This window comes from Tenrec ecaudatus, chromosome 11 (assembly GCF_050624435.1).
Source record: "Tenrec ecaudatus isolate mTenEca1 chromosome 11, mTenEca1.hap1, whole genome shotgun sequence".
Lineage (NCBI taxonomy): Eukaryota > Metazoa > Chordata > Mammalia > Afrosoricida > Tenrecidae > Tenrec > Tenrec ecaudatus.
The window spans coordinates 144919969-145064147 of NC_134540.1; the positions used below are offsets into that span (position 1 = coordinate 144919969).

Consider the following 144179-nt stretch of genomic DNA (forward strand, 5'->3'; position numbering starts at 1 on the left):
AACAAAACTAGGACCCCTATGATCACAGAGAGATAGATCAATGGATAGATACAACATGAAGAAATAAACAGGTAATTAGCCCACAGAGTTGTACAGAGGGCTCAGTTCATCTCACTTTCATGAGACAGTTAATACACTGGCAGTCCTTCAACTCGCTAGGACTGCTTGGTGCAAATCAAGGAAGCAGACAGCTGAGTCTTCCATAGAGCGATACCGGCAGTCCAGCCACAGGCAGTAAACAGCAGAGCAGGTCACCAATAATCAGCCAGATGACAGGGTCCTACAGTCCCCAGCTCAAGTGATGTATACACCCACAGTGTGGCCTAGCAGGGCTCAAATAAAGCTCAAAATATAGTGATGAGGTCCACGGGTTGGGTGTCTCACAGGTAGGGTAGCTCACAGGCTGAGGCAAAGAACTACCTGAGGCAGCATCTTCACACTGATCTGATCATCAGAGAGCAAGGGACAGGCGAGGCTCACTGAGCCATTTATGACTTTGCCATTCAATTAACCTGCAACCTTATTCATCCCACATGCATTAATTGGCCCGGTTGGCACAACAAACCTCCCTATCACAAGGCCCTACCTATGTCTATCTGCTACCTTGATATTTAACATATAAATATATGTATACAGATCTATTTCCCTATTTTTACTTATAAATATATTTACATATGTAGCTGCCCATATTTAGACCTCCATAAATAACCTTTGCCTCCTAGTTCTTTCCTCTGTTTTCTTTTACTTTCCTCTTCTCCCACTAGCATGTTCAGCCTTCATTCATGTTGAAGAAACAGCCATTAGCTGTTTTGAAATTTTGAATTGTTTTCTTGTTTTCCCTCTCCTGTCTCTCAGTCATGATTTTTATTATTTGTTTTCTTTTGCTATTAGTAGGATTGTACTGTTGACTCTGCTCTAATTGCTGGAGGTCTTGTGCCAGCACATCAATTGTAAGTGTCTCCTAATGTTTTATGTGTAAACTTATTGTTATCAAACTTCCTACAATAACAACTTTTGCTGTGCCCCAAAGGCTTTTTGATATGTTGTGTATTCATTCTAATTGGTTTCTAAAATCTTCCTAATTTTGTCCTTACCTGGGCTAGTAACAATGTATTTTGCAGTATGGAGTTATTCATCCTCTAGGTGTTTGCCTCTTTTTTCCCCCTTAATTTTCCTTTTTAAAAATTTGAGCCTTATGGTATAATGGTCTGAGAGGGAAATCAGAGTGATATCTATGTTCTTGATTTTTACAGGCTCGAGTGGTGCCCCAGCATGTTGTCTATCTCTCAGTATATGCCACGTGGACTTGAGAAGAATGTTATATTTTTTCATTTGGGTAGAGAGTTGTGAAAATTTTGTCCAGATTAAGTCATCTAATTGTAGAGTTTAGTTCTGTAGCTTCCTTAGTAAGCTTCTTTCCGTGATCTATCTTGCTTACAGAGTAGTGCGTTAAAGTAACATACAATGATTGCTGAGCCTGTGATTTCTTGTTTCACCTTTTGGAGTGCTTGACAAATTTCAAGGGTCACTTCTTGGGTGTTTATATATTTATTATGCTCATGGTTCTTGGTCTACTGTTCCCTTGAACATTATGTAGTGCCCCTCCTGATTGCTTATTATGGTTTTCACCTTGAGATCAATTTTGTCAGCAATTGGGATCATAACCCTGCTTTTTAAAATTATCTCTTGGGTGGTATAGTTTTATCCAACCTTTGATTTTCACCCTATCTTTGTCTGCAAGGTTGAAATGTGTCTCTTTTAGGCAACAGATCAATGGGTTGTGTTTTCTAAGCCAGTCTGCTCGTCTGTCTTTCAAAGGGGGTCAGTCCATTGATATTCAGTTATTTCATCTATTTGTTGACTCTGTGATGTCATTTCTTATCTGTTATGTTGGTGTTTTCCTATGTCCCTTCTGATCAATACATCGTGCATGTGTGGGGGGGTGGGGTGGGGTGGGGTGGGGGGGTGGGCAAGGGAGTGTCATTCTTGCCTTCTATTCAATTTATTCATTTATTTTCACAAAAGAGCAGGGGTTACCTCACTATCCCTGATAAAACTGATCTCAAGGTGCAAACCATTAAAAAAGATAAGGAGGAACACTACATAAGGTTCAAGGGAACAGTAGACCAAGAACTATGAGCATAATAAATATATACACTTATCATATCTAATGATATCTTGGGGGCTGTTTTCATTGTGTTGACCTCTGGATGGAGTTACTCTATATTAGTGGTTCTCAATCTTCCTAATACCCTTTAATACAATTCTTCATGTGTGGTGACCCCCACACTACAAAATTGTTTTCGTGGCTACTTCATAACTGTAACTTTGCCACTGTTATGAATCGAGCAACCCCTGTGAAAGGGTTTCTGAATCCACAAAGGGGTCTCAACCTATAGGTTGAGAACTGCTTCTCTATATGGCAGTCTCTTATTTGTGCTTGGTAAGTTATGTTCTGCCTATACAGGGTTGGTAAGAATATTTTGTAGTGCTGGGTTGTTCTTAATGTATTCTTTGAGTGAGTTTTTACTTGTATGGGAAGACACTTCTTTACCTATCTTGATAGATAATTTGGCTTGGTAAAGTATTCTTGGGTTTCTATTACTTTCCTTCAACATTCAGAATATGTTACTCCATTTATTCCTCTTCTTCATGGTGCCTGCTGATAGGTTTAAGTATGTTCTTATTTGGGAACCTTTGTAGGTGACTGAGTTTCCCCCGCTAATTGCTCTTATGAATTTCCCCTTTTCCTCAAAGTTGGATAGTTTGACTATTATGTACCTTGGTGAATTCTTCTTGGAATTAAGTTTAGCTGATGTCCTCTTGGCCTCCATTTGGTTGTCTGATTTTCATTCATTATATTGGGGAAATTTTTCTGTAAGAAATCTCTGGTTAATTTTGTCTTTACATCTTTGTTATGTCTTTTTCTGGTAGTCCAATTATTTTCATATTGTTCCTCTTCATAGCATCATAAATTATTCTCAGGCTTACGTTAGCTTTTCTGATTATTCTTATGTGGCTCTCTTTCCTGTTTGTTGAAGCCTGCCTGGTTATCCTTAAGGTCACTAGTAAAATTATCTGCTTCTTACAGTCTTTGGTTCAGGACTTCTTCCAACCCTGCCTTTTGTTTTTCCTGATTTTTCCTTGAATTTGTTGTCTGAGTGTTGTTTTGAATAAGCTTATCAAGGAGAATCATACAACACATCAGTTTTTGAGGATTCTCCCCCCCCCCCGCCCCCCATGGTTACATTGACTTTAAATTAAGTGTTCAATCACAATCTGTTCTGGTGCTCTCTCTCCCCTCTAAACTTCATTATTTACTCCCAGAATTCCTTTTCCCTCCCTATAAACCACCCCTACCCATATTTTCTCAATATCCTCTTTTATCCATTATTATCATTATTCATGTACTCCTTTCTTCACAGCTGGGAAAACCAACAGAAAAGAATATCATGCTAAGGTGATAAGGTTAAAAAACATAAAAATATACAGATAAAAATACAAATAATGTGTAAGAAGGAAAAGATCCTCAACAACATTCAGACAGCCAGGAAAAACAAGTTCTGTCATGGAACTAGTAAGAGATACTTGCACCCAGGACAGATTCAGGTTGTGTCAACAGGATGTTCAACTGGCCAAGTATCAAGTTTGATCCAGCATAATCAAGATTATAATAGTCTCTGCCAGATAGTGAGGCTGTTCAAGACCTGTGGCTAGAGAGGATCTGTGTTGCACAGTTTGACTAGACCTGTGTTGCACAGTTTGACTAGATAATGTGAAGATGGATTTGGGGCTCCCACCATCCCCCTTAGCCCTCCATAAATTGAGTTCTCATAATTTTTGTTCTGATGTGGGTTTTTTTCCTACCACCTTTGAATTTTGTAATTGGAATTTTGTAATTGTTGTCTTTGGATCACACAAACTAGTGTGCTTCTGTTGTGTGGACTTAGTTGACTCCTGCTTAGGTGGCTACTTGATTGAATATAATTCTTTAAGATCCCAGACTCAATTCCAATGATTGGTAGGCACCCTCTGCTTTCTTCACCACACTCTGATTTGGTACCCTTATCTCCAGTAATCATTTCATGAAGATGAGTATCCAGGAGGTGCCTGATGTAAGAACTAATTGTTCTTAAGTTGGAACTAGAATTTAGAGTGAGCTTAAAACCCATTCCATTACAGGAGTATTGACAAGAGCACAGAAGGTCTAAATAACTTAAATGCCAACCAATTGGGACATTTACACATAAACTTCATAAATACAATGGATTGATATTCATTTATGTTAGGCTGGTTATTTGACAGAAACAAAACTAGTGATCGTCATATGTGTATACAAAGGAACTTTATATCAAGAAATATTTTTATATCAAGAAGTCATCCCAGCTTACTCCAGTTTAACTTCATGGATTGGATGCTAGCCAGAGCCCTGCTCAGAGTAACATAGCTACAGAAAGGTGACTCAGGAAACAAGGAGATTATAAGCTGGTGGGTATAGGGTGGCAAGGGTTCAAGATTGGTGGTAACATGGCAGAGCACAGACATCACTGAGGTTAGCTCCCAGTGTCAGTTGCCCATATAGGGCTGTCCTTGGAGGCAGACACAGAGTTCCTGAAAGTTGAAAGACATACAGCCACAGAGCGAAAAAGATAATCCAAACTCACTTTCCTTCTTATAGAAAAGGTCACACCCCCGTGGAGGGAAAATTAAACTTGAAACCTGATTGATAGGTTAGACACCATTCCTGTACTTTCATACAGAGTCAAATTGACAGAAAACCTAACTACCACACCATAATTAAAGAGAAACCATGAGTATTTGAAACATCTTACAACATGGATGAACCTAGAATTCATTATGCTCAGGACATTTGTCAATCACAAAAGAACAAATATTGTAGGCCATCACTATGTAAAAAGTCAAGAAAAACTGTTCAGAGAAAAAGGAAAAGCCATTGTTTTCTGGTTAACAACAGCTTGAGGTGAAGGAAGGACAAATTACTAGGTACATAGTAGCATTAGTAGACACATTGATTTAAGTGAAATTCAAGGCAAATTACTACTGAGGGTCCAGTAGGGCATCGATTCAACTTTAAACTGTTGAATACAAAGTTGATGACCTGAAATTTAAACCTCCATCAAACTTAAAATAAAATTTGTTTTTTTAAAATTTTGAATTCTAATGGAAAATTAATATTATTTAAAAATATTATATCTTACCACACACACAAAAATCAATAAAACTCATCACTGTGTAGTCAATACGAACTCATAACTACATTTTTAGGTATTCCAAGGCTGTAATATTGATTGAAGTAGGCTGCTACATCTTAGTTATACCCAACTGACACGGTTAAAAACCAAACAATAAACCACTGTACCACCAGGATTCCTGATATTCTATTTTACAATGTGAAAAATGGTATAAGGGGTATAAGCATGTAGAATTATTGATTAGAATGATCAATCTCTTATCAAGAAATCGATTTGGGAGATGGACATATCTGATCAGAGCACACGGGAGCAGATGAAGGGGCAGGAGGAGAGAGTGGAACACAACCCGGCCCACCAGGCCGTGAGGATGATGTTCCTGAGTAGAGCAGCCAGTCCACAGAGAGAACAACATGGCTGGCCCCACTATGAGAAATAATGCCCCTCAGTGGCTAACGGCGATACAGGGGACAGCACCAGAGACACAGTGTGGGATTTGCACCTGATCTGATCCCACCACACCGAGGCAAAGCACTGGGGGAGTGCAGCAGAACAGGAAGGGAATGGAGTGGCAAGGTCCCCAGGGAATGCTGAAAGTGGACTTTGGGGCCAGGGCATGGTGCCCCAATAGACTGGACTGGAAAACATTCCTAAGGGCCAGCAAATGATCCCTGAACTAACTATAAGCTTTTCTCTTGGGAAGTGTTTTGTTTTGTTCTTTGTCAGTGGTTTGTTGTTGTTGTTTTTTTGTCTGGTTGTATACTGTTGCTTTGTTTTCCTCTATCTTGTTTTCGTGCATGTTAGTGTCTCCACAGGTCTGTCTGAATAGGACAGAGTGGATGAACTATCTGGAGGAAAAACAACAGGACCGACAGTTCCCGGGGGACTTGGGGTGGGGGGGTAGGGGGGTAAGGAAGTGGTGTTAACAAACACAGGGACAAGGGAACAACATGGGACCCCAAATGGTAAAGAGGGGGGAGTGGCAGGTCTGGTTGGGAATGATCAAGGGTAAGGTTGTGTAGAGAAGAGGTATACTCTAGCCCAGGTGGCGACGAAGCATGGTAGTAGGGCAGGAGGAAGGTCAAGGGAGATGGAGGAAAGAGCTAGGGGTTAAAGGGCATTTATGGAGGTCTAGACAAAGACATGTACATGCAAATATATATAGGAGGATAGGGAAATAGATCAATGTGTCTATATTTATAGGTTAAGTGTTAAGGTGGCAGAAGGACCTTGGGCCTCTACTCAAACATTCCCTCAATGCATGAATACTTTCTTTTATTAAATTGGAACTCTATGATGCTCACTCTCCCGACACAACAGCTGGAGCCAAAGTGGGTGAACAAGTAAATGTGGTGAAGAAAGCTGATGGTGCCCGGCTATCAAAAGAGATAATGACAGGGGTCTTAAAGGCTTGAAGATAAACAAGCGGCCATCTAGCTCAGAAGCAACAAAGTCCACATGGAAGAACACACCAGCCTGTGTGATCGAGTGGTCCTGAAGGGATCAGTTATCAGGCATCAAAGAACAAAAAAATCATATCATTGACTGCACACCTCCATGATAGGATCGCTGAAGACAAATGGTTGCATAAGCAAATGTGGTGAAGAAGGCTGATGGTGCCCGTCTATCAAAAGAGATAGTGTCTGGGGTCTTAAAGGCTTGAAGGTGAACAAGCGGCCATCTAGCTCCGAAGCAAAAGAGCCCACATGGAAGAAGCACACCGGCCAGTGCGATCACAAGGTGCCGAAGGGACCAGGTATAAAGGCATCATGCAAATATATATATATATGTGTGCATATGTATATATGTGCGTGTGTGTATATATACCATATTGAATGAAGGGGGAAATGCAGAGTGGAGACTCAAGGCCCAAGTGCCGGCCAATGGAGATCCCCTCACAGAGGGTTTCAGGAGAGGAGATGGGTCAATGAGGGTGCAAGGTAGTACCGATGAAGAACACAGCTTTCCCCCAGATCCTGGATGCTTCCTCCCACCAACTACCATGATCCGAATTCTACCTTGCAGGGATAGGGCAGAGGTTGTACACTGTTACATATGAGGGCTGGAGGCACAGCGAATCCAGGGTGGATGATACCTTCAGGACCAAGGGTGTGAGGGGCGATGCTGGGAGAGTGGAGGGCGAGTGGGTTGGAAAGGGGGAACTGATTACAAGGATCCACATGTGACCTCCTCCCTGGGAGAGGGACAGCAGAGAAGAGGGGGAAGGGAGACTCCAGATAGGGCAAGATATGACAAAATAACGATGTGTAAATTACCAAGGGCACATGAGGGAGGGGGAAGCGGGGAGGGAGGGGGAAAAAATTAAGAGGACCTGATGCAAAGGGCTTAAATGGAGAGCAAATGCTTTGAGAATGATTGGGGCAGGGAATGTATGGATGTGATTTATACAATTGATGTATGTATATGTATGGATTGTGATAAGAGTTGTATGAGTCCCTAATAAAATGTAAAAAAAGAAAAAAAATAAGTGAAATTTTAAATTATAACATGCTCTATATGACAAAAATAAATGATAAATTATTATTATTTTCATGTCTTACTCCAACTGCTGTCTTCCTTCCCCCGTGCTTTCTGTTGTTCATCTCCTCAGGAGGGGCATGTTGGTAGGTTATGTATCGGTCATTACAATTTGCTCCCCCTTCTTCCTCTCCTCTCCCCACCGTACCCCTACCCTCTGGCATCGCTACTTCCATTTTTTGTTCCTGTCCTATATGTTTGCTCTGAGTCAACATTAACTCTATGGCAATGACTTTTTCAGTTTTACATGTTGAGTTCCTGTATAATTGTGTGACTCAAAATAAATGAGGTGCATCCCATATACCCCAGCATCATAGAATAATCAGAAAATAGATGCTTCTGTAATTTACCAAAATAAATAACATCACTATATTTTAAAAATTTTCAATCATAATATCTTCCACACAAAATTCAAAGAAGAAAATAATTCTGTGTTAAAAGAAGTAAAATTGTTATATGTCCAAATGTCTGAATTCTTTTATTTTCATTTAATTTAGACAAACAATTTACTTGTAGATTTATGAACTTTTCTTTCCAAGGCATATTTTTAATATTTGAATATCATGCATACAAAATCTAGGCTACATTAAACCCTATATCTAAGTCAAAATTTTTCTTAGGCCATGAAATTGGTTCATCTTTTTGGTACATATATTAATTTAGTTCCAGCTCTCCAGGAAATTTTTACTAGAGTTCAGTGAAAAAGGAGATTTGCTGTCATATCCAAATGGCACAATTACATTTTGAGGAGCAGGGATTGAGGAAGACAGTTTATCATTAAATTGTTTGTTTGACTAATAAAATCATCCAACTGCATCTGACTAATGAATTAAATAAAAATAATGCACACACTCCCATTGCTAATAAACAATACCAGTATGAATACATTAAAAAAAATAAAAACTCATGTGAAAATATAATTTGTAGGTGTTGGATGTTTTCACAAGTTTTGAAGTCCTATTGTCTAATGAAAAGTTCTAATTGCATGAATACTAATATTACAAGTGATTCATTATAAGTGATTATAAATCTTCTTGTTTACTTAATAGAAAATATTCCAGTATATTCATGGTGGTTAAAATATCAAGATGTAAGATGTGGTTTCAGTGCTTTATGTTTTCTTTTTTTCATACTTTCTGAATTGTTTTAGTACATAAGATAATGTGTTAAAATAATACAAGAATTAGCACAATATAATTTCTATATGTTTATAATTAAGAAATCATCCCTTAGTTGTCTATGTTAAAATTATTTAAAATAAATTCCTAACTTTTATTTCTGTTTTCTGAATATTGTTTGATTCCTGTAGATTGTAAATTTTTCATCTGTTTATGTCTTGGAATGTTTATGATATAATTTTTACTAGACACAATAATATTTTAAGTAATCCATTTGAGATTATACTGGGTTGGTAAAAATTTTTGTATAGTCATACTAAATTTAGTACTTATACTAATTTCATATAAGTATTAAATTTAATACTTATACTATATATATTACTCTTCTATTAAATTTCTATATCCTCCACCACAGTAATAACAATATTTTTTTGCTGAAATATATTAAACTTTCCCAGTCCAAGACTAAAATGGTTATATTGATACATATGATTTTTTTATCATATTATCAAACTGACATTTCCTGTTATTTTGCTGTTGTTGTTGTGAAGCATGTGCACAGCAAAACAGAGACTAGTTCAACATTTTCTACATGTATAAGTTAATGACAGTGATCACATTTTTTGAGTTGTTCATTTTCACTCTTCAATTCTGAGTTGGTCATCCAACTTACATGAACTCGCCTCGATGGTTTCTATATAAACTTTCAAATATTGTTAATTGGCTTCCTATGTAATATTTTCTATGGGAATAATTAACCCCAGGCTAGTCCTGAAGAGTTAGAGATTAAAGATGTTTCAAATATCCAACTCTTCCAAAATGCTACTCTGTTACATTTTCCCCAAACTTGAGTATATTTATTATTCCCTGGGTTCTGTTCTTCACTGTAAAGTCCCACAAAAATGCAAGAAATTTTATGTAAGTATCTCGTGTGTGATGAATGCTGTTCAGTCTCAAATCCAAAGTTCAGGGAGAGGTGAGCCAAATCGACTCCAGAGCTAGAAGCCAAAAATATTCACATGTCACAACAGGTCCTTTTTTTTCTATCAAAGCTCAGTTAGGAAATTGAGATCAGGCTTTCCAGGTGATGTGTGTAGAACTGTGCTGGTATGAATATGTATGCCTCATCAAAGGAAAACATGATGGTGTCTTAAATTATACCCTTTACTATAGTATAATCAAGGATGCTTTCAAGTGAACAAAGGATCTGGGCTCTTCTCATAGGAGAGAATTCCTTCCAAAATAGAACTGTTGCCACTGTCCTATAGGGTCCTATATTATATAAGGAATTATTGTTAGAAAGGTAATATTAATTGACTGTAATTCAATTTCATATATGTATAGTTAATGAAAGAGCCTAATGTTCAAGGCATACTGTTTTGCTTATTCAGCTAACTATTGCTCAGTTTTAATATGACTTCAGGTATATTGTTGAATTAAAGTTAAAAGCTATTTCTGTTTCACTACCTTCCATGGCTTCAGAAAATCTACAGGCCGTGGACATTTGAAAATTTTGCTTCGTATTTTCTGCCTCTTGGTTAGGCTTATTCTAATGAATATATAATTTAAATGTTCACCAATATTATTAGTGTGCATATAGTTCTAGTCTCAAGGCAGACGAGACAATTGTTCATGGACAACTAGTCATTCATTCCATATCTTCTTAATCCTGCCTCTCTTTATTTTGTTGATCCTGATGAATAGAGACTATTACTGATAATAAGGTTATTACCCTGGAGTGATAGAATCAATCCACTAAGTCCTCGTTAGAGAGAAAATAAAGCAATAGACTATTATACAGTGGAAAAAATAAGGAAACTGACAGCAACACAGACTGTCTTTATATATCCTATATGAAAGCAGAACACACAGAGATACATACGTTTTACTTTGGAATTTATACTCTGTGAACGCCGTATACAGATGTCATATATTGACCCACATTTCGCCTTAATAATAGGAAAAGTAAAATATTGAATACAAGAAAGTAAACAAAGCATAATTTGTCTTAGGCCAATTTCAAGATATCTCTGGTCACTAATCAGAGAGCAGGACATACCTTTTTGGTCACTAATAAGCAAACAAGATTCTCAGAGCCATCTCTGGCTCTTCCAGATGACATCTGTACCAACCTGTCACTTCGCCAAATAAAGCAACTTAGGCTAAATGCATTAATTAAAGTAATTGGGGCTACAAGACCATTTTGCTCTGAAGGACCATTTGTAAGCTTTGAAGACGCCTGTCACTACACAATGAGCAGAAGCATTTAACATGTTATCAGGCCTATTGGAGAGGATGTCGCGTCAATCCATGACTCAAACTTCCAAACCAATGAACGAAATCCTATGAATTATTTTGTTGCTCTTTCCATTCAACTAAGCACTCAAATAAGGTGCAAGACATCCCCTCAAAAGAATTGCTTGATAAAAAGGAAATAAATATATCATCTTATACTCATCTCAAAAAATGTTAAAGCTAGTGTCGACCAGCTGTTAAATATGTGTACGATACCAGTTATTGTTAGGTGTAATCAAGTTTGTTCAGATGCAGAGACACCCTATGCACAAAGGAATGCAACTCTGCTCAGTCCTGCCATACCCTAACAATCGTTCCTATGCTCGAGTCTACTGTAGTAACTGCGGTGTTAATCCATCTTCTTGAGGACCTTCCTCTTTTTTGCGGCTCTACTACTTCACCAAGCACGATGTACTTCTTCAGGGACTGGTTTCTCCTGACAATATGTCCCAAGTATGTGAGACAAACTCTCACCATTTGTGTTAGTTAGGGTTTGCTAGAGAAACAAAACCAGGACACTTATGATTTCAGTTACATAGATAGATAGATAGATAGATAGATAGATAGATAGATAGATAGATAGATTTCTACAGCACAAAGGATATAACTGCTAATTATACCACACATCAGTATAGTGGGCTTAGTTCAACTCACTTCTGTGGAACAGCCAATATACTAAACACCCTTCATCTCACAAGGGCTGTCAGGTGCAAGGTCAAGGAGGCAGACAGTTGAGTCTTCCCTCTGGCCATGCAAGCAGAGTCTGCCCATGTAGGCAGAATCTTCCCACAGCCAGCAGCAAACAGCAGGACAGGTCACCATCAGTCAGCAGTTCCGGAGTTTAACACAGAAGACAAGAATGGGATATTGAACTCAAGCAATGCAAGGTGACAGGATCCACCAGCCTCAAGCTCTAGTGATGGGCACACCAGCAGCGTGGTGAAGCAGATCTTAAAGGAGCCTCAAGCTCTAGTGACACAATCCACGGCTCAGCTTGTCTTACAGGCAGTGTAGCTCACAAGTTGAGGCAGAGAACTAGCTAAAGCAGTCACACACTGGTCTGATCACCAGAGAAAATGAGAGATGGGGCAGGCCATGTGGAACCATTTATCTCTTTGCCCTCTAACCAAACTGCAACCTGATTAATTCCATGTGTTTCTTTTAGCCAGGTAGACACAATAAGCCTATCTATCACACTCTCCTTGCATCTAAGTAGCACTCTGACGTAACTTTTTCCAAGCTATATTTGTTTGTTCTTGTGGTAGTCCATGGTACCTTCAATATTTTTGCTAGCACCATAATTCAAATGCTTAGATTCTTCTTCTATTTTTTTTCAATATTCTAACTTTGTCATGCATATGAGGCAATTAAAAATACAATGGCTAGGGTCAAGCACACCTTTGTCATCAAATAACATAATTGATTTTTTAATACTCTAAGAGGTCTTTTGCAGTAAATTTTTCTCAGTGTCATTTGTCTTGGTCTCTGGACTGCTAACTGTGAGCATTGACGGTGGATCCAAACAAGACAAAATTCTTGACAATTTCCATCTTTTCTCCATTTGTTATGATGTTCCTTAATGGTCCAGTTGTTAGTCATTTGGTCTTCTCATTGTGTTGTAATCCAGGCTGCATTCCTTGATATCAATTATTAGGAATTGTATAACTTTCTTTCTTAGTATTTTCATTAAATAAAATCCAACCATTCTTGAGGCATTTCTCATCCTTAATAGGAATAAGTATTTCTCCTTAACAGACATAATTTATCATATATACGCTCAGTGTTTACCTAGGAAGGACTCTCATTTTGAAATATGAAGAAATCAAGCAAACAAATGAACAAAAAATACCCAACAGAATTTAAAACAATGTAATGAAGTTTCTTGTTTTACTTCATGAAGAATAATATACATCCCCCATCATTACTACCTTAGTTTAAAAATTATCTAGTTTACAATTTCACCTAATTTTTCTTCAGTATACAACTACATCTTGTTTCTTCGTTTTCTACTCTTAGCATATTGCACTGCAATTATTTTTATTCTTTCTCCTTTATTACAAAAATGTACTATGGGTAGAATCATAGCACTAACCTTATAAAAGTGAGTATTGCCTTCCAGAAATGTAAGAGTATTTCACATGATAGCTACTACAGATAATAATTATTTTAAAAGCATGGCAGTATAATATAAATGTAATCTCCAACCTATTTTATTTCATTCTTCTAATAATATATTAAATAGATTCCTAGGACTACTGTGACAAAGTGACATAAGATGAGAGGTTTATCATGATTCTAAAGGTCAGTGATCCAAAGCAAAGTTGATGGCAGAGTTATACCCCCTTCAAAATGTTGGGGAAATAATTCTTTGACTCTTCTATTTTCTGATAGTTTCTAATATATCTATTTCTTCTTCTTTTTCCTCCTTCTCCTCCTCGTCTCTCTCTCTCTCTCTTTCTCTTTCAGTATATGTAACACATATATATTTTTTCCTCTTTGTGTTATGACACCAGACATTAGATTTAAAGCCCACCCATAATCTACAAGTGTCCCATCTCAATATATTTAATATATTATATTTGCAGATATAACTCTGAGATCTCAAGTAGATATGAATTTAAAAGGGTAAGTTATTTCACCTAAAACACACATATAATTTTAATTTTCATTTAGTCACTATTAAAATATGTGCATATTTTAAGGAGCACCATTAGCACAACAACCAAATGCTTGAATGCATTTCAAACCTATCAGTGACTCCATGGGAGAAAAGATTTGAAGATCTCTGAAACATTAGGGAAAAGTTCTACTCTGTCCTAGGATGTCACTAGGGGTTATAATTAACTGGACAGCACACAACAAAATAACCTACAACAACAACATATTTAATCCCTTATATTCTTCATAGTGTACTATAAATAAGCTAAAAAGTTCAAAGAAACCAAATTCATACTTTCTCTCAAATTCAGAGTGTCAAAACTTATTCATAAGTAAAATTAAATAAGGGATTAGTGAAATTGACGTTGAGATCATTGTGTTAGTGTGGGTTGACTAGAGAAACAAATTCATAGACACTCATGTATATAAGAAAGATCTTTATATAAAAGGGCAATTGTATATTAAGAAAACATCCCAGCCTTATCCAGTCCAAGTCCATAAATCTGATATTAGCCCATATGTCCTGATACCAGTCTATAAATTCCTCGTCAGACTCACACAACACATGCAATGATGCTGAATGCCGGAAGATGATAGGCCAATGGGTGGGAAGTCTTGTGGGTCGAGTGGCGATGGAAGCATCTCAGCATTGGGATGAGTCTCCATGTGACTACTCTAGTTCCAGGGCTCTGGCTCCATCAGCCTCTCTCCATGTGGCTTGTCAACAGGAATGTTTTGCATGGAGTGAGCGTGTGTCCCACCTCCAGTGAGCTACTTATCTCCTTAGTGCCACCAAAAGAGATCATCAAGCTGTGACTTGATTGACAGATTAAACTCCATCCCTTCATTCTTGAGTCTCAAATTGACAACAGATAATGTAATTACCACAATTATGTAAGTGAATAAAATAGATATGTCTCTACATCAATATTATTACATCCCTGAAGAAAAAAATTCAAGAAATAATTTACTTTGTGTATTAAAGTAACCTTTATACTCTATCACTGTTATGAATTTTATTTTATGCACTCAGAAAATATACATTGTTATTTTAAACCATGTATTGCTGAATTACTAACCTGATTAGGAAAATAGTGATTTTCTTTGTAGATATCATCTACTAAATTAAGGAAGTCATACCAGAGTAGGATGGGTCTGAACCGCAAACTCTTACGAATAGCATCTCATAAGGGAAGGGCAGCCTTGGAACCCGAGCACCCATATGAAGCAGACAATCTGGGAGGAGCAGCAAGAGTAAGAGAGACCAGGGGAAATGTTGTCCTGGAGCCTTTTGAGAAAAAGTGTTGGGGAAAGAGAGAATGGAGCGCTGAGAAGAAAGTATTTCTGCTGAAGCCCTGAATTTGGCTTCCAGCCTCCAGCACTGTGAGAAGATAACATTATATTCTTAAAATCACACACTTCATGACACTTTGGTAGGACAGCACCAGGAATGAAGACAATCATTGGAAAGCTTTAAATATTTCTTGAAAAATCATAATATAGCATTGGCACAACTGTGGTGAATGTCTTTTGCATAGACAGGAACAGGAAAGAAGCTGTGCATATGGGAACACTGAAGATACAATCAGAACCAGAACTCTGCATGAAGGTGGGGAACAAAATAAACCAAAGGGAAGGACATAAATAACAAGTACATCAGCAAGAATAAAAAACGTTTTCCAGCTATCATTAGCTTCTAAGTCTACTTATACGAATAGACAATGCATACTCAATTTTAATGTTTGAGGACACTATAGATCTTAAATTGAACTGCTCCTTGCAATAAATAAATCACAGAAGATTGGTACACCAAATACATCACTATTCTCTCCAAAAGCTCAGCCAAAATTACCAAAACCACAAAACAATATGAGAAAAACTGTAAAGCACTTAGAAGTGAAGCAAACAACAACCGGATTTTGGAATCTGGAAAATGAGTAGGTGTGTTAATTCCTTCAGAGTTTTATTTAGAAGCAAGACATTTCACTGCAGAATATCAATAACCAGAAATTAGGGTAGTATAAGTGAAATAAAGATGAAGACATTACCTTTAGAATTCTATTTAAGAAACAAATGTCCCTTCAGATGCTGTAGCCAGTGCTCACAACCAGGTAACTTATCTCACTCTCGCAGAAGATAGGTTTATTTGTCAGAAAGAGTGACCCAGAGGAACTCTGCACAGACACAGAACAGGCAAATCGGAGGGCACGTCCAGGGGAATAGAATTAAGTATCATTCTGGAAAGTAAATATTAAAAGTACAACCCACTTCCATAACTCAGTGCCTGAAACAAGCGAACAGACACTGCCCTGCTACAGAGTTGATCCTGACACAGAAGTGCAAGGCACGGTGGACGTGCCTCTGAGATTACATCTTTACAGGAATAGAATGTCTCATCTTTTCCCCACAGAGCAACTGGTTTTGAACTGCTGACTTTGCAATTAACAACCCAAAGAATAACTCCCTGAAGCACCCGGTCTCCTATCTCAAAATCTGGAGCCCTTAAAGAAATGACTAAAAGCCTCCACTCAGACAGTGGAAAACACAACTCCTAAGTCGAAACTCCAAACAATAGAAAATAAGGAAGGAACAAAGAGAAAAAAGTATTTTTTAAAATATATTCAAAATTATCTGAAAAGCAAGAACATGTCACGCTGCATGAAAACTGCTTTAGGGGAAAGCATATTATCGTCAAATTGGCTGAGCCAGGATTCTCAGTGGTTTTTTGTTACTTAAGGCCTAGTAATTCCCCATGATAACATTTTGCTGTCACATCATGGGAAATTACTTGAAAGAAGATTTGGGTGGAATTAAATGCCCTTACTTACATCACAATTGCACTGAAACAATAGAAAGGATGTTTCTTCAAAGGTGTGGACTACTTCCTAGGAAAGTGGATAATGTGGAAAAGCTTGCTTGCTGCTCACTGGCTTTAGATCCTATATGTGGCTCATCTACCTCTAGTTCTATGAACTTGAACAAACATTATCTTCCAATCCTGGAGCCATCAGTGGCTTGATCTTTGTCCTCCCAACCTTGAATTCATTTGGCTCTCCAGTACCAGCATGCATTGCTGAACTTGGATTCATTCATATCTGTAGCCACCAGGCTAGTCTCCCAGTCGATCTTAGGAAGCAGGCGCTGCTACTTTAACATCTGACCTTGTCTCAGCCTCAAATTTACTGTCCTGGTAGATCATCTAAGAAGCCACCGTGCGGATGGGACCATTTTTTGAAGGGGCCTTAGTGAGACTAAGAAAAGTGTATTGCTGAGAGAATTTGCCTCAATTATCCACTGATTTCAGAGACATAGTTACACACATTCAGGTTAGAATAAATAGTTAATGCATGTATGACCTGGAACCCTATTAATAATCCCTTTTGACTTACCATTTTATACATCTAAGAGTTTATTTGATGAAAAAGGTACATGCAATTATAGAAACTAGTCTCAAAACCATGGGTCAGGCAGCCAACTGTATGATTTCCCTGACTCACTTTCTGGCAAAGACTGATAAATGTGAAATCTGTAAGATAGGCGGCAGGCTGAAAGCATCTCAGGTACCAAGAATCAGAAGTCATGAGGTAAATATAAGACGAATGAGAAGGTACAGATTTTTCTTAACATCCATATATATCAATACAGAACACACCCAAAGAAATGTCCCTTCTAATAGATTGACTGCTCACATGCAATCATAAAAGAGATGATAATTAATTTATGTCAGTCAAAAAAAATGAGAATCATGACGTTGACAAGTTGAAACCATACCATTGACCACACGATGTCTTTTGTTGATTATATGTTAGATTACTAACCACAAAGTCATTAGTTCAGTACCATCAGCTGCTTATGGGAGAAAGATGAAATTTTTTCTGTAGTAAAGAGTTACAGTTTAGAAATTCATGGGGAAATTCTACACTGCCCTCGAGTCAATCGGTATTGCAACCAACTCAATTGCACTGAGAATTCCTAAGCTAAAATTTCCCAATATCCTTAAAGTTATTTTAACTAAACATTGTTATCTGACATTTAAAATAGAAAGATCATAGAACCATAAAGCATATTAAAATTAATTCCATATTTTTTCATTCAATTTGTCATGAAATATTGATATTACAAAAAGTACCCTGTGGTTTCAAAGTGTAAATTAACAAAATAAGTTTGCTCCAATTTCAGTAGGTTTTCATTATATATCACTATTTTCATAACAATTCCAATATTATATATTCTTCCTAAAAGAGTAACTTGTTAAGTATGTTTATTATAATGTTTACTATTGTATATGTCTTCTCTGATAAATTAAATTTGTAATTACATAAATTAAATAGTATTATTGTTAATTTCTATATTATGATATAAAATCATAAGCGCTCTAGCCAAAGTATTCCCTTCTACATTTATTTGTTATTTTCAAATTTGATCTTTTAAAAATTTTTAATTTTTCAAAATGTAATATTATCTTATTCATAAAGTAGAATTTCAGTAATAAGCATTCATATAACGGGAGTGCTGTGTGCCAAGGGTTAGGCTGTTAACTGAAAGGTCAGTGTTTTAGCATACTACATATACCACTGAGACAGAAGAAACTATTTGCTTCAGTAAATAGGAAAGCCTTGGAAAACCTATAAGGCAGTTTCACTCTGTCCAGCAGGTCTCTGTGAGTTGAAATAAACTTGATGACAGTGGGGTTTATTTATATATTGAAAACACCAATTCCAAATTTGGATGCCTTAGATCATAAAACTTATTTTCTTTTTGTAAACAAATACACTTACCTACAAAAGATTAATGCTGTTTGACAAGAAGCTGCTTTCTCATTAGGAGCTAATGGTTTCAATAAAAATAAATTAAAATATTTATGGAACTTAAAAATCTCCTCTCATATGAAGCATTTCAGAGGTTAAGTTTGTTTTTGTTTTATTCATTGCCTTATGTTGTGTGTTTTTCTTTCGTGTGTGTGTTTGGGTTTGCTCTTCATTACAAGTAATGGATAAAGCATGTAGTCTTTCTTAGATAGATGTCATCATCATGGAGCACCTCAGGAGGTAAGAAAAGAAATCCACCATTTTTTTTATACAAACAGATACCTCAGAGACCTCACATGGACACAGTCCAGTTAAAATATGCTTAATGTCATCCTCTGGTGCTCTGATCAGAAAACAATTTCATCTCTATATCCAGTTGCAAGAGCTAAGGTTAATTTTTTCCTTCTAATTCATGAGGATAATATTACAAAGCTCTAATATACGTGGGCCTGTGTACATTTTAATTTCAGAATCTTAATAGATAAGATAAATGTTTGCAAATATATTTTAACACACTTTAGCAAGTCAAAAGAATATTAGATGAATTTTCCAGAAAGCTACACATATAGAATTACTTCAATTTACAGCAAAATGTGTAAAGAGATGGTGCCCCACTATCAAAAGATCTAGAGGCTGGCGTCCTATTGGCTTGAAGATAAACAAGCCACCACCTAACTGAGAAGCAACAAAGCCCACATTAAAGAAGCACACCTGTCTGTGAGAACAGGTGGTGTTGAAGGAATCAGGTTTCAGGCATCAAAGAACAAACAAACAAACAAAAATAATAGCATTGTGAATGAGGGGAATTCAGAGTGGGGACCCAGGGCCCATTTGTGGGCAATTGGACATTCCTTGCAGAATGGCCTTGGGGAAGAGATGAGCCAGTCAGAGTGCAGTGTAGCAATGATGAAACACAACTTTCCTCTAGTTCTTGAATGCTTCCTCGCCCCCGCCCCCACCACTATCTTGATCTCAATTCTACCTTACAGATCCAGCTGGACCGGAGGATGTACACTGCAGAAAGGAATCCAGGACAGATGAAGCCCTCAAGACCAGTGGTGAGAGTGGCGATATTGGGAGGGTGGTGGGAAGGTGAGGGAGAAAGTGGGAACTGATTACAAGGATCTACATATAACCTCCTCCCTATGGAATGGACAGCAGAGAAGTGGGTGAAGGGAGACGTCGGACAGTGTAAGATATGACAAAATAATTTATAAATTATCAAGGGTTCATTGGAGAGGGGGATGGGGGGAGGAAGGGGGGAAATGAGGAGCTGATATCAAGGACTCAAGTAGAAAGTAAATGCTTTGAGAATGAGAGAAACAAATGTACAAAAGTGTTTGACACAATGGACATATGTGTGGATTGTGATGAGTTGTATGAATCTCCAATAAAATGATTAGAAAATAAAATTAAATTAAAAAGGAAGAATATACTTGGCATTTCTTCAGCTGAAAGATTTGAAGAAAAACTCAAGGTTTGAGGTCCATGATTGAAATAATATATGGGTAAAATGTTGAATGACAAGAAACAACAAAAGAGAGTGTAAAAATGTGGAGAGTCACTATATGAAAAATAGTTGGTTGCTATTCAATCATTTCAGGTGGCAGCATACAGCCAGGAAATGTTACTTCGAAATAAAGAAGGCTAAGGTGCCTTGGGAAACTCAAAAACAAGTTCACTGCCATCCAGTACATGATTGCTACCCCTGTGTCTTTCTCCAAAGGAGCAGCTGAACTTGTAATTTCATAGGGCAGCACGACTTGCAATTACTACACCAACAGGGATCCTCTGCAGGAAACTGTGAAACAAATCTCTTCTAACATTTACTGAAGATAAGACAGAAATGAACGTTCTAATTATTGCTCCTTATTCTCAAATCAAATAAGGTTGTTAGATTTCATAATTAGTATGTGGCCCTTTAAAACCTATCAAACTAATCATATTGTCGAAAAACGTCTCTGAAAATATTAATTGTATTGCCTTCATACTATTATGGCATTAAAAATGGTTTAGAAAGAATTTTTACTTTTAAATTCCTGTGAATGAAATATGGTGTGAGAAACTCTTTGATATGAGCCATAGGATATATTCAATATGGAAAAGAAATATTTATATTTCTGAATAAAATCTTGATATAAAAAATTATCTGAAGTACCAAGTGAATAGTCAATGAAATTAGGAAACACTTGTAATAATGAAAAAAATAGATGAAAGTGGAACTTCATAGTGAAATTAAAAAGTAGTACTAAAAAGGAGAAAGGGCGAGCTCTATTGCCTGGCTGCATAGACAGTGGAAAAGGAAGGGTTTTCCACTGATAATGGAGCGTTCCTGGAAGCTCCCTAGAAAATTCCAAGAAATGGAAAAGACAAGTAAATCAGAGAATGGAGTTAATCCCTGGTACCTGAAAGCCAAATAATATTTGAAATCACCTCTAAGAAAGTGACTATGCGTGAAGCTTTTACCAGTACACTACACACAATGTCGAGTAACCCTTCCTGTATTGAAGTCTGACTCTGTTATTTCTGCATAGTGGGCTTTAAATTCAGAACAAACAGATTTAGAGGAGGAAAGAAGTAAGATGCTGTAGGAACAGAAGAAAAATAACTGATATACTGAGTGGCCAATGTTATCTGTGGATGAGGATATGGTTGCAATGTTATTGCTCTTCCTTTTCTAAACGTTCTATAATTTTTCTTTTTTTTTAATTTTTTAAAATAATTTTTTCTTTCTCCTATTTGTTAGATCTTGTAAAATAATGGAAAGAGAAAGAGAACTCACAAAAATCATTGTGTTTTTTCTAATATCAAAGAGAAAATCACCCTTTTACCATTAGTTATATTTCATGTTTTTGCAGTTTTAAAATTTATATTTAAAGTTCATTGATTTTTAATGACAAATATTTTATTATGAATAGGTATAGATTTGTAATACATATTTTCAGAAACAAATAATTATCTCATAATTATTTTGTTAATTATTTTCAAATAATGAAATATCAAAATTTGGAACTATGCACCTGCTCCTGGAATAATCCCAGTTTAGTCCTGTGGTTGTGTTGTTAGATACCAACAGATGACTTTCAATCTGCAGTGACCCTCTGTGCAACAGAACAACACCCTTCCCTTTCCCTCTCCTGCAACAACCCTCAAAGCATTGTTTTCTTTGAGCCCATTGTTGAAACCACCATGATGGTCCATCTCATGAAGGGCCATCTTCCTTTTTGCTGAACCTCTGCTTTAATAAGCAAGATGTCCTTCTCCGAAGACCGCTTCCTCCTGATAACATGCCCAAAGTATGTGAGACGAAGTTTTGCCATCCACCTTTTTCCTGAGCTTTGGTTTGCTGTACTTCTTTTAAGACAGATTTCCTCTGCCCCACCCCCACCCCTGCTCTGGAAGTGCATATTATAGTCAAACATTATTTCAAACTCATTTTTTTCTTCCTCTCCTTGAGGAAAACAATTTTGTATATACTGTTGCTAGAAGAACTAACATCCCATTTTTTCTTTTCCTGTTCCAGATCTATAACCGTGTATTAAGAACACTTTGATCTCTTTCTCAATGGCCACCATACAGGATCTCAGTCTTTCCAATAACTCAGGATAATATACTGATGTGTCCTAATTTGCATCTTCGATGCAAATGGATTTATCTATACAACATTAGTTTTCCTACTTGGGAATGTTACAGATGTCTCAAACAGAAGAACATTATAAACTGAGTTCTTGCCAACCCAATCTCCATTAAATGTCCTTTGAAGCATAGGGGGGATTATTACTATAAGCCACATTTCTTGAACCTCTCCATAAGTTGCTTCTTGTCTCACTTTGGCTAATAGGAAGCATGGACAGAGAGTAGAGTCCAAGAGTAAAGGGGGAGAAATTGAGTTTTTCTTGACTTAATGTTCACAGTGCATCTCTTGCCATCACTAAATTCCTATGGTTCCTCCTCAGATAAACCCTTCTTTTGACCAGGGAAGCCACTCAACGGACTAAGTTCCGCTGCCATTCCACTTCCTGAGCTCTGAGAATAACATCTCATCGGGTCCTTGCAATTGTAGTGACATCATTTCTCTGTCTCTTTTTTGAATTACAGATACCCTCGCATATTTGTAGTTGAATTAGAAAAAAAAGACTAATTGCCATTAAGTGCCGCATGACTCATAGTGACCCTAAAGGATAGAGCTAGTCTATCCCATAGGGCTCCCGAGGCTGTAAATACTTATGTGTCCTTCTCTCAATAAGCAGTTGATGGATCTGAACCTTGAATCTATCAATTAGCAGCCAATCACTTAAACACAGTAACATCAGAACTCCTTCTTTGTAATGAGTTGCCTATATTTAAAACCATCAATTGAACTTCCTGAGAAGTACATTTTTTACTGAACCAGAAATCAAAGAGTACAATCTGGTTGCATTTTGTACACTATGGCTTAATTCACCCATAAATGAAATCATAGCTAGAAATGTAGACATAGACAAATGCTCTAAATAGATACCGAGAAGAGAACACTATACAAACAATTAACTTAATATAGCATCCATAGTGTTAGGAGGGAACACAGATAAGAGGTAAAAAACAACACAACAAATAAGTCGTGAATGTTTCTCATTAGTTATTACGTACAACAGAACAAAACACTGTACAGTGGAGTCCTCCTCACATTGTTTATGCTTGAGCCCGTGTCCGCATCCACTGTGTCGAACCGTGCCTTAATCTAATGAAAGGCCTTCCTCTTTCCTCCTGGGCCTCCACTTTGCCAAACAATATGACATTTTCCAGACCGGTCTCTCTTGATAATAGGTCCAAAGTACATTGTACTAAGTCTCACCATCCTTGCTTCCAAGAAGCATTCTGGCAGTACATGTCACTTTCAAGATTCTTTGAAAGTACCTTAATTCAATTGCATTGATTATTCTTTGATATTGGTTATTCATTGTCCAACTTATCAGGGTATGGAAAATTCCACTACATGAACCAGACACACCTTAATTTTCAAAGTGACACAATTGTTCCTCAATACTTTTAAGACATATCGTTTTATGACCGTTATTTAATTGTGGATTTATATAGATGAAAGCCTTCACAACTTCAATCCTTTTTCCATTTATCACGGTACCATCTATTGAGCTGGTGTGAAGATATCAGTTTCATTTATTCTGAGTTGAAACCCATACTGAAGACTGCAGTCCTTGATCTTCATTAGAATGGGTTTTAAATCCTCCTCCCATTCAGCAAACAAGGTGTAATGCAGTTAAATATTTATCTGTTCTGAATATTGTATTTTCTGCTTATCAAAGATAGTTAATAAACCTTCCTCCAGCCATAATTCGGCATTATTCTTCATATACTCCAGCTTTTCATATACAGATCGAATAACTATGATGAAAGGCTACCATCCGGATGTCTACTTTTCTTGAGTTTAAAACACACAGTAGTCCTTTTTCTGCTCTGATGTCATGCACAGATTCTGCGTGAGCACAATGAAGCATTCTGGAATCTCCATTATTCTCAGGCTGTCTATAGTTTGTTTCACTCGACACCGTTGAATGGCTTGGAATATTATAGTATTCTCTATATTCAATCAGTATCCCTCTGCTATCAGTACTGATACCCTTCAGACCACGCCTCTTCTGAGTTCATATTGAATTTCTGGCAGCTCTGTATGAATAACTGCTAAAACTGTTTTTGAGTTATCTTCAGCAAAGTTTTACTTGCATACAATTTTGATGATTTTGTTCAATAATTTCCACACTATTGTGCTAATTTTTTTGATGGGCAGAAATATGGAGTTTTGGGGGGGCCGCTGCATTCATTGTTGTTTTTAGCTATAAATGCGTGAAAGTTTTCAGTGCCTTATCAAATTATGGAACGATTTGAATTGGTGTTCCTTTAATTCCTAGAGACATGCTCTTGGCTAATAACTTCAAGACAGTTTGGACTTCTTTCTTCAGTACCATCAATTCTTGATCAAATGTTACCTCTTGATACAGTTATATGTAAGACAGTTTGTTGGGTATTTTTGTTTTGTTTTTTTGGTACAGTGACTCTGAGTATTCCTTCCATTTCCCTTCGTGTTTCTTGCTTCAGTCAATATTCTGCCCATATTTCAACTTGGAGATTTCATTGTTCTTCACTTATTTCAGTTTACCATATGCTGAGTGTATTATTCCTTTTCGACATTCTAATTGGAGATCCTTGCACATTCCATTCTAATACTTTACTCCGCCTCCTTAAGTTGCTCTTTGATATTTTCTGGTGAGTCCTTTTACTTCATCGTTTCTTCCATTTACCTTAGCTGTTCTCTAGTAAACAGAAACTTTCAGTGTCTTCTGACATCCACTTTGATATTTTACGCTACTTCTTTCCTGTATCTTTAAAGACCTTTGGCTTTCTTCATGTCTATTTTTTTTATATCATCCCACTGCTCATCGAGCCTTTGTCATGAGTGTTTAGTAGGTCATGTTCATTCTAAAGATGGTTTCTAAATTCAGATGTGATGTACTCAGGATAGTATTTGATTTTTACTTCAATACCTCAAAAGAAACAGATGAACAAACCATTTGAAAAGTGGACAAAGAACATGAATTGACCAGTTACCAAAGACAACACCCAAATGACCAACAAACATATGAAAAAATAATGATCACTGGTCATTTGGGAGATGCATATCACAGCAAATATGAGACATGATCATTCATTGTCAGTGACAGCCAAGATTTTTTTTAAAAAAGCAAAAAAAGCATAAAAAAACAGAAAACAAAATTTGCTGGAGGGGTGTAGAAAATTGAAACCCTACTATCCTTCTGTTTAACCTGTATTAGGAAAGCAAGACGGAGTTACCTAAAACAATTGGGAATGAAAATTGCACATGATTCAGCAATCTTTCTGCTAGGGATGTACCCTAAAGAAGTAAAGTGAATCCAGAGTTACGGGGACTCCCATGGTCGTTTAAGCAATGATCACAGTAGCAAGAACTTGGAAACAGGCCAAATGCCTATCAGTGAAAGAATGGATAAAGAAGCTCGGGTACATACACACAAGAGAAGAGTATGAATCATTCAAAAACAATGATGAAACCACAGAGCACTCCCTGGTGTGGATGGATCTGGAGAACCTTATGCTGAGTGAGTCAGTCAAAAATAGTCAATCAAAAAATGATAAGCACTGCCTGATAACACTGTAAGGGAATATCTATAAGGATAAAAACAAAGACTTAAATACCAGAAAGAGACTTTAACCTCAAATATAATTTTTAAAATCATTTTATTGGGGGCTCATACAATTATTATCACAATCCATACATAAATCCATTGTGTCAAGCACATTTGTACATTTATTGCCCTCATCATTCTCAAAACATTGGCTTTGTACTTGAGCCCTTAATATAAGCTCCTAATTTTCCCCTTCCTCCCTACTCCCCCTCCCTCATGAACCCTTCATAATTACTAAATTATTATTATTTTGGCATATCTTACACTGTCAGATATTTCCTTTCACCTACTTTTCTGTTGTCCATCCCCGAGGGAGGAGGTTATATGTAGATCTTTGTAATTAGTTCCTCCTTTCTATCCCACCTTCCCTCCATCCTCCAGGTATCTTAACTCTCCCCACTGGTCCTGAAGGAGTCATCTGTCCTGGATTCCCTGTGTTTCCAATTGCTATCTGCACCAATGTGCATCCTCTGGTCTAGCCAGATTTGTAAGGTAGAATAGGGATTATGGTAGCGGGGGAAGGAAGCATTTAAGAACTAGAGGAAATTTGTATGTTTCATCACTGCACCTTGACTGGCTTATCTCTTCCCTGCAACACTTCAATAAGTGGGTGCCCAGTTGCCTACAGATGGCCTTTGTAGCTCCACTCTGCACACACCCTCATTTACAATGATGTGATGTTTTTTTCTTTGATGCCTGATACATGATCCCTTTGACACCTCGAGGTCACACCGGCTGGTGTGCTTCTTCCATGTGGGCTTTGTTGCTTCTGAGTTAGATGACCGCTTGTTTAACTTCAAGCCTTTAAGACCTTAGATGCTGTATCTTTTGATAGCCGGGCATCATTGGCTTTCTTCACCACATTTGCTTATGCACACATTTGTCTTCAGTAATCATATTGGGAAGGTGAGCACCCACTGATATGATTTTTTGTTCTTTGATGTTGGATACCTGGTCCCTTCTACACTTTGTGGTCACACAGGCTAGTGTGTTCTCATTCATCACTTTGTCTTACTATGCCTTGTTTTTTGGTGCATATTATTATCTCTACAGATCTAGCTAGATAAGATAGGCTGGATGAATAGTCTGGAGAAGAAAACAATGGGACCGATCGTTCCCGAGGGACATGAGAGAAGGGGAGGCAGAGGAATGGAGGTGGTGTTGACCAACCCAGGGACAGGTGAGCAACAAATGATCTAAAATTAGTGGCAAGGAGGGTGTGAGAGATCTGATAGGGATTCAGCAAGGGCAATGTAACAGAGAGAAATTACTGAAACCAAAAGGAAGGCTGAGCATGATAGTGGAACAAGAGGAAAGTAAAAGTAAATAGAGGAAAGAACTAGGAGACAAGGGCTATTTATAGAGGTCTAAATACGGGCATGCACACATGTAAATATATTTATATAGATGGTGGGGAAATAGATCAATGTGCATATATTTATAGGTTTAGTATTAAAGCAGAAGATGGACATTGGGCCTCCACTCAAGTACTTACACTCAATAACACATTGTTCTATGAAATTGTCATTGTATCATGCACACCTTCCCGACATGATCACTGAAGACAAAGCAGGTGCATAAGCAAATGTGAAGAAAGCTGATGGTTCTCGGCTATCAAAAGATAGTGTCTGGGTTCTTAAAGACTTGCAGATAAACAAGCAGCCATCTAGCCAAGAAGCATCAAAGCCCACATGGAAGAAGCACACCAGTTTCAAATATAATTTAAAGAGAACATTTATTAAGTCTTAAAAGGGACAAAGATAACACAAAAGTACAGACACACCATGTGGACATGAGAAGGCCAGACAGGATGCTAATCAAATAAAGCATGGGATAAAGGAAATTGTCACAACTTCATGATTGGTGACAGATCAATACCTCAAAATTATAGGTGGGTCTACAAAAATGGGAAGAGGGGCATGATTGGGACACATATATTATGTTAGATGGAAGAGCTTACGAGATTTGTCCAGGGTCTTCCAACTAAGATAGTCAGGGCATGACTGATAAGGCATAACCCATGACTATATGATTCTAAGAAGCACCTAAGAGACTGCCCATCCCTGGAATGGACTGTGTCTGAGTACAAGACTATCCACAACCCATGTTAATAATCAGAAGGAAATCAGTGGAGACTCAATCCATATGTGAACTCTGCAAATGGATGTTGGGCTTTCATCCACCAGCTTTCTGCAGATGGGGTACTCAGAATTTAAGCTATAATACAGTTGTAAGTAATAATTACCTCAGTAGGAAATAATTTAGACTGTAACAGACATCTTCAAATTTAAGAGCAGTATTTGTTGACTGGAAGAAATTGGGAAATATAGTTGAAATTATGAAACTGACATAATATTACATAAGAATGATCATCACCTCATTTCTAGTAGTTGTAGCTCAATACTAGAATAGAGTAAGCAGCAAGGTTAATTTTGATAGTTCATTCTGCAATTTTAGGTGAATTCAAGATCCATTAAAACAGTAAGGAGTCAATCTCCAGGTTAGTAATATCAGATTGCTTTTTAATGTTATGCAATTTGCCCTCACTTTTAAACAATTGCATCAACACTTAATCTAACAAATTCCTTTTCATAACCATATTCTCTTGCTGCATATATAGCTCCTAAATCATTGGAAAGTCTTCAAGCTTTTTGTTGCACTAAAACACACCCAAGTTCACTGCAACTCGCTGATTGCAACTCACAGCAACCCTATAAAGAAAGTTTAAATATGAAGCAAAGACATGCACAATGACTTACCTACAAATTTGACTTAATAATTCTTTTGTTAAACCAATTTTTAAAAATGTTTTATTAGGGGTTCAAACAACTCTTATCACAATCCATACATACATCAATTGTGTAAAGCACATCTGTACATTCATTGCCTTCATCATTTTCAAAGAGTTTGCTCTCCACATAAGCCCTTGGCATCAGGTCCTCCTTTTTTCCTCCTCCCTCCCCGCTTCCCTCTCTCTCATGAACCTTGATAATTTATAAATTATTATTTTTCATATCTTTCCCTGTCCGGAGTCTCCTTTACCCTCCTTTCTGTTGTCTTCCCCAGGGAAGAGGTCACATGTAGATCCTTGTAATCGTTTCCCTCTTTCCAACCCACTCTCCCTCTACCCTCCCAATATCACCACTCACACCCCTGGTCCTGAAGGTATCATCTGCCCTGGAGTCCCTGTGCCTCCAGCTCCTATCTGCACCAGTGTACATCCTCTGGGCTAGCCAGACTTGCAAGCCCACATGGAAGAAGCACACCAGACTGTGCGATCACGAGCTGTCGAAGGGATCAGGTATAAGGCATCATCAGAACCAAAAAAAATCTTTCCATAGTGAATGAAGAGGGAAGTGCAGAGTGGAGACCCAGAGCCCATTTGTCGGCCACTGGAGACCCCCTCACAGAGGGGTCTAGGGGAGGAGATGAATCAGTCAGGGTGCGATGTAGCACCAATGAAGAATACAGCTTTCCTCTAGTTCCTAAATGCTTCCTTCCCCGCAACTATCATGATCCAATAATATGAATTTTTATGTTAAATAGGTGAGCATGTTCATTTCAGGTCATCAAGTTTATGTACAGTCACTCGCTCTTTGGTTTCTCGTCTCCGTTTCATGGTACCCATCATAATCAGAACAATGCTTGTAATTAAAGGGGAACACAGTTGGCCAGTAGTTCATCTGGCTCATGAAAGCCCCTTGCATTTCACAGTAGGAATGTGTATGCGCCATACAGCTTTCCCTGATTGTGCTGCTTCAGAATCTGATCACAAGGACATCCTTTTGCGATACTTCTGGCTATTTTGAACTGCCAACCTTTTAGTTAGCAGCCCAACACCATTATGTTATTTTGGTTATAAGTTATAACGGTTATTTTATAGAGTTTTGTAAATATTTTTTCTAATCATTACTTAAATGAACAGAAAGTGAAAAAAAATTGGAAGTGTTCTAGAGATTTGCATGCATTTACCATATTTTCAAGAGGTGATTTTTGATTCACTCTGTATTATAAATGTAACTTTCTACCCTTAAGTAAATTCTCATTCATAGAATCATATTATAGTAACATTTACTTGTATTGTTTTCTTTACTTTTGCACTGCTATAAAATAAAAATAAAACCACTAGAGTACACGGTTACATATTATAAATTAATTTTAAAAATAAAAATGACATTAAAGTTTCCTTCATAATACACAAACTTAAATTGTCAATTCTGATTGCATTTTTTACAAAAGTATTTTTCACGAAAACATAATGTCATGATGAAAGATCTAGGTACTCTTTAATGTTACCACTCTCAAACTGTCCCCTATTATGGGAAAAAAAAGTGCGGAGTGTTCTGTATGTGGTGTCAGCATTTCCTTTTAAAGGTCAGGTTACAAAACGTTTGGCTCTTTGGATCCTGCGGTCACTATTAGCACAAACACAGCCATAGGAAATATCTTTTAAATGAGTGTACTGTGTGCTCTTTATAAAAGCAGGTGTTGACTGAGATTTGACCGTAGACCATAACTTGACATCTCCATCCTATATGCATGTATTCAAATGGGTTGAGTAGGCATTGATCTTGCCCAATATTTTGTGAAGGAAAATTCCATTATTAAAGAAGTGCCAAAGGGAAATTTATATAACCAGGTGAAAGTTAGCACAACTTTATAAATTGTATACTCTTTGCTAAGAAACAAGAGGCCAGAAGACTTAGGTCAGGAGAAACATTTTAAAGGGCGAGGCTAGGAATCAGACTGCATTACCATACAATTTCGGCGAGAAAATTCTGGTGGACAATGATGAGTAATACAAATTGCCTTTGAATATCTTTTCTGCTCAATTTTTTAAAATAAAGTGATATTTTCACAATGAATTTCTGGAGTTTTCACAGAAACACTGCCGTTTTGTCACCGCTTTGTCCCCGCTCGGACACTGCCTACAGAAGTTGCAGCTCACATGACAATGGGCATCTGTGGGAGCATTTAGTGGTTGCAGGCACTGACGCAGCAGCAATGATTCATTTTCCGTTCAAGCCTTAGTTTGGAAGCAATTCTTTATACAAAAGGAAGGAGGATAAAATCCCTCAGAGCGAAGGAGGCAGGACCATTTTTGTGGAGCCCAGGGAACAGAGAGGTGACCAACCAGAATACAGAACACTCAGATTAGATCAGCACCCAGCAGAGCTACTGCAGCACTGTCACCATGGAGAAAAGGTCATTCCCGGAGTAATAAATTACTGGCAACCTAGTGACTTGAAAGGAATAATTTCTTTCTAGTACAATTGAGGATATGTTCATCCTTCAAATCTGAACAATCACAAAGAAAAGATAGAGAGAACTCTCAGTGGATCCTCTGAAGCAAGACACTGGCATGACAAAGACTATTGACCTATATTAGGAATCTTTGGGCACACATAGGATGAACAGAAGAAATGAGATGAAGGGGGGTATTCTGGAGCAGGCTAAAAGGGATGGCCCAGGGTGTACTGTCTTACCAGATCCTTGGTGAGAAAGGAGTTTTAAAAATCCAGACTTCTTCTGATTTTTATCTAATGATGCGAATTAAATGAGATAAGCTAATTCCTTGAGATTATAACTGGTATCTAATCCTTAGTACTCTCAAATATAAAAGGAAACCCAGGCTTACATAAGGAGAAACCATTATAAAATTCTATTGTAATAGGGAAAGACTTGCCAAATAAAGTACATATCCAAATATGTGGATGAGGCATTTTACGCTCCTGAAAAGCTACCCTTGGAAATCCCCAGGGGAATTCTTCCCTGGGCCACAGTTGTTGTGAGTCAAAATTGACTCCATGGCACTGAAATATTTTATTTTTATTTACTTTTGATATTTTAATGTGGCCCAGGAAAGTGATATATACCTATTGCTGTTCAGTCAATTTTGATTCATATTGACTCTGTAAAACAGACTAGAATATTTACTGTCTCTGAGAATATACATTGTTACAGAAAGATTACCTTATCTTTTTCCCCTTTGGAGTGGTTATTGGCTACCAGGACTGTGTGATCAGATCTATAAAATGGAAAAACAATGACAACAAAAAACCGCAATGCTATGAAGTCCATTCCGAGCCATAGGGAACCTCCTGAGGGTTTCCTCTCCGAAAATCTTCAGAGGAGCAAATGTTTCACACGTCTTAGCAGCTGACAGGCTTGAATCACTCACCTTGTGGTTAATAGCCCAGAGAAAGATACCCATGTATTTTTAACAATGAAAAGAAGAGGAGGCTAATCTTTTTCTTCCAGAATTTCTAGCAATATCATATAAACCAACAACTCCATCTTAGTCTGTTACAGAAGCTAGAAAGGTAAATTCGTATGTAGATCATTGGGATCGGTTTTTCCCTTTTTTCCCCCACTTTCTCCTTAACCTCCTGGTATCGCTACTCTTATTATTGGTCTTGAGGGATTTATCTGTCCTGGATGCATGGGCAATAGAAAAGTGGGTGAAGGGAGACATCGATCACTTGTAAGATATGAAAAATAATAATAATTTATAAAATATCAAAGGTTCATGAGGGAGCGAGGGAAAAAATGAGGAGCTGATACCAAGGGCTCAAGTAGAAATAACATGCTTTGACAATGATGATGGCAACATATGTAAAATGTGCTTGACACAATAGATATATGTATGTCTGTGATAAGAGCTGTATGAGCCCCTAATAAAAATGATTTTAAAACAACTACAAAAATATTCATTAGATGTTATAGAAATTTGAGGAATGTAATTGCATAGACAAAAACACCCACCAAGTACTAGAGGCACACAGCCAGGAAGTGTTTCATGTTGCCGTGTCTATGGGTTAGAACTAACTCAAAGGCACACAACAACAGCAGCAACAACAAATGGAAATTCCTATTGTTACTTTTCATTTTTATTCTGCTTACTAGATTCTTTTCACAATTATGGAGAACAGAAAGAAGCTCTAATGACCAATGTGTTTCCAATCTTCCTGGCAGGATAGAGATTCAGATTTTTTATTTAATTTCACTTAAAGAAAACATAGTAGAGTAACATATTTTCATAACTAATATGTGGGTTCAGGTTTATATCCCCAAATATAATAATATTCAACAAATGTAGATTTCAATTTAGGATAATTTTGCAGACATTGGATTATTACACATAATACCAGAAATTTATGAGGTAAGTAATACTATATTTTTAAATAAATAATAAGAAAAAGTAATAAAAATAAAATGTAGCACAGTGTATGGTGGTTGAGTGATACATGGTAGTCATTTTATCCCAGAGATTCTGATAAAGTTTATTGTGCCAACCTGGCTAATAAACACATGTGGGGTTAACTGAAGGGCAGAGAGAGAAATGACTCAGTGACCCTTGCCTTTTGAGTTCTCAGGTCTCTTGCTTTCTGATGGTCAGACCAGGGTGCGACTGCATTAGCCAGTTTCCTGTTGTAGCTGGCACAAGGAAGCTGGATATTTGAAGGGAAAACATGTATCTTAAGACACTTGGTCTCCCAAATGAAGCCTGAGCATGATAGTGGGACAAGAGGAAAGTAAAAGGAAATAGAGGAAAGAACTAGGAGGCAAAGGGCATTTATAGAGGTCTAAATAAAGGCATGTACATATGTAAATATATTTATATATGAAGGTGGAGAAATAGATCTATGTGCATATATTTATAGGTTTAGTATTAAGGTACCAGATGAACTTTGGGCCTCCACTCAAGTATTCCCTCAATGCAAGAATACTTTTTCTATTAAACTGACATTCTATGATGCTCACCTTCCCGACACAATCACTGAAGACCAAATGGGTGAATAAGCAAATGTGGTAAAGAAAGCTGATGGAGCCCGGCTATCAAAAGATATAGAATCTGGAGTCTTAAAGCCTTGAAGTAAACAAGTGGCCATCTAGCTCAGAAGCAACAAAGCCTAAATGGAAGGAACACGCCAGCCTGCTTGATCATGAGGTAACAAAAGGATCAGTTATCAGGCATCAAATAATAAAAACTCATATCGTGGTGTGCTCATCTCCCTGATACTATCGCTGAAGACAAATTGGTAACTAAGCAAATGTGGTGAATAAAAGTGATGGTGCCCGGCTATCAAAAGATACAGTATCTGGGGTCTTAAAGGCTTGAAGGTAAACAAGCAGCCATCAAGGTCAGAAGCAACAAAGCCCACATGGAAGAAGCACACCAGCCTGTGCAATCACAAGCTGTTGAAGGCATCAGGTATCAGGCATCAAAGAACAAAAATCATATCATAGTGCATGAGGGGGGTGGACTGCAGAGTGGAGACCCAAAGCCCATCTGTAGGCAACTGGAGATCCCCTTACAGAATGGTTGTGGATAGAAGATGAGCCAGTCAGGGTGCAGGGTAGCAATAATGAAACATACAATTTTCCTATAGTTCCTAAATGCTTCCTCTCCCCACGACTATCATGATCCCAATTCTACCTTACAAATCTGGCTAGACCAGAGAATGTACATTGGTACAGATAGGAACTGGAAACAGGGAATCCAAGGCGGATGATCCCTCAGGCCCAGTGGTGTGAGTGGTGATACTGGGAGGATGGAGGGAAGGTGGGCTGGAAAGGGGGAACCGATTACAAGGATCTACATATAACCTCTTCAGTGGGGGATTGACTACAGAAAGGTTGGTGAAGGAAGACATTGGAAAGTGAAATAAATGACAAAATAATGATTTATAAATTACCAAGTGTTCATGAGGGAGGACAAAGCAATGGGTAATGGTCATACAATCTGGCTGTTGGACTCTGTTGTCGATGTACATTTTCACAGCATAAGAGAATGGATGAAAGAGTATGGCGATGCTTGAGCATAGCAGGCTCAGGATGAGGATGCTGTCTGGCATTAGCAAATATGCATTAAGGAACCCTTCTGTTTCTAAAAGTTTCCAAGTACATCATCAGCAACAATCTGAGATAAATATATACTAACAGTTACCTGAATTAGAAGCTGACCCTATGCATGTCTCAGAAGAATCATATATTTACAATGGGAAATCATCATCCATTACAAAAAAGTTCAATCACCAAGAATAAGGGGTCACCCTCCAAAAATATTTGTATTTACCATGTATCTGCTGAAAAATCACTAAAATGGCTGGGATGAATTGAAATGAACAAAACTGCTTTTCCTGCTAATGGACTATCCAAATGAACATAAACTAGATTAAACAGAACCTGGCTACATAAAGAATACTGTAATTGAGAATTCCAGTTCTGTGTGATATTTCATGCTAAAAAATGTACAGTCCAATATAGCTTGAAAGTATATAAAATAGAAAGTATCATTCTGAATTTCACATAGCACCCTAATGATAATAACAGATGAGTCTTATTGAAACACACTTCAAAATAATTGTCCAGAGTAATGTCAAACTGTAAGTTTTCTTATGTATTTCTGTCACATATTATTTGTTACAGTTGAAGAAATAACATTGGAAGCATATTTTTAGAGAGCAGGTTAAAATGAGGCAACATAAAAGTAAAACATCCTAACAAATGGTTAATTCTTTCCTATCTAAAATGTATATTGGGTATTTCTTTTCTTTTTTAAGAGAAATTTAAATCACCCTAACTTCACAACCAGAGATAGGTACACTTTCTAAATTCATAGATTTGTGTTTTGATTAATGATTTTTAAATATATAGAAGATATCATTTTCTCCAAATGACCACATACATTTAATTTTAAATGTTCATATTATGGCATTTTATAGATGTGTGATGCATATTCCTATTATAAAATTTTTCTTAATATTAAAAAAAATAAGATAGGCAAAATGCCATCTCTGCGTATGCACTATATTTAAATAAACCTTGCCAGTGCCATCAAATCAATGTCAATTCAGAGTGTCTCCTATAGGATTTCCAAGACTTAACCAGGGCAGGCAGCCCTGTCATTCTTCTGTGGAGTGGCTCCTGATTTCAGTTAGCAAGGATGTTTTCAGGGAATCCAACAGTTGTCATGGGTCAATAGCTAGAAACACACTTTTCTGAAACTTACATCATTCTGTAATCACAGTTGTGATTCTGAGATCTGTGTAAACCTACAGAAAATAGTCTAAAATATTTTCATCATATACTAAGTCATTATAATGCTTTCTGCTTGCTTTTTGGTTCTTATAAACCCTTATGCTTACCTAAAATTTGTCAATCACATGTTGGCATTCATTAATGAGTTCACTTAGACCTCTCTGAACTCGTTCAACAGCTGGAAGACTAAACCCTGTCTGATTATGCAAATTAATTTTGCTCCCTGAAAGATGAGTAAGCAACGTACCACCTTTGGGCTCTTCATAATCATGTAACAGAAATCATTTCCTAGAGTTTGTTTTTCCTCATGTCATAAAAATATCGCACATAGTCTATCTGTTCCAGCTTCTTGGACCATTTCCTGGGATGTTTTCCTTTCACATATAGCCATTGAGGTCTTCAATTCATGTATGCTCCTATCCAGCTCTGGGTCCTGGTCAACCTAGGGGCTAGGTGCTAGGCTTCTCAGCTGGTACTGGAGGTGCAGAGGATCTGTCTCATATTACAAATGTGCAGGTGAAGCGCACACACACACACACACACACACACACACACACAAAAGAGAAAGAACGTTTTAAAGGAATATCTGGAGGCTTTTTGTTTTGTTTTGGAATTTTTTATTTTTAAAAATAAAGGAGATGCTATACCAACAAATTAACAATGAAAATACTCTTTAAATGTATACCGATAAAATGGAAATTTTAATACTGATGAAGATGGAAATACTGTTCAACAACATTTTGCTGAAATCTATTATTACTGAGAAATGTAGCTCTACAGATAATACAAGTGATTCATTCATTCATTTTTTTCATTCATTTAAATGAAGCTGTTTAAAAGTAATTTTATTTGTAAGTCTTTTTATGTATCAGAACATTTTGAAAACTAAAAAATCATAAAAGTGGTCTAAAAATACTGTTAAAAGAAAAGTACCGTATCATGAAATAACTTACAAATGTTGCATGGAAACAACATATTTTCCAGAACACATTACTATATTTGTATTCATTTAAAGTTGTATTTTTCTGGGGATTGCAGGCAACAGATACATAAATAACTACAAATGATGTAAGTGCCAGTTTATGTAAGTGTATATAAAATATTTTAAAAATGTAAAATTGTGATGGTCAACATTCCAAATTCAAATAATATGATAAACTATGAAGAAAAGCAAACTAAAATTATCTTCATTTTATAGTCACTGTAAATTTCACTCAGTTTTTACTAAACCTATTGAAATATATATTGTTATAGAAATAACTATTTGTTCCCATAAAGACTTAAAATCTCAGAAATCCAAATGCACAATTGTAACATATTTTAGTTGAAATCAACTATATGAAACTGGGTTAAACATTTAATATATGAATTAATAAGACAGCTTGAGAAGCAGAATAACATCCTCTCACTGTTCACATCCAATTAACTCTGGAAAATCATATTGGTACATAGCACCAATAGCAACCATATTAAACACACCACTTCCTAATTATATGCAATTACTTTAAGGAAAATGTGTAATCATCTTAGTGCATGATCCAAAATATAGTGTATGGCACATTAATATGATATTCCTCCATTAATAGTTGGACTTGTATGTTACCATGATATTTAAACTATATTTAATATTCAGAAAATATATATGCATTAAATGTGAAGTTCCAACTAATAGAAATCAAAGCTAGATGCAGAAAAAAGGTGTCTACAAATAAATTTAAATGAAGTCAAATCATAAGATGTCTCAGAAATCATAATTCAGTAGCTTAAAAATCAATTTTGTTCCAACTCATGTAGTGATGTCAGTACTAGTTTGACATATGAATCAGACAATGGTAGTAGAAAAACAAATAGTACTACAAAATAATGTTTTGTGAATTTAGATGCAAAATTTTCCAATGTAAGTATACCGTACTGAATTTTACATTACGTCAGAGTAATATAGCATGGACAAATAGGCTATTTTTTTCTTTTTTATGGGTTTGTGAACTTAATGATATTTAACAGTGAATAAAAGCTATTCATAATCAATGCACATTCTGATTCTCTGAGAAAACTAGCAATAATGGCATGCTTCTTTAACTTCCCAAGGAGTACACAGATCATCAGCAAAAGAAACTTAGGATCAGGATGGTAATTAATGTTGAAATACCAAACATTTTGTTTGTTTTTCCTCTGAAGCAAGGAGGAAGGAAGGAATGTCTAGTCCACCACCCTTACTCCATAGAGCATAGGAATTTCCAACTACTGAAAAGGGAGAGAAAAAGAATATATATATATACATATTGGAAAATAAGATGAAGAGATGTGTATGTAATTACCACCTAAATAGATTTAATTCTATATAATAAAAGAGAAGTATTGAAATAAACAATTTAAAGTGTAACACCATTTCCAATTGTTCCAAATAAAATAAAAATGAAATACATATATATAAAACTAACAACCTATCTAATGAATATATGAGGAGAGTTCCCACAAAAATGGATTTTTCAAAGTTATGTATTTAATTCTTTTACAAAACAAACATCACCTCAAAGTACTCTCCATTACACTAACTGCATTTGTTAAATCTACAATTCCTTTCTTGAAACCTTTTTCAAACTCCTCTGTTCAGATGTCTGACAGCATCTCTCTGGTTTATTTCGTCACCTCTTCAATGTCATCAACTCACTGCCCTTTCATGCCCTTCTTCATTCTCAGGAACAAAAAGATCAGGTGAGTAAGGTGTATGGGACAAGAGAAGCATGCTATTTTTTTTTTTTGCCAAAAAGTAGCCCACCGACATGGCTGCTTGAGCATGTGCTTTGTCATGGTGACAAAAGCAGTCCCCCGACTGTCACAAATCAGGCCTTTTTAGTTTAAACGTTGTTTTGCTATCTTCTCAGAAGCTCTAACATAGAAAGCTTGATTAGCAGTCTCATCTGGTGGCACGAACTCCAAATTCACTACATTTTCATCCATTTGGGAAGCTGACCAGTGTCCAGAATGAGGTTTGTCACCAATCGACATTTCATCTTTTTTGAAATGAAAAAACACTCTTATATTTGTGTTTTCCCACAGCATTGTCCTTGCAAGCTGTGTTCAACATCACAACAGTTTCTGAGGCATTTTTCCAAAGCAGGAAACAAAATGTCAAAGCCAAATATTGTTCTCTTCAATCAGCCCATCACAAAAAATGAGGTTCAATTGAAACTGCTCTTACAAAAATAATTCACTGTAACCAGAGAGAACCTTCCCAGGTGACACCACTGTGTGGACTAACTCAGAGAGAGTTGCTTGATGCACACCTAGTGGGGAAAAATGTATAGTATGAAAACTCCTCTCTGCCCAGACAATTCTGTTTGGGGGTGGGGGTACACCCTCATACATGATGAAACATCCTGTGTTAGTCTGGGTACTTTAGAGGAACAAATCCACAGAAACTCATGTATAAGAGAGAGTTTTATATAAAGGGTAAATGCACATCAAAAGAACATCTCAACCCAGAGCTGCCCAAACCCACAAGCCAAACATTAAACCATATGTCCAACATCAATCCCCAAAGTCCTCCTCCATCTCACAAAACACATGCAACTGCAGGAGGAAAGCCGAGTCAGTGAACGTGTAAGCATCTCAGCACAGTCAGGGGTCTCTACACGGCTGCTCCAGCACCCAGGACTATATCGGGGTAGGTCCATATGGCTTCTCCTCAGGGATGTCTTGCTGGAAATGAGCCTTGCCAGCTAAAGCAGGGAACTGGCTAAGGTAGCTGCACCCTGATCCAACCATCACAAAGCAAGTGACCTGAGAACTTAGAAAGGCGAGGCTCACTGAGCCATTTATCCCTCTGCCCTTCAATTAATCCCATATGTGTTTATTGGCCAGGTTGGCACAATAAACTAATTAACAGCCATAACGCTGCTGAACAAAATAATGGAAGACCTAAATAACTAGAAAAACATACTATTTTCCAATTTGTATAAAATAAACTGGTACCTAATGTAGCAACAAATTAACAATCTTTAATTTATACACAGATTTAACAAGATATATGTAAACATATGGTATATACAGAGAGAGATATATTAATCAACCAACTTGTTATGGTGTGGCAAAGAACTTGAATACTAAAACAGTTTCAAAAAAGAAGACACAGTAGAAAGATGCAGTATTTCCAAGGTTAAATTTCAAAAAGTAAACATAGAGATAAATAGAAGAGAAAGAAGAACATGGAAATAGATCCACACAAATATGCCATTAATTTTTGACAAGGAAATAAAATAAGTACAAAAGGGGGAGGGAGAGTAACCTTTTCAATAAAGTATGCTGAAGTAATTAGGAATTCAAAATCAATAAAATGTACCTTTTCTTTTAATATATTTATATAAACCAACTCCAAATGGACCATGGAGATCAATTGTAAAACATAGAATTATAAAACTTTTAAGAAACACACACGCACACGCGCGCACACACACACACACACACACAATGTGTCCTGTTTACTTTGAACTTAGGATCATGCAGTTAGCAGCCCGATGCATGACCATTGCACCATGCCACCAGACCTTCTTACACACCATTATAACTGATATAAATCTATATATAATATAGAAGCACATTTTAATATAATATTAAAAGATAAGCAATCCATCCAGTAGACAAAAAATTGCACAGGTATTTCACTAAAGAGAGTATAGAGATGGCAAATAAGTATATGAAAAAATTACTAGCAGTGTGATAAATGCAAAGAAATACCACAAGTCATCTATGAGATTGGAAAAAAGAAAGGAAGATTAGCATCAGTGCCAATGCCAATGAAGAAATAGACAAAAATGATCCATGCCCTGATGGCAGGACAATAAAATTAAATAGCAACTCTATAAAACAATCTAACAGTTCATTTGAAAAGCTTTGGCTAACTATACAACCAGGCAGCTTTACATTTAAACACATAATCTAGAGAAATGAACATTTATTTTTAAGTAGAAATTATATGTAAATATTCATAATAGTTCTATCATAATAACTAATATATTTGATCTATCCTTCTCTGGGCGACTAGCTAAACAAACTGGTAATTGCATATTATGAAATACCCAATTAAAACACAAGAAAAGAAAAGAGATTCTCATTCATGTAAAAAAAAAAAAAGTTTCGAGACATGATGCCCCTCAGTGACTAAGGGCGATACAGGGGACAGCACCGGAGACAGTGTGGGAATTGCACCTGACCTGATCCCACCACACCGAGGCAAATCACTGGGGGAGTGCAGCGGAACAGCAAGGGAATGGAGTGGCAAGGTCCCCAGGGAATGCTGAAAGTGGACTTCGGGGCCAGGGCGTGGTGCCCCAACAGACTGGACTGGAAAACGCTCCTAAGGGCCAGCAAACGATCCCTGAACTAACTACAAGCTTTTCTCTTGTGAACTGTTTTATTCTGTTCTTTGTCAGTGGTTTGTTTTTGTTGTTTTGTTTTCTGGTTGTATACTGTTGCTTTGTTTTCCTATGTCTAGTTTTCGTGCATGTTAGTGACTCCACAGGTCTGTCTGAATAGGACAGGCTGGATGAACTATCTGGAGGAAAAACAACGGGACCAACAGTTTTGGGGGGACTTGGGGTGGGGGGGTAAGGGGGGGGTAAGGAAGTGGTGTTAACAAACCCAGGGACAAGGAAAAACATGGGACCCCAAATGGTAGAGAAGTGGGAGTGGCAGGCCTGCTGGGAAATGATCAAGGGTAAGGTTGCTTAGAGAAGAGGTATACTCTAGCCCAGGTGGCGATGAAGCATGGTAGTAGGGCAGGAGGAAAGTCAAGGGAGATGGAGGAAAGAGCTAGGAGTCAAAGGGCATTCATGGAGGTCTAGACAAAGACATGTACATGCAAATATATATAGGAGGATGGGGAAATAGATCTATGTGTCTATATTTATAGGTCAAGTATTAAGGTGGCGGAAGGACCTTGGGCCTCTACTCAAACACTCCCTCAATGCATGAATACCTTCTTTTATTAAATTGGAACTCTATGATGCTCACTCTCCCGACACAACGGCTGGAGCCAAAGTGGGTGAACAAGTAAATGTGGTGAAGAAAGCTGATGGTGCCCGGCTATCAAAAGAGATAGTGACTGGGGTCTTAAAGGCTTGAAGATAAACAAGCGGCCATCTAGCTCAGAAGCAACAAAGTCCACATGGAAGAACACACCAGCCTGAGTGAGCGAGTGGTCCCAAAGGGATCAGTTACCAGGCATCAAAGAACAAAAAATCATATCATTGACTGCACACCTCCATGATAGGATCGCTGAAGACAAATGGGTGCATAAGCAAATGTGGTGAAGAAAGCTGATGGTGCCCGGCTATCAAAAGAGATAGTGTCTGGGGTCTTAAAGGCTTGAAGGTGAACAAGCGGCCATCTAGCTCAGAAGCAAATAAGCCCACATGGAAGAAGCACACCGGCCAGTGCGATCACGAGGTGCCCAAGGGACCAGGTATAAGGCATCATGCAAAAAAAAAAAGATATAAGTGTGTGTATGTATGTGTATATATGTGTATATGTATATATGTATGTATATATATGTATATATATCATATTAAATGAAGGTGGAAGTGCAGAGTGGAGACCCAAGGCCCAAGTGTCGACCAATGGAGATCCCCTCATAGAGGGGTTTAGGAGAGGAGATGGGTTAATTAGGGTGTGAGGTAGTATCGATGAAGAACACAGCTTTCCCCCAGATCCTGGATGCTTCCTCCCCCCAACTACCATGATCCGAATTCTACCTTGCAGGGCTGGATAGGACAGAGGCTGTACACTGGTGCATATGAGGGTTGGAGGTACAGGGAATCCAGGGTGGATGATACCTTCAGGACCAAGGGTGTGAGGGACGATGCTGGGAGAGTGGATGGTGAGTGGGTTGGAAAGGGGGAACTGATTACAAGGATCCACATGTGACCTCTTCCCTGGGAGAGGGACAGCAGAGAAGGGGGGAAGGGATACTCCGGATAGGGCAAGATATGACAAAACAACGATGTATAAATTACCAAGGGCATATGAGGGAGGGGGGAAGGGGGAGGGAGGAGGGGAAAAAAAAGAGGACCTGATGCAAGGGGCTTAAGTGGAGAGCAAATGCCTTGAGAATGATTGGGGCAGGGAATGTATGGATGTGCTTTATACAATTGATGTATGTATATGTATGGATTGTGGTATGAGTTGTATGAGTCCCTAATAAAATGTAAAAGAAGAAAAGAGAAAAAAATGATTAGGGCAAAGACTGTACAGATGTGCTTTATACAATTGATGTATGTATATATATGAACTGTGAAAAGAATTGTATGAGCCCCAATAAATTGTTAAAATAAAAAAAAAAAGTTTCAGAATACTTCAAGAAACTTAAGTTACGTAAGTGAAAAAAAAGAAAAAAAGTATGTCACTAAAGGAAAAAATTCAGATGATATAATATAATGTCCATTAATACAGATGCAAAACAATTCAGTGGTTGTCAGACATTTAGGACGTGGAGAGAAGGAATGAATGTGACTTAGGAAGTGTAGCAAGAGAGATTTCTACATGGATGTACATTGCTGCACCTTAGCCGTAGTAGGAGTTACAAGAAGATATAAATGTGAGCAAGTAGCTCAGCTGCATAAACACATACAAAGAGATTTCACGTCTGAATGTTGTTGGATGGCTTCTACTCAATTCTGATTCATAGAGACCCAGAAGGACAGAGTAGAATGCGCTATACAATTGTAATTTCTTATCTGTGGTCTTTTAAGGGACAGCTTGCAAAGTCTTTGTTGCATGACATTGCTAACTTGGCTAGAATCCCAAATCTCTTGGTCAGCAGCTGAGTATTTAACTATTTGCATACTCAGTGTTCCATAAAACTTTGAATTAACTTTTTGAACTATGCAATGTCAGGTTCTTGTTGTTTTTCATATTGTGCTAAAGTTCTGCAATGGAAAATAAAAAGGAACCAACAGAATGCTTCTCAGAAGTGAGGAGATAGAGACTCCGAAGGCAGCTAACAATCCACCTACTCATGCCAGGCCCTGCTGTTGTGAGTGGCAGGGAGATGGGCACTGTTCTTTGTACATTCCTGTGAATTGATAATTACTGCAAATAGAAATTTAAAATATCAAATTAAGTAATGCAATTGATAACAACTGCAAGGTCAGGAGTTCAAAGTTACCAAGCCCCTCCTGGGATTTGAAGCTAACTGCTCAATCCAGTAAAGATTTCCATTCCTGGAACCCCTTATTAATTCTATGACAATGTGTTCTAGTTGCTGTGGCTTTTACATACATATAATGTAATTCTAAAAATACTCTAACTGTCCATGTCAACTTGAAATACAATTTAAACACTCCCCTGTGACTATAAGGGCCCAGATGTCAACAGGGAGGAAAGGAAGAAAGTCCAGTCCACCACTCTTACAGAACAGAGCATGGGAATTTCTAAATACTGAAAAGGGGGAGAAAGAGAAAGCACATACAGAATGGAAAATAAGATTGAGATATGTATGCAATCACCACCTAAATAGAATGTATTTCTATATGCTAAAATTGAAGTGTTGAAACCATTCACAATAAACCAGGTACTCCACTGGAGAAAGCTGTGCGCATTACCTTCTGTAAAGGTTAACACACAAGGAAACCCACTTGGGTAGCTGTACGCTCTACTACAGGATGGCTATGCATTTGACGGAACTTGACCACAATGAATGTAGTTAATTTGTTTTGGTTTTAGGAACATGCACTATTTGTAAGTATTTCTAAAATAATGAAAGCAATAGAAATAATACTGTACCAGACAATTAGCTTACCTACAGGTGTTAAGTTTGTGTTTTTCAGTAGAGTTTTGTTTTCCCTAAATCATAAGAAAGCTTCTCTGGAATAAATAAAGAGTTATGTATCCAGAAAGAAAATTTCCTTTAAAGTGTATGTGGAGCAAAGAGGGAATGCATAAACCCAAAACTGGTATATAAAAAAGAATGTATTTACCAGCAATGTGTAAATATTTTTCAGAAATACCTCTCACAAAACCAAATGTGTGGAATCCACCACTTGCCTGTCAGTTAGTCGTGCTGTGGAGGCTTGTGTGTCGCTCTCATGTTGGAGGCGATCACTGGTATCTCAAACGACAGCAGGGTCACTGAAAGTCAATAGGTCTCAATAGTGCTTCCGGATTAAACACAGACAAGGACTCTACTCCATACTTCAGAAGAAGAAGCCACTGACAAACTTCCAAGCATTTTCAAACACTGAAAGCTCAAACAAAAGAATCAGAACATTGTCAGAGATACAGCTGGAGGAAGGGCCCCTCAGGCCAAAGGACTGGAATTGTGACCAAAGAGGAGCTGATTTATTGGAGGAGATTCATCCATGGTGGTGTGAGTTGATTAAGCTCACAGCAGAGGAGACTTCTGGATCTTCATTTGCTGATGGGGCATGATGCAAAGCAAAGAGGAACAGCTGCAGAAATCTAATGGCTCTAAAGATCTCTTAATGATTGGAACTTGAAATGTGGAAATATGAATTTAGGAAAATTAATTTTCTGCTCTCCAGTTCACTTCGTGTTCCCCTGAGGTGTGGATGGGATCAGCTATCAGATATCTAAGATCCAGAGTAAAATCATACCCAATGTGAATGAGGGTGGGCCATGGTTTGGAGACCCAATGCCCACATTGGGTCATCCCCTCACAGAGGGATCACAGGGAAGAGATGAGTCAGTCAGAGTGCAGTGTAGCTAAGGTGACCAGACGTCCCGCTTTTGGCAGGACAGTCCTGATTAAAAAAATTTTTGCCCTGAGTCCCGCGGAGTTTTAAAAAAGTCCCGATTTTTGGAAGAATGCAGGACAAGCTAAGGAATGGCAGGAGCACGGGAAGGGAAGATACGGTTTTCAGCTGCCATATGGCTATTTCGCCAGGATATGAATTTTACACTATTTTGTTAATTTTATAATGTTAAACTTTAATAATAGCAAATAATTATTGAGAACTGATTATCGAGAACTGCTTATCCAAGTTCGCATTGTTGATCAGTTGTTAGAATTAACCACCACTATTTGGACTTAATGAACAATGGCATTTTTTGGCATTGGCAACGACGAAAATATTTTGTAACTGTCTCTCAGACGATACACATAGTACTGTGTCAAGTGCTAGTTAAACAAGTGATGTCAACAAATCAGCTATTCAGATAACTTAGGTTATCTATTCATTTATTTATTTCATAAATAAATAATTTTTCTTCAACTTAGCAGACAGTTCTCTTATTATTTATATTTTATAGTGGTGGCAAAAAGTCTAGCACTAGCCTTAAAAGTGACACTTACGACTTACATTACAGCTAATTCAGAGAAAATATATTACAAGTTAAAATTGTTATTATTTAGAAAGAAATATAGGATGAAAATTAAAATAATTTAAAATATATAGTTACTTTATAACAATCAAATTAATTTAATTTATGAACTAACAATAAAGTATGTTCCTGTAATTATGTACCTACTTGCTGTGTTTTTAAGCAATATGTATATAATAATTTATAAAATATATTTTTTAATTTTTTTAGATTTTTAACATAATAAGTAAGAAAAGAGGATACAAATTCAATGATGATCAAGAAGTGAATTTCCTTTTATTAAAAAACAAACAAAAGTGATTACATGGTAACATGTGAGAAATGTAATGGTGAATTTTCTATTTCGCACAGCAGGAGGAATATTTCAAAGCACTTGGAGACATAAAAGCATAAAAGATATTTAAATACTGCTGCATCTTCCTCCAAAATACAGGAATTTTTTTTCCAGAAAACAACTTATGGAGACGAAAAGAAATTAACATTAGCAGACAGACTTATGTCTTTTCATGCTATTAATCACAAAATCATTCCTTCAGATCTATGGACTGTACATTGCAAGTTGTCAAAAAGTTATTCAACCAAAAATATGCCTGTGCTAGAACAAAATCCGAGGCAATTGTGTGTAATGTGCTTTCTCCATATGCATTTTCAGAATTAAACAAATTAAATTAATTTTATATCCAAATATTCTGATCATCTAAACATAAGGATATAAAGTTATTTCCAACTATTATTAGATTTTTTTATTCAAACACTGGGATAAAAATTAGAATTTTAGATTTCGTATCTGTGCCCGGTGAAATTTCTGAAATAATTTTCAGTTCTATTATTAATATTTTGGAAAAAATTGAAACATAAAATAATTGCATATTGTGCAGAAAACACAAATTTTGGAGGAAAAGTGTGAAGATGTAAAAATAATATTTTTATGAATTAAACAAAAACTTTAATCAAAACATGACTGATGTTGGTTGTGCAGTACACATAATACATAACACCATTCAAACAGCTGCTGATTTGTTGCCTGTAGATGTGCAAAATGTTGCTATTAAAATATATTCTTATTTCTATATATACACTGTGCGCATTGAAATGATTAAAGAATTTTGTGAAACTGCGGAAGTCGATTATCAGAAAATACTTGGATACAGTAAAACATGCTGGTTAGCTCTTTTGTCAGCTGTCAAAAGAATTTTGAAACTATGCTATCCTTTTGAAACAAACCATGTTCCATACAATAATGCACTTAAAATTGTGGAATATGTGCTGTCCTAAACTGGAACTAATGCTGCTACTGAATGCATTTTTTTCTATGGTAAATAAAGTGTGGACATCAGAAAAATCACAATTAAGTGTTGAGACTTTGAAAGCTGTTTTATGTGTGAAATATAATTCATCAAATTCTTGTGAGAAATTTCATGACCTTTTAAACAATGACAGCAATCTACTAAAAAAATTCACTCAAATGAAAAATATGCCAAATAATACTATACATAATTTTAATGTATTATATTTGTAAATTGTACTTATGTTGAAATTTTAAAAACATATTACAATACTATTTTTGTATTCTATGAAATTTTTTGTTGCTCCATATAGACAAAAATTTTAATTAAGAACACCCCCTCACCACCCATCAGTGGAGTCCTGCTTTACCAATGTTAAAATTTGGTCATCTTAAATATAGCACCAATGAAACATACAACTTTACTCTAGCTCCTTGATGCTTCTTTCACCCAACTATCATGACCTCAAGTCTACCTTACAAGTCAGATTAGACTAGAGCATTCACACTGCTATAGATAAGAGCCCACAACACAGGGAATCTGGGATAGATAAATTCCTCAGGGCCAACAATGAAAGTAGGGATACTAGGAGGATTAGGGGATTGTGGGGGGAGAACGAGGAATTGATCACAAGGATCAACCTATAACCCTCTAAAAGCCCCCCAAAAAAGTATTTAAAAAAATACGACAAAGAAAAGATTAAAGTGGATTTCAGAAGATATTCTGAAACGTGCCCTTAATCATAGGTTAACTAAAGCAAATGGAAGAAATTGTGAAACCAGAGAGTAGAATAGAACTTTACAAAGGGCAGCTTGAGAAGAAACAGTCACGTGTTATAACAAAATATTCAAGTACGTTGAATTAGAAAACTAAAAAGGAAGAATGTGGTCAACATACCTGAAACTGGAAGAACTTCAGTTTCTTGAAAACCTTCAAGTCTCAAATTGTAATTTGGAAATATTTTATAAGCAAACTGTTGAGTGACGCAGGGATCCTTAAGAAAAAGATGGAAATAATAGAGTCAACTGTACCAAATAGAACTAGTGGACAGTTCACCATTTCAGGAGGCAGCACATAAGCAAGAGTCAATGGTTCTGAAGGAAGAATTTCAAATGGTACTGAATGCATTAGGCGAAAACAAGGCTCCAAGAATATATGGAATACCAAGGGAAATGATTCAGAAAGCTAAAGAAGCACTAGTTCTCAGTCATTTATGCCAGGAAATTTGGAAGACAATTACTTGACCAACTGATGGGAAGAGATCTATATCTGTTTTCTTTCCAAAGAAAGGTAACCCAACAAAACGCTCACATGATAGATCAATATCATTGATGTCTTCCACAAGTAAAACTTTGCTTAAGATCCTCCAACATCAGGTATCACGTATCAAAGAACCAAAAATCATATCACTGTGAATGAAGGGAAGTGCGGAGTGGAGACCCAAACCCCATCTGTACGCAACTTGACATTTCCTTACAGAAGGGCCATGAGGAGGAGATGAGCCAGATTAGCACCAATGAAATATACGGCTTTCTTCTAGTTCTTCTCCACCTCCCCGCACTATCATCCCAATTCTGCCTTACAAATCCAACTAGACCAGAGGATGTACACCAGTACAGATAAGAGCTGAAAACACAGGGAATCCAAGACAGATAAACCTCTCAGGACTAATAATGAGAGTAGCAATACCAGGAGAGTAAAGAAAAGGTGGGAGGGGTGGATGGTAGAAAGGAAGAACCAATCACAATGATCTACATATAACCCCCTTCCTGGGGCACAAACTACAGAAATGTGGGTGAAGGGAAACATCAGACAGTATAAGACATGAAATAATAATGATAATAATAATAATTTATAAATTATCAAGGGTTCATGAGGGAGAGAGGGAGGGAGGGAGGGAGACAGGGAGGGTGAGTGAGGGAGGGGGAAATGAAGAGCTGATAACAAGGGCTCAAGTAGAGAGAAAATGTTTTGAGAATGATGATGGCAACAAATGTACAAATGTGCTTGACACAATGGATGGATGGATGAATTGTGATAAGAGTTATATTAGTCCCCAATAAAATTATTTTTTAAATGATCCTCCAACAATTTTTGAAGCAGTACCTTGACAGGGAATGCCAGAAGTTCAGGCCAGATTCAGAAGAGCATATTAAAGGTTATAATTGTTTATGTCAGATGGATCTTAGCTCAAAGAGAAAATACCAGAAAATGCTTACTTGTGTTTCATTGACTCCCTAAAGGCATTCAACTCTGTGGACTAGATTAAATTGCACATAATCTTAAAAAGAATGGGAATTCCAAAACTCTTCATTGTGCTCTTACGGAATTTCTACAAGGGTTAAGAGGTAGTTGTGAGAATAGGAAAAGGAAATACTGCAGGTTTAAAACTAGGAAAAGCATGTGTCAGGGTTGTATCCTCTAACTATACTTGTTCAATATACTGTATGCTAAGCAAATCATCAGAGAAGCTGGATTATATGAAGAAGAGTGAAGGATCAGGATTGAAGGAAGGCTTACACCAACCTTTGATGTGCAGATTATACAAGCTTGTTTGCTGAAAGTAAGGAGAAATGATCTCTTTCCAGATGTATTACAACTCAAGGAAAGATCAAATTCCTCCCAATTGATAAATGGAGAAAAGGTTGAAGTTACCAAGGATTTTGTCTTAACTTAGATTCACAATCAATTGTCATGGAAACAGCAGTCAAGAGATCGAAAGATGTATTGCATTAGGTAAATCTGTGGCATAAGACCTCCTTAGAGTATTGAAGAGCAAGGATGTTATTGAATCACTAGGGTACACCTGACCCAAGTCATGGTATTCTCTATTGCATCATATGCATGTGAAAGTTGGACATTAAATAAGGAAGACCCTAGATGAATGATCAATGCATTTGAATTGTGGTGCTAGAGCAGAATATTGAAAGTACCAGGGACTGCTCTAAGAACAGACGGATCTGTATTGGAAGAGGGAAGGCCTGAGAGCTCTTTGGAATCAAGGATGGCAAAACTTGGTCTTTCATTCTTTGGACATGTTGTCTTGAGAGTTCAGATTCTGGAGAACTTTGGTAAAATGGAGGGGCGGCCCAAAAGAGATAGATGCTTGATGAGAAGGATTGAACTAGTGGCTGTGTTAAAACCTCGGGCATAGGAATGATCATGAGATGTGCAGGCCTGTCAGTGGTTCATTCTGTTGTGCAGAGTCGCTATGGGTGAGAGCTGGCTTGCTGCCACCAAACAACAGCAAAAACAACGTCTGGGATAGATTAGAAACTTATTTCACATGGTTTCGCTGCCCAACCATTTGAGATAAAATGAGAAGCATTTATCAAAGGATAAAGTTCATAAAAGCTAGAAAAGAGGGACTACTGGAATGAAGAAACAGAGACAGTTGGATAAGGGTTGGTATGTTGATTGTATTGCAATGAATGAGAAGTATCAAAATGTGTGAATTGTTAAATGTAAAATGGATGATACGCTTTGTACATCTTAGCCAATTCACAATGTGAAATTATTGTTTCTTAAAAGAAGTCTTGGCACTACCTAGTGATTAGAAAAATAATTTTTTTAAAAATAGACATCATATAAAATAGTACAACTTCTTTTGTTTTGGAATTGTCTATGAATATATTCTGCTTTATTTTGACTTGGTATAACCAAGAAAAAATGTAATATTAATTCATAAGTTTCTTGAATTAAACATACTGTTACTAAGTAATATCCAAGGAATGGACTAGCTAATTTCAGGCTAAGTAGCCGCATACAACATAATTTAATAAATATATATATATAGATATATATACACAGTGCTCTATTTTCTTATAGGTGTACAAATTAGTTCTTAACTGCAAAAGCCACCCAGAAATCTATAATTATATATTTGTCATACAAAACTGAACATCCATGTGGAGAAAATATCACAAATGCACAGAAAAATGTATGAGGTGAAGAAAAGACAGTATTGTTTCCATGGTAACAAAATGCTTAACCCCTTAACTGTACCTCCATGGTAACTGAAGAATAAGCTGATTGAAAACTTGGAAAATATAAATATAAAATTTTATTTGAGGAAAGTTGACATCTAATAATAAAGAATCATAATTAACTACTTCTACTTGAGTTCAAGACATTGTTTGCTCTTATAAAGAACTAAGAAGGTCTATTTTTCCAGATTTTAGAGGTTTTCACTAGTTCATGGTCGAAGTATATACTTGGCTAATCTCTGTATTAGTTGTTGTTTCAATAAATTAAGATAATGTATGAGGAAGTTCTCTGTACATTATAAATATTTACATAATCAGTATAGTTCTTTTTAATCTTGATATTAAGGGTCTCCTACTTCCCTTATTAGGAACATCCACTAGTTCTCATATATAAGCCTTTTTATTTAAAGAAACTATTTACATCATTCTTCATAATTCCATTAATTTTATTTGAATGTCGGCCACATTTTCCAGAATATTTTTTATTAAAATATTTTCCAATAAAAAAACTTAACTTCAATACACATATTTGCATTAAAAATGTAATGAATCCAGGGAACGAATATGGCTAAAGCCTGTGACTCTTTCTCTAAAAGTAGGGAAAAAGAATTTAATTTGATGGCCTAGCTCCACATAGATAATATCTCGAAATTGTACTTGCAGAAATTAACTAATAGAGAATTGTGTTAGGCCAGTTGACTAGAGAAAGAAATCTAGAGACATTCATGTATGTGTAAGAGGTATCTTTGATTCAAAGCATAATTGTACATTAAGAAAATATCCTCACCCAGTCAAGATCAAGTCCAAAAGTTTATATTAGCCCATAATACAATAATAGTGCATAAATCCTTCTTCAGACTCATGCAGAATATGCAAAGGTGCAAAATGCAAGAAGACCACATGCCAGTGGGTGCAAAGTCTTGTGGATCCAGTAGCAGTGGAAGCATCTAAGAGCTCTCAAAGGCCTCAGTGTGGCTCCAGGTGGCTTGTCAACAGGAAGATGAAGCCAGAGAGAGGGACACATGTAGGTCTCAGCAAGTCTCCATGTGACTTGTCAATGGGAAGAAGAAGGCAGAGAGAGAGAGAGAAGAAGTTCCCAGGTTTCTCATGAGGTCATCTTCACAAGGAGGCATCGTCAGGCTGTGATTGAAGGTCTAAACTCTGCCCTGTCACTCTCAATACCCTCAAGTTGACACAAGATTATATAACTACCACAAATATGTTCAAGAATAACTTTTTCATAGATTGATTGCGTATAATGAGAAATACTGAGGTATTGGTCCTTGCTTTATCTCTCCACTTTGGGAAAAATGTTTGAATAAGTTGAATCCTGAATATTTATCATCACTTTCGACTACTGTAGGAAATGCATAGAAACTTTTGCATGAGCGTTAGTGAGATGAGCAAACATAGCATTTACCTGTAGTCGTTAATTCTGTGTGTTAATGCCTCCAAACTGGATTAGCACAGCAAACACAATAAAAATATGAAAATAGAATCGTTTTCCTAGCTTCTATACCATCATTCATCTGTCATTTGTTCCCACTGTGATGTGATGCTGGAAATAGAGTGTTTTAAATACAATGTTCAAAGACCGAGGATGGGTGAACTGATGAACTAGCACTGGAAATGTTTCAGTAAATGCATTTTGCACTGGAGCTATTCACTACTCTATTCCAAAACACCTGGAGGCTGACTACACGACTAATTGACCAGAGGAGATACTTATTAGTGCCCACTCTTGAGAAAGTTGATCACCTACAATGTGAGCACTCAAAAATATCATTAATGTCGCAAATAAAATGCTCCTAATGATAATTCTAAACTGGTTGCAGAAGAACAGCAACAGGAAACTCAGAAATCAAGCCACAGTCAGAAGAGGATGTGGAACAAGGGACAGCATTGCTGATGACACATGCATCTTGACTAAAAGCTAAGAATATTGAAATACCAAGCTTATTGCCATTGAGCGATTCTGATTTCCAGGAGCCTTATTTCACCTGGTGTAACTGCCTCTCTGCCTTTCCAAGACTGAAACTCTATGGGAGTAGAAAAATCTCATTTTTCTCATGTGGAGTATCTGGTGGTTCTGAACTGCTGGCCAGAGTAATCCATTAGGCCAAAATACTAGAAAGACAGTAAACTTTTTAAATTGATTATAAACAGGCATTTGACTGCATGGAACAAATGATAAGAAATTACACTTTAACCTAATTATATCAGCAATAATCAATTATTCATTGCTCTCTGTCTCATAATAAGGTTATTTATATCACTATCATCAGAGGGGATACACCAGAGACTTAATCCATGCGTGCACCCTGCAAATAGATTTTAGGCTTCCATCGCCATCTATAACCGTCTGCAAACTAAATATTCACAATTTAAGCTTTGGTACCATCCCCTCTTTATATTTGGATTATATTATTTACAATCCTTTGATCCCACGTACTTCACCCATGTGGACTTAGTTGATGCCTCCCTTATACAGATTTTTGTTTGTAAAGAAGACTTGATGACCCCAGAAATTATTTTCTGATAGTTGGGCATCATCTAGTTCTTCACCACACCCACTACACTTGTATCTCCAGTGATACATTTATGAGGGTAAGCATCAAGCAGGACCATGTCATAAGAACTAATTCATCTCCGATTGGGGCTGGAATTAAGTTCAAGCCTAAAATCCATTCATGCATCTTTGGCTTATATATGTCTCTGGTTCACCTTAGAGGCATAATTGCCATTTTATGTTAGAGAATATTATCAATCATCCTCCAGGGCCATCACATCCACTTCCATCAAGTCAATGCAGTTTCATGGCAACCTTGTTGGGCAGGGTAGAACTGCCTCTGCAAACTTCTAAGCCTGAAAATCTTCACAGGATTAGAAAGCCTCATCCTTCCCCTGTAGCTCTGGCTGGTGGTTTCAAACCATCAGCTCAATGCATAACTACTGAGTATTGATAGTGTCATTGGTTTAGGCAATGGTATAGAATTTAAAACCCTGTTAAGAAATGGAAATTACACATGTATAACTAAGCCTGCCATGAATCCCAAATGCATGGATTTTTGACTTGTACAGACTAAGCTCTTCAGTAACTGGACACAATTTACAAAAACAATGGACTCTGGTAATAGGACCAATCTTTAAATAATATTCATTCATAACAGCCAACCCAAGTCTACCAGATGAACACATGTCATAATGAAGCAAGGAGTGCATTAAAACAGTAAGTATTTTGTAATTCCTTGCCATTATTCATTAGACACCCCCCAAAGCAAGATATTCACACCAAAGTCCAATGTCTGCAAGTTCTGTGCTCTTGGCTTTCAATCACCTGCTTTGTCCAATCTAGGGAGTTTCCTTCATTCCAAGGACTACAGATGAATTTGAAGTTGAGTTCACTTAGTGGGGTTTCCACATTGAGTTCTCTTAAATTCTCTTAATGTACATTACTCTTTATATAAAGCTCTTTCTTAGAGACATATAAGTGTCTACGCATTTTTTTCTCTAGTCTACCCAGACTAACACAATGGACTTGGTGATAGAAATCAAGCTGGGTATTACATGATCATGTTTTGCAAGACCAAATACCAAATAACTTTTCTTCACAAATACCTTTCTTAAGAATACAAACAATGATTACATATGTGAACTTCTCCAAGTAGAATAAACAAAAATCAAATGGAATGCTACTGTGGGTAGAGAGAATGGAGATGCTCAAGATCAGCAGGTAAAATAAGGCCTGGGGTTTACTTTTGAATAGACCATCAATTGCTAATATCTAAGTCCTAGAAGAAAAAGTATTATACTAAAATTCACAAAAACCTAAAGTTGGAAAACCAAAAAGAAAGAACATGCTCATCATATCTTAAACTACAAGAAGTCAAGAAAAACTTCAAGCCTCAAATTGAAACATTGAAAAAAATTTTATGAACATCAAGAGAGGATGCAGGAACATCAAGAGAGGATGAAAAAATACAGAAAGTCATTGTACTGAAAAGAACTAGTCCACATTCAGCCTTCTTAGGAGGTAGCATATGAGCAAGGACCAATGGTACTGGAGGAGGATACCCCAACTACATTAAAGGAATTGACCAAAAAACAGAGCTCCAAAAATCAAAGGGATATGAATAGGCATCCTTCAACAAGCTGATGAACACTGGGAACACGCATAGATCTATGTAAAAAAAATTAGAACACAGTGTACAACCGACTGGAAGAGACCTATATGTTTTGTGATTCCAAAATCTGCTGACCAAACGGAATGTATAAATTATAGGAATATATGATATCAAATTCAAGTAAACTTTTGCAGAAGGTCATCTAAGAATGGTTACCGCTTCAGGCTGAATTCAAAAGGGGAAGTGGATTGAGGGATAACATTGCTAAAATCAGATGGGCCTTGGCTGAAAGCACAGAATACCATAAAGATGTTTACTTGTGTGTTATTTACTATGCAAAAGTATTCAGCAATGTGGATCATAAGTTACCGGGACAGATTGGGTTATAAACTGATGCTGTAAGTATTATCTTCTCTGCTACCACCATTTGCAAGTCAGTTTGTCCTATTGTGGTGGCTTGTGCGTTGCTGTGCGAAACTGGAATTTCTGTCACTGGTATTTCAAATGCCAGCAGGGCACACAGCGTGGACTGGTTTTAGCAGATCAAATACAGTCTACAAAGAAATAATTGGCTGCCTGATGTAGAAGAAGGAGCCGCTGAAAACATTATGCATAGTTTCCAAACATTGTCAGATACTGCAGGACTAAGGACTGGAAGCAGACAATGTCAGAGATTGTGCAAGAGGATCGGGACTTTGTTGGAAGGCACTCAAAATGTGACTGAAGACAAACCACTTTCCCAATGTAGAGTCAACCACGGTGACTTAAAGGAGTAAAATCTGTGGAAACTGAAACTTCTGGCACAGCTAAAACTGAGAAGACAGAGCTTCAAAAATCTAAGAAGAACTTAGAATGTATGAAGTAAAAACCTAGGAAAAATAGTAGTCTATAAAAATAAAATAAAATCCATAAATGACTAGGCACTAGTGAGCCAAAATTCATGGATATTGGACATTTTGAACGGCCAAAATTATGTGATTTATTCTGCTGGGAATGACACATCAAAAGGAATGGCTTTGCATTTATCATCTAAAAGGAAATTTCAAGTTCTATTTTGAAGTACAGTGCGCTATTTGATAGAACATCTATCTGTATTCAATGAAATCTAATCAATGCAACTATTGTTCAAATTTATGCACCAACCATAAAAGCTAGTGATGGAGAAACTGAATAATTCTACCAACACCTTCGATTGAAATTAATCAAACATGCTATGAAAAGTATTGATAATTATTGGTGATTGGAATGGAAAAGCTTCAAACAAACAGGAAGAAACAGCATTTGGAGGATATGTTTTGGTGATAGAAACAAATTTGGAGATCTCACGAGGGGTTTTGGCAAGACCAATGACTTGTTCATAGCAAATACTTTTTTGCAACATCACAAATGGCTATTTTATACATGGATTTGTCCTGATAGAATACACAAAAAGCAAATTGACTCTATCTGTGGGGAGATCAACGAGAAGCCTAGTACTAGCTGCTCAAACCAGGCTAGGGCCTAGCTGTTGCTCATATGTAAGTTCAGGGTGAAGCAGAAGAAAATTAAAATAAATCTATATAAGCCACAAGATATTGGGTCTATCGCCCTGAATTTTGAAGACAGCTCAGGAACAGACTTAACACATTGAGCAGTAATGAGAGAGGACATCAAGAACATCATTCATATAGAAAGCAAACGGTCATTAAAAAGACAAGAAGGAAAAGATAAATGGGGATTTCAGAAGTTACTCTGAAACATGCTCTTAATCATAGAATCGAAGAAATGATGAAGTCAGAGCTAAACAGAAAGTTTCAAAGGGAAGTTGAAGAATACACACCAAAATATTATAAAGAAAATGGCAAAAACCTAGAGTTAGAAACCCGCCCCCACCCAAAAAGAGAGTTCAGCTTATCTTAAACTGAAAGAACACGAGAAACAATTCAAGGCTCAGGTTGCAATATTGAAAGATTCAATAGACAAGATATTGAATGATTCAAGGAGGAATCAAAGAAGATGGATGGAAAGAATAGAGTCACTGTGCCCTAAAGAACTAACCCACATGCAACTATGTCAAGAAATGGCTTATGAGGAAGAACCAATGATTAAATAGAGAAGTTTAGGCTGCACTGTAAGCATTAGTCCAAAAACAATACTCCAGGGACTGATGGAATCCTAATGTAAATGTTTCCAAAAGCAGGGGAAATATTGTAAGCACTTATTTATCTATGCCAAGACATTTGGAAGATGGTCTCTTAACCAACTGACAGGGAGAGGTCTATATTAGTATTCATTCCAAAGAAAGGCAACTCATTGGAATGCTCAAACTATAGAACAATACCATTGAGAACACATACAAGTAAAATTTTGCTGACAATTATCCAACAATGGTTATAGCAGTACATTGGCAGGCAGCTTTCAGAAGTTCAGGCTAGATTCAAAAGAGTGTTCGGAACAAGGGATACCATTGCTGATGTCACATGGATTTGGGCTTGAAACAGAGAAACTAGAAAGATGTTATTGACGATGCCAAGGATTCCCCTGTGTGGACAATAACAAACTACGGTGAGCCTAGAGAAGAATATGCATTTCAGAGCCTTCATTGTGCTCATGTGGAACTTATACATGGGTCAGAAGTCAGTGCACAAACCGACAAGTGAATATAACATGGTTTCAAACCAGAAAAGCTGTGCATCACTACTGTGTCCTCTTACTGCGCTGCTTATTCAATCTGTATACTAAACAAATAATCAGAGAATCTGCGTTATATGAAGAAGAATGAGGCATAAGGACTGAAGGAAGGCTTCTTAACAATTTTCAATGTGTAATACAATCTTGTTTGCTGAAATTGAAAGAGGACATGCAACCTTTGCTTATGAAGATCAAAGCTTGCAGCCTTTAATACAGATTACAACTCAATCTTCACAATGGACCAATAGATAACATCATGATACAGGAAAGGCTGAAGTTGTCAAGGGTTTTGCCGTGCTTGGATTTACCGTCAATGCTCATGTGTGCAAATGACGTGTTGCACTGGGCAACTCTGCTGCATGAGACCCCTTTAAGTATTCAAAAGCACAGATGTTACTTTGAGGACTAAGTTGTCCTTGACCAAAGCCCTGGTATTTTCTACTGCCACATATGCAGATGAAAGCTGGGCATTGAATAAATGAGATTGAAGAAAAGTTGATGCATTTGAATTCTTTTGTTGGTGAAAAATATTGAAGGTACAATGGACTGATAATATGAAAAAGTGATCTGTCTTAGAAGTATGGGTAGAGTGTACGTCCCTTAGAGGCAAGGATGGTGAGGCTTCTTACATGCTTTGGAAATGCTGTCAGTAGAGACCAGTCCCTGGAGAAGGACATCTTTCTTGGTGAAGAAGGAAACAGTGAAAATGAGCAGAGCCCTCAATGAGGTGAATGGACAAAGTGGATGCCAGGATGGTCCTGAGCATAGGAACAAATCTGAGGATGGCCTGGGATGGCGCAGTGTTTCATTCTGTTGTGCTTAGTGCCCCTGGTTTGGAACCAATCTGCTGGCACATAACAGTATCTTTCCTGCTGGATTCTCGGGGTCTAAGTTAATATAATTTTGTATAGTTCCTTGTCGAATTTTCTCTGTCCATGTTTGTATCCCATTAGGGGAAAGAATGCCCTTGTTAAACTTTGATTTCTAGAACGAACTATTTCCTTTTCTGTGTAATCCACAACCCCCATTAACCTTTCTTGTATAAGGCCTGAAGGTCTCTACTCCTGGGGAAACATCTTTCTGTGCTTTCAGAGTGCTCCTCCTCTTGAGTGACATCCCCCTCCTTCCTTGAGGAAACTAAAAATGAATAACTCTTACTGATACGTAAATTCCGGAAAGGTCTGGGCATTGAAGAATGGGGACTGGCACTATCCAGTTCATAATTCCAAGAGTGTCAATTCATGAGAAGAGGGTATGTGGGAATGTGTGATAAAAGTCCCCTCTCTTTGGAGATCATGCCAGGAAAGTCACCTTGATATTCTACTGTCTGCTGGAAAATACACCCCTTGCATCTGATTCAGGGCTTCTGTCATTTTGCTTCTCAAGGTATCATTGAAGTCGTCAGATTGGTCTATTAACAATCTTCCCTCAGCTTCACTTCTATTGGTCAAATGCATATGGTATGATGACGAACATATACATTAAGTGATCATTATCCACTTGCCATGATATGGAGCAGTAGTAAGTCTGCTTCACTTATTGCCTTTTATAGGATATCTCACTGCTATTTTAATAGAAAGTAGTATCATTAATGTAGCATCTTATGGTGAAAGATTCACCAACATTTTTCCAGCTAATGAATAATCCACCAAAATGTATGAAATATCATACAAGGTTTAAAACATTTCCTGGGTTTTGGAAATGAAAGCCAGTAAAATTCACTTCCTCTCAAACTTTCTAGAACTCACTACACATTCTCCAGTTTGCCTTTGTTATATTTCATATTCTGCTGCAATCACACATTTCTGCCTTGAGACACTCTACTATTCTTTTCCCACATAAACACAAGAAAACACTAAGCTTACTACTAGTTATTCTCGCTTCCGTTTAGCCCATTATCCCACGTTAAAACATTTTAGTCTGCTCAGCAAGTGGTCTTCATTCAGCTGTCTAGGATATATTGAGTCACTTCAGAGAGCCACCATATGAATGTTACATTTTAATAACTGCATGTGATACGTATTGCTAAATCAAGAAATAATTTTATAAAGGCACACCAATCATTTATTGTTTGTTTTATTATTTGTTAATTAATAAATATAACATATCATTCTATATTTCAATCACATCAAGTAGAATTATAAAAGTTTCCAACCATTCTTTTTCTACATGTACTCATTGACATCATCTCCCTTTCACCACCGCCCCACCACTACTACACGCACCTCCCCATAACCCTATTGTCCCTAAAAGTTCATCAGTCCTGGGATTCAGATACTGAAAAATGGAAATGCATATAACACAGCTTTGAGATGGTGACCTCCATTGGCATACCACCTCTGAAATACTCCACTGTAAATGAACAGGAGCCAAACAACACAAGCCCAAAATACATAAAATAAAATAACAATCTTGAGCTGCATCAAAGGTAGAAAGGTAAATCTTAATTAATCCTGTAGGTAGGCATATAGATTTAAAAGGAAGAAGTTAACAAATGAAATATTAAATAAATATGTCAGTAGGTAATTATAAGATGTAAATACCCACTGTAACCATCAGATGATACAAAAGGGGGATTAGAACAACATAAAAAGATGTAATAAATTCATGAAAGCTTGAATGTTGTCACGAAATATACATGGCACGCATAACTACAAAATAAGAAATCATTTTAGGCTACATGACAACCCATGAACTTAAATTGGTCAGGAATTATCTGAAAAATAATGCCAAAAAGCCAGCCTTTTTTGGAGACCATTTAATTTGATAAATCGACTTTTCATCTTTAATCTATCCTTCACCTGGTAGTGGGACTTCTAACAGAATGAATTCAATTTTCAAATTAATAATAATTAACTTGTGATATTTTATTGGCAAGAAAACCAATTCTTAGTTAATATTATTTAACATTAATTCTTAAAAACCTAATAACACTGTTGTCAGATTTGTAAAGTTTGTACTATATCAAATTTATCATTAATCCTTAAAATTAGGTCTTTGTTGTATAGCTTTTATAATAACTATAATAAAAAATTAACATGGTATTTGAAAGACACGAATACGCAAATATATTTTCTTTATAAAAAGAGTATGTTAACTTCCAATAACAACGAACATTTGTTAACTGAATTTAATCTCAGCAAATACCTTAGAGATGGTTATTTTAAAGTTATTTCATATATAATTCCATGTATTATTTTAATATGAAAATTTTGATTCAGTAGCATACACATGTCTAAAAATGAAGTTGACGTCCTAAAGAAAGAAAAGCTAGCCATATGTATTTCATCAAATTAGTACCGTCCAGGGCAGGGGTCTTCAAACTTTTTAAACAGGTGCCAGTTCACTGGCCCTCAGACCTGTTGGAGGGCCAGACTATATTTAAAAACAAACAAACTATGAACAACTTCCTATGCACACTGGCCGTATCTTATTTTGAAGAAATAAAACAAATGGGGCAAAAACACCCAGCGGGCTGGATAAATGTCCTTGGTGGGCTGCATGCGGCCCGCAGGCTGTAGTTTGAGGACATCTGGTCTAGGGATAAAAATTATACTTTGATCAACATTTTGTTTTAGCCTTGTAATACTAATTCAAATAAATAGTGTAGCTTTTAGAAGGACTAACTCATTAAAATACTTTTTTAAATGTTTGTTAATCAAGGAAAGAAGACTGACGCATGAATAAAACATTTCTGAAGCTAGAGGAGCTCCCCAAACAGAGACCTAGTTACCCTATGGCAGACCCTCCTGTAGCTCCAGGGTGCTGACCTCTAGGGGGAGGCCAGGTCTATGTGTAGCTTTAAGGTGACTAATGTGTTGGGTGAGGCTACAAACCAACAGGTAGTCTCCAGGTAGCTGTCACTTTGCACAAAGGATTAGGCCAACATGTAGCTTTCAGGTGACCACCATTGTGGATGAAGGCAGGCCCCATGTTTCAGAAATGTAACAGATCAGACTCACAGCCTGCTTTTCATTCTACCTAGGATCCAGCCAGGTACATCTTTTTAAAACCCTTAAATTCAATGTTCTCTTCTCCACTGCAGACTCACCACATCTGCAGTACAAAGCAAAAGAAGACTTCGATCAGTATAATACAGAACAAGCTCAAGGACAAAGGAACCTGTTTCTTTTTGGGGGGGTTAAATAGATATGAAAGAAAGCCAGCCTCACAGGCAGAAAATGATTTAACCTTAATCTTACCTGGACTTTACAGTGGTCTGTCATGGGAAAAATCTGAACTTCAGAAAAGTTGAATGCCTTCATTACACCTTCCTGTCTTCTATTAAATGGCCCCACACTTGGCCTCTTAGAGGCTTTACATTAGATCTACACAAGATAATAGATAAACAAACCAAATCAAAAAAGGGAGGAGAAAAAGCTGGAACTGTCTCCAGGGAAAGTTCTCTCACCTCTGGGATCAAGGTGGATTCTCACTGGAGGCAGATAAAACACAGAACTAAAAAGAATTCTGGCAGCCACATTTCTTGCCAACATGATGACTTCATTTTTTTCTAACTTTCCCTCTGTCTCTTCACTGAGCTCACTAGATACGTTATCTGAATTAGGTTCTTGTCTTTACCAAGAGAAATATTTGCTCTGGTAGGCATAGAGGCCACACTGGAGTGTTTTATTAGATGCTGCTACAAGGAAGGAAACAGCCTCCAGCCGGTACCACCAATCTAATGCTTCCTTCCCCACACATGCATGCCACAGTCCTTAAAGGCTTCCATGGGCATACAAAAAAAAATTCCCAGAACTTCTGTCCACTATGCTGTGTTCCTACTAGGTGATATTAGAGGATCAAGAAGTTCTGATGAATGTAGTCCCAAAGGGAAGATGTACTCATTGGCACCAGTTAGGGTCGCCAGGGTTTCTCCCAAATTCTCTCACCGTGAGGGAACTGTTCCAGCCTCTGCTCAGGTCTCCACTTTTGCTCTCCCCTGTCTGGTCGCTCTCTCTCTCTCTCTCTCTCTCTCTCTCTCTCTCTCTCACCTCCATCTCAAATATCTTGCCATTTTGGGGGCTTAGAGTTTATGTTGGCAGATTAATCATTTGTCCTAGACCTTTTAGATTGTTTAAAGGAGCCTCAAATTGAACAAAACAAATGGAACTACCTACCGTCTACACAGGAGCTGCTGGTGGCATAGTGGCTGCTGGCTGGGGTGAGACCCATGTGGTTCACAGTGCAATACCATCCACAGGCCAGCGAGAGGAAGACTGGCCTTCTACTGCCTTAAACAGTTAGTCTTGTAAACTCACAGAGGGTTGCTAGGAGTAAGCATTGACTTGATGGCAGTGAGTCACTAGGAGTCAGCCTTGACTTGATGGCAGTAAGTTTGGTTTTGGATCTTCTAAATACAGTACCAGGATTTAGCACCCAGCCACTTTTAAACCTTGACATGTATTAGTCTCACTGTTCTACAGAATTATCATTATATTATCGAATACTTATGTTAAAAAAACAAATAAACAAAAATCCTTACTAGCAATGGTGTCAGATTCTCAGGCTGTCCTCATGTGTGTCAGAGTAATACTGGGCTCCATAGCATTTCATTGACTGTTTCTGAATGCTTTTAGAAGTAAGTTCTCAATGATTTCCTCCCAAGATGCCTCTGTATGCACTCAAACTTCCAACCTTTTGGTTAGCAGTTGAGAACATTAACTGTATGCCCAATTTGGGTATTCCACTATGTATATCATCATTGAGAAATGCCAGTACATTTCTAAATAATATATAAATTTCACTCATTACATCCATCTGACATGTGAACGCTCATTATCCCAAGATTAGTGAAGAGGAGCACAAAGAAAATAGGGAAAGTTAACTGAAGTTCACACAACGGTGAAGGCACTGGAATTAGACTGTCAGACCCCATAGTTTGACCCCATTGACTTGCAGACTATTCTTTAAGACTAACCCTTGGCTTTTTGCTCCAGCTCCAGAGACCTGGGGAGTGTAAGTAATGTGTTTTCAGAAGCATTTCCCAATTGTATAGATCTTGCTTTGTCTATCACACATATGCACTTCAATGCATCATGTGGTATAAGGCATTTGTAGTGAAACATTCAAGTAAATGGTTATTTTGTAAACAATAAATATAACAGAGAAGACAATTCAAATATTTTTGCATCTTTCAATGACGGAGGAAGCAAGTTTTTCATTATTAAAGAAATAAGGGGGAGGTTATATCTGAACCTGTATGGCTACAAAGGGGAATCTCCATATATACCAGCCCAAGGGCAACTGAGCCAAGGCCAAAGTCAGACACAAGTTTCCACTGTGTCCGTCTTTCATTTTATTCCGACACAAACTGTTCCTCCCAGAGTTCAGCTGAGTTAGATAATCTGTTACATTAGTTACATAAAACTCAAAGGCCATACTCATGATTATGGTGGCTTTTTATGAAAAATAACAGGCTATGGAAACAGTAAGGATGTATCTTTTGTTGTATGATATTATGAGGTCTGCTGGGAGATATCGAAAGTACCCATGGCCCAAAGCCAGAGAATAAATTTTTGTTCAACCTGAATTCCATGTATTCACCCAGGAGGTACTTCCTTGCTCTCCTTGGACCTTGGACCTGCTCAAAGAGAGTTCCTTTACTTCTCATTCCTCCTAGGTTCATTTGAAATATGCATTTTGGGGGCATGCCTTCTTTTTCATTAAGCAGTTTTCTCAGCCTGGTTTCTACCAATGCAACGTGGAGATCTGTTGTTCTGTTTAAGCTTGGACCAGTCACGGGTACTTTGAGTTTACTCATACTTTATGTGTCCATATTTCAGTCTTTCGAAAGTAATGGCTTCATCATTCACTTTATTTTAATCTATAGCATCAACTATCAACTACCGCTCAGTACTTTCCTCTAAGCCTATAGGTGGAATCTATACATACATGTGGTCCTTGACTTATGACACATTTAAGTCAAAATGAAAGACACCAACCATCATTTCTTTGGTCCACCATATTGTTCATAATAGGATCCTTGGTGGTATAATGGATTTGGGTTGTTGTAGTGCGGAGGAGAAGTGATGCTGTGAACACAGGTTTTCTTAGTTTTTATCTTCAACCCTGTGGTTAAGCATCGGGTTGCAATCTGGAAGGCCAGTGATTCAAAATCGCCAGGAGCTCCATGAGGGGAAGCTGGGACTTTCTACTCCCATGACCAATACCGATTTCGGAAACTCATAGAGGTAGCGCTATAATGTCCTGTAGAGTCTTTGTGAGCCAGCATTGATGCGAGTACAGTGAATAAAATAATCCTTTTTACGAGTGTCTCATACAACATATTTTCATAGTCTCCCCTATCATTTGTTGGGAATTACAAAGACATTGGTAGAAGGGTCATCTAAAGAAATTTCTGTTCATCATAGTGCTCAACCAGTTAAAGATAAAAACCGAGAAAAACCTTTAATCAATAAAAGCAGGTTAAAGCTCGTGCTTTTGTTGAGAATCAAATTGAGGTTATGATCAATGTGCTTGATATATAAAAGAAAGGTTTAAAACATCTCAGGGTATTAATGTACTTAAAAGTGTGAATCAACGAAATCCTTTCATTAGGAACAAATTGCCTAATGAAAAGGGAAAAAAACGTTTTGGCTCTCCTGCAAAACTTTATGAGATTAACGTATCTGCAGTTAATTTGAGAGATACAAGAAAGGAACCGAGTAACAAGACAACAATCAGAGATATTCCCCAATCATGAGAAAGCTACATTCCAACTACTATCCCATCATAAATTCGTTCAGATATCAGCCAAATACTTTTTAGCTTTCAATATTTTTTCCTCTTATTTTAATTTTATTAATGTGATTTCATTTGTTTTTCAAAGCAGGAAAAATCACATATAAGAATGATAATATCAGCAAATCATGCACTACAAACAACCCAAATCCAGAATACCACCAAGGATCCTATTATGAACAATATGGTGGACCAAAGAAATGAAGCTCAGTGTGTTTCATTTTACTTAAGTGTGTCATAAGTCAAGGCCCACATGTATGTATAGATTCAACCTATACATACAAAGAGAGCAGGGAAGTGCCTCCTGGGTGAATAGGTGGAGTTCCGATTAGAACAAAAAATTATTCTCTGCCTTTGGGGCATGGGTACTTTTAATATCTCCCAGCAGATCTCATAATATCATAACATATAGTAGAGTTACTACACTTTACCTGGTCTATCGATTGTTGTAGGAAACTAGTTCGAATTCCATCGCTGCATAGTGTCCCTTTCTAGTGGTTGCCTTTCCAGTTGACTTCTGGTTGACCCCTTTGGTGAAGCCATGCACAGAGTTTGTTTGTGAAGAGGGGAGGCCCATCAGTATTTGGTGAACTCCGATGAATCACCACTGCCAACCAGTAAGCAATCGCTATCTTTTTTCCATCATATAAGTACTCTCCTTTGTGGTAGGATTGTATAGCCCATTACCCCATGCTTTTAAAGTTAGTGGTGTCCAATAAAATTGTTTTGGTAAATAAAATTAGGCATAATTTGTATGTCATCCAAGAAGAGTATACACTGTATCAAATCTCAGCAGATGCTTAAAAAGTTCTCTTTACTATCCTAATTGTGAAATAGCATGTGGAAATGGAACTTTCATTATTCTGAGTCCCTAAATAGAGCACTTCCTACAATCTACATACCATATATGCTCGAATATAAGCCGACCCGAGTATAAGCTGAGGTACCTAATTATTACCTGGGAAACCAGAAAAACTGATTGACTGGAGTATAAGCCTAGGGTGGAGAATGCAGAATCTATTGGTGAGTTTCAATAATCAAAACAAATGAAAATAAAATTACTAAAAATTGAGACATCAGTGGGTAATGTATTTAAATATTTATTTTAAATAAAAGCATAAATAAAAGGACAGCAACTCATTTAACATTAGTAAACCAGCACAGTAAGTGGAAAATAGGTTCAACAAAAACAATCAGGTATTAACAAGGATACCTTAAGAGTACTATACCCTGAGCTCAATCAGCAGCCAAGCAAAAATGTGAAGGGTTAAAATCCTTAAAAACTGGATTCCTCATCATCATCCGTATCCCAATGCAGAGCTTCAGCTGGTATGAGGTCACCATAGACACTGTCCTCACTGGGATTGCTGTCATCACCATCACTGCTGTCATTTTCATACAAAGCGCAGTGTTCACTGCCATCCATAGCATTACTAATACTATATTTCTGGAAGGCATATCGCACCATGTCTTCTGGAATGTCGTCCCATGCATCTTGAACCCACTTTGCTATTAACTCTGTCAGGTTTCATGAGATTTCCTACTTTTGTTAGTCGGGCTTGCCCAGGTGACATCCATTCATGCCACTGACCCATGTATATGCCTAACTCCAGTTTTTTAGCACAATTTTTTGTGGTGAAAAACTCAGATTATACATGAGTATATACAGTAGGTTATATAATACAAGAAAGGGATGAACTTAGCATTTTTTAAGCTATAGAAATTTTAGTCATGACTTTTTACTTGCTAGCCTATTGGTTGTATGATTGATAAGAAATCACAGAAAAATAGACTTCTGGGTTATAGTGCTAATGGAGAAAAGGAGGCGCTAGAACAGGTCAATATAAAGTTCAGTCTAAAGTCTCAGAGAACTTTGCTGTAGAGAAGAGCAGACCATGCTTCAAGCATTTCCACATATGCTATATACCCATTATTTGGCTGTCTACAATTGATAGACTAAATAGAAGACAGATAGATAAATAGATGGTAGATAGATGGATAGAGAGATACTAACTTATTGTCATAGAGTTGATTCCAACTCACAGAGACCCCACAGAACGGAACAGAAGGGCTCCTCAGAATTTCTAAGGCTGTAATCCTTGCAGAAGCAGCCTACCAGATCTTACAGGGTGATTGGAGCTCTGGAAGCACAAATCTTATGGTTAGCACTTGAGCACTTCACATCTTTGGATGACTAAGCACACCACCGTATTTAGTTGCCCCACCCATAGGAAATTAGTGAACTTGAGATGTTGATTAGAGGTACAAATACATACCACCAAGAAGGACAGATAATTTACAGTGAATTATAGCCATGTGCCTCTTTCTCATTCCCTCCTTTTTTTACTTAAACAGTTTATTAGGACCTCGTACAGATATTATAACAATCCATAGTTCTATTAGATCAAGCATAATTGTACATTTGCTGTCATCATTTTCAATACCTTTTCTTTTCCGCTTGAACACCTGGATATCAGCTCCCCTTTATCCCCTCCCTCCCCCAGCCTACCACCCCTGAATCCTCAGTATAATATATATCATTATTGTTATTTTCCTTAATTTACACCATCCCATGTTTCCATTATCCTTGCATTCTGATGTTCATTACCTTCAAAATGGGGTTATACAGGTATCATAGCTATCTGTCCCCCTTTCCTCCCAACCCGCTTTCATCCCATAAGCTCAAGAAGTCCATACTCCCCTGACTGTTTCTCAGGGGATAATCTATCTTGAATTTTATGCATTGAAAGATCTTGGCTGTACCCCTGTACATATGCAACACTAGCAAGATTAGTGAGGTAAAACTAGGGCCATAATAGTGGGAGCAGGGAATGTGTACTTTTCTCATGTGGGCTTGATTGTTTCCTTGCTAGATATTCACTTATTAGACTTCTAGTCTTTAAGACCCCAGAGGCTATGTCTTTTAATAGTCGGGCACCATCACTTTCTTCACCACATTTTCTTATGCACCTGTTTTGTCTTCAGTGATCATGTCTGGAAGATGAGAATCCTATATTGGCACATTGTTAGAACAAACCGTTCTTGTACTGAGGTAGGATTTAAATAGAGGACCAGAGTTCATCTGCTTTCCTATTACACTTACTTGTATATAAAGGCCTAGATAAATACACATCTCTTTATATATTTATATCTTTACACATATGTACGTATCTATTTTTAATTTTACTACCTCATTGTTTACTCTATTTCTTTTTTTTTCCTTTTCTCCTGCCCCACTATCTTGTTTACCCTCTTTCAGTAATTCCTCTCAGATACATTACAATTGATCAAACACACCCAAACACAACACTCGCCTAACTGTCAATTTTATATCCCTTGCTATTTCCCTGTCCCTGCTATAATTAGCTCACCTCTCCACTGCGCTCTCCTCTCCTCCTCTACCACTACGCCCCTCTTCCCCTTCAATGTCGGTCCTATTGCTGTCTCCTTGGGATTGCTTAACCTGTCCATCTTGTGTAGATAGACCTTAGAAAATCATAAATAATAATGAAATTTAAAAACATGTAAATAGTTCCAGGTATAACCACTGACTTTTGTGTGTATCCCCCGACCAGCCCAGATGAGGTTCCCAGTGCTGCAACACCCCTCCCCAACCCCGACCTGAGTCAGAGGTCTACTTTCAAGGGCTCCTCAAGGACTTCGTGGATTTGTTCCCATGGTTGTTCTGTTGTACCTGATCCTTGGTTTGCCCCCCTGAGGGCAAGTGGAATGAGCCACCCTCCCCGCACTACTTCTTCAGTGCTGTCCCTGATGTGCCTGTGATCCAGGGAGGAGAAGTCGTGTACCGGCCTAGGGCCAGCTCTGTGGCCCTCTCTTAAGCTAGCTGCTCCAGGTAGGAAAGTCAAACTCAGGGCTTGGTGCACCAACGTGAGTGAGGTGTTCTCTCTCTCACTCCCTCTTAGTTTGTTGGCATGTGGACAGGGCAGACTGGTCTCTCTCCCGGATTCTATCTTCTGTACGCCCTGATAAGCACTGCTTTCTGGGACCAGGACATTGTAACTTGAGCTGGGGCCGGCCTGGCCATCATCTCTGCTAATGGGCTGTTCCATGCAGGTCCTTCAGCATCAGAGGGGTTCTTGCACCGGAATGAGGTCTGTTCTCTCTCCCTTTCCTGGGGAGACATAAATGATACTAGCCCCACACGTGGATTAGTACCCTGCTTCCGAAATTGCCAACCCCCTCCTCCTTCTGTGTGCCTTAAAGGCATGGAAGATGAGGATAGGATGCCTTTCAGGCATCTTTTTTGTTTCTTATTTTTACTATTGAATTTTTAATTGATTTGTTATTATTGATGTCCTTTGGATCCTTGGGTCTACAAATAATAGAGAAAATAGAAATGAAAAAAGTAGAGGACTGTTTTGAAAGCTACACATCCTTGTTTATATATTTTACATGAAAAAGAAGAGAGCTTCTGACACCTCATCTCCATGACAAATTCCTTCAATAGCAAATCTAGTCAGCACATTGGAAAGCAAGTTATGAATGAGGTTTAAGATGAAAATGGTATGAATGGCTTTTCATGATTATGAATAACCTGAGGTTTGGGAATCTGTTAAAGGTTTCCTTAAATGTCTGGTTTTTGAAATTAAATAAACACTTGGCATAGAAGAATTGGGATCAATTAGTTTTATATATATTCAAATATATAATAACTAAATTCAGATTCTTGAATAATCCTGTTTCAATTCCATTTTAAAATTGATAAGTAAGCTCATTAAATTCACTAAGTAAATATTTTTTAAGTTGACAAATAGGTACAACTTTGCATTCAAAGATAGGCAGCTTGTTTTCTTTTGAAATTTCTGAAACAAAACTCAGAACAAGTTTATGTATGCTAACAAGTAAGAATGCTAGTCATATCTAATTCTGAACAAGAGGAAATGCTGAAAGAAAATAAATAAAGAGATTCAAAATTCAGACATAAGGAAATTCTACATCTGAAACTCAATACTTCATCAGAATATCCATCAAATGTGGGTATAAATAAAAATGTGTAAGCACAATAATAGTTTTAAAATATTAGAAGATCAGAAAGCTTACTTTTCTCACATGTCATTTTTAAAAACACATCTAAAGAAAGAGCATGCTAACAGATCAAATAAAAGCAATTAAGAGGAGGAAAACATGTGATCCAAGAATTTGATCTAAGCTAGAGGGAAAAAAGAATAACAACAGCAGGATGAAAACTGTAGAGTTATCTTATACACCAATTATTCAGGTTGTAATAAATCATAGGAAGACTGCTTCTATGAGGCAGTGGGTTTTCTGTAGTTCAGTTAGGAATCTGTACAGCATTATTAATAAAATATGAGCAAATGTTTCTGTTGTCAGCAGAATAAACAAATAGAATCAATAAATCCCAGGAGTATAAAATTCATTGCAAAGCATTGTCAAGAGACCAAGAAGGCTTGCATGTGGCAAAACTGTGAATTTTATGGTTTAGAAATATTGTCAATCTAATCATGATGCTTTTGATGTTACTAGGAGCTGAGTGTTTTGGTGATTAAATAATTGTATATCTTTTAAGTCTAATCTATTCATCTACTACACATAGTCACATATTGTGATTTTAAAAGTGGTTTCCAATTATTTAATTTATTCTTTAGACAAAATAAAAATTATTGTTATAGTTAAATAACAGAAAATTGTATTTTAAATCTTAGAGATAAAGTTTTTTTAAAAAAAGGAAATGACATGATATTGAGGTGTGGTATTGATCTTCTCCAGGTATTTAAGGGAGAAGGAAAATTAAACTCCACATCAGAATGAAAATTAAACTCCATGATTTTTATGAGGCTAAGTTCAGACACACACACGCTCCAAATTTTTTGCCAATTCTGGCACCAACTCTCCCACCTTCAAGTGGATTTTATACTGCCATGCAATTGTTGTCGTGGGTCTACACAGTCTGGTTCTAAATGGGCCTTTTACCTTGTAAATGGATAATATTACAGCTTCACTTTTGTGAAATATAAAGTAGAAAAGAGCTTCAAAGAGTTTATGGAGATGTTCCATCAGCTTTTTAAATTTCTTTCTTTCTTTTTCTTTTTTTTTTAACTTCTTTGTTTTCTGAAATGAGTGAAGGTTTACCAGGCAGATACGTTTCCCATTCCACAATTCACAAGTTTTTTCATATTATTGCAATCCTGATAATGTAACATCACTTCATCCACTTCCTCCATTTCTTATTTCCATTCTACCTCCTTTACTAATCTTTCTGAAGTTTGCACTTGCGGAGATACAGACATTTTTTGTCTCCAGCATTCTTCCACTGTCTATTATTTAGCTGGAAATTGAACCATTTGGTAAGTTCACTTGGAGGCTTGAAGGGTGACTTAGGGTCACAGTTTCAGGGGGTACATAGTCTCTATCTAAGCAGGATTTTTTAAAATGATTTTGAATTTCCCCCACATTTTTCTTACTTCATCCAGGGCCTGCTATTGTGGTTCCATTCATTACAGTTTTTAAGGAAAGTGTACAATATCTAGTTCTTATGATTTGAGGGTTGTGAAGATTGATGTGTGAGTGGTCTGTGCATCTATTGGACTAAATATTTCTGTGCATATACAATTTTCTTCACTTTTCTTTCCTTTTAACAGAAAGAGACCAATAGAGGCCCCTTAAATAACCATGCATGAACTTTTAACACCCCGGCTACCAAAAGAGAATGTAAACCTTTGTCCTTGTGGACTATGTTTTAACAGTTGCCCTGTGTGTCTCCTGTGATTTTAGACTTTAGCCATCAAACCAAATGGCCCTTTCCCTCAAGGTGTTTGGTTATATATAATAATTTTCAATAATTCTGACACCTGTAAGCTTCATCACAATGATGGATATATTTACAACTTACATAAATACCTATGTACAAATATTCTGTCAAACCTATATATGTTTGTGGAGATACTCCCACTCTCCCTCCCACATCCATTCAGTCAGTGTGTCTATCCATACATCTACTCAGAGCTTCCCATTATTGTGGGATTGTGTATATAACAACATTTATCTCTCTTGCTTCTAACTCTTGCACTTCTCCCAGAGACTTCTGCTGACTTCATTCGTTTTTGATGAATTCCCACTTCTATTGTATATTGCTCTCACTTTAACATGTCTCTCCTCTAGACAGTCATTTGCCCTGTCTTCCCTTCCAAACCCTGATAACCTTCCAATACTATTTCTCTCAGGGTGAAAACCATTCTTTAAAACATCATACACGGAGGTCTCATGCAATGTTTGCTTTTGGTGATTGACTAATTTCACTGAGAATCATGTCCTCCAAGGTTCAACGGCATTGTGCAGATTCATCATTTTTGGGAACACTAGCTAAGTCACCAAAATGGCCACATTTCAACTAAGCAAGCATTTCCTGTGTGTCTTCCCAGTCAACCCAAGGATACCTCTCCCACAGGCAGTCAGGTGGGAAGACTGCCAGATGGATTGTGAATGTTCCCTCCTACATCCTTATCACAAAACAACCTAAGAATCATTTTCAAGTATACGCTGTCATAGTCAAACGAATTCCATCAACCCACCTCAGGTTAACCTGGGCAGAGTAGAGAAGCTTCCAAGTAGGGGTCAAGGGAGACTTGGATAAAGAAAGTAAATATGAGACCGCGAAGGGCTCAGTGAAAGTCACCAGAGAACAGCTGTCAATAGACTGGTGAGGGCAGGAACCGTGAGGAGAATAATAGACCAACAGCCCAATGACACGTCAGGGAAACTGTGGCAAAAGTCACACCTGTAGTGGCCATTACCGAAGCAGAGGACACACGTGATTCCCTTGTTCCAATCTCGACACCTGCAAGGAGGCCCCTGGATTAGAGCTGTGACCATGATTTCCCTAGTCATTGACTAATCAGACTACTGGTGGACCAGAGTCCCATTAAGAACTAACGAATCTGCGTGTAGGCAGTTAAACATCTTGTGGGATTTGGTTCTTTGTTTTGGTGGTTTAGAGTCATGGTTTCGTGGGACATCCCAGTAATTTGACTAACAAAAGCTGTTGTGCTTACTTTTCCACTTTGTTGCAGAGTATCTGGGATCTCAGATGCTTGCAAGAGGTCACACGAGATGTGTGACTGCATATAAACAACTTTAACATCTTTTTTTTCATCATTGTAAATGTCCATTATGCAATGTTGGCCAATTCAGCTTTTTAAAGATGTATAATTTCTGGATGACAATAGCAGCTATGTAACCAGTGCACTTTTTTTCATCACCATGAAGCCCCATTTTTCTTCCCTCTTCTCATTCCTGGTAATTACTAATAAACTTTGGTCTTGACAAAAACAAACCAAAAAGAAAAAAAAAACCCTAATAAGTCATCTTATAACCCTAGTGGATATTGAGTTAGAGTTCATTGTGATTCATAGCACTCTTAGTGCCATTGATGGTTATGGAGGCAGTGTAGACAGATGTGCCAGGTGGCCCTGACTCTACAAATTGTCCATCTACACCCTGCAAAATATAAGATGCATACTTCCCTGATTCCTGAGAACATCATCATGAATCTACTTGGGGGTGTGACACTTATAACCATGGCCAAGTTCTTCCTGCAAGTCCAAACAGTTATATCCAAGTGGATCTCCATTCAGCTGTCTACCACTCTTCCAAGTACTGAATATTAAGTAGTACTGCTTGCCTAGGCAGTAAGAGGAAATCATAGGCACCACAGCAAAGCTTGCTAGAATCAGTATCATCAGAAACCATCGAGAGTTCATTGTAGCCTAAGCTAAAATCAGACTGTTCATGACACATGATTTTGGACTACCACAATCAGTGGTAACCCACCAAACACACACACAGTAGTGTCCAAGAAGGCCTCTCTGTTAAATAGCATTGAGGGATATTTGGGGACCTATCATTTTGTGTGCATTTAATCAATACCCTTTTCTCTATATTTCCTGACAGGTTCAGTTGCCATTGAATGAACAGTGGACTTTCACTGTCTTTCCACAGGAATATTTACACCATCCCTTGTCTGCCATGAGTTGGTTTCATGGGACTTAAAGTGGACAAACTCGCAGGGGTTTATAATTTCCACCATATTGATGATATCGGGTTAATCTCTGATTCCCTGCCCCTCTTCAGTTGTTGGGCTAGAGCTTGTCACATATCAGAATTCAGAATGGATAAACCAAGCTACAAGGGCATGTATTTTCTGTCAGAGTCATGGTTGTTTTGTCATCAATTAAGATGAAGCTGGTCCATAATGCTCTGATTCACAAGGTAAAAGCCTATCCTTGCTTTGTAAAAGAGCTACGGTGAAAGCATTGTAGACCTTCGTGGGTACTTTGCTGTCACATTGTGAGACGCTGTCACATTTCTTCCATCTCCTATGGAACCTGGGCTCAAGAGAAGGAAACCCCACCCTGTGCATTCTTCACAATTTTCTCATGGTTAAGCCCACTGTTGGAGTGTTAGTCCATCTCATTGATGGCCTTCCTCTTCCATGCTGCCCACCCTGCCTTTACTAAGCATAATGACCTTCTCTACTGACTGGTAAGGGGAAGTCTCACCATGCTTGCCTCCAAGGAGCACTCTGGCCACTCTCTGTCTAGGCTTCTCCTGTTCATATCCATAGTACGTTCAATATTCTTTGCCAGCACCACATATGCATTGATTCTTTTCAGTCTTCTTATTCAATGTGCCACTTCCCATGCACAAGGAGGCTACTGAAAATGCCATGGCTTGGGTTTGGGGTGCCTTAGCTTTTATAGAAATAACTTTGCTTTCTAGCCCTTGAAAGAGGTTTAGTAGAGGTGATTTGCCCAATACAATGTGTTGTTGATGTCTTTTTTGTTGTTGTTTTTTCTGATCATTAATTTCTTGACTGTTTCCTCCATGAGCCTTAATTGTGGATCCAAGCAAGTCAAAATTCTTGACAATGTCAATGCTTTCTCTGTTCATCATAATGCTACCCATTGATCCAGTTTGAAGACTTTGATTTTCTTTACATTGAGTTGTAATTCATACTGGGTATTTAAATTATTGGTCGTCCTTCATTCGCCATTTATCTCAGATTTTATGTCACTATTCAGCATAGTGAAGTACACAGGCTTAAATGTTCATGAAGTGTCAATACAGCAAATGAAGACTTTCAGTATTATAGCCACAGAGCAAGAGTGTTAACTAAATATAAAAAACTACCCCAGGGTATATGATCGGAACTTGAGAAACAGCAACAAAGGTGGCATATTTTTTCCGGGTTATGTTCCTGTATTAGTCTGGGTACTTTAGAAAAACAAATCCACAGAAACTCGTGTATAAGAAACAGTTTTATATAAAGGGTAACCACACATCAAGAAAGCATCCCGACCCAGTGTTGCCCAAACCCACAAGTCCAACATTAACCCATATGTCCAACACCAATCCACAAAGTCCTCCTCCATCTCACAAAGCAGACACAATGATGCCGACTCCAGGAGGAAAGCTAAATCAGTGAATGTGTATGTATCTCAGCACTGGCAAGTGTCTCCACACTGCTGCTTCAGCACCCAGGGCTGCATCGGAATAGGTCCATGTGACTTCTCCTTGGGGATGTCTTGCAGGAAGTGAGCCTTGCCAGCTGAAGCTGAGAATTGACAAAGGCAGCTGCATCCTGGTCTGACCATCACAAAGTAAGAGACCTGAGAACTTGAAAGGTGAGGTTCACTGAGCCATTTATCCCTCCACCCTTCAATTAACCCCACATGTGTTTATTGGCCAGGTTGGCACAATAAACTAACTACCTCAGTTCCCAACAGTGGAAGGGTGCAGAGATCAGGTGAAACCCCAAGGAAACACAAATTTGTACTTTGTAAAATAGTTTATAACTGGTTGAAGACATTACCAACAGCTTATCCCATACAGCGCTGACTTAAGACTTTCTAACACCAATCAAGGCTGATGCAATAAGTACACTGACAAAATGGCATGCATACCTGTAGCAGAGAAACTCAATATCAACTAGTCCCCTGAATTCTGAGCTACCCAATTCTCTTATGCCAATAACCATGCACAGAGGCAATCATGCACAGGATACTTGGTTCCATTCCTGAGGAGGTCTGTTACACAGACAGCTTAACCCCAAGTAACATTACTTGGTGAATGGCAGTAGCTATCCAGACAACTAGAGTGTTTTATGGATTGACAACAGGGAGGGACAGAACCGTCATTGGCCCTAGTTAAGTGACCCTCCTAAATGGTTCAGATACCTGACTCAAGCCTGATAATCCTGCACACAGATAGTAGTGTTCTAGGCAAAGGAGTCCAGGTATGGTTAGCACTATAGAAAGAACAGTTCTGGCTTGTGGGACAGCTGGCCATGTGGGAGTGGATTTATCGAAAAAGCATGGAAGTTGATGTGCTTCATGTACCAGCACACGGTTTGCTCACTCCACCAGTAAATGCCTAGACAGATGCCCTAATTCAGCTCTGCACTATACGACCATCCATTACCAAAGAACAGGCAAAGTAGCTCCATCAAAATTTATATTAAAGGATAACAAATCCTTGGGCTATCATGAAGAGATGGTATTTTCTATAAAGTAAACCATAGAAGCTTGCATGGATTGCCACTGATGATTCCTGGAGAAGTGTAGGCCTATCCCTCAGGAGTTGGGCAAAATAAGCTGTGCGTACACAATGCCCAAACATTGACAAATGCATTTCATAGGGCTCCTACGTCTGAACGGGTGGACACCACCACTGACCTGCTGCAAGTCTATCCAGACAAGCGAGGGTCCCAACAGTCTACCACCCATAGCCTTTACCAGTGTGTACACCTATGGCACTGACAACAACTGGGGAACCCATTTCCCAGGAGCTGGAATGAAGTACACTACCAGGCCAACAGAATGGACATAACCTGTACTTTAATCTCCACTCAGCCTCACTGCTGCTGGTCTCAAGGACAGTGAACAGAGTCCTGAAGCAGGCCCTGCAACATGATACCAATTCATTACAGCAATGGACCGATTGACTGCCAGGTGCCCTGAGACACATCAAGTGGCAATAACAAAAATGACTCAGTATCTACCAGTTATTAACACCAGGGCATGCAGGAGGCTATGAGAAAGGGAAAAAAAAAACGATCTAACACAGATGAAGAATACCCTGTATGTCTGCCTGGAAGTTCCATCACTGTCCTCTGACCATTGTGCTAGCCACTGGAAGTACCTCTGTGATTCTCCCATCACCAGTGGTGTGCTATTTTGGTCGCTTGGATTAAAGGGCTAGAGTTAGAATAGGTGATATCACTCTGATTACAGAAAACATTTCCATTAAGCTTGCAAGTGACTCAAAATCAAAAAGTAAACTCACTGAGTCAGTTCTGACTCATAGTAACCCTATAGGAAGGGTTGAACTGTCCTGAGGGGTTCTGAGACTATGGGAGTAGAAAGCTTTGCTTTCCTTCTGTGGAGCTAGCTGGTGTCTTCGAATGGCTGACTTCATAGCTAGCAGCCAATGTGTAACCACTATGCCATCAGGTGCCCTGTTTGAGGCCTCCCTTGCTAAGTTACACAGGTGTAATCTATGTGGTATTGCAGGATGTAGGGTGACCACATCCTGGGGTCACTTTGAGCACATTTCTCACCACAACATGCATGTTGCTTTACTGTGCATTTGGCTATTTGTGACAAAGCTCTTTTTTTTTTAAGGCATTTTATTGGGGGCTCTTACAGCTCTTATAACAATCCATACATCAATCATGTCATTCACATTTGTGCATATGTTGCCATCATCGTTTTCAATGCATTTTGTTTCTACTTTTGCCCTTGGTATCAGCTTCTCTTTTTTCCTTCTTTTCTCCACCCTTCCATTCTCGTGAATCCTTGATAAAAAATATAAATGATTTCTATTTTCATATTTTACACCATCCATTATCTCCCTTCCTCCATGCTTCTTGGTGGTAGTGGAGTGGGAAGGGGGTTATACATCGATCGTTGCGATTGATTCTCCCTTTCAATCCTCTTTTCCCCCCCAACTTCTCCCCTACCCTCATGGAATAGTTATTCCCATTCCTGCTCCTTAGAGGTTTATGTGAGCTGGACTTTGTGCATGGGGAGCTCTTATCTGTACCAGTGTACATGCTCCAGTGTAGCTAGATTTGTAAAGTAGAATTTGGTCATGATAGTAGGGGTGGTTGGAGGCAGGAGAAGGAAGCATCAAAGAACTAGGAGAATGTTGTATGTTTTGTTGGTGCTATACTGTGGCCTGGCTGATTCCTTCTTTCTTGTGACCTTTCTGTCTCCATTTTGATCCTTTTCATTTTCATAGATATGTTTGCTTTAGATCTGCTGATGCCTGATACCTGATCCCATCGACACCTCATGATCACACAGGCTGTTGTGCTTCTTCCATGTGGGTTTTGTTTCTTCCCTGCTAGATGCCTGTTGTTTAACTTCAAGCCTTTAAGATCCAGATGCTCTATCTTCTAAGGGTGGGCACCATCAGCCTTCTTCACACATTTGCTTATGCACCAATTCTGTCTTCAGTGATCTTGTTAGGCAGGTGAGCATCACAAAGGCGAGGTTATTAAAACAAAGAGTAATTGTTTTGAGTGAGGGCTTGAATAGAAGCTCAATGTCCATCTGCTACCTAAATACTTAACCTATAACTACATGTACATAGATCTATATTTCTATCATTATATATTAAATATTTGCATATATACATGCCCATATTTATACCTCTATAAATGTCCTTTGCCTCATAATTCTGTCCTCTTTTTTTCTTTTGCTTTCCTCCTGCCCCACTATCATGTTTGCCCTTTATTCAGCTTTCAGTAATTTCTCTTCACTACATTGCACCTGACCAAACCCTCCAATCATTCTATGGCCTCTTCGCGAGATTTTAGATCTCTTGTTGTTCCCTTGTCCCTGAGTTTGTTGACTCAGGGCCTCCTCGCCTCCTTGTCTCCCATGTCCCCCAGGAACCGTAGGTCCCCTTGTTTTCTCCTCAGGATTGTTTATCATGCCTACCTTATATAGATAGGCATACAAAATTTAAAAGCAAGGAGAAAAAATAAAAACCTATAATAGTTCCAAGGCAATCTGATGACCCTTATGAATGTTTTCCAGTTGGGTCTGATGGGGTGCCAGACCCTGCTCCCTGAGTCAGAAGTCTATTTTCCGAATTCCTCAGAAACGTTGTTGCTTTGCTCCCCTGCTGCTCTATCATGCTCCCTTTGTGATTCACCCCTGTGGGGGGGGGGGGTCACCCCTGTGTGTGGGGGTCACCCCTGTGTATGGGGATCAGACTATTCCCACAGTGTGTCTCCAGTGAGTCCCTCAAAACATGATACAGCTCTTATTTCTATCCAATATATGACGTGTAGAAGAACTGCTGGATCATACAGTATTTTTCATTTTAAAATATTTAAGCATCAACCATTTTTCACAGTTGTAATATTTTACAGGTCCACCAACCATGAGTGAGGATAACAGTCATTCAACAACCTTTTAAGCAGTTCTTTCTTTTTTCTTAACTTGATTATTAATACTTGAATAAGTTGATAGCTCATTTTCTTTTGCATTGTAGAAGAAAAGATGATGTAAAGCAGCAGAACAGAGCATTTCAAGGAAACCCAAGACTTCAAAATGAGTATTATAACGAAGCGTGCAAAGGCCTGGAGGTAGAGTGCCCAAAAGAACACAGTCAGCATATTTCAAGCTGAAACAATTGACTAAAAATTAAAGCTTTGAGTTGCAATTGTGAATTTGTTCAACAGTTTTATTGGCATGTAATCAATATATCATGCAATTCAATAGTGCACTCCCATCAAGAAAGAGTTGTACAATCATCACCACAATCCGTTTTAGGACTTTTTCTGGATTCTTGCTCTCATCATGATTAGATAGCTGTTCTGCCCTTCATCTCAAACCAAACCAAACTCACTGCCATCCCGTCTAGTGGGCTTCTGAGACTGCAACTATTTATAAAAGCAGAAAGCCAAATCTCTCTTCAAAGAGCCACTAGTGGTTTTGATCTGCCAACCATGATGGTCGCAGACCAACCTAGAACCACTGCCCCGCCAGTGGTGGGGAGTCCCACCAGGGCTCCAGCTCTGCATTTCAAGTGATTTATTAAAATATACTCCTATTCATCTATAGTTGTCTTATTTCTCTTTTCAATTGTGTTAGAGTTTGATTTACGCAATTTCAGTCTTTCATTCTTTGTACAGATATTACCTCCACTTCTTTTTGTCATTACTAATGCAAAATGTCTTGGTGCCAAGTGCTTTTCAATATTTTGATTTTTCTACCAAATATCCTACTTCTGCACGCGATCTGTGGAGGAATCTCGACAACATAGATGCACCGCCACTGCTGACCTCATGTGTTACTAGCTGCTTTGCGGTATCTAGTGGACGCTGCATACAGGAATCTAGCCTTAAAGTGGCAACAGGTTTCTCCTCATTATCATGTTCAAAAAGAATTCCCACACTGAACCCTGACTGATCAAACGACATGTAAAACCTTCTCTGTCTAACGGGTAGCCAATATCCTTGGGTGGTGTGGGGCACTCGGCTTTCCCATCAATGTCAAATTGTACGGCTTGGATATTCGGTCCCTGTTTCATATCACTTACAAAGTATGTGCAGATATTAGTGCCCGTGATGACATCTTCTGAGACTGCAGCCATCGCTGAGAGTTCTTTAGCAGGCACTCATGGATATTGTTTCAAGACGTGAGCTTCCAATTCCAATAGCTTTTCCTCCCTGGGAAGTGCTCTCCCACAATTCAATACTGGGATTCACTCCTAGAGATTTTAAGCCATGCTTTCTTTATATCCCCAATCTAGGATCCCAGCAGTCAATCCCAAGAGTCAAAAGAGCCATTCAATGGCGTGGAGCAAATATAACCTCAAAACACCTGAAAATTGCTCTAGCCAGCATCCTTCAGAAGTGAGAGGGAAATGGCACTGACTAGAACCACAATCCAGGTCCCTGGGATTCACCCATGGATGCCGGAAATACAGGATATGGCTAGTTCTTCAGGTAGGAATACGATACTTCTGTGTTGACCTGAAGCAGAACAACTTGAAAAGGCTTAGGTGAGTCAGCGCTTCTTGTTGTACTAGTGATAAGACACTCAAAACATTTGCTCTCCACCCAAGCCCATGGCATCAGTTCTTCATTTTCCCCCTCCCTCCCCCCTCCCTGATGAACCCTTGATAATCTATAAATTATTATTTTGTCATGTCTTGCTCTGTCCACGTCTCCCTTCCTCCACTTTTCTGTTGTCTGTCCGGAGGGAGGAGGTCACATGTAGATCCTTGTAATCGGTTCCCCCTTTCCAACCCACCCTCCTTCAACCCTCCCAGTATTGCCACTCACACCACTGGTCCTGAGGGGATCATCCGCCCTGGATTCCCTGTGTTTCTGGCTCCTATCTGTGCCAGTGTCCATCCTCTGGTCTAGCCTGACTTGCAAGGTAGGATTCAGATCATCACAGTGCGAGGGGGCTGGGGGGTGGGGGTTGGGGCGGAAGCATTTAGGAACTAGAGGAAAGTTGTATTTTTCATCGTGGCTACATTGCACCCTGACTGTCTCATCTCCTCCCCAAGACCCTTCTGTTAGGGGATGTCCAGTGGCCTACAAATGGGCTTTGGGTCTCTATTCCGCACTGCCCCCCTCATTCACTATGATAAGATTTTTGTTCTGATGATGACTGATACCTGATCCCTTCAGCACCTCGTGGTCACCCAGGCCAATGTGCTTCTTCCATGTGGGTTTTTTTGCTTCTGAGCTAGATGGCCGCTTGTTTACCTTCAAGCCTTTAAGACCCCAGACACTATCTCTTTTGACAGTTGGGCATCATCAGCTTTCTTCACTACATTTAGTTTTTCACTCACTTTGTCTTCAGTGGTTGTGTCGGGAAGGTGAGCATCATAGAATGCCAATTTAATAGAAGAAAGTATTCTTCCATTGAGGGAGTACTTGAGTGGAGGTCCAATGTCCCTTTGCTACCTTAGTACTAACCCTATACATATATGCACATAGATCTATTTCCCCATCCTCATGTATAAATATATTTTCATATGTACATGTCTTTATCTAGACCTCTATAAATGCCCTCTGCTTCCCAGCTCTTTCCTCTATTTCCTTTGACTTCCCTCCTGTCCTACTATCATGCTCAGTCCCCACCAGGGTCTCAGCAATTCCTCTTAGTTACATTACCCTTGATCATGCCCAACCAGAGCTCCCACACCCTCCTCACCACTGATTTGGATTGCTGGTTTTTCCCTTGTCCCTGGGTTTATTAACACCACTACCTTTCCCCCCACCTCCCCGTCTCCCATGTACCCATGGAACTATCTGTCCCATTGTTTTCTCCTCCAATTATTCACCCAGCCTATCTTATTTAGACAGGCCTGCCGAGATAATAACATGCACAAAAACAAGACAGAGCACAACCAAGCAACAATATATAACAAAACAGCAACAACAAACCAATGACAAAAACAAAACAAAACACAACAAGAAAGAAAAGCTTGTTGTTAGTTCAAGGATTGTTTGTTGGCTTTAACAGTGTTTTCTAGTCCAGTCTATTGGGACACCATGCTTTGGCCCCAAAGTACACCTTCAGCATTCCTTGGGGACCTCGCTGCTCCATTCCCTTGCTGTTCTGTTGCACCCACTTAATGTTTTTCCTCGGTGTGGCAGGATCCGATCAGATGCAATTCCCTCACTGTGTCTCCGGTGTTGTCCCCTGTAGGGCTATGGGTCAGTGAGGGATGTCATATCTCATAGTGGGGCCGGCCATAGGGTCCTGTCTGTTGACTGGCTGCTCTACTTGGGAACATCAACCTCCTGGCCTGGTGGGCCATGATGTGCTCCACTCTCTCCTCCTCCCGCTTCATCTGTTCCCCTGTGCCCCAATCAGATATGTCCCTCTTCCAGAGCTATTGATTCAGTGCCGTCCTTTGAAATAAATTGTTCTGAGGGGAGGCGCCAGTATCCAGTTTGTAGTTGGTGTTGGGGCCGACCTCCCAGACCTCTCCACTGGTTCCCTCCTCCACGCCAACATGTTGCATTCACATCTTGCAGCATCGGGTTGAAGTCTGGTCCCTCTTTGCCTGTGGATATAAAACGAATACACTCCCCTTGGGTGGGTTAGTGCCCTGTGCCCCCGCTACCTTTTATTTTTTCCCTTTCCCCACCTCCTGTTTTTAGTTGTCTACCATGTGTATCCCTGTATTTGGTTTGGTCCCTGCCATATTACCTGGTCCTCACCCCAGGAATGTTTGTATACCGTAGCTTTTTCCCTATTCTCCTTTTGCCTTTTTAAATTTTTTAAAGCTTACCTCAGCAACCTTTCAAGTCTTTCTATATTGATGTCAATGCTATCTTGAGGCCTGTTTTCTCTTTTTGCCCTCTGGGTGAGCTTGTTCTATGTGGTGGTCTCTTATTTATGCTTGGTGAGTGTTGTTCTTCTGCCCATACTGGGTCGGCAAGAATCTTTTGTAGGGTTGGGTTTCTTCTAAAGTATTCTTTGAGTTTTTCCAAGTCTGGGAAGACTCTTATTTCTTCATCGATCTGGATCGATAATTCGGCTGGGTAGAGTATTCTTTGATTCACATTGTTTTCCTTCAATTTTTGGAATATGTTGTTCCACTCTCGCCTCTTCTTTATACTTTCTGCTGGTAGGTCTGAGCATATACTTATTTGGGAACATTTATATGTGATTGCTTGTTTTTCCCTAACTGCTCTTATGATTTTCTCCTTTTCCTCAAAGTTGGATAATTTAACTATTATGTGCCTTGTTGACATCTTCTTGGGATCCAATATCACTGTTGTTCTTTCAGCCTCCTGAATTGTTGCCTGGTTTTCATTCATTAAGCTGGTGAAACTTTCCTCCAATAATTCTCTCACTGTTGTTGCAGATGACTTCTTTGTTGTGTCTTCCTCTGGTAAGCCAACAATTCTAATGTTGTTCTGCTTCATAGCATCAGACACAGCTCTTAAGTTTTCTTCAGCATCTCTGATGATCTTATTAGATTTTTGTTTGTGTCTGTTAAAGTCTGCTTGGCTGTCCTCCAAGTCACTGATGTGGTTCTCTGATTCCTCTAGTTGCTTTTCGAGGTCTGTAAGTCTGCTACTGGTTTTTGTTATCTCCTCCCTAAGCTCCTGTATTTCTCTTTGATTTATGGCTTTTAACTTGTCTATCATTTCATCCTTTTTCTCTATTGTTTCCCTCATATCCTGTATGACTCCAAATAGCATTCTAAAAATTTCTTTCTGTGGCAGCTCAATGTCTGCTTCTTCTATGAATGTCATTATGTTCAGAACATCTGCCATTGCCTTTGTTTCTCCTGTTTTTCATTAAGGTCATTGGGGCTGATGGCTGTTTGTGTTGTGTTGTTTTATAGCAGCCAGGTGCCATTTTCCAGGGAGTCGAAGAGCACCGGCTCTCTCTGGGAGACTTGTACAAGTGCTTCTTTGACTGCCTATATCTCATTTCACTATGGGATTAACCTACCACTTTATCCTCCAGTGGCTTCCTTCCCAGGGGAGTGACCCAGAAGGGTTTCCTGCTTTGGTGTTGGGAGGATGGGCAGAGGTTCCTGCAGCAGCTTGGAGTGTTGAGGACTGTTGGTGGAGCTGCTTTATGCCCCCAGGCACACAGGCAGGCATTCCCCAGTAAGTAGTTGAGCAGAGTATCCCCTGGTGGAGGTCCGCAGGTCCTTTCCCAGACTTGATAGCTACATAGAGTGGGGCTCACCTTGCTGGGTGTGGTGCAGGCATAAATGACCTAGGGTAAGGCGAGTGGTCTGGAGGTTAGCAGTAGGGTGTGAGAGTCCAAGAAAGAGACAAGAGGAGGAATAAAAGTTAAAAAGCAAGCCTGCTGAGCCTGTGAGGGGTGATATAGTGAAGAGATGGAAACAAAACAACCATGTAGCTGAGTCGAGATCCCGCCATTGGAGCTGCAAGGGTTTAGTCCCTGCCCCGAGGCAGGTGGTGGCAAACTGTGGCTGTGTTGAGACCAAGCCACCCTACTGACTCCAAATGGTCCCCGGCTCTGGCAGAGACAATGGCTGGGACAAGGTCAACTGCAGCTGTCCTCCACTGTGGTAAGCCAAAAGCCCCAGACCCTCCAAACCCCGTGGGTCTGTACCTACTTATTTTAATGATGCTCTTCCTGCATTCCAGCAGTGTTAAATTTACATCTATGAAACTCTCCAGGGCTGAATTCTGCGGAGTCCCTCTGGTATGTGTTACTCCATTGCCATCTTGCCGGAAGTTATCAACCCAATGCCCGTAATTAAACTTTTCCCTAGAATACAGAAACAACATGAAGTAGTGTAGTTCTTTGAACTCCTACCAATTTGTATACATATCTATTGTTTTGAATTTAGCTACAATGATTAATGCACTGTTTTAATATAATTTTTATTAATTTATATTCAGATAAAACTCCAAGTAATAGGACAGATCAGATAATATGTTCCTGTGCTTGGGTAAGAACAAGCTACAATATTGCATTAGGGTATTACTTTAAACTGAAAGACCTATTCTATATAGGCTGTGTTCCTTTTACTTCCATTTTTATACCCCTTAAACACTGCTGTTGAGTCAATTATTGACTCACAGTGCCCCTATAGGATAGAGGTAAATTTCCCCAGAACATTTTCTAGGCTATATATTTTTTATGGACGGAGACTGGCACATTTTTTTCTGAGGAAACCTGCTCAGGGCTCTGAACAACCAACCATTAATTTAACAACTAATAATTGAACAACTGTATGATCAAGGTTTCTTTTCATTTTTCACAGTGACTCTAATTAATTCAAACTCTGGTTTATTCAGAATATACTTTTCATTGAGAATAAATTTACTTTTCAAGAAACGCTTTCAAATTTTCTATAAAGATAGCCTTATTGATCAGGAATACCCATGTCTTTTTGGTCCTTGACTTGAAAACTAGAGTTTAACTCTGCCCCTAATCGGTGAAAACCTGAGTTCAGATCTGTCCTTAGCCCATTATTCAATGTTAAAAGCCATTCCTGCTCCAAAATATAACCCATGCAGCACTCACTAAGATTTACATAATAAGATGAATTGTAGTAGGAGAATATATATGCTATGTCTTGTCAATATATACACAAATGATAGAATACCTCTAACAGTGAAACCATTTATTTTGAGAAATAGTCAACCTTATGTTCCAGCTATCAAAAACTCTCTGGCATCAAATCAATTTTAATTCTCATTGAACTTCTAGGAGAAGGTACAACTGCCCCAATGGATTTCTGAGTCTATAACTCTTTTTCTTTCTTTCTAATAATTCATTTTATTGGGATCTCATACAGCTCTTATAACAATCCATACATTAATTGTAGCAAGCACATTTGTACATATATTGCCATCATCCTTTTCAAAGAATTTTCTATTTGAATCCTTAGTATCAGCTTTTATTTCTCTCTCCCTTTACCCCTCCCACCCTTGTGACTCCTTGATGAATTATAAATTATTATTATTTTCATAACTTACATCATCAGCTGTCTCCTTTCACCCACATTTCTGTTGTTCATCCCCCTAGGGTGGGGTATACATTGATAATTTGTGATTGGTTACGCCCTTCTTCTACTTGTCGACTCACCTTCTGCCTATACTCATGGTATAGCTACTCCCATTATTGTCCCCAAAAGGTTTATCTGTCCTGGATTTCGTGAGTCATGAGTTTTTATCTGTACTTTGTTCTAATGACCTGGCATTCTATGATGCTCACCTGACAAAATCGCTGAAATAAAAATTGGTGCATGAGCCTATAATTCTTTATAATAGTAGATACCTATCTTCTTCCTGATGAAGCTGCTGGTGGTCTTGAACTGTCAACTTTGAGGTTAGCAGCCCAATACATTGCCACTAAGTCAACAGGGCTCCGTGTTTTAGCTAATGAACATATCCTCAAGTAATTTACCATTAATGACTGGTAATTTTATTTGTAGAATTTTGGTATAAAACTTGATCTGATTAAAAAAAAGAATGACCATAACCAAATACAAGTATCAGATTCAAAGAGAGATAATTTCATCGATCTTTTTCTATCTGCACCTTCAGTCACTATCCTGTTTTACAATTCCATATCTGGTTAATGCTAATTTATCAATAAAGAATATTATTCAGCCACTTTCTAGAAACAAAATGCATTTTCAGGAGTGTGTAATATATATATCCACAGGACTGGAACCATGGATTTACTGTGAATCTTTCTCTGACTCTAAAGTGTTCATTAGATTTCTTCCTCCTTTGGTATTTTATAATAAAGAATTTTTAAAAGCTAGCATAGATATCTTGTCAAATCATTAATTTAACCACAACTGTATTTCATTCACTATACAAGATAGCTACACATTTCATTTAATCCATGAAAATTAAAGCATTATGTAAGTAGAAACCTTCCACACCTCAGTTTTACAGATAATAAAAGCAAATACTCAAGATTACAAAGTTTTATCAAGGTCATTGTATTTTAAAATTTTCTCTCTGACGGATTTCTCACACATTAGTGTTTTAAAAGGTCACTTCCATGCAACTGAGAAATTAAAAAAACATAAAAGAGCAACTTTAAGTTGACTTGAACTCCACATTTAGAAGCATAGTAAGTCATTGACACTTTTTGGCAACTTCCTGGACTGTAACAATGTTGTTCCCTGCCATTAACAGATGGAGTCTCCATGTGAGACTTGCTATACTCTAAAACCTGCAATATGTTAGGTTAAAGATTAAGTGAAATCAGTGTTAGGGGGTGCTATCATAAAATATATTGTAATTGTATGGTCTGTGCTAATTATAAGCTTAATGAATTTACTTATTAAAGATGAAGAAGGATGACATAAACCTTAATACACAAGAGGTACTTTATGGAAATAAACGCATGTCCCTTATGTGAGTGACAGATGCTATAGAAGCTGTATAAAGTCATGCCTTTCTGCTTCCCAAATTAAAGATGTACAAAACAAGAACATTTTAATAGATTGCTGTTAGGGTATATGGAGCAAGAAGTTGACAGCATTCAAAATATTTTAAGTGCGTATATTTCTGAGAGTAATTGAGAGTTGTGATGTTTACATTTTATGTCAAAGTGATAGTGCTTGTGTGTCAGTAGAAGTGGACTCCATTTTACCAGTCAAGTTACTATCTGATGATGCCTCCTTGGGGAGTGGTGGTGAAGTTTTTTTAATAAAAGAGACGCTGGGAACTTCTCTTTCTATCTTCCCCAACCCCTCCCTGCTTGCTTGGATTCTGCATCTGGCTCCATTGAGGAGCAGTCAATTAAGCCAGTCATCCTGGGAATTACAGGGTGTCCTTCCTTGTTCCTGCCAACCTCGAATCCACAAGCCTCTCCACCTACCAGTCTGTCATCTCCCACTTTCCCCCTTTGCCTTCATGCTTCATCCACCAGCAGCTGTGAGTCTGAAATTTGCGGCTAGCACTGTTCCCATGAACTTGAGTTGGACTGTGCCGAGACTCTTTTTAAGATAAATTTTTTCTTATACATATATGAGGATTTTGTTTCTCTAGAAAACCTAGCCTAACTAAAGACCTTCCTCCTTCTCATTGCCCTTCTACTTTACCAAGCATGTCCTTTCCAGGGTTTATTCTTTCTTGATAACATGTCCAAAGTACTTGAAATGGAGTTTAACATTCTCCCTTCCTAGGAGAATTCTGGTTATATTTCTCTCAAGCCAGATTAGTTCATTCTTCTGAAAATCTAGAGTACTTTTAATATTCTTGACCACCATCATAATTCAGGCGCATTTACACTTCTTAGATCTGCCTACTGTATTATCCAACTTCCCCATGCATATGAGGCTATTGAAAATACCATACTGGGGTCAGACACACCTTATTCTTCAAAGTGATGCAGCAGATTTTCCAAATGCACCAAGTCTATTAATGTCTTGACTGCTGATTCCATGAGCATTGATTGTGGATCCAAATAAAATTAAATCACTGACAATTTCAAACTTTTGTTCATTTGTCATGATATCATCTACTGATCTAATGGGGGAGTTTTCGATGCCTTGAACTACAATGTCTAAAGAAGGCTGCAGTGTTTTATGTTAATTAACAAGTACTACAAGTTGTCCTCCGGTTCAGGAAAGATGGTTGTGTATTGTAGGCTGTTTATCTCAGCCTGAGGCTGCATCCTTCCTCACATAGTCAACATTCTGAGATCATTTAATAAGCATAGAGATTGAACAACAATGACTAAAGGACAGAACCCTAACACAGACCTTTCCTGGTTTTAATCCATGCAGTATCTCTTGTTCTGTTTGAGTGACTGCCTGTGTTAGTCTGGGTAGACTGGAGAAACAAATTCATAAACGTGCATATATGTATAAGAAAGAGTTTTATATACAAGAGCAATTGAATATTGAGAAAACATCCCAGGACAGTCCAGGTCAAACCCATAAATACAATATTAGCCTATATGTCCATTACCAGTCTATAAATTTTTCTTCAGAATCATGCAGCACATGCAATGACGCGGAATTCAGGAAGATCACAGGCCAGTGGGAGGAAAGTCTTGTGGGTCCAGTGGTGGTGATAGCATCCCAGCACTGCCATGGGTCTCCACATGACTCCTCAGCTCCAGGGCTCGGGCTCCATCCTCCTCTCTCCAGGTGGCTTGTCAACAGCAATGTCTTGCAGGGAGTGAGACGGTGGCCTGCCTCCAGTGAGCTATGTATCTCCTTAGCACCTCCAAATGAGGTCACCCAGCTATGACGTGATTGACAGGATAAACTCCACCCCTCCAAGCGTAAGTATCAAATTGACAATAGATTATGTAACTACCACACTGCCTCTTGGCCCATGTAAAGTTTCTGTATGAGCACAGCTAAGTGTTCTGGAAAACCCATTCTTGTTAAAGCTCTCCATATTTTATTCTAGATAACCCAATTGAATGTAAATAAAAACCATATAAGCATCTCATTGGTATGCTTTGTTTTCAGCAGAGATTTATCTGATGTAACCAAGTATTTCCCTCATATCACCTTTTCTTATGACTCTAGCTTAAATTCCTGACAGTTCTCTTTCAGTGTAATGCTGAGCTTCTCTTTTGATTTGTCTTCAGCAAAATTTTACTTCCAGGTGTCTTAATGTCAACAATTTGGGGCAACTTTCTTTAGAATGGGTACAAACATGAATCTCTACTAATTACTTGGCCAAATTTTCTGATTGAGTAATGAGCAAATCCAGAGCTTCATCAGTTTATTGAAATATTTCCATTGGTCATATCTGGGAAGTTAGTTTTTCCCTAGTCCCTTACATTTAATTTAGATTTGTTCCTTTCATTCCATTGAGTCTCGATCATATGGTACTTTTTCTAAATATTTCAATGTTGACCAATTCTTTCTAATACTGGGGTTTCCTACTGTCTTCTTTAAATTCTTCTAATATAATTCAACATTAACTTCCATATAAGCAATTGATGATCTGTTCAGCACATTGCAAAATGTTGGATAATATTGATCTTCTTCTTCAATTCCACAGATATAGTCAATTTGATTCTTATATATTCCATCTAGCAGACTACACATGTATATTACCTATTTGTTGTTGCAGAAAGGATATATGTCATGAACAGTGTTAATCTTACAATATTCTATTATGAGATTTCTAATTTCATTTCTATCACCAAGTCTATAATTCCCAACTATTGTTCCTTCTTCTTTGTTTGCAACGTTTCAATTCTAATCACCAAGAGCTATCAATGCATCGTGACTGCAAGATTGTTCAATCCCAAATGAAGACATTTGTAGAATTTCTTCCTCACTAGCTGTAGAGGTTGGTGCGTAAGAGTAAGGGTTTTATTAACGGAACTTGTTGCCTTACTCTGACTTCCATCTCATCCATTTCCAATTTAGGAATCCTACAGAGCAGAGTGGAATTGTCTCTGTGCATTTCCTATACTGTAAATATTTAGAATAGTAGAAAGCTTCAATTTTCCCCTGCAGAGTGGCTGCTTGTTTTGAACCGTTGACCTGTGGTTAGCAGTTCAATTCTTATAGACTTGATATCATATCATTGACAGCACTGTACTTCAAAATAGATTTTGAAATGTTCTTTTTAAGCCAGGGAAAGAGAAGAACATGAAACATTTTTTAAAAAAGCATTTTAAAAGAGAGAAAGAAAAGATCTAATAGGATGTCAGAAGAGACTCTGAAAATTGTTCCAAATCACAGAGTAACTATGGGAAATGGAAGAAATGATGAAGCCAAAGAGGTGAACAGAAGATTTCAAAGAACAGCTCAAATAGACAACGAAAAAGAGTATAATAAACCTCAAGTTAGAACACCAAGAGGAAAGAACACACTCAGCATATCTTAAATTAAAAGAACTCAAGTAAAAAAAAAACAAGCCTCAATTTGCAATATTGAAAGTGTCAATAAGAAAAATATTGAGTGAGGGAGGAGAAAAGCAGCAGAAGAAGGTAGCAGTTTATTCCTCTCCCTAAGGAAATGTTCTGAGACTGGTTGTAGTCGCAGTTTTACAATATTGCTTAATGTGATTGAATTATGGATTAGTATGATGTCTGGATTAGCTCTTAATAAAATGTTCTGGAAAAAAATGAAGAAAATATTTCAAAAAATTAATTTACAAGTCAAATAAATATTATTAAAAGCTCTACATAAATAAATTAAAATATATTTAATAAATAAAAATAATATTGAAAGAATACCAAAAATAACTAAACAACCTTTAACCATTCTGAGATGTAGCATATGGTCAAGAACCAAGGATACTGAGGTGGGGGCGATATAAGCTGCACTGAAAGCATTAGCCAAATAAGCCCTTCAGAAATTGACGGAATACCAATTGAAATGTTTCAACAAGCTGATTAAGCACTGGAGGCACTCATTTCTTTATGCCAAAATTCAGTTACTTGGCCAACTCACTTGAAGAGATCCACCTTTATACTCATTGCAAAGAAAGGTAACTCACAGAATAAGTAAGTTATTCCAAAATATAATTGATAACACATGCAAGTAAGTTTTTTATTGAAGATCATCCAAGAAAGTTTACAACAATACATTGAAAGGGAGATGCCAGATTCAGGCCAATTTAGGAAAAGATATGGAATAAATGACTTTACTCACATCATTAGATCTTGGTTGAAAGCAGAAGATACTGGAACTATGTTTACTTGTGTCTTATTGACTGTGCGAAGACATTCAACTGTGTGGCTCATAAAGAAAAAAAGGACTATTCTTGAGAAGTATGGGAATGGCAAATCACTTCCTTATGCTCATGAAGAAATTATACATGAGTAAAGACGCAGTTGTGCAAACAGAGCAAAGGACTACTGCAACAAACCAGGAAAAGTTTGTGTCAGGGCTTTATCCTCTCACCATAGGTTTCCAATGTATATCTTGAGCAAACTATTAGAGAGGATGACTGATCGATTGCTTGATGTCAAGAGGAGTGAGACATCAGGATTGGAGGTAGGCGTATTAACAATCTTCGAGGTGCAGTAGATACGAGTTTGCAAGCTGATAAAGTGAGAGGACTTGAAACCCTTGCTGATGAATATCAAGGATTGAAGCCTTTCCTCTACTATTGTGTGCAGCTCAATGTAAAGAAAGCAAAATTCCTCACAACTGGGTCTATAGATAATATGATGATAGGTGGAGAAAAGTTTGAAGCTTTCAAGTATTTCAAAGACACACAATCAATTGTCATGGAAGTAATAATTGTGTGATCAAAGGATGATCACCACTGGATAGTTTCTTATGTTATTCAGGAGAGGCTGAAGAATAGCGGGTGGGGGCGGATGCTAGAATCTCTTTATAGGTCTTACCCACATCACCAGTTAAAGCTGGATGTTTTATTTCCAGGGTCAGCGATGCAGCTTCAATTGCCCAATGCAGGCCTAATCCCTTAGCTAGGGACAGTCTCAATACCACTAATATTGATGCCCGAATTCCCAAGAACGTATTAGGATGAATCGTACCCTCTCCCCATCTGGCAAAACCGGGATTGAATATGAATAGTAATTTTTGCCCAGTGGTCACAATAGTCCACTAGTTATGTACCTGTGTAACCGACCTAACATGACAAGGAATGGACTGAGACAAAAGCATTTACTAGTCTGGCATTGCAATCAGCAACCTGAACTGGCCCAGGAGCTGAACCCGATGCCCTGTTCCAAGGTAGAAAAGTTTGGAAAAACATAAATAGCTGTAGTAGTTATATAATCTGTTATCAATTTGAGACTATGAAGAATGAAGTGGTAGTGTTTAGCCTGTCAATCAAGTCACAGCTTGAAGGCCTCATTTGGATGTGCTAAGGAGATAAATAGCTCCATGGAGGTGGGCCACATGCTCACTGCCTGAGATATATTCCTGCTGACAAGACACATGGAGCTACACTAGTACTCTGGAACTGGAGGAGCCAGTGCTGAGATGCATCTACTGCCATTGGTCCACAAGACGTTCTACCCAATGGTCTATGATCTTCCTGCATCCCATGTCATTGAGTGTGTTCATGAGTCTGAAGGGGAATTTGTAGATTGGTATCAGACAAATGGGCTAATATTGGACTTATGGACTTGATCTGGACTGAACTGGGATGTTTTCTCAATATACAATTGTTCTTTTATATAAAACTCTTTCTTATACACATATGAGTGTCTCCCTGGATTTGTTTTTTCAGTCAACCCTAACACAATAACAAATGGAAATAAGGAAAAATAATAGCTGGAGATAAGGGAATGAATAAATGGGTTATACACCAATATCACATAATGCATATTCTTCCTGAGAGAATAAGAGCAAGTGAATAATCTTCTCTTAATTCAACTATTAATGAATTAATGGCTAGAAGAGTCGGGGTGTGGCCTGATTTATAATCAATTAATATGAATATCTCAGCCATAATACCTTATGTCCTATATAATAATTCTATATTTCGTATGTCTGTGACTGTGGTCCTATTTTAGAGGACATTTTCTGCTAACAAACAGGAATGCTATGAGATTTAGTTCTGACATTTTCAGAGGGTGTGAATCAGGTTATTTTATTGGATACATGTGCTGATATTACGTGACAGGCCAACAAAAAACTTCCAGTAGTGGCTTGAAAGAAGAATAATTTTAAAAATGAGGATTTTCAAAATCAGCATATAAATGGAGTATTAAGAAAGACACTCATACAATTAGGACAAGAGACAAAAAGACTTTAATTCAAATTTTGTATCAAGAGATAAAGAAATAAAAACAAAGAAGTAATTGCATTAATAATATGTAACAAAGAACAACAAAAAGTATGATAACATATGCATACTAATATATAGAGTAGGTAGATACAGGTGTATACACATGAGAAGACTTGTAAGAGTGGTTAACATGAAATGTAAAGATAATGGAGTTTTTTCCACAAACTTTTAATAATCTTCTTGTATGGGTTTACAGATAGATATCTCTACAGGTACATGCAATTATAAATGCATGTGGATACACATGTCTTTGTTAAGAAAGTATCTACAGATACTATTCAGAGATAACCAAATACTGTGCAAGATTTCTAGGTTTAAAGCAATTTAGTCGAATGGACGACTCGGTTGATTGACATAACATAATCCACAAATTTAATATATGGTTCAGGGAGTAGCTTCTGGGGTCTTAAACATTACTCTGCTGACACACAACTATAAGGAACCACACCTAGAGAGGCCAGTAGCAGCAATTCGCCATACTCAAAAACATCTAACTTCCTGGGGAATTTTTCCTCCAATGCTTTCAGTACAACTTGGATTTCTTTCTTCAGTATTCACTTGTGCCTATTCTAAATAAAGATGGTACAGAGTTTGCAGGAATTATAGAACAATATCATTACTAGCACATGCAACTAATATCTTACAGCTAATAATTCCAAAAGTGGTTGCTACAGTATGTTGACAGGCAACTGATAGAAACCCAACCAGACACACAAGAGGATATTCAATAGGGATATCATTGCTTATTTTAGATATACCTTGGCTGAAAGGAGAAAATACCGAAAATGTTTACCTGGGCTTTATTGACTCTGCAACGGTATGCACTGCTTGGATCATAACAAATTACAGATAACATTATGAAGAGTGGGAATTTCAGGACACTTAACTGTGCTCAAACAGAAACTGGACATAGACCCAGAAACATGCGCTCAAACAGAACAAAGAATGCCATGTGGGCTAAATCAAGAAGGTGTGTAGCATTTCATCAGACTTAGTAAATTCGTGTGCTGAGCAAATAATATGAAGAGTCGGATTATGTTAAGGGTACTGCAGCATCAGGATTAGAGGAAGGCTCATTATGGCAACGTGCAAATGAAAAGGACTTGAACCTGTAGGATAGATTCTACCTCAAAGTAAAGAACAAACAGTTCTGCAATGGGAATGATCAGCAACAATATGATAAATCATAAAGATGAAGATCTAGATTTCGAAATGAGGAAAAGATTGAACGTTTCAAGAACTTCATTTTACTTGGACCCACAACCATTCCCATGGAAGTAGCAGTCAAGAACCAGAATGAAATATCGTGTGGGATAAATCTCCACAAGACCTCTTTAAATTATTAAAAATCAAAAATATCATTATGAGGGAAAAGCTATCCCCACTCTAAGTCATGATATTTTTATTCACCTCATATGTATGGGGAAACTGATGAAGTACTATGAAAGAACTGATGGATTCAAACTATGGTTTTCATGAATTTTAAATTTACAATGGACTGCTAAAAGAAGAAAATATATACATATTGGAAGAAGCAAAGCTACAATGTTACTTAAAAGAGAGGATAATGAGACATTATCCCGTGTACTTCTTACATTATATCAGTAGACCCAATCCCTGGAGAAGAAAAGCATGCTTTGTAAAGTATAGTGTAAATGAAAAAGAAGGTCTTTAGTGATACAGATTGACATAGTAGCTGCAAAAATACAAAGTTCTGAGAATGGTGAAGGATAGGACCATGTTTCTGTTTGTTTTATATTTGGATAGTATGATTCAAAACCAAGTCAATGACACCTAATGACAAACATACCATCAACATTTAAAAGTACTGCCTTGATGACCGCCTCTCTGAGAGGATTATTTTCTTTCAATAAAGAATAAATAAATAAATATATATATATATATATATATATATATATATATAAAACAAAGTAATAGTGGGGAAACTGAACACATTTCTCTCAGTTAATGGAGGGCAAAACAAAAGCAGACAAAAATAAACACATACACGTTCAGAAGATTTCAATAACATACTTAACTAAACTTATCTAAATGATTTCAGCAGTTCACTATCCCCAACAACTGTTGAAAAGTACCCTTTTCGGGGATATAGGGAACATTTATCATTCTCAGCATAATCTAAATATTTAAACCATGTAGGGAATTTTTTCTAATGGCAGTGCTATTAAGTAGAAAGCAATAACAAAATAACCAGAAAATCTCCATGCATTTGTATTTAAACATGTTCAGAGATATAACTCCTGAATCAAAAAAAAAGAATCTGTCAACATATTTTGAATGGAATGTTTTGACATTTTTTTAGTATACAAATTGCAAAAGGGAAAAATGTAATATCAATAAGTACATATGACACTTCAGTGATGCATAGATTAGAAATATCAAATGCCTATGCAGGTGAATATTCACATAGAGCTTTTAGATCTGCTCCAAATTAATCATGCATTGCCTACTGTGGACCATAAGTTGCAATGATATTAAGGTTGATTAACGTACATTCTGTATGTCGCATGCATTGTGCGCTGCACTCAAAAGCGGCACTTTCAATAGTAGAAAGAGGTATTTCACCAAAAGTGTAAAATTTTTGCACCTGTGGTTATAGCTGCTGTGCAAGCTCATGAATTTTCTTTTCTTCTCTTTTAAAAATGGTCCTTCCAGTTGAGGTCTTTATCTTTCCCAGGTGCAGATGCAAGCTTCAGTCTTTGGTACATATCAAGCAATTCCACTTTTCCTGGAATTGCTTCTCTCTGCTTCTTTGGAACCTTTCCAACAGTCATTAGTGGTGCTTTGTAGGGGCTCATGTCATTCACAGCTTATAGCATTGCACTGAACACAATGAAAAATACATAAGGACCATGTAAGAGCGCTTTCTACTTTGGTACAATTTACCAGATGCTATTCATGTAGAAATGTTTATCATCACATGGTGTGAGTTGGTCTGAGACAAACAAAATTTATAGACACTCATATTTTGTAAGAGAGAGCTGTATATAAGGGATAAGTGTACATTAAGAAAGCATCCCAACCCAGTGCTGTCCAAGCCCATAAGTTAGACATTAACCCATATGTCTGACACCGATCTACAAAGTCCTCCTCAATCTTTTTTTTTTTTTCATTTTTATTTTGGAAATCATTTTAGGCTTGCAGCAAAGTTGCAAAAATTGTACCGAGTCCCATGCTTTCACCCAGCTTCCCTTCATGCTAACAGCTTGTCTAGCCCTGATGGGGGTGAGAGCAGATCCTTATGAGCCATAGGGTTTTCTTTTTTTTTTTTTAAATTTTAACATTTTATTGGGGCTCATACAATTCTTTTCACAGTTCATATATATATACATACATCAATTGTATAAAGCACATCTGTACAGTCTTTGCCCTAATCATTTTTTTCTCTTTTCTTCTTTTACATTTTATTAGGGACTCATACAACTCTTACCACAATCCATACATATACATACATCAATTGTATAAAGCACATCCATACATTCCCTGCCCCAATCATTCTCAAGGCATTTGCTCTCCACTTAAGCCCCTTGCATCAGGTCCTCTTTTTTTTCCCCTCCTCCCTCCCCATTCCCCCCTCCCTCATATGCCCTTGGTAATTTATACATCGTTGTTTTGTTATATCTTGCCCTATCCGGAGTCTCCCTTCCCCCCTTCTCTGCTGTCCCTCTCCCAAGGAAGAGGTCACATGTGGATCCTTGTAATCAGTTCCCCCTTTCCAACCCACTCTGCCAGCATCGTCCCTCACACCCTTGGTCCTGAAGGTATCATCCACCCTGGATTCCCTGTACCTCCAACCCTCATATGCACCAGTGTACAGCCTCTGTCCTATCCAGCCCTGCAAGGTAGAATTTGGATCATGGTAGTTGGGGGGAGGAAGCATCCAGGATCCGGGGGAAAGCTGTGTTCTTCATCGATACTACCTCACACCCTAATTAACCCATCTCCTCTCCTAAACCCCTCTATGAGGGGATCTCCATTGGTTGACACTTGGGCCTTGGGTCTCCACTCTGCACTTCCCCCTTCATTTAATATGATATATATACATATATCAATCTTACAAAGCACAAACATTGATGCCAAATGCAGGAGGAAAGCTGAATCAGTAAGCATGTAAGCATTTCAGCACTGGCAGGGGTCTCCACGTGGCTTCTCCAGCACCCAGGGCTTCATCAGGGTAGGTCCATGTGGCTTCTCCTTAAAGATGTCTCACAGGAAGCTGAGATGTGTTGCCAGCTGAGGCAGAGAATTAGCTAAGGCAGCCGCACACTGCTGCAACCAACAGAGAACAAGAGGCAAAACAGGGGAGGCCCACCGAGCCATTTATCTCTGCCCTTCAATTCAACTGCCCTTCAATTAATCCCACATGTGTTCATTGGCCAGGTTAGCAAAATAAACCCTAACAATCACAATCTACCCCTTGCCAACTTACCACCTGTACACAATTCTTTAGCCATATATATAATTTTCAAACAAGCAATAATAAAATTATATATATATAATAGGATAAAACTAAAATGCACACAATTCAAATATGTGCCATCCTCATTTAAACATATTATATTATAAGTGAACAAAACAAAAATATCCTATGCCTAACAACTACAGTTAAGGAATACCTACACCTTAATCCTATAATCCTATGAAGATAGGATTATTCATATTCACCTATGAAAGTTTGTAAGCCAACCATTTCATACCCTTATCCCCCCCAATTTTGGGTATCCGATTTCTATACTTCCCACTCACATCAACCCAGTGCTCTGAGGAGACAATCATATTTTCCGATGTGAAGAATCTTCATTCCACTTGGAACCTTGTGAAGTCTGGATCCATAAGCAAAGTCAAATCAGGGCAGGTCATCCATAAAGCCAGTAATAATATGCACCAGTTCACAGGCTCCAATGACTTCTCTTCATCTTGTTGAGTTCTGGTCAGCTCAATGTGGATTGCCTCACTTAGCCTCCCCAGTGTGCTCATTGGTCGCCTTGACTTTAGACCATGGGCTTTCACAAATACTCAACAAGCCTAGTCCCCTCATACTAGGTCATGAATTTTAGACCAGTCAACCCATTCTCATCTTCTCCTCTTTTTCCTGTAAACCAAGTCCACAGGTGTCAGTGGCCAGACTCAACCCATCTATTGCTGCGTTTCTCCAACTACCACTCAACAGGTGGATGCAAGTGGTCACCTAGCACGCCCTGTTTGGGTTTGCCTATGTATTCCTTATGCCAAGGTTCTCAGCTTTGTCCTGTTTTCTTCATTGATGGCCCTCATAGTCTGGGGTTCTACTTTGAGGTCTGTGATCCACCTTGCGTTTGTTGTTGTGCATGGGGATGAGGTGAGGATCTTGCTTAATTTTTCTGAATGTACATATCCATTTTTCCAGCATCACTTATTGAAGAGAGCATCCACTTACCATTTGATGTCTTTTGGGTCCCTATCGAAGATCAGTTGTCAATATGCTGTTGGTTTTATTTCTGGATTTTCTGTTCTTTTCCATTGGTCTGTGTATATGATCTTAGAATACCAGTACCATGCTGTTTTGATCACTGTGGCTGTGCAGTATGTTTTTTTGAATATAATTTAATTGTGGGCTCTTACAACTCTTATAATATCCCACACATCAATTATTTCAAGCATATTTGTACATATGCTGTCATCATCATTTTTTAAACATTTACTTTCTATTTGAGCCCATGGTATCAGCTCCTCTTTTTATCCCTCTTTTCCTCCTCCCACTGCTGTGATCCCTGGATAACTTGTAAATTTTTTTTAAGTCTTACACTGACTGGTGTCTCCGTACACTGACATTTCTGTTGTTCATCCCTTAGGGAGTAGGGCAGGTTATGTGTTGTTCCCCCTTCCTCCCCTCCTCCCCAAACTTCTCCCTGCCTTCCTGGTGTTGCTACTCCCATTCTGTTCATGAGGGATTAAAATCAGGTCAAACAAGCCCCCCTGACTTTGTCCTTCTTGACAAGTTCTCTGATAATTCTATACTTCTTACCTCTCCATATGAAGCTGGTGGTCAGTTTTCCCATTTCTTTAAAGAAGGTTGTTGGTATTGGTATCAATATAGCATTAGACTTATATAGGGCCTTGGGTAAAACTGACATCTTTACTATATAGTGCCTTACAATCCATGAGCATGGGGTATTCTTCCACTTGTGGAGGTAACATTTTCTTGTAGTAAGGTTCTGTCATTTTCCTTGTACAAATCTTTTGGGCTTTTTTTTAATCAGGCATATCCCAGGTTTTTCAATTTGTACTTGGTTATTGTGGACAACATTGGCTTCTTCACTCCCCTTCCATAGACTTGTTCAATGTATATAGCAAGCCAATAGACTTCTGAGCCACTCCTCCATATTCCTCTCGTGCTATCAGCACTCCTGTTATGGAGCTTTTGGGGTTTTCAATGTATAGAATAATGCCTGCAAATAACTATAGTTTCACTTCTTCCTCCCACAGTCAAGTGACTCGCAAGTCCTTTTATTGCCTTATGTTGTTAGCTAGGACCTCCAGTATGATATTGAAAAGATGTGGGGACATGGGACATCCTCGTCTTGTCCCCTTTTTCAGTGGGATTGTTTTCATCTTTTTTTCCATTGGCTATTACTTTGGCTGTTGGTTTTTCATACAAAGCTTGTATTAACTTGAGAATTTGGTTTCCATTCCTATTTTATTGAATGTTTTAATTAGAAATTAGGGTTGGATGTTGTCAAATGCTTTTTCTGCATCTGTTGATATTATTGTGTGGGTCTTAACTATTTTCTTCTCATTGTGATGGGCTTTCAGAGGTTGAACCATCCATGCTTCCCTGGAATGAATCCCACCTGGTCATGATGAATAAACTTGTTCAATATACTTTTGTATTCTATAAGCTAATGTTTTGTTAAGGATTTTTACATCAATGTTCATTAGAGATATTTGTCTGTAGATTTCTATTCTTGTGGGATCCCTGCCTGATTTGGAGATAAGTGTTATACTAACTTTGTAGCATGAGTTTGGGAGTTTACTGTCTTTTTCTATGTTCTGGAATGGTTTGTGTAGAATCAGTGTTAGCCCTTCCTTGAGTGCTTGATTTAATTATCCTGTGAAGCCATCTGACCTGGGGTTTTCTTTTCTTTGGTAGTTTCATAAAAACCATATTTATTTCTCCTATTGCTATAGGTCTGTTGAGATTCTTGATTTCTACATTGGTTATTCTAGAAAAGGATAGTTTTTCCAAGTATTTTTCCATGTCCTCCAGGTTGTTGTATTCATTGGAATGCAGATTTTCATAGTCGTTTGTAAAAATTCTTTTAATCTCATTGGGGTCTGTTGTGATCTTCCGTGACTCATTCCTCATCCTGACTATTGATGTTTGCTCCTATCCTTGGTTAGATTTGCAAACAGTCTGTTGATTCTGTTGATCCTTTGAAAGAAATAACTTTTTTGCTGCCTTGAATTTTTTGCATAATTCTCTTGACTTCCTACTCCTTTATCTTCACCTTGATTTTTATTATTTCTTTCTTTCATTTTTTTCTATTGGAGGGATTGTTCTGTTGGCTCTGTTCTATTTGTTGAAGTAGAAAAAAGGGTGTGGAGAGATGAAGGCATTGGAGGAAACAGAGTACTAATCCATTATAGGGGATGAGGATACTGTTTATGCCTCCACAAGAAAGGGAGAGAGGAACCAGACTTCAACCAGGTGCATCAAGCCTTGAGGGAAACATACTGGCATGAAGCAATGAACTGACAGAGAGGTGAGTGGGTCCAGCCCCTATCCCAGCTACACTTATCCTCCTCCCCAGAAGAGTATACTACAGAGGACAGCACTGAAGAGAGTGGTAGCTCCAGGGAGAGTGGCAGGTCTGCCCACACCACATGAAGCAAACAGAGAGGGAAACAGAGAGAAAACAACATCCTGGCCCACCAAGCTTCGATGAAGGGAGTGAAACAGAGCAACAAGGGGAGAAAAACAGCAAAGTCCCTGAGGAATTTCTGAAAACAGTCTTCAGACTCTGTAAGCAGGGCTTGGAGCTGCATCAGACCTGATCAGAAAACATAAAGGTCATATGTTCATAAGGGTCATCAGACAGACCTGAAACTATTCATAGGCTATTTTTTCTCTCTGTCTCTCTTTTGTTTCATGTCTTTCTATATAAAATAAGCAAGGTAAATAATCCCAAGGAGAGAACAATGGGATTGAAAGTTCTGCAGGGATGGGGAGAGGAGGTGGGGAAAGGGAGGAGATAGGCAATAAACCCAGAGACAAGGGAACAAGAATATAAAATCAATTGCCAGGAGGGCATAGTATGTCTGCTGGGGTTCAGTCATGTTCACTGTAGCCAAGAGAAAGTACCAGGAGCCAAGTGAAGGTCAAACATAATACTGGGACAGGAGGAAAGTAAAAGGAAATAGAGGGAAGAACTAGGAGATAAAAGACATTTATAGAGGTAGAAACATAGGTAGGTACATATGTAAATATATTAATAAATAACAATAGGGATATAAATCTATATACATATATTTATAGGATTAGTATTAAGGTAGCAGATGGACATTGGACCTCTATTTAACTCCACCCTCAATTCAATAAATTTTGTTTTAATAACGTTGCATTCTGTGATGCTCACCCTTCTGACACAATCATGAAGACAAAAGGGTTGCGTAAGCTAATGTGTTGAAGAAAGTTGATGGTGCATGACTGTTACAAGATATCATGTCTGGGGTCTTAAAGGCTTGAAGTTAAACAAGTGGACATCTAGCAGGGAAGTAACAGAACCCATATGGAAGAAGTATATTAACCTGTGTGATTAGGAGATGTCAATGGAATCAGGTATCAGGCATTAGAAGACCCAAATCAAACATTCATTTCAATGTGAACGAGGGGGGATAGGATGGAGATCCAAAAGCTATCTGTAGACAATTCAAAATCCTCTCCCAGAAGGGTCACAAGGAAGGGGTGAGTCAGCCAGGGTACAATGGAGTACCGACAAATACACAACACATCTAGTTCTTTAATGCTCCCCCCACCCCCATTATCATGACTCCAGTTCTGTCTTACAAATATGGTTAGACCACTGGTACAGATAAGAGCTATTGACACAAAGAATCCAGGACAGATGAATTCCTCAAAACCAATAACAAGAGTAGTGATACGGTGAGGGTATGGGGAGAAATGGGGAACCAATCACAATGATTGACATACACCTCCTACCCCACGGGAATGAACAACAGAAATGTGGGTGAAGGAAGAAAGCAGATGGTAGAAAATATGAAAATAAAAATGATTTATAAATTATCTAGTAACACGAGGGTAGGAGGTTGGGGTAGGGGAAAAGAGAGGAGCTGATACTAAGGGCGCAAGAAGAAAGAACATGTTTTGGAAAGGATGATGTCAACATATGTACAAATGTGCTTGATACAATTAATGTATGGATTGTTTCAAGCGCTGTAATAGTCCCTAATAAAATTCTCTATTAAAAATTAATTAAAGTATTATAATTGAATTATATATATAAATATATATATCCTGTGCTGTTTATGGTAAGAAGAAAATTCTGCAAATATGTATGAATCCATCTTTGTACTTAGTACATAAATGAAATTGTTAATTAAACCTTAAAGTGATGATAAAAAAAGCAGATGAAGGAATAGAAAACAAATAAAATTGGGAGGAACAACAAAACAAAATGACTATTGGATGAAAAAAAGATGCAATTGGTAATCTGTTGGACACACAAAGAGAAAGACATGTTAACAAAGTCCTCCCAACTGGGTCAATAGGTAATATCCTGATAAATGGGGAAATGGGTGAAGTGAAGGATTTTGTAGTATTTAGATCCACAAACAATGCTCATGGAAGCAGAATTCAAGAGATCAAAAAGATGTATTGCATTTGGTAAATATGCTGCACAAGACCTCTTTAGAGTATTGAAGAGCAAGAATGCTGAGACCTGACCCAAGTCATGATATTCTCCATTTCCTCAAATGCATGTGATAATTGGACATTAAATGAGGAAGACTGAAGAAAAGTTAATTCATTTGAATTATGGTACTGGAAAAGAATATTGAAAGCATCATGAACTGCTAACGGGACAAACAAATATGTATGGGAAGAAATAAGTCCAGAGTTCTCCTTAGAGGCAAAGATGGCGAGACTTTCTCTTACATCTTTTGGACATAGTATGAGGAGAGATCAGTGACTGGAAAACGACATCATGTTTGCTAAAGTGGAGGGGCAGCAAAAATGGAAGGACCTTGATGAAATGAAGTGATATAAGGGCCGCATCAATGGACTCAAAGCTAGGAATAATTGTGGGGTTGGCAAAGGCTCATGTGGTGTTCCATTCTGTTGCACATAGGGTTGCCATTGGTTGGAACTGCCTTGATAGCACCTAACAATAAAAACAAACAAGCTAAGTGGTATACAATTCTACAGATTCTACAGGCTTTACAACTATGTAAAAGATAATAGTCTAAATCTATATACAGAATTTATATTAAAATTGTGGTCATGCATAGTCTCCTTCTATTAATATGTATAGCTTTGGACATCTTTGAGCCATTTCTTCTTTGTAGGATATGCCTGCCATGCATCAGATGGAATTGATGTCAAAGGGCTTGGTTTGGGCACCACAGCATAAACTTCCTTTCTTTGTATTTCACTGATCTCATTGACTGTAGAGTGAATTGCCTTTAGTTAATTCTCCAAGATCCTAATATAATAATACCCATCAAATTTTTCTACCACCTCCATTGTTGCCTACTTTATCTCTCATGATGAATTACATAATAGAAATGTCCTTTACTTGACATTCAAATAATCTCCTTTCTAATGTTAACTGCTAGGGAAATAATAGCTCCTCTAAGTAAGGTGCTTACATTTGTTATATTTCTCATCTTTTTATCTGCAGTACCCTGTGACATATATTATCCCATTTTAAAATGAGAAAGTTGAAGACTAATAACTTGACTAATGTCTGGGTAAACTAGGTAAACAAAGCCACAGAAACTCATATGTATAAGAGAAAGTTTTATATAAACTATAAGTGTAAATTAAGAAAGCACCCGAACCCATTGCTGTCCAAGCCCATTAGTCCCATATTGGCCCATGTGTCCAACACCAATCAACAAAGTCCTCCTCAATCTCACAAAACAGATGCAATGATGCCAGTTGCAGGAGGAAAGCCGAATCAATGAATGTGTAAGCATCTCAACAATGGCAGGGGTCTCCACACGGCTGCTCCAGCACCCAGAGCTGCATCAGGATAGGTTCATGTGGTTTCTCCTTAGGGAAGTCTCCCCGGAAGTGAGCCTTGCCAGCTGAAGCAGGGAACTGGCTAAGGCAGCTGCACCCTGGTCCGACCATCAGAATGCAAGAGACCAGAGAACTAGAAAGGTTAGTCTTACTGAGCCATGTATCTCTCTGCCCTTCAATTAGTCCTACATGTGTTTATTGGCCAGTTTGGCACAATAAACCTTAACTATCTCAACTAATTTAAGCAAGACATATATCTTATTTCCGATGCAGTCATGAATCCTACCAAGTAGTACCTGTAGTGTCATTTTCTCCTAGGTCTCTTCTACTTGCATCTTTTTGCAATGTGCTCTTTGCTTTTATTACTATAATCTTGATGAATTCTTTTCTTGACCCAATCCAATAAGTACCTAGGAAAACAAAAGTGTCATCCTCTTTAACAAATTTTACCAACAGTCGGGGTTTGCATTTAGTGTCTCTCTTTTATGTTCTTGGAAAATCCAATGCAAAGTATCATAATAAACATCTTGGTTCTCTATTTTATTATTTTGTTTCTCTTGAATGTTTTTGCAATAGAAAGTGACCACCAGGAAAATAAGAACATGTCTATCATTTTTATTCAATGAAAATAGTGTCATTAATATAAAAATAAATGAAGAAACCCTTAATGAACGAGTTAATTAATTGGTTTGTGTATTTCAATGTTGTCTTGGCCCATGTTGAGTTCTTATGACTGAATTCCTATATGGGAAAATAATGACATCTGTCATGGATCCTATGGCATGTGTTTCAAAGATAGGGTTCTCTTTCTGTTAAAGTTTTTATATTATATATTGCACAAAATGTAAAATATCAGAACTACAGTTTATTTACTTTTAGCTTTTAGTTCTCGAGTATCTTATCTCTGTTTTTCCTTCACCTATTAATTTTCCCTATTTTGTCAGTAGCCCTGGTTAATTCAATGGAGATTAATCTATGTGGAGGATTTTGGGTTGGCACTACCATCCATCCATAGCCTTCGGAAAACTAGGGTGCTCAGAATTAAAGCTCTAATACAAGATAAAGACACTTCAATTTCAAAACTACAAGATACTGAATTAAATGACAACAACAAACTAATATATGGACTTGGAAGAGAACCCTGTCTCTCAGATAAGACCAAGTAGTAAGCTAACACTTTTGAGTTTCATCAGATGAGTGCCTGAATGGAGGTCCCCACTAACCCGATCCCTTATTAAACCTAGGAAAACAAGTGTTCAGACTCCTGCACGACAGAAAATGTCTAACAATATATATTTTTGACTTAAAATTCCATATTTGTTTGATATTTATTATTCCATAATAGGAAACAAATCTACTCTTTCTTCGAGTAACTGTGTAGACCAGTGGTCCTTAACCTTGCTAATACTGCAACCCTTTAATAGAGTTCCTCATGTTGTGGTGACCCCTAACCATATACTATTTTCATTTTTACTTCATAACTGTCATTTTGCTACTGTTATGGATCATAACATAAATATCTGATATGTAGGATATTTTCATTATTACATATCGAACATAATTAAAGCCTAGTGATTAAGCACATAAACAATACGTAATAATATATTGTGAAATATTTATTTCTAATGACAAGTAAATTAAATTTTGCCTCAAAGCATGGTGTAGTATGGGTAAAGGGGTCACGACCCACAGGTTGAGAACTGCTGGTCTATATTGTTGCTGATATAATGCCTTAACCCTTTATATCAAAATTTTTTGTTAATGGCATGATTTTGAGACGTCATGAGAATTTCCTCCTTTTTTTAATGAACACTCTACCGGAACTAAAAATCTTCACAGCATATTTGTGGAAGCCTCAGGATGACAGTGAAGTCTCGAGTCCATTTGTTGAGTTCCCACACAGATGAAACCTCTCTTGAATTCTTTAGTTCACACACCAAGGATGTTTATAACCTTGCCCTCCAGTAGAGTGCATTAGAAAGTGTCTTCCACTCTCCAGCAGGCGCAGGGAGGAGCAGTCTCTCTCAGAGGCTTGCTTCGATGGGTCCCTGATGGAGATCACTGTCCTTGATGGAAAATGCTAGAGGTCACATGATCATGTTCTACCAGTTGTGCCTTGACGGCCTTGCTCAGAAGGCCCTGGACCAATCTTAAAAACTTTCTAACATAAAATATGTGTCCCAATCATAGTTCTGTTCCCACCCCTGTAGTCCCACCTGTACCGCTGATGTACTGATCAGCCTCTAATCATGAATTTGTGACAATGTTTAGGGTGCTGCATGCCTTATTTCAGCAGCTATGTGCCAGTGAATCCTTTTGGCCTCATCTGGATGATGTCTGTGTTTTGTGCTCTCTTTGTCCCTTCTAAGACTTAATAAATGCTCTCCTTAAATTATATTTGAGATTGGGGTCTCTTGCATACCCCAAAACAATACTAACCTCCGAGCTGTCAGCATACTCCTTTTTACTGCTCCCCATTATAGCGGATGCATTTTCTGCTTAACAATGCTTTGCTTTGCTTCACTGACTAGTTACAATACTGTCTGCTTCTAACAAATTGCAGCCATTAATCAGCAATTAACACTAGCCCAAAATAGAAGTGAAAAAACCCTCCAAGGATTAGAGAGCAAAACTTCACTTTTTGACCTTCCAATCTGTGCTTAAAAGGCAAACTCCGAAAGTGTGTGTTCACGGAGTGATATTGAATGGAGTCTTTCCTTTGAAAGAGACATATTTGCATATTGATTTCAAGGTTGATCTTCACAATACATTTAGAAGAAGTCATATGATTATCTCCACATTACCATTTGTGGATTTCACACACACACACACACACACACACACACACACACACACAATGTAAAGCATGCTGGTAAAGCGGCTCTGAAACTATTATCTTTTATTGCAGCATCTATTTCATCTACCCTATTCCCTAAAACAATGAACCAACCCAAGAATGTTTGTTCCTAAATTTTAAAGTCTACCTAAGGCTCTTATTGAGCCTATTTGCTTTTTTTAGTGCCTGTCTTTTTTTTCTAAATGCATTATAGAATTTTCCTAAAATAGCAAACTCATTCATATTACCCCAAGATCTTGCAATTAATATATTGCTGTCTTTTCTTGTCTACGCATTTATCACCTAGTCATCTTTCCATCCCCCCTCAGTGTGCTGAGAGACAAACACAGAGAATGGATAAAGGCAAGAGAAGAAACATTTGCACTGGTTGATCAAGCAAGGGACAAGCTAGGACAGGACTAGAATTGTCGCGGCCAGTTCCTGAAAGGGGGTTTCCAGTTTCATACATGGACACCAAAGAGTAAATGAGGGGATTATGAATATAGACTGTGTTTCTCAGAAAATGTAATGAAAATACATTAAGGTAGGTTTATGGAGCTTGACTAGACATGAATTATCCGACCTTTTGCGTTCATGTCATCCAAGTGGGTCTAGTGATGTCTTTTTGGCTACTGTTGGTTCCTTGACCAAACTACTTTTGTTCTGCAGAGACAGGAAGGTGACGACTCCCATTCCTGCATGAGCTTGGTGGACCAGATCCGATGATAGCTGATCCTCACTTGCTGTGATGGGGTACATTCCCAGGAGGACAGAAGGTTCAAAAGATATAGGTTATCAGTCTATTATGAAGTCTATTCCCACATCCTTGGATAACACCTCATGTTCTAAGTGTAGGTTCCTTTGGCAAACTGTAGAATTTGCATTGCACAGGGCTGAGCAGGTTCAGAAGTGGTTTCTAATCCATCTTATTTCTGGTGCATTGCAAATCGAATTTCATGTCAGTACAATCACTCCTATACAGTTCAGCATGCATTTTAGTTAACTTAACAAATTGTTAACATATCTGACTGCTAACCCAAAGGTTAGACATTTCAAGTCCAACAGGAAGAACATAAAGAAAAACCTGCTGTTGAACCTACTTTTACCAATTCAATCACCAAGTAAACTATGGAACACTATTTTGCTCTGATACAAATAGGTTGTCATGCGTTAAAATCAAATCAGTGGCAATGGTTTCATTTATTTTTAACTTATTTTCTTTTGATATCAGTTTTGAGAGAGAGAGAGGACAGAGACAGTAACAGAGATATCCTGAACTTTGACAAATGCTTATACTTGTTTAAGTTACCTAGACAATATTTGCCAACTAATGAAGGGTGTAAAGATTAATACTTTTTTCTATTATCTCTATATCAACATGACTCTAGCCAAACGCACTTGGTGGAATCAAAATTTGCTTAAAATAACAGTTTTCCTTGCTAAACTCGAGTCTATAGAATGTTCTAGCCTTGCTTACACTTAGGCCATTGGTTCTCAACCTTCCTAATGCTGCGACCCTTTAACACAGTTCTTCATGTTGTGGTGCCCCCCACCCCAACATAAAATTATTTTCATTGCTACTTCATAACTATAATTTTTCTACTGTTATGAATTAGCGACCCCTGTGCAAGGGTCATTTGTTAACCCTCAAAAGGGTCGTTACCCACAGGTTGAGAACCACTACCTTAGGCTTTTTTTTTTTAAACAGCTGTGTCTTCTTGTCTATAAAATACCTTGTCTTCTTGTCTTGCATGTGAATATCTAGGATTTGTTGTTATTACTTGTTTCTCTACTCCTGACCAACTGAAATACTTGAAACATAAAAGTTCTACTTCTAGAAGTAGAACCCAGAGGCAGGATTGTCTCATTTTCACCGTAACTCTTCTGCTAAGAGTGAATAAGGACTTATTTTTGTGGTTTCACTTTGTGAGCCTTCCTTTGAAGACATTTTTACAAATAGACCTATAGTGCCTACTTTAGATGACAAAATAATGCCAATTTATTACAAATTATAATACAATTTTAATTCTAAGTTAGTAAAACAGACAATGTAAATATTATAGAGATTATAAATGGCTAGATAAATCAATGATAGATAGAGTCTTAATTTGGCAAGCAAGTGTTTGGTTTATTTTGCTCATTTTGTAAGTCACATTCAAATTTATACACACACACACACACACAAGCTTGAACACAGGAGGGGTCTTGATGCAAGTTACACATTATGTTGACCCCCATCCCACAACAGAAATAGAGTATCAATTGAGTGAAAAGAAACTACAACTAGGATATGAAAGGATGCATGCATGTGAATATTTAGGATTTGTTGTTAATAATTTTTCCAGGACATGGATCAGTCAAGAGTCACTTCAGGAAGCATAAATCAAAACATTTCTCACTGCCTTCAAATAAATTTGGACTCACAATGGCCCTATAACACAACCATCTTCGAGATTCTGAGGCTGCCCATCTTTATAGGAGCAGAGTATTCCATCTTTCTTCTGGGGTGTAACTGGTGGGTTCAAATTGCTGACCCTAAATTTACCAGCCCTGTGCCACCATGGGTCCCCAAATCACAGTTATTTGACCATTCATGAGTTTTACAGAAGCCTTTTGAAACCTGAAAAAAAAAAACAAACTTTCTTGGTGCCTATGACTACTGAGCCAAAGATCAGAGTCAGGAACTAAATCTTTTTTAAAAAACAATTAAACAAGACTCACAGCCATTGAGTCAATTCTGGCTCATAGAGACTTTAGAGGGCAGAGGAGAATCATCTCTGTGGATTTTCACCTTTGTGGAAGTGGAGGCCCAACAGGGTGGCTGGTGGTTTTGAACTACTGCCCTTGTGATGTGTGGCACGTAACCACTATGCCATCGAGGCTCTTTTAAAATCTTTTTACAAGTGATTTCTTCAGATGCCAGTGCTCTGAGGTAGCTGGGGGTGAGTATAAAGGAAGGAAGCAGGTTAAAATGACCGAGGGCTGAGGACATCTTTTGTGTTGGTCTGAGGTTATCTTGTCCCCAGAGTTCTTCTAGGTCTTAGTGCTCATTCTTACTGCCACTCTCACCCCCATGATTCTGACATCATCTTCAGGGTCCAGATAGTTGATCAGCATTTCTCTCTATCTGAAAGAACAACTGAAATCTTTTTGTGAATCAATTGAAAGTATCTGAGTAATTCAATTTTCTCTGCTCCTTTAGTTCATTTTAAGTAAAAGCAAATTGCAGTATCTATGTTTAATACTTACACACCTTTACATTTTGTGCATGACAATTTTATGGATTAGTGTATAGAACTGGCTGTAGGCTACTATTGGAAGAATGGGAGATATCAGAAATCACTGTTATTTCTAATGCAGCCAAAGCAACTGATTTTTGATATCAAGAAGTCTGTGTGAATTTGAATTGTGGTGCTGGGGAAGAATATTGAAAGTATCATGGACTGCTAAAAAAGGACACTGGTAGCTATATTGGAAGAAGTAAGCCTACAGTACTTATTAGAGGCAAAGATGGCAATACTTCATCGTGGTTCTCAACCTTCCTAATGCTGTGACCCTTTATTAATATAGCTCCTCATGTTGTGGTGACAACACAGCCATAAAATTTTCCTTGCTACTTCATCACTGCAATTTTTCTATTGTTATGAATCGGATGATCCTGGTGAAAGGGTTGTTCGACCCCCAAAGGGGTCATGACCCACAGGTTGAGAACCACTGTCTTACATGCTTTGAACATATTGTAGAACAGGCATAACAGTAGGTTTTGTTAATAGTGCTTGTTTAGGTTTGTTTTATATTTTTAGTTTCCAGTGAGTCTACCACAACTCTGGGTTCTTATTAAAATTAAAAGACTATAATAAAAATTCTCAGAAACTTTTGATCACCTGGATGTTTGAAATAAAAATTTTAGCATAAATTAGATGACAATTTAACTACCATATGATCCAGCAATACCATTGCTGAGAATGTACTCAAAGAAATAGGAAACATCACAAACAGATGTTTGCTGACCCATATTCATCACAACACAGTTCACAGAATCAAGTATCTGGGACAACCTAAATTTCCATCAATAGAAGAGTGGATAAACAAACAAAGAAACAAACAAAAACTCTGGTACATACACACAACCTCTAAAAAAATCCTATGAAGCACCTCAAGACATGGAGGGATCTGGAAGATATGCTGAGTGAAGTTGGTCAAGCACAAAAGGACAAACACTGCATGAGTCCACTGTGCTAGTAACAAGCTCAAGCTTAAGAGCCATCTAGTGGTTGGGACCAGATAGCCTGGAAAAGAGCCTGACCAGTGCCAATGAACCACACATCATCTGCTCCAGGTAAGTATAGTGCAGGTCACCTGGCCAGGGAGAACGTCATGGCAGCTGGGATCATGGGATCAGGGAGGGAGAAGGATGCTGCCTGCTGAGTGTCTGCCATGTGGATAAGGTGTGAAGTCCCCAGAGTGGGAGGCGGCTCTGTCAGAGGGATGAAGCTTACTGATGAGAGGACAGCCCACGAGAGGGGAGAGGGAATAGTTACATTTGGGGGAAAATAGGTGCATGTCTGTTGTGGGGAAGGGAGGGAGGGTTCCAGGTGGGTGGGGGTGGGAGAAGTGACTGAGGATGCTTTGGGGACATTAGTTGGGGGGTGTCTTTAATGGCATGCAGTAGCTGGGCAATAGTGGACTAGGACATCTGAGGATATGGCAGGAACACAGGCCGGGCGTCTTGGTATGCTGTGACACTGAATTCTGGAATTTGGGATGCATGTCATGCTTCAGAGGCTGCACTGATGAGATTCCATGTGAGATCTCAACTGGGTAAACTGTGATCTAGCTCAGACATACTAGTAACCTGAGGTCTTAAGTTGGAAAATACATGATGTCTGAGGAAGCAGTAGAGAGGTGTAACAAGAATGGTGGATTGTTGGTTGATGGTCAAACATGTCCTGCTACATCAACGCCCTATATGCTGTATGATTCGGGTAATCCTATGACAGACATTCTTTTTCATTTTTCTTATGCTTGTTTCTCTTAGGGTGTATCTCAGATGTGCTATGTTACTGGGGGTCACCCTCTCATAGTTGTGTTATTTGTTTTTCTGTTTGTCAGTAAATGAAACCCATGATGTTGAGTCTATAGGGAAATCAAATAGAACGGGGGGGGGCGATATATGAGAGTGGGAGCAATAAAAGAGCTGATGTCAAGGAGTCCAGGAAGGAAAAGCAAATGTACAACTAGGTTTGACGTGATTGAAATACAGATGGATATGACATATGTATTAACTCCCAAATTACAGAAAATTGGGGTGGGGGAAGCATTAATTCAGGAATGGCTTTGGGGCTCACACTAAATCCTAGCTCTAACTAGAGAACAATCAGTTCTTATATTCCGGCCTTGCTTGATACTCTCTCTCAGGCAGGTCACCCAGAAGATACAAGTTCTATAGACAAATGTAGCACAGAATTTAGATGGTACTGGCTATTAGATAAAATAGTTCTGGGGCCTTGAAGGTTTGTCTCCAAACAAACAGCCACATAAGAGAGATGCCAACTAAATCCACATGGAAGAAGCACACCATCATCAGTTGCAAAAGGATTGGAATCCATATAATCTGAAGTTGATCAAACGATCAGTATCAGAGCCTAAATTGTGAGAATATGGTGTGAAGAAGGCAGTGGATGACAGTGGGAATCCAAGATTCATTTGTGAAACTACATAGGAAACAAGACTCTGGAGAACTCCCTGCCCCCCCCACCCCCGCCTCCTAATCCCCAGCTGAAACTGAGGGATGGGAGGAAAGTGGTCACTGAACAAGGTGCCTAATAGAGGGGAGTATAGATTATCAAAGCCATAAATCTGACTTGAACAGTTAACAATGTGTAAGTAGATCCTCCCTACAATGCAGGTTGGACCTCATCTGGTTTCCAAAATTGTCTGTATTTTTTGCTTGTATTGTTTTGTTTGTTTTTTGTTTGTTAATAGCAGCTTGTATCTCAGAGGTGTTGTCATTTGAAGGTCACCCTATTGAAACTGTATAAATGCTTTTCTGTTTTTCTTATATTAAACGCAGGACTGAATAACCTACAAGGACAGTAAGTAGAATAAAGGGTTCGAGGGTAGGGGAATGCAGTGGTGAGTGTGGGGGAGTAAAATGGAGACAATGTCAAGGAATCCATGTAGAAAAAGAATGGTTGGAAACACTCTTTTGTGCTAGCAATTGTGCAATTCTACTTGGAATGATTAAAATATGGAATGATAGGTTATATGTATTATAACCCAACTAATTAAAGCAATTATTAGATCATCAGGTGGTGAGTAAGTAGACATGATTGATTCACTTTCTGAACACAATTTTTACCATGTGTTATATAAAATAAATGGTTCTGCTTCAAAACTTAATGTCTGTGACTACAATTTTGGATAAACAACATTGATGAAGCATTTTGGATGTAGATCGTGATGGCCTAGATTGACATATTCAGCCCGTTTCTACAGAAAATACAAAATGGAGAAAATACAGGCAGGTAGAATAGTCATAGCGCCAATTGCAAAATTACAAGAGGGTATCAAAAAAGTTCATGGAACAATTACATTATCTTTGAATTCTATTTCGCATAAAGTTTTGAAGCTCTTTTTATTTGGAAAGTCAACATAACAATATTTATTTATTCATTTCACAATAATAGCTATTGATGTGCATAGATAAGCAATGCGGTATTCTGTACACTGGTTGTCGTTTCTCAGGGACAGACTACGGCAAATGTTTATTGTTTAAAAATAATTTTATGAACAGATTATTTATTTGAACCTAAGTATTCAATATACTGTACATTAGCAGGTCACAAGTCAAAATCAGAAAACATTAAGAATTCCATTCTGTTGGACACATTGGCACCTCTTCTCAGTCATGTTGCCATCCATCCCTCTCTCTGGTCCTTAGCCTCTTCAGAAAGGAATTTCAAAATAGATTATGATAAAACTTAATTTATCAACATTTGTAAGATGCTGCTGAGTTGTTAGTAGAAAGTTAGGGTTTTACTGTTCATATTTAGAAAAATAAAGGATTGACACATGTCTTACCTCTACCCTTTCATACTCAGCTAGTGTACAGTTAGATTGTCTTTCCACCTGTGCAGATAAAGGAGGTCACAGACATGCCAACTGGAACATACACAGTTTAGTCAGCTCTGCAATTCCATTGTACCCCTTAATGTCATATACTTCACTTCTAAATATTTAATATATCGCATAATAAAATTTGAAAACAGATCATTTACTGATAAGGGGTTGGAATAAAACAAAAGGTAATCTGTATTGATTTACATATTTATCACTTAGCATTCTTTATTTTTTCTGTAGTATAAATATATCCCTATGATTGTTTCTCTAAATTCTGAAGAACTTTATTTAACATTTGTAAAAAGGAAGGTCTCTTGGCTATTAATTTTCTAATCTTTTGTTGTCTTGAAGTATATTTCATCATTTTATTTTTGGATTGGTTCACAGTGCAAGTCATTCTGACTTAGCATTTCCCTGCTCATGCATTTTAAAGGTGTTGTTTCCTTGCCTTCTGGCATCTTGGGTTCTGAGAAGTCAACTGTCCTTCCTATCATTGTTTTCCTATGTGTGTAATGTGCTGTTACCCCCCGCTGGCTACTTTTAATTTTTTTCATTGTATATCACAGTTTGATTTTAGCATGCATAATAAATACAAGAAACTCTCTGTATTTATTCTAAAGAAACACACTGCTTCTTATTGGACTCATCAAAGTTTGGGTTGGGGCCAAAAATCTTAGACAATTTATTTTATAAAGCTTCTTAATCTTGGTTTCTCTGATCACATCTCTATAATGCTGTCCAACATTTCCTCTGTTTCTTGCTTAATAAATAAATGGTGCGGATGTCATGTCTCACATTCTCTGACTACATGAGAACCAGGAAACACACACACAAACTCACTGGCAACAAGTCCATAGGGCCCCTTGTGCGTCTGTCCAAGACTAACTGTTTACAGGCGTAGAAAGCCCCTTCTTTCTCCCTCAGAACAGCTGCTGGTTTCAATTGCTGACCTGTGTATGGTAGCACAATTCATAACCGCTGCACCCCAGGGCTCCTCTACAAAGGAGAAGAAGAATCTATTTCCACACCAGCCAAAATTGAATTGCCACAAAGCAAAGGTCAGCTGTGTCTCTACCCTCCCTTTTTCTCACCCTATTCCGCTACTAGCCAGCCCTCCCACCGCACTACTTTACTGCTGCAACCATCTGTCGTAACAGTCACAGAGAACTTGCAATACTGCCAATCATGGATGCTTATTAGGGAAGGTAACCGGTTACCAAAGACCAGGATACAAAAAGCAGTAAGGATAAGTCCTTAGTCCACAGCAATCTCTCTCTTCATCAGCAGACAAGTGTATCTCTCTGGTCCTCAGTCATTTGACCCCTTGGCTTCTGCCTCCATGGACCAGAAAGTCAACCCACTGTTGTGCATCGCAGCAGCAGAAGCTCGGCACTGCTCTTCTGCTCTGACTCGTGGTCTCCTGGCTATGGCCTCTGATCTCAGTGCGGCATGCAGTCCGCTGCCTCCACCACTTAAGGGCAGAAGGCATCTCACACATTTTCTGTTCATGCATCTTCTTCCTGCAGGATCCCAGGGATTCTGTCCTTCCTTCTCAGATGAAACCCTTATGCAAAGGGAAATGGCACCTAAACCTCACATAAGCAAACCCCTCTATTAGTGTACCACTCACTTTAATTGCGTGATCCCGCCCAACAATTTGGTGAGAGTACCAGACACATGGATAGAAGAACCAAATTAAGAAATTTCACTTTACCACACTTGTATCTCTTATAAATTGCTTTTAAAATTTGATTAAAACCATATTTGGTTTATTTGGAGAGGAGGGTTGTAAAGATTATTTCACAGATAATACTCTATTTTGATTTTAAGATGGGAATAATATGGTCCAGCTTATTTTTCTGTGATGATTTTAAATATGAATAATTATTAAATAGATTATTTTCTTAATTTGTGGATGCAAAATGTTGATAATGTATTTCGATTAGCAATATGGTTTATATAAAATAACCGTTTCACATTATTCTTGGGGTACCATGAAGCAAAATTCATATAGGAAAGATAGGGAAGATGCTAAGTATATTTTTAATAATTATATTTTAGTTTTGAAATGATGGGTTACTTCCCTAGCATTCTTCAAAGTTCACACTTCTAAAATTATAATTATAAACAATTTCATGCAAATATATTTGAAGTGTTTCAATCCATATCCAGGTCACTAGAAGTCTAATTTCCATAGTTCTGCTTCCTTCTAAACAGATGCTACTACTAAGTTGAAATTACAGATTCCAATATCTGCCCCCACTTTCTCATGTTCTACAACTCATGGGCTTATCTTTCTCCTAATTTAAATTTAGGTGATTATTTACTTAAACTTCCTTGTTGTGCTCCACTGTCTATAAAATTATAGGGGGATTAAACAGTTTTGTGTTCTTTCTACTCATAAAATTTTTCAACTGTGTTGTTTTATTAGATAATTATAGATGCTAACACAATTGCCCCAATTTGTGCATAACTTTTAGTTATTTTTATGAAAAGTTTTACATATATTTTAAGTTACTTGTTGGAAAACATACTCTTGGTGATAGAAACTTAGCTTGAGACCACATGATAAAATCATGCAGGTCTAGTTCATAGCAAACACCTTTTTCAACAACACATATGGTGAAAACACATATAGGCTTCTCCAAATGGAATACACAGAATGACTACATTTAAGGGAAGAGAGTAAAGTTCAATATCAGCTGTTAAAATGAGGTCGCAGGCTGAATGTGGAAAAGACCACCAGTTGTTTATGTGTAAGTTAACGTAGAAGAAAAATTTTTTAAATGTCCATGGGAGTTAAAATACAACATCGAGTCTACCCTACTTGAATTTTAAGAATATCTCAGGACATTTTTTTTTCCAGAAGAGCTGAGGAGTTTAGAAATGACATCAAGCATACCATACACTTAAGAAGAATACCACGCATGAAGAAAACAAAAAGTCATCAAAAACATAGAAAAGAAAGACAAGATCAAAGTGCCTGTCAGAAAAGACTCTCTACCTTCCTTTTCATTGTAAAGTATCTACGCCATATGGAAGAAAAAAGGAAGAGAGCTGAAAAAAGTTTGAAAGAGCAGTTTGAGTAGAAAAAATGGAATATTGTAATGAAATGTGAAAAGATATAGAATTAGAAAATTCAAAGGGAAGAACACACTGAGGATCTCCTAAACTGAAAAAAACTCAAGAAAAAGTGCAAGCCTTCAGTTGCAATATTGCATGATTCTATGGGGGAGATATTGAATGATGTAGAAAACAACAGAACTTCTCTATATTCAAATATGTTAAGAGGTAGCATATCAGCAAGAATCAATGGTTCTTGCTGGACACCAACAGTCTTAAAGGAAGAAATCCCAACTGAACTGATTGTATTGTCCATAAACCAGGCTCCAAGAATTCAGCAAATATCCATTAAACTGTTCCAACAAGCTGATGAAGTACTGGAAGCATTCATTCTTCTATGTGAAGAAATATGAAGATATCCATTTGGCCAACTGACTGAAAAAGATTCATATTTGTACACTTTCCAAAGAAAGGTGACCCAATAGAATGTGAAAATTATAGGATAGTATTAACAATATCACATACAAGTAAAACCTTGCCAAAAATCATCTAGCAATGGTTGTAGTAGTGCAGTGACCGGGAGCTGTCAGAGGTGGAGGCTGGATTCAGAAGACAACCTGGAAGAAGATATATCATTTACCACATCAGATGGATCTGTGCTGAAAGCAGAGAAGACCAGAAAAATATGTACTTGTATTTTATTGAGTAGGTAAAGTTATTTCACAATCTTGATCATAACCAACTATGGATAGTCTGGAGAAGATGGGGGTTCCAGCTCTCCATTGTGCTCATGTAGAACTTGTACATAGTTTAAGAGGCAGTTTTGCAAACCTAACAAGGGAATACTGCATAATTTAAATTCAGGAAAGATGTTTGTCAGGGTGGTATCTTCTCGCCATAATTCAATCCTGTCACATTTTCAAAAGGTATGTTCACCAAATAATTAAAGAATCTGTATTATGATAAAAAATGTGGAATCAGGATTGAAGGGAGGCTATACCTGTGCTATGCAGATAACACTACCTTGCTGGGTGGAAATGAGGAAGACTTGAAGCACTTGCTGAGGAAGATCAAGGACTGGAACCTTCACTATGGATTACAACAAAATATAAAGAAGACCCACATCCTCACCCCTGGACCAATAGCTAACATCATGATAAAAGGAGAAAAGTTTGAAGCTGTAGAGGATGTTGCCTTCCTTAGATCCACAATCAATGCTCATGGAAACAGCACTGAAGAGATCAAATGACATATTACATTGGGTAAATCGCCTACACAAGACCTTTTTAATGTGTTGAAAAGCAAGGATGTTACTTTGAGGACCAAGATGTGCATGACCTAAGCCATGATATTTTCAATTGATGTATATATGTATGTGAAATTTGGACATAGGGGAGACAAAAATAAAAATGCATGAAATTGAATTATGTTGCTGACAAAAAATATTGGCAGTACCATGGACTGCCAAAAGAATGAATACATCTGTTTAGCAAGAAGTACAACCAAAATGCACCTTAGATTTAAGCATGGTGAGACTTCATCTCACTTTCCTTGGACATGTTGTTAGGAAGGATCAAACTTTGGGGAAAGACATCATGCTTGGTACAGCAGGGGGACAGTGGAAAAGAGGAAGACCCTCAAGTGGGGGTGGGGGTGACACTATGGATTCAACAAGGGCTCAAACATTAGAAAACGTGTGGGGCTGATGCTGGACTGGGCAGTGTTTCATTCTGTATACATAAGGTTGCTCTGCTGAAACCTACTCAACAGCTCCTTGCAGTATAACAATAACAACAACACCATCATTGCCCCAATTGTTACATAGCTTTTAATCATTTATTATGATGGCCTATGTGGAAATTAGGCAGTAAAATAATGAGCTACTGGGCAGAAGAACTCCATAGTCTCCACTGTGGTGGACTGCAGCAATATATGTCCTGCGGCAGATAGTCTTGTTGTTGATACCACTTGCTCATATTGATTTTTTAAAATATTTTATTGGAGGCACATACAACTCTTATTACAGTCCATACATATATCAATTGCGTAAAACATTTGCTCTCCACGTAAGCCCCTGGCATCAGCTTCTCATTTTTTCCACCCTCCCTCCCCACTTCCCCTTCCCTCATGAAACTTGATAATTTATAAATTATTATTTTGTCATATCTTACACTCTCACATATCTCCCTTCACCCACTTTTTGGTGTCCATCCCCCAGGGCGGTTCTATGTAGATTCTTGTGATTGGTTCCCCCTTTCCACTCACCCTCCCTCCACCCTCCCATATCGCTACTCTCAGCACTGGTCCAGAAGGATCATATGTCCTGAATTTCCTGTGTTTTTAGCTCTTATCTGTACTAGTGTACATCCTCTGGTCTAGCCAGATTCATAAGGTCGAATTGGGATCATGACAGTGGGGAGGAGGGGGAAGGGGGAGGAAGCATTTAGGAACCAGGGAAAGTTGTATGTTTCATCATTGCTACACTGAACCCTGACTGGCTCATCTCCTCCCCGAAAACCTTCTGAAAGGGAATGTCCAGTTGCCTACAGATGGGTCTTGGGTCCCCAATTTGCACTCGCCTCATTCACAATGATATGATTTTTTGTTCTTTGATGCCTGGTACCTCATCCCTTTGACCATAGTGATCTTAATTATCAAATATATTCTGGTATAAAATATCTGTCGTGTCTGCAGCACTTTGCTATGTTTGAGTCTATTCTTGTTATTCTAATGTCAATTCATCTCATTGGCGCTTTTCCTCATTTTCACTAAATTTCCACTTTATCAGACAAGATGATTTTCATTCATAATTGGATGAATAATTTTAGACGCTGATCTTATGTTACTCAAATAGCAATGGAGATACAAATTGATCAGTTTGAATGGAGTTGTGGGAGAAACTTAGGAGAAATATAATATGTCTCCCTTTCAAAGATTAAATTAAAAATGAGAAAAACCACAACATAAATGTACTTCCTACTGTGAAATATTTTTAGATATTTTACAACTCTATGTTTATATAATTAAGGTAGAATTCAATTTTGCCCTTTCTATCCTTCGATATCATCAATTAATGATGCATACAAAACAAAAAGTACTAAATTGCAAGAACCTTTTTATAGTAAACATCAAATGCTGTGCTGCTATTACTTATTTTTCTTGTAAATGTTTGTGCTTATCAATGATGCATCTTCTACAACATCTGTAAGGTTTTTCTTTTTTGTTATAAACAAATACAATCATCTGGACATATTGTTCTAAAGAAAAAATAAGTTAAACTATCCTCTTACCCTGGCCGAAGATTGACTGCTTTGATCTATTTCAAACTTTCAATCACTTGGAGAAATGCAATTACATTTCTCACAAGAGAAGATTTTGAAGTACCTTAAAGACAAGCTTGAAATTGGGTTAACCCCTTTATTTTTAGTTTCTGTCAAATGATATCAACCAGTTCTGTTAAGGAGGTATAAAAATCTGATCACCCCTTATAACCTAATTTCAAATTATGTAAGTAAACTCTTGGGGAAATAGGTAATAATTTTGTTCAGTCATTGCATATAATTTCTTTTTAATTAACTAGTGGAAACTCCATCCTTCCCCACCAAGAACATATTTATAGAGGTCATATTTAATTAATACATCTGTTTATTTCTTATGGAGCAGTGATTTTCATACCAAATCCATTGCTTTGCCATGCATTTCTCCAATCTAATATAAAATAGCATTCCCATTCAACAAATGTTATAGTTCAATCAAATTGTGTTTATTTTATAATAAGTATTCCCATTATCATGTACAGTTTCCATGATTAACTATCTAATAGCAAACTTATTACACGACTATCAAACATTGATTCAGGAACTGATTACATTTCTAAAATGTGTACTTTATCTTGTTCCTAATGTGAAGAGACATAGATACTATGTTTAGGTTTTGTAAAGTAGTTGTGGTGAAATTACTTATTCAAACCAGATACATAAGAGGACCTGGAGCAAGGAGTATCATAGACGACATCAGACTGACCTTGGATGGAAGCAGAGAATACGAAAAGCGCATTTACTTGTGTTTTATTTACTATGCAGAGGCAAAGCTAATAGTAATAATAAATACTATGGACTACCAAAAGAAAAAAACAAATCTGCTCGGGAAAAGTGTAGCTAGAATGCTCTTTAGCAACCAGGACGGTTAGATGTCATCTCACATACTGTATATACCTGAGTATAAGCCAACCCAATTATCAGCCGGGGCATCTAATTTTACCACACACACACACACAAAATACATTTAAAGTTTGCTGGAGCTGGTATGGAGTAGGGAACCAGTGGAGAGGTCTGAGGGGCTGGCGCCAAACCCAACTTCATGGACAGCCACCCCTCCCCCCAGAAGAATTTATTTCAGAGGACAGCACTGAGGCTGCAGTTCGGGGAGAGGGACATGTCTGACCAGAGAACATGGGAGAAAATGAAGGGGAGGGGGGGGAAGAGAGAGTGGAGCACATCCTGGCCCACTAAGCCTTGAGGACAATATTCCTTCTCAGAGCAGCCAATCCACAGAGAAGACCATAGGGCCAGCCCCACTATGAGACACGACATCCCTTACTGACCCATAGTCCTACAGGGGACAGCACTGGAGACACGGTGTGGGAACTGCACCTGATCTGATCCCACCACACTGAGGCAAAACATTAAAGGCGTGGAGCAGAGCAGCAAGGGGAACAGAGCAATGAAGTCCCCAGGAATACCAAAAATAGACTTTGGTTCCAGGGCTTGGTGCCACATCAGACTCGCCCAGAAAACACTCCTAAAGGCAAACAAACAGTCCTTGAGCTAACTACAAGCTTTCATTTTTTGTTGTTGTGTTGTGTTTTTTTGTCATTGTTTTTGTTAATGTTGTTGTTGTTGTATTCTTTTCTTTTGCTCCTTGACTTTTCCCAATCTTGGTTTTGTGCATGTTATTATCTCTGCAGGTCTGTCTAAATAAGGTAGAGGAGGAAAAAACAACTGGACCGACAGTTCTGAGGGGACCTTGGAGAAGGGGAGGTGGGGGGAAAGGAAGCAGTATTAACAAACCAGGGACAAACGAAAAACAAGTGATCCAAATCAGTGGTGAGGAGGGTGTAGGAGGTCTGGTAGGGCGTGATCAAGGATAATTTAACCAAGAGGAATTGCTGAAACCCAAATGAAGGCTGAACATGATAGTGCGACAAGAGGAAAGTCAAAGGAAATAGAGGAAAGAACTAGCCAGCAAAGGGCATTTATAGAGGTCTAAATAAAGGCATGTACATATGTAAATAAATTTATATATGAGGATGGGGAAATAGATTTTTGTGCATATATTTATAGGTTTACTTTTAAGGTAGCAGGTGGACATTGGGCCTCCACTTAAGAATTCCCTCAGTGCAAGAATACTTTGTTCTATTAAACTGGCATTCCATGATGCTCACCTTCCTGACACAATTGCTGAAGACAAATGGGTGAAGCAAATATGGTGTAGAAAGCTAATGGTGCCCGTCTATTAAAAGATATATCATCTGGGGTCTTAAAGGCTTGAAGGTAAACAAGCAGTCATACAGCTCAGATGCAACAAAGCCCACATGGAAGAAGCACACCAGCCTGTGTGATCACAAATGTCGAAGGGATGAGGTACCAGGCATCAAAGAACAAAAAATCATATCATTGTGAATGAGGGGGAGTGTGGAGTGGAGACCCAAAGCCTATCTGTAGGCAACTGGACATCCCCTTGTGGAAGGGTTGTGGGGAGGAGTTGAGTCAATCATGGTGCAGTGTAGCAACGGTGAAAAATACAACTTTCCTCTTGTTCCCAAATGTTTCCTCCCAACCCACTATCATGGTCCCAATTCTACCTTACAAATCTAGCTAGACCAGAGGATGTACACTGGTACAGATAGGAACTGGAAACACAGGGAATCCAGGACGGATGATCCCTTCAGGACCAATGATGAGAGTGATGATACTGGGAGGATGGAGGGATGGTGGGATTGAAGGGGGGAACCTATTACAGGGAGCTACATATAACCTCCTCCCTGGGGAACAGACAACAGAAAGTTTGGTGAAGGGAGACGTCGGACAGTGTAAGATATGACAAAATAATAACTTACAAATTATCAAGGGTTCATGAGGGAGGGGGGAGCAGGAAGGGAAGGGGAAAATGAGGAGCTAATGCCAGGGGCTTAGGTGGAAAGCAAATGTTTTGACATTAATGAGGGCAATGAATGTACAAATGTGCTTTATACAATTGATGTATGTATGGATTGTGATAAGAGTTGCATGAGCCCCCAATAAAATGATTAAAAAAAAATAAAAAACAAAAAGAAAATATTCTCCTCAGTGGCATTTAGAATTACTCTGAAATTTCTCATTTTTTTACTTTACTCTGAAATCTGTTTTTTTGAAATATTTTGCTTTTGAACTAAAGAAAGCACAATAAATTATATTGTATCTATCATATTTATAGCTACAGAAACAATCAAATACATATTCATTTTTCACCAAAAAAGTGTGCTGGAAAGCTCGACTTATACACGAGTACACACGGTACTTTGTTGTCAAAAGAGCTCTACTCAAAGATCAGACTCACTGACTCTGATGCCTCTCCTGACCCCATAGGACAGGGTAGAAATGCCTCTGTGAATTCCAAGTCTATAGCTGTGTATGGGAGTAAAAGCCCTCTCTTTCCCTCTAGGAGCGACTGTGGGTTTTGACCACTGCTGACCGTGCACTGAGCACCATAACATGTAGCATCGATGCCACCAAAGCTCCTTCAGAAGGGACAAATCCCTGGAAAAGGATATCATGCTTGGAAAAGCAGAGGGACAAGAACAACAGCAAATGAAGAGGACGACCCTCCGTAGGAGGATGGACACAGTACAATGACAATTGTGATACTGGTGTGGAAAAGGACATTGTTTCTGTTGTAAATAGGGTCACTATGAGCTGGAACTAATTCAAGGGCACAGAAGAACAAATAACAAGGTGGCCCATTTACCTATGTTTTTGTAATTTCCACCCAAGGATTGTGTGAGATCCTGCAAATAGGCTGTATGATTGGTCGATTTTGCCATTCCACGGGATCTAAGAGCGAGTGCACTCACATGCAACACCCAGGAATCTTTCATGATCATCAAGAAAGAAAAGCCAGCAGTGGAGCATGTGCAAAATCCCTGCCTGATGTGCCATGACAGAAGCAGCCCGGGCCCCAGAGGCTGAGGCACTGCAGAGAGGAGACAGAACCGAGAAGCTCTGTCAAGGTCAAGTGAAGTGCAGTCTTCCAGACACACAGAAGCAGAGACCAAGGAACCCATAACTGAGAGTCTGAAGACCAGGGAGACAGGCCTAGCAGCATACCTTAGTAGAGACACTTCAGAAAAAATAATTACACTGTTAACATTTGTAACCAGTTAAAACGTATTGTCATAGAGTTGATTTCGAGTTGTAGGACCCTAAAGGACAAGGTAGAAATCTCCCTGTGGGTTTCCAAGACTGTTACTGTTTCCATAGAAAACCATATCTTTCATCCACAGGGCAGCTAGTGGGTTCGAACTGCTCACCTTGCATTTGCAGACAATCATATAACCCCACTACACCACCAAGGCTTCCCTAATAAAGCCCCATAATCATAATTATTATCTGTGATTTATATGTGACCATTGCAGTGGATTATGATGCAATAAATTCGTAGACATGATTGACTCATTTTCTTAAAATAATATTTACTACGTGGCATATTAAGTAATTCTGCTTCACACTTTAATGCCCAAGAGTAAAATTTGAGGTTGACATCTGGTATGTAGAGAGTGATATTATAGGTTGACTGAGTTGACGAAGGAGCCCTGATAGCATAGCGTTTAGGTGTTGGTTTGCTGAAAGCAATGTCCGCAATTCAAAACCACCAGCTGCTCCACAGAAGAAGCACGGGGCTGTCTACTCTTGTAAAGAGTTACAATCTCAAGAAAACCACTGGGAATTTATAGCTTTTCCTATAGTCACTAACTCAGCATCAACTTGATGGCAGTAAATTTGTTTGTTTTTTAATTGACTTAATCAACATTTTCTATTTTGCTTTTCTACTTGATCTCTCTGGGTTCTCATATCCATTGCAATAGCTATACAGAAACTCACAGAGAAATTCAAATGAAAGGATCTCTTAAGGACTTAACAATTTGTAAAGCCAGTGAGAAATGGTCTGGGCAGTTGTTTACCAGGGCAAAGTTTCAGGTCTGCTAATAAATGCCCAATGGGCATTCTACTCTGCTATGAGCCTCAATGTGAAGGCATTCAGCTCAAGGTCCCTGGGTCAGCAAACCCAGCTTCCTGAATTAAATACCCAGAGGCACACCACTCCATAAGCCTCAGCCCAAAGGCACTCAGCTCTCCTGTCAAGAGCCAGCACGTTCAACCTCTCCAATTAAGTTGCCCAGAAGCACCCTACTCTCAAGCAAGCCTCCTGCGCAAAACCACTCAACTTGTTGTTGCATGAGTTGGATAGGCCATCATTCTGCTCCATGTTTTGGCTCCTGATTCTGCTGCTGTCTCCCTGATGGTACATCTGGCATCTGGAAGTTCACTGTGCAACAATCCTTTTTCCAGAGGACACTCTTGGCAGTTGCTGGTAATGAGATCCCTAGTCTTACTACTTCTCAGAGGGTTCATTTTATACACAGTAGGATGCCACTCTAGGGAATAGTGTTCACAATTACTTACAGATGAATCCTATCAGCATCTTTCTCTGCCTTCTTACCACACCCATGTAGGGGAAGGTCATTTGGTGGGAGCTAAAGACTCTGGATGGAAGCACGATATTAAATAATAGACTGCCCCTGCATTGATTCATTCAGAATCTAAACCTCAGAAAGGAATAAGATTTAAATCAAAATAAAAACAAAAATAGATTCTGTATTCTGCTGTCTACCACATAAATTTGACTTATGCACAAACTCGGTAAATTCAGAAGAAAGTAAAGAGGGTATCCATTAATAATGGAGAACTGCTGGAGAAACAATGCATTTCCCACCCTATCCTTATTCAGAGTTGTGTCTTCAAATTAAATTAACCATAGTCCTGGCTTTTAAATTGTGCTTGAAGAGATAACGTCGCCAACAGTTTGTTGTGACCCACAGGGAAACTGATGTATTACAGGTGCTGCTGGATTTGGAACGACACTGACCATATGGCTTGGGGTACCCTGATCATTTAGCCTGAGAGACTCACTAATAAATACCTTTTGTGAGAAACTGTTTCAATGTAGGATATATAAGTTTCTGAAGCTGCCCTTAATTAAGCCTTTATGTACCACTGTGAAGGATAGCAAAGCACCCAGCCCACATCCAGGGGTTCACTCCATCTCAGATATGTGCGTCCATTCAGTTCTGATTGCTGGAATACATGGGGAGGTTCTTTTACCAGTTTCTCATTTTCAATCAGGTTATGAAGTTGCACACAGGAAATAGAAGGGCAGTGTTCATAAGGAAGCCTAGATGAGATGGATTGACACAGTGATTGTACCAATAGACACAGCCTGACAATTATGAGGATGGTACAGGGCTGAACCAGGTTCTATGCTATGTAGGTATGCTATGACACATAACTACAGCAATAATATATGAATATGCAATTCTTAAGATTGATGATAAACGTATCTTATGTAAATTTAATCACATTCTCTCTTCACAGCTGTCTACAATGCTTTTTATTTTTAAAGTATGCTAGGCATCCTGCACATTACAGGAGCACAGCCAAGCAAAGTAGCAGAGGTCTAACTTTTAAATAACATTTCTAAAAATCAGCCAGGCAATGAAGTATAAACAAGCTTTTGTGAAGGACATAAAGAGATAAGAATATTAGTGAAGTCCTCCGTAGTTTTTTTCTTTCTCATCTTTCCCATCACATTTTAAAGTGGTGGGTAACACTGCTTAATGGCTGGCAGTGCTTTGTATCTTCTACAAAGTTGGATCCCACCCAAAGTCTGAAGCTGCCCAAGTCATTCTGGACTGGCCAATGAGAAGCAAGTACACACCACACAGTGACACTTGCAGGTAGATGTCTAAAGGGACAAATAGATTGTTATTATGTTGAGTCCTTTGCCCTTTGTTCTTCTGGTCTGGAATGTTCTAAGTCAGCTGCTCTCAACCTGTGGGTCACAACCCCTTTGTTGGGGGGGGGGTGTCGATAGAAGCTTTCACAGGGGGCACCTGATTCATAACACTAGAAAGTTATGAATTAGCAACAAAAATAATTTTATGGTTGGGGGCTCACTACAACATGAGGAACTGTATTAAATGGTCATAATATCAGGAAGGTTTAGAACCACAGTCTAAGTGATGCTGTAGGTGAAGCTATAACTTGCTGTCATCGGTGGGCTTAGGAAAAGCCACCTATTTCCATCGTCATAATATTATGGAGTCAATTTTCATTGCATCACATTTCATATTAAGTTGAATGTCTTTAACCAGTATTTATGTATTTCTTTTGCTGTAAAGTCTTTTGAAGGACAGTTTAAGCAGTACCACATTAAGGTACTAACACCAAAATATAATTTCTTTTTGTTGCTATCAATTCCATTGGAAAATCCATACTCTTGTTTTGTCACCTGAAGCTTTGAAACAGCATTAGTTTGAGAAAATTAAAGAGACAATTTTGGGTAGAATTGAAGATGTTTCTTGTACATTATCTTATAGAAGATAATCTTATCTTACAGATTATCAATGCTTTTTCAATCAAATTTGAGACTCAATGTGCAAACTATTGTTACATAATTATAACAGAGATTCCCTTTTCACATATAGAGGTCATAATAATTAATAAATAACCCAGAGGTTTTTATTAAAATTGTGAAATTGATTAAACTAGACAGAAGTTTGTAATTAATGTTAATCACTCTAATAACATATCAGCAGGGAACAAACTGTCAAGGAATTTTCTAGATACAACAATGTTTGAAATGATTTAGCATTAACATTACTTAACTTTCAACTGGAAACCTCTCAAAGTATAAAAATAGATTTTTATGGACTTATTGATTTTGATACTCAGAATGTGCTCATGGTAGATTCTATATTTTTAAAAAACAATTTATTAGGGGCTCATACAACTCTTATCACAGTCCATACATATTTTTAAAGAAAAGGAGGAAAAGTAAACTTCCTTTAACCCAGAGTGTTAAAAAAGATGGCTGGGAACTTTTATTTTTGAAGGCTTTTACACAATGTTTACCCACAAGTAAATACAATGACAGGATCACACAGTTACAGCACTCAGACCCTTCAGTTGCCAATCTCCATCAGGGTTGCCCCAGGCATCTTGAGAGAAAGTTTGCACATCAAAGAAAAGGTGATGAAGTTCTCATCAAACAGTTAAAAACCTCTGCAACTCCCCTTGACTTTGCTTTCTCAAGATGGTTTAGAAGTGATTGAAGTGGGTAACACTCTGTCAGAACAGTGTTATGTGAAAGGAATGCCTTCAGAATATCTAGCTGCTACCAAAATGTCCCCACATCATTTCTGTTGGTCTTTGTATCTATTCATATAGTTTCAAGTTCATTTATTGAAATATGAACATGCTTAATCTTTCAAGTTCCCCATGCCTCATAATTAGATAGACATGTATATGTTAGCTCTCAAAAAAGACTTCCTGAGTCTAAACAAGTCCCATGTTAAATCTCAAATTCCTTAAAAGTTATGATAGCCAATGCTGGTCGGTATTTTATTATGCATTATTTGTCTTTAAGTGTTCAGCATTAAAGGAAAAATATTTTGTGACTTCAAGCTTAATAATTTTAAGAATATTTTTAAAAGGTGGATATATTGTGTTAGTCTGGGTAGACTAGAGAAACAAATTTATAGAAACTCATATATGTGTAGGAAAGAGCTTTATATAAAGAGTAATTTTACATTAAGAGCACATCCTAGCCCAGGCCAGAACAAATCGGGTCTGATATTAGCCCATATGTCCAATACCAGCCTGTGATTTCTCTTCAGACTCACGCAGCACATGCAATGATGCTGAGTGCAAGAAGATCACAGGCCAGTTGGTGGGAAGTCTTGTGGGTCTTGTGGCAGTGGAAGCATCTTAGCATGCGTTTCCACATGACTCCTTCAACTCCAAGGCTCTAGCTGCCTTCAACATAGTTCCATGTGTTTTATCAAAAGGAATGTCTCAGAGGGAGTGAGTGTGTCCTGCTTCCAGCAAGCCATTTATCTCCTTAGCGCCTCCAAACGAGGTCATCAAGCTGCAATCTGATTGACAGGCTAAATTCCACCCCTTTGCTCTCAATAGTCTCAAGTTGATAACAGATTATGTAACCACCACATACCTATTACATGGTTGACTGTATATTTTATCAAAAAATTCATAAAAATGCATTGTAGTTGTTTATCTCACACATTTCCTCCATTAGTTTAGGTAAATGCATTCTTTTCTGGGGAAGATAGTTTTTTTATTATGACAGATATATCTTTATTTATAAAATTTTGTTGACATAAAATTCATGTACCATACAATCAAATGGTTTAAATATATTAAAAAGAGGTATTTAATCATTCCCACAATCAATTTTAGAACATTTTCTGCATTATTTTTAGCTTCCCATTACATCCCCTGTCATAATGTTAAGGAACTATTCATCTATATATTGCTTCTATACATTTACCTATCCTGGACATCAAAGAAACAAAATAATATAAAACACTCTAGCAAAGACAACAAAGTAAAACACAAATGTTTTAGATTGGTTTCTCTAGATAATAAAAACTATTCATAGTTGCATGTGTTGTATATTGAAATAAATTTACATGAAGAAATATTTAACACAGTTATAGCAATAGGTAAGTCCAGCCCAATGAAGTCAGGCTTCTCCTGACTTGCAGAAGCTGATTCACAGGAAACAGAATGGTCAAAAAGAAAAAGTGTGGGGCACAGGTTGGTGGATGCAGAAGTCTGCAGTTGGCCGAATGAATCTACCATTGGTAGTCTGCTGCTGATGTGTCCTGGGATTGTCAAGTAATGAGTACCAGATGCATAATCCAGCTCCAGCAGAAGGTGAAAGGCCAAAGAGAATTAGACTCTTCTCTTTCTCTCTCCTTTATACAAATCCCTAAACATTACAGCAGAAAAATTCAATTAAGAGAAGACAGACAATAATATAAATTGGAACTAATTAAAAATGGGCTGAAAGGAAAACAAATGACATTATGTTAGAATTTAACTTAACTATATTAACAACAATCCACTTTTAAATGCAATTTATCCAAGGAGAAGACTATTCATATCCCAAGCCAATGATCAGGGGGAGTTCATTTTGTGTTAGTCTGGGTAGACTAGAGAAACAAATTCATAGACATTCATATGTGTATAGAAAAGAGCTTTATATAAAGAGTAATTGTAAATTAAGAAAACATCCCAGCCCAGTCCAGATCAAGTCCATAAGTCCAATATTAGCCCATATGTTCAATACTAGTCCATAAATTCCTCTTCAGACTCAAGCAAAACATGCAATGCTGTCAGTAACAGGCCAGAAGGTGGAAAGTATTGTGGATCTAGTGGCAGTAGAAGCATCTCTACTTTGGCAGGGGTCTCCACGTGGCTTCTTCGGTTCCCAGGGCTCGTAGATGCATCAGTGAAGCTCCATCACACTCATTGTCAGGAATGTCTCACAGGGAGTGAGCATGTGTCCCGCGTCCAGCAAGCTATTTATCTCCTTAGTGCCTCCAAATGAGGTCATGAAGCTGAGACCTGATTGATAGACTAAACCTCACCCCTTCACTCTTAAGTCTCAAACTGACAACAGATTATGTAACTACCACAAACTTCCACTGTCTTCCAGAGCATTCTGCAAACTGGGTACTCAGAATTGAAATTCTTAATGTACTTCTCTCCTCTTTTCTTAGATTTTACTATTTGCAATCTTTTTAAATCCTATTTACATCTCTTAAAATTAAAAAAATAAGTTTATTAGAAAGTGCCATTACTTTCTTTGGAAAGATATTGTCTATATGCCTGGTTTCAAAATAGATCTTAGTGCTATATTTAGCACTACTTGTACAATATGCATATTTTACAAACATATTTTCTGCTTGCCAGAGTGTTGACCCAGAGAAAAATGCTTTTTAAGAAGTCGGTTTTCATGGTAGACAACTTCACACATTTTTATTGCAGATCATTGTGATTTCTAAAAATGCCATTTTCATTGATACTGTGACTTATCCAATAAGGAATACCTCAAAATGAATATTTGCCTTCTGATAGCAATAAAAGTTTAAGGGGAAAAATAACTATGCAAAACCTTTAGTAATTTTAAGATAATATATAATAAAGGATGGCACCAATTCTCTTAGTCAATCTCCAGGAATGCAAATAATTTCTTAAGAAACCCCAGGGTGTAAAAGAAAAATTCCTCTTTGCATCTACTCAAGATATTTACCTGACTTCTGCCAAGACTTTTTGCTAGGCTCTATTGACAGTTAATCAAAACAATTCTTTCTGTACACTGAAATGCAAGGTGTTAACGAGTCTCTTGTAGCTGCTGCTGGTGGTTAAGTGCAATGGAGTCATTTAAAGCTCAGGGCAACCCTGTGGGCAACAGGCTGAAACACAGGCTGGTCGTGTGCCATCCTCACATGTCTGGGCCCATTGTTTAAGGCACTGTGTCAAGCCATTTTGTGGAGGGTGTTCCACGTTTTCACACAGAATGTGATGTCCTTGTCCAGGAACTGGTCTCTCCTGACAGAATGGCCGAAGTACACGAGATGAAGTCTCTCCACAAAGGAGCATTCTGAATATTCTTCTGAGAAAGATTTGTTTGTTCTTTTGGTAGCCCATGATACTTTCCAGAGTTCTCACCACACCTTCGTTCAAATGGATTGATTTATTTTTGGTCTTCCTTTTTCAATGTCCAACTTTCACATGCATATGGGTCAATTAAAAATACCATGGCTTGGGTCAGGCAGAGTAACACTCTTATTTTGTAACCCTTTAAAAAGGTCGAGTGCAGCAGATTTACCTACTGCAATGCATCTTTTGATTGCTTCACTACTGCATCCATAGCATTGATTGTGGATCTAAGCAAAATGAAATTCTTCACAACTCAAAACTTTTCTTTGTTGATCATGTTACCTACTGGTTAAGTTGTGAGGAGATTGGCTTTCTTTACACTGAGTTGTAATCCAGACTGAAGGCTATAGTCCTTGTTCTTTATCAGGAAGGGCTTTAAGTTCTCCTCATATCCAGGAAGCAAGGTTGTATCATCTGCATGTAGCAGGTTAATAAGGCTTCCTCCAATCCTGATACTGTATTCTTCTTCACATAATCCAGATTCTCTGATCATTGACTCAGCATACAGATTGAGTAAATATAGTGAGAGGATACAATCCTGAAGCCCACCTTTCCTGATTTTAAAGCATTAAATACTTCCTTTCTGTTTATGCAGCTGCCTTGTGATCCATGGTCAGGTTCCCCATGAGCACAAGGACACATTCTGGAATTCCCATTCTTATCATGGTTATCCATAGTTTGCTATGATCCACACAGTTGAATGGCGTTGCATAGTTAAAGAGACACAAGTAAACATCTTTCTGGTACCCTCTGCTTTCAGCCAAGTATCTCTCACATCAGCAATGGTATCCCTTGTTCCACATCCTCTTCTGAATCCAGTGTGTTCCTTCTGGCAACTTCCTGTCAATGTGCTGATGTTGATGATCTTGAAAAAAATTTACTTGCATGTGATATCAACAACATCATTCTATAATTTGTGCATTCTGTGCATGTTTTTTCTTTGGTATGGGAAAAACTATGGGTAGCCAGGTAGTTGTCCAAATGTCCTGGCACAGATGAGTGAGTGTTGCCAGTGCGTCATCAATTGTGGAAACATTTTAATAGGTATTCCAGAGTTCCCAGAACATTGTTTTTGGTTACTGCGTTCAGTGTAGCTTGTACTTCGTTCTTCAGTACCATTGGTTCTTGCTCAGGTTCTTCCTCTTGAATAGTTGGATGTTGGCTATGTTTGGTATGGTACATCCACATATTCTTTGCATCTCCTCTTGATGCGTCCTGCAGTGTTCAATATATTGCCCATAGACTTTTCAATATTGCAACATGGACTTGGATTTTTTCTTCAATTCTTTCAGTTTAGAATATGTTGAACATATTGTTCCTTTCTGGTTTCTAATTCTAGGACTTTGAATATTACATTATAATGTTTTCTTTTGTGTCATATTATGTGTTAGTTTGCTAACAACAGGTTCAGCAGTTTGAAAATTCCCCTGCTCCTCAGGCTTCAATTCCGTAAAGGGTCATGGAATCAGAAACTAATGGGGGCAGGCAGTTCACTCTGTCTGATAGGGCTGTTATGAGGATGAATTGAATCACTGACAGTAAGTTTCATTTGGCTTTTGATAGTATTCTCCAACTTCTCTTTGAAACTTTCTGTTCAGCTCTTCATTTCTTCATTTCTTCCATTTGCCTTGGCTATTTTATGATTGAGAACATGTTTCAGAGTCTCTTCTCATGCCACTTTGATCCTCTCTTGTTTTCCTGTTTCTGTAATGATCTTTTGCATTCTTCCTGTATGATATTATTGATGTCATCCCATAGCTCACGAGGCCCTCTGTCCTTAGTGTTTAATACCTCAAATCTGTTATTTGGATGTTCTCAATTTGGGAAGGATATACTCAAGTTCAAGGATCCCTGATGGCATAAAGGTGGTACACTGGGCTGGGAACTTCAAGCTCAGCAGTTCAGAACTCCAGGAGAAGACTGTGGGAGATCGACAAGGCTTTGTACTCCTGTAAAGAATTACAGTCTCTGAAACCCATATATGCAGTTTTATGCTGTCCTGTAGTGCCCCTGTTGGTTCACATTGACTCAATAGCAGTATGTGGATTTTTTTGTTTCTACTCAATGTCATATTTTGTCTCCTGTGTACTTGTTTTTATAGTCTTCATCTTAAACCTGAAGTTACATATTAGCAATTGATGGTCTGTTCCACAGCCAGTCCCTAGCCTCTTTTTAGCAGCTGATATTATGTTTCCATCAGCTCTACACCTAAATATATATAGTTAATTGTATTTTTCTGTTTTCCATCTGGCGAAGTCCACGTGCATGGTTGCCTTTTGTGTTGTTAAAGAAAGGTATTTGCTGTGAACAAGTCATCGGTCTTGTGATTCTATCATGCAGTCTCCAGCTTCATTAAAATCACCAAGGGCATATTTTCCAAATACTTTTCTTTATTCTTTGTTTCCAAATTTGCTTAACAATCACCAATAATTATCAGTGCATCTTGATTGTATGTTTGATTAATTTCACATTGAAGAGGTTGGTAGAATTAGTGAGTTTTGGCATCACTAGTATTAGTGGTTGGTGCATAAATGTGAACAATAGCTGTACTGATTGCATTTCAATGTGGGTGGATAGACATTTTCCTTTCACAGAGAGCATTGTACTTCAAGATAAATCTTGAGAAATATATCAAAGCCTAGATTTTGAAAACCCAATTTGTAGAAGGCAGCAGAGGACAATGGGAACTCAAGATGCATCTACTGAGTACCTATGAGGATTAAGTCGCTGGAATATGCCCTCTGGTCATATTCAAGGTATTTGAATAGCCTTGTTATTAGACAGAGACTATTGTAAAATCATTATGGTAGATAAAGCTATGGTATAATATGCTACCTAGTTATTTGATCCCCCTCTTTCCCATACAGGATTTGTTCTAGGATTAAATAATTTTTGCTTATTTGTGGACAGAGTATTTCCTCTCTGGCTTATTTTAATATTGCCAATGGTCCTTTCTCTCTTACTTAATAAATATAATGTATGTATGTATACATATATTTGTATATGTACATATATACACAAAGATACATATATATATTGTTTTAGTTAATTTCTCTTTCTGTTATGGTTCTTAGTTTATGAAGCATATAAAAATGGACATGTAGAGACAATTATTGATTTAATAGCTCTTGAAGGATATGGTGGGGCGAGGCTCAAGGCAATTAGGGAGTAAATAATTAATATGTGAGGGGAAGATGCACTGGAACTGTGGTGATGTATATACAACTCTTATGAAATAAGACTGAACTGTGGAAATGTAGGATATGTTCATTATATTTAAATAAAATGAATGGGATAATTACATTGGTATTTAAGAAAAATTTTATAAAATAAATACATTCATTAGGATGAAAAGGGAATTATATGACATAAATATATTTAAGATTGCAAAGGTACTGTGGCATCTTAAAAAACACTTGTTTTGAATAAATGGCTTCTTTTAGTGCTTTATGGGGCGGAGAAACATTTTAAAATGTCCTTTTTGATAATTAATGCAACACCATTTCCCTTGATTTTGTCATTCCAAGCATAATAAAACATGTGACTTTCTGATTCAAAATGACCCATAGCACTGCATTTCATTTAATTCCTGGAATATCAATATTTATGTATTCCACTAAATTTTTAATGACTTCCAATTTTCCTAGATTCTTACTTTGTACATTCAAGTTCAAATTATTAATTGATGTTTGCATCTGTTCCTTCCCGTTTTGAGTAGTGCTCCATCAGTCAATGAACGTTCCAAAGATTTTAAGCAGCAAAGGATTCCCTCCATCCACATCATTATCGTGGATGGTTCTTTCAGAAGGCAGCACTTCCTCAGTCATAATCTGAGCGCCTCCTGATCTTATCTTCTGGCATTATCTTAGACAATGTTCTGAAAACAAATAGGTTTTCAGTAGCTGGCAATGCTTCCATGTTGTCCATTGGTTACGTCCACTGAAATGGACCATCTCTTCCTTCTTCAGAGTCTGTTCTTAGTCTGGAAGCTCTGCCGCAGCCTGTTCACCGTACATTACCCTGCTGCGATTTGAAAGGCTGGGACATGGCTTTCAGTAGCACAGCGACACACAAGCCACCACAGAATGACCAACTGACACATGCGCTGTGGCTAGTTAATGGTTGCTGAGAAGCATGCTAGCATCTTGTTACAGGAGCTAAGAAAGCTGAAAGCTAGATCGAGATAAAGCAGCTTACAATTTATATAATCAATGTGGACAATATTCCCTTTCAGTGCTATTTATTTTTCCTTGAATTCCTACCACATTCTCTTTTCCTAAGCCAAGTGGTTGTCTAGTTACATTACAAGATAAAGAATGTCTGAAAATGTCTTACAAAAGGGATATTACTGAGTAATAGGCAGTCTCTTTCCATTTCTTTATCTTTTGATTGCATTGTCTCTTTGTTCTGATCTGTGCTCTTTTGTAATAACATACTTTTCTCTGTCACAGGTTTGTAAAGATAATCTTAATTTTTGGTCATTTATAAAAACATTTCCAGATAATTGTGCTTTTCATAAATTCAACCTTCGCTTTGTCAGTGGCCATTTAAATGTACTGAGTACTGATGCTATGATTGAAGCTGCTCTTCTATCTCATGGCTTCAGATAACTCTCACTCAGGTGTCAGGGGTCCAGCGGGTTTCAGTGCTTTATCCTGATGAAAATGTTCTCTGCAAAGTGTACTCAGTTACATCTATACAATCCAAGTGTTAACGGCATACTACCTCAGTTTTATTTGAACTTTTCACCACATGTCCTACTTTCTACCTCATTGTTAAAATGATCAGTCCATTTTAAACCTCATAATTTCTGTAACACCCCCACTCGAATTTATGGACTGTCCTAAGTAACTTCAGTTAAGCTTAAACCTGATCTCTGTATATTCACTTTCTCCTCCCAATTAAATCTGGCTTCTTTGGAAGATTTTGCTCCCTCTATAAGTCTATAAAAGACAGAGAACACTATTTTTTGGGTTTTCTCTCCTAATATATTTATTCAGTTAAGGAGTGAGATTTGTACTTTACACTATTCTTCATTAAACCTAAATCACTCAAACCCATTTCCACTGAGTCAATTTCAGCTCACAGTTACCAGGAGGACAGACTAGACCTGCCCCATGGAGTAGTGATAGCTGTAAATCTTTACAGAAGGGCACTGCCACACCAGGCAAGTAATTAATTACTTTGCTCCTAAGGCTCATTTTTCTCTATTGCCAATACTAAATCATTTCCCATCTTTTCCCTTCAAATTTCAGAAATATGCTGAAACATGTATAAACTGATTATGACAATGAGTCAAATTTTACTAAAGTCAGGCAGGACAGCAAAATGATGTAGAGATGGGTAGAGGTGAGTGGAAATAGAGCTCAGCGAATCTCCCAGACTCAGACCTTTTTAATTAACTAGACTCTGAAGTTATTTTACACAGGTATGGCCTCGGAAATAGAGTCAGTGTCATTCTATGGACTACATTCCCCACAATTCCCTGCACCTGATACCATCTTTGAAAACAGAGTCATCTTGGATTGACATTCTCAGAATCTGTCACACCTTAGAAATCAGAGCCATCAAGTCAATTCTGACTCATAGTGACCCCGTAAGTAAGGTAAAACTGCCCTTGTGATTTTACAAAACTAAATTTTCACCAAGGAGAAAGCCTCATTTTTCTCCCGGAGAGCTGGCTGATGATTGCAAACTGCAATCATATTTTGTTGTTGTTTTGTTGTTGTTGATATTGTTTTGTTGGTTTTGTCTTCCTTTGTTAGTTTTTGGTCTAGTTGTGAAGCTTTTGGTCTTCTTTACATTGGTTTGTCATCCATATTGAAAACTACTATCATTTTCTATTTATAAAATTGATGATTTATGAAAACATTCTGCTGGGCTGTACAAGAAGAGAGCTAGGACCCACTGAGAAGATATGGTAAATGTAAACCAGATATGACTTCTTGCACCCCTACTTCATCAAAGGCTGAACGCCGGTCATTTTTCATTTCTTTCTATTTCCCAGATAAATCTTGAGTTTCCTTGTTAGCCACGTTTTCCTGTTTTCCCCCTCCCCCTCTCTGCTCTTTTACTTGCCCTTTTTTGACTGAAGGATTATCCTTTCCTGTTGCCTTTTTGGATTTCCTCAACACTGCTTCCAGATTTCACTGACAACTTGGTCTTAATCCATTTAGGCTGCTCCTTCACCCCTCCTTCACTGTGCCAACATGCCATTTGATCATCTTGGCCACCAGGAGAGTACGTGTAGGATGTACTGAAGTTTCTGCAACACTGTTTTGGCTGGCAGCTGCCTTTCTGCTCACCTGCAAGCTTCTAGGAATTCCATCCTGGAATTCAGATTCCTCATGATGTTACCCAGAGTTCGCTTTGAACCACATAATCGAATGCCGTTTTATTGTCAACAAAACAGAAGTAAATACCTTTCTACTATGCTGTTTTCTGTAAAGAGTCATATGACCTTAACTTTGATATACTTCGTTCCATATTTTCTTCTGAATTCTGCTTGAATCACTGTCTCTTCCCTGGTGATAAAATGCTATAACCGTTGTTGAATTATCAACAGCAACATTTAATTTGTATGTGATATAAAAGGTATTGTTTGATAAGCTCTCTGTTGTGCTGTATCAGCATTCATTAGAATGAGCAAACATATGTATTTATTTTAGTGAGTTGGACAGGTAGCTGTACTGTGAAGGTTCTTGGTATATATGAGTGAGTGCATTTAGTATCACATTTTGCTAAAATACCAAAATGTGTCGTCTGTCAATCCACTGGAGACTTGTTTTTCACCAATGAAAGGCAAACACATCCCACTGTGGCTTATAACAAACTATGGAGAACAGCATGGAAAATGCGATGGCTAGAACACTAATTATATTCAAAGGTACCTGTACATAGACCATGAAGCTGTTGCTATAGTAGAACAAGAATTACTGCAGAGCTTAAAGTCAGGAAATGCTTGTGCCAGAGTTGCATCCCTTCACAATATTGTTTGAACAGTATGCTGAGTATATAATCTGAGAGGCTGGACTATAGGGGAAAAATCATGACATCAAAATTAGAGAAAGGCTCATTAACAACTCACAATATGTAGATGATATAACCTTGCTTGTTGAAAGGGAAGAAGACTGACTTGGAGTATTGTGTGGGGGATATAAAAGAACACACTTCAGCATGTACTGCAACTCACATATAAAGAAAACTAAAATTCTCACAAATGAACCAATGGGCTGCATTGTAAAAAAAGACAGAAAAGATTGATGTTGCCAATTAAGCAGTTATGATAACAAATTATGTATTGCATTGTGTAATCTGCTGCAGAATGCCTCTGTAATGTATTGAATCATAAAGATTTCACCTTAAGGGTTAAAGTGAGCCTGACCCAAACCATACTATTCTAAATGACTTCACATGCATATGAAAGCTGAACAATTAATTAATAAGGAAGACTTTACCAGAATAGATGCCTATTTGCAAAGAATATTGAAAGAACCGCGGTATATGAGAACAATGAATATGTCTTGTAGGAATACAGCAAGAATGCTCCTGAGAATGAAGGATGACAAGGCTTACCTTAGATAGTTTGGACATTTTATCAGAAAAAAACAGTTTCTGGGGAAGAAAAAGAGGAAAGCCTGGATGGGGCAAGACTGGGCAGTGTTTTGTCCTGTTGTAGAGGCACTATTATGAGTTGGAATCACCTCAGTGGAACCAAACAACAACAGAGAGAGTACGTACATTAACTCAACAAGGGTCTGAGTATGAAAGATTTGAGTTTGAACTACAAAATGTATAGAAGAAATGAAGAGATTACATTTCTCCCTCTTAGGCAAAGAAAGAAACATCTTAAATACTACATCAAAAGGACAAGCAATCTCCAAATAAAAAATATATATAGGGTCAATTTTTTTAAAGTTTACACATCAAAGCATACCACCAATGAATTTAAAAGGTAGCCCTCAGAATGAGTGAAATATTTACAAAGCACATATTTGTCCTGGACCTTGTAATCAGATTCTATAAAGAACGTTTATAACTCAATTAGAAAACGACAAACCATCAATTTGAAAAATGGGCCAAGGATTTAAAGAGATATTTTCTGAAACAGATTCACAAATGGTTAATAAGAATTAGAAAAATGCTCAGCACCATTAGTCATTAGGGAAATACGAAACAAAAGCATAAGACATCAATTTGCACTAGGATGCTCAACATAGAAGACACTGCAAAGTGTTGATGAGCACATGGGAGCTGTGAAACATTCATACATTGCTGGTGGGGATTTAGAATCCAATGTGCAGCCAGTGTTTAACCATGACATTTCCTCAAATTGTTAAACATAGCATCACCTTATGTCCCAGCAATCTCACTTAAAGTTGGCACAAAACTTTGTAATTAAATATCCTAGCAACATTACTTATAATCAAAATGTAGATACTCTATAAAAGCCACTGTACAATTAGTGTGTAAACATAAAGCTGTATATTCCAACCATAGATAAGAGTAGTAAAAGGAGCATGAAGCAGTGATACAGAGCAATCCTGAAAATGTCAGTGAACAGTCAACCACAAAAGATCATATCTTATATGATCATGAATACGTGAAATGTCTTGAATAGACAAATCTAGAGATATAAAATAAATGATCAGGTTTGGATTAAAAGTATGGGAGCGCAGGAGTAAACTGAATTGGATCTGGGGTATTTGGGATGTGGTAAGTATTATAAGATGAGCTTATGATGATGACTGCACAACTCTGAAAAAATATATATGATTAAAAAAAATCAACTCTTTCCCTAACGTGTTTAATGGTATTTTAATGAAGCTTAGTAAAGCTGTAAAAAGGGGGGTTTTATTGAACAACAAATTGGGCATATCTCTGAAATCATTAAATAAACACAAAATTAAAATATGCAGCTCTTTCCCTAGAGAGAACAAAAATAAAGTTTTCCAGTCCTGTAAAGAGTTACAATCTCAGAAACCCAGAGACATGCTTCTAATACAGGGTCACTATGATCAGGAATTGACTTGATGTCAGTGAGATGTTTTTATTTTTTTTCCCTTCAATAAAGCACACTCCTAGTGATGAAAAAAGAGTATAATAATTACTTTCCTTAAACACATTTTGATACTCAACCTGTTTTTAACACTCCATTTCTAATCATAGTTCTTGTACTTAATATCCAATGTCCAATGGGTGCTTCTTAAATTGTTTTGTTAGGTGAATATGTTAATTTATTGGAATGGTATTGCAATGAATCCCTTTAAATATAATGGTGGAATTTATTTTCTTGAATTAGGAGTCATCAATTTATTGCATTCCTTTTTAATTAAATTGATTTCCTTAAATTATTAGTTTATTCTTTTCTGTCTTGCTTACTTTGTTTCTTTTAAAATTACTACTAATTGTATTATAAATGATTATGATTATTGGGGTTTATTTGATTATTGTTAAAAGAACATTTATTCATCACAAAAACCATACATGCACATATATGACAGAACAAAGTGGCTACTTAATAATTAATGACAATATCTCCTGTATCTATGTATCTGATGTACTTGGGGAAAATTTTTCAATGTAGATTTTTTATGCCTTTAGGATTGTTGCTTTTAACTAAAGTTGAAATATTAATTCCAAAGTGCTTGCACTTGCTTCTTACACTGTCTGGCGCAACTTTAAACGGAACCTCGCAGAGGATACAATATGGTGTGAACTGTATGCCCCCGGCATTAGATGGTTCCCCACGTGCTATCCTTTATCATTATGATCCCCTCTTGTTGTA

At 37.9% G+C, this 144179-nt stretch overlaps 1 pseudogene; it reads right to left on the minus strand.

The window, feature by feature from the left end:
• Nucleotides 1–35902: 35902 nt before the first annotated feature.
• LOC142461097 (DNA-directed RNA polymerases I and III subunit RPAC2 pseudogene) lies at nt 35903–74182 on the minus strand (annotated as a pseudogene).
• Nucleotides 74183–144179: the final 69997 nt, after the last annotated feature.